The sequence below is a fragment of the Panulirus ornatus genome, chromosome 51 (assembly GCF_036320965.1).
Source record: "Panulirus ornatus isolate Po-2019 chromosome 51, ASM3632096v1, whole genome shotgun sequence".
Taxonomy (NCBI): Eukaryota; Metazoa; Arthropoda; class Malacostraca; order Decapoda; family Palinuridae; genus Panulirus; species Panulirus ornatus.
This window is the reverse complement of record NC_092274.1, coordinates 837938-952765: the sequence shown is the minus strand read 5'-3', so window position 1 is coordinate 952765 and position 114828 is coordinate 837938. Positions and strand designations below refer to the sequence as shown.

At 41.7% G+C, this 114828-nt stretch overlaps 5 protein-coding genes across 9 annotated transcripts; 1 reads left to right on the top strand and 4 right to left on the bottom strand.

Moving 5' to 3' along the window:
• Positions 1–3440: 3440 nt before the first annotated feature.
• LOC139764796 (dipeptidyl peptidase 8) lies at positions 3441–49755 on the bottom strand. Of its 3 annotated transcripts, none has more exons than XM_071691687.1 (17): positions 48997–49134; positions 45527–45799; positions 44077–44286; positions 42721–42850; positions 36791–36931; positions 34215–34317; positions 30874–31047; positions 29489–29654; positions 25232–25391; positions 22743–22966; positions 20984–21128; positions 18054–18241; positions 14851–14970; positions 12461–12612; positions 8718–8861; positions 6642–6753; positions 3441–4343 (listed from the first exon to the last, which is right to left on the bottom strand). In XM_071691687.1, the coding sequence occupies exons 2-17, from the start codon at positions 45779–45781 to the stop codon at positions 4251–4253; spliced, it is 2517 nt and encodes an 838-aa protein (XP_071547788.1). In that variant the 5' UTR covers positions 45782–45799; positions 48997–49134; the 3' UTR covers positions 3441–4250. The 3 variants fall into 3 exon arrangements, with proteins under 3 accessions (XP_071547788.1, XP_071547790.1, XP_071547789.1); XM_071691689.1 differs by lacking the exon at positions 48997–49134 and adding an exon at positions 49671–49755 and having other exon boundaries at positions 4119–4343; XM_071691688.1 differs by lacking the exon at positions 48997–49134 and adding an exon at positions 47809–47930 and having other exon boundaries at positions 4119–4343.
• A 7158-nt stretch (positions 49756–56913) lies between these two features.
• Positions 56914–63824, top strand: LOC139764743 (uncharacterized). Its single transcript, XM_071691608.1, has 4 exons — positions 56914–57089; positions 57259–57444; positions 58802–60400; positions 63094–63824. The coding sequence occupies exons 2-4, from the start codon at positions 57264–57266 to the stop codon at positions 63822–63824; spliced, it is 2511 nt and encodes an 836-aa protein (XP_071547709.1). The 5' UTR covers positions 56914–57089; positions 57259–57263.
• A 4044-nt stretch (positions 63825–67868) lies between these two features.
• Atg12 (Autophagy-related 12) lies at positions 67869–72369 on the bottom strand. 2 transcript variants are annotated; one of them, XM_071691686.1, is made up of 4 exons: positions 72214–72369; positions 70648–70784; positions 68703–68865; positions 67869–68449 (listed from the first exon to the last, which is right to left on the bottom strand). In XM_071691686.1, the coding sequence occupies exons 1-3, from the start codon at positions 72305–72307 to the stop codon at positions 68743–68745; spliced, it is 354 nt and encodes a 117-aa protein (XP_071547787.1). In that variant the 5' UTR covers positions 72308–72369; the 3' UTR covers positions 67869–68449; positions 68703–68742. The 2 variants fall into 2 exon arrangements, with proteins under 2 accessions (XP_071547787.1, XP_071547786.1); XM_071691685.1 differs by having other exon boundaries at positions 67869–68865.
• Positions 72370–74160: 1791 nt separating this feature from the next.
• On the bottom strand, positions 74161–94816 carry LOC139764794 (uncharacterized). Its single transcript, XM_071691684.1, has 10 exons — positions 94417–94816; positions 85432–85567; positions 80142–81138; positions 79748–79856; positions 78846–78921; positions 78051–78243; positions 77380–77469; positions 76779–76981; positions 76378–76517; positions 74161–76246 (listed from the first exon to the last, which is right to left on the bottom strand). Exons 2-10 carry the CDS (start codon positions 85565–85567, stop codon positions 76091–76093), a joined length of 2100 nt encoding a protein of 699 aa, XP_071547785.1. The 5' UTR covers positions 94417–94816; the 3' UTR covers positions 74161–76090.
• A 5235-nt stretch (positions 94817–100051) lies between these two features.
• LOC139764793 (uncharacterized) lies at positions 100052–112033 on the bottom strand. Of its 2 annotated transcripts, none has more exons than XM_071691682.1 (11): positions 111497–112033; positions 108573–108654; positions 107854–108019; positions 107121–107235; positions 106576–106770; positions 105460–106407; positions 104397–104566; positions 104092–104246; positions 103467–103610; positions 102954–103123; positions 100052–102383 (listed from the first exon to the last, which is right to left on the bottom strand). In XM_071691682.1, the coding sequence occupies exons 2-11, from the start codon at positions 108649–108651 to the stop codon at positions 102132–102134; spliced, it is 2394 nt and encodes a 797-aa protein (XP_071547783.1). In that variant the 5' UTR covers positions 108652–108654; positions 111497–112033; the 3' UTR covers positions 100052–102131. The 2 variants fall into 2 exon arrangements, with proteins under 2 accessions (XP_071547783.1, XP_071547784.1); XM_071691683.1 differs by having other exon boundaries at positions 101983–102383; positions 106576–106767; positions 111497–111630.
• Between the last annotated feature and the right edge of the window lie 2795 nt (positions 112034–114828).

The window sequence follows — 114828 nt, the reverse complement described above, 5'->3', positions numbered from 1 at the left end:
TCTCCAAATATTACAATGACATCTCAAGACAGTGGTCAATGTCAACTGCTTTAAAATAAAAGATCTAACATCAATACTCAAGATATCCTGGCCATGACAGAGTGTATCTGAGTAAATGAGCCCATTTCTTCATCTGTTCCTGGCATTACCTCACTAACGCAAGAACTGTCAAACATCCTTTTCTTTTCCTTTCATATATGTTCACCATTTCCTGCATTAGTGAGGTAGTGCCAGGGACACACAAAGAGAAGGCCTCATATACACAGGTCATTCCTGAGCTGTTTAGTGATGCAAAAAGATATAGGAAAAAACACTGGCCAATGGTCATCTCTCCACATATTTATGCAACAGATCTGAGAGCAAAAGTCCAGATGCTGGTCAAGGCCCATTTCCACATATCATAGCCCTATATTTGACATACAGGCACCCTAGTCTATGTGCACACCTATACATTACAAAGCCAGACCTGATAGTACTCTCATACAGCCTGGTCACAGTTCACCTGAAAATAGTCCCAAAACTTACATCAATACTCAAGACACCTCAATCACTTTACAGTCCCATAACATTATGAAAGCCAAGCCAGACTTAACATCTATGTTCCAAACACTATGGTCAGTGCACATCAAACATAAGAGCGCCAGACCCAACATCAATACATCAGACACTTTAGTTAATTTACATGATGTACTACAGTGCCAGACCTAATGTCAATAATCCAAACATTTCATTCAGTGAACATCTCCACATACTACAGAGCCAAACCTAACATCAATATTCTGGTCAACAAATTTTGTTACAATACCAGACCACCATGAATACTCTAATTAAATCAATGTGTATCTTCACAAATTAAAATGTCAGACCTAACATTAACAATTCAATACTCAAGATAATGGTTAATGCACATCATATTTTACAGTGCCGCAACCAAGAGCAATATTTGACTTATTTCCCAAACAGTTCCGCAAGCTGGGTTTGCTATTCACACATATTAAGCAGTTGCCTATTGGTCAGTGTTAGAAATGGATGTCACATGAATAATCAAACCTTAGAATGACATGTAACCATGGCTGATGATGGAAAAATGAATAAAATGGTAGAGAAGCAAGATCAAATTAAAACAAATAGGAATTCTACCTATAACTCTAAAACAGACATATATATAACAACTAAAGTTAAAGTTATCTTGTAATGGAAAAATCATGCCATGGCAAGTAAGATATATGAAATTCACAGAATAACAGATATAGTTTATCTGTAACAAAAGAAATGCAAATAATGGAAGGACTAGAAAAAATTTCAAAAAACACAGTACAAATCAAAGGTATAAAGAACTGAAATACTTTCAATTGTATGCAGCAACATACACTATATTCCTCCACTTCTTTCAGATATGCTCACTACACTTGTTTGATCTACTTCTCATTTCATTACAACTACCTCTATAACTCACACCTGGACAAGATTTCTCCATGGGGAAGACATAACCAAGTCAAGTTTGTGCCTAAACCCTACTTCTCTTTCTAGAGACTATGAAAACTTTCCCATCTCCTCTAACGGTTTCATAATTCCACCAGTTAACAGTAAATATGGTTGGTGTTGTCATGATACCACAACTAGTTTGGAAACTCCACATAAATACCAATGTCTGCCTCTAAAAAAATAGTGGGAGTCTAGTTCAGAAGCTAGAGATTCTTCTCTTCTAATAAGCCTTTTCATTCGAAAAAAAAAAGGGGGGGGGGGGACCAATTTGTCCTTACAGAGAATACTCTCACATCTAGCGAGGTTCTAATTCTACATACTTGAAAAATCATATCTAAGGCAATTTGACTTATCAACTACCTCAATCAAACCTTAAAACTTGACACACTTGCCTTTTTACTTAAGTTTTTGCCCCCAAGAAATGCCCCTCTTGTGTGCCTTTGCCATATGCTAGACCACATAATACTTAGCAATCCATTCTGTAATATGATTACTGTGTAAACAATAACAACATACAGGTGAGCCATTATGATGCCTGTTTCTTTTCCTATGCCACCAAGCTTTAGAACTCTTAACCTATTCATGTCTTTCCTAAAAGCTATGACCTGCCCCTTTTTAACAGGCAGATTTTTCCACTTCCTGAAAAACTATTAGATTATATTTTTCCCTACATAATTCTCTATCTTTTTAATCCTTTTCATGTTTTACTTAAGGTCTGGCATCAATGATGAAAAAAAGCATATACTAAAATCAAGCAATGCAATCTACTTCTAGTAACCACTAATATGAAAATAAAACTGAATAAAAAAATCAATGGCTACTCTACACAATCCTCATTCCTATCTTCATATTCTGCCATCCAATCAGACAGGTAACTAGAAAAAAATACAACCCTCACATTACAATTTTGTTTATCTCTTCAGGTGGTAATGCAATCATGGTTCAGAAATTTCAATAACCCTGACACCTTATGGACCAAATACTGTGAATGCTGCTTCAAAATGTATATGAAAATTTAGTAACAAACTTAACAGGCAATTCCCTTCAGATGAAATGCAGTGGTAATGAAATAAGCTAATCTGTTTAACAACATATATTGCAAATATTCAAATCTCAGAGTCACCCCTTTAAAACATGCCCTTCAATAGCTACCTCATTCAAATACACAAGGTGAAGTTACCAATACTCAGTGTATCAGAATATCGTCATAATCTGCATCATGACTCATCTGACAAAACACCCATTGCATGTGGTTCTAACTACCAAACAAAAACAATTCATGAAAAAAAGTAATTAAAAAAATTTCAGATTCTTAATAAAGGTACTGGTTAATCTTGATAGGGCATTCTACCAGCCTGATGTACAAAGACATTCGTACATCATAAAAAAAAGTAGCGAAATCTACAAATTTCATCCCCATTCATGGCTTTAAATAAACAAGAAAATTACAAGGCTATACAAATGGTTAAATCAATAATTTTCCTGTTGGATTAATGTCATGTACTTTAGAAAAAAAAAAATCCTGTAAAACATGGTATCATTGACTCAAAAAGTTTTGTACATGTAAAAAGCAGGCAACAAGTCATGAACACTATGAGAGATTTATCTCAGCCTGCCTCACCATACTCTTTGTCATACAGTCTCATCTTAACTGAGGCAGTTTGTTGTAAGACTTGAAAGTGAATCTCCATTATGATTCACACCTGTTACCCAACATATCTAACTGTCTAACAAGCTGCATCCTATACGTGGTTAAAGTGAGCCTGCATTAAGTGGAAATTATCCTTAATGTATTCACTCATATCAGATTCACAGCTAAAAGGACTGTGAAATGCATTCACATCGTCTTTTTCCTTCAATTATGAAGAAAATAAAGCAATTAAAAAAAATCATGATCTACAGAAAGAATGGAAGAGTTCAGTGATAAAAAAAAACAAGGATGGACATAAATAAAGACCAATTCTGAAATTTTAATAGCCTGAATCCTAAACAGCTTTAAGAGGGTGATTTAAAATATTGATAGGCTAGCCACCAGAGCAACTCTGAACGCAGTGCTGGTAGGTGTAAGTTCTTTGTCATGTGTAATCATCTCCAAATAACAGTCCACACTTCACATTTTAGTATGCTAAAAACACAGCCTTTGAAAATTTGCTATCATCTTTCAGCAACAACTGCATTAAAAACATAAAAACAACTTCAGAATCATCATCCCAAAGCCTTAATTACATTATCAACTATACAAAATCAGATCCATATAACAAATGGCATCTGTCCACCCATCATGAACTATCTGGCAAAAAATCGTAAAAGGCAGAAACAAATGACAACAAAGAGGGATATTAACAAGACAATACTCTTCTGTACTTTTAAAGACAATGATGAACCATTCATCAGTCATCCCTTAAAAACCTACATTTGGCTTACCTCATCATATATTACAGCATCAATGTATAACAATAAAAATGTTCCTTTGACTTCAATACTTTTTGTTAGCACGTCAACTGTCACAAAAAACACTTATTCACGACAAGAATTTTCACGGAGTCCTGCGCTCCATTTTTGTCATTTTATTTTTCCACGGCAGAAAGTCATGTATTCCACACTTGAAATAAAACACTTCTTACACTGCCATCATGGCTGTGTCTAGAAAGCATCAAGCACTAGCAACACATCTGATGAACACCAAAACCAACAACAAACCAGAATGCTGTGAAACAAATTTGATGACACAACACTAAGATTTCAAAGTCTAAGTTCCATTTCCATCATAGATTGTTCAACAGAAATGAGAGTAGCTTAGTCTCATAGTGTTCATTGGAGTCCAACTGACGTAAACAGTGACGTTCATGAGGATATATCTGTAAGAAGAAAAATCACATCAGTAACAACAAATAATGGCATAAAATTCACAGAAATGAGAGCCTGAGGGGCAAGCACGTTAACAACATTCAGCGGAGAATAACACGAGTTGTAGAGGATACTCAGTATAAGTAATCCTGCTAAATAGGGAAACATTTAGGATTATAAGAAAAAAAAATTATGGATGAAGGTCAAAGCAAGCTATGCTATCTTCTTTTATTGTAATTATTCATTTAATACCCTGTTTTGCTACGATGAGTGTATATATGCAACTGGGAATATTCTACTATTAAATGAAAAAATGCAATATTTTCACGGCACCAGAAAAAACTCTCTACTGTAGAAATCACTAAATTTCACATGGGACTATAAAACGAGTCTCCATATCTGGCAAACTCCAGTGCTGCCTCTTCACCTTTAGTGCCTCACCCTTAACAGGCCACTGGCAAAGGGCAACTCTTGCACAGTGTCTCCAGAGGCTTCTACCTAATGTTCCTACAACACTAATACTTCTACCTAATGCCCCCATCTAATGTGTCAACCTACAACCTCTATATACTGCTTAAACATTTTGCCTAACAGCAAAGCTAGCACATACCACTCACCACAGTAAAATCTAGAGTTACGAAGAACAAGTTGAGAGTTAAGTATCATCATGTGTTATGTGCGTTAGGTGAGATTACATGATTGTGGACGGATTGCCAGAAGTCCATGTGTAAGTGAGGCAGAAAGAAAAGACAGCTACCTATGTCAGAGAAATGCAACTTGACAACCACTGAAGTGCTGCATTATTATGCAACCATCACCAAATCTCCCAATACCCAAGCGAGTAGTACCAATTATATGCCATCCTGGTCAGCAGCTGCCTACCAACTACTACCTCCACAACACCCATTGTTTATATTGGAAAACTAAAACAGAGGGCAATATCTGTAATATATGGGACCCTCCCAAAGCCAGACACTAAATACCAAGTCCTACAGTAGATGGAAAGCTTGAAGACCTGTTGGTGTTAGAGCTTTGTCTGGGCTACAAGAAAAAAAAACTAATCTTAGCTTGCAGACATTCTGTGTAAGTACAGTGATTAATGGTGCATGATTATTCTCCCTGGACCTGGAATACATCTTAAATGTTATCTTCTTCTACACCTAAGGAATAAAAAAAACTACAATGTCTCCTCTAGCAGCTGAAAAACACTAATGAATGAGTTTAAATAGTTACTCAAAGATACTGGATAAAGTAAATTGCTAATCACACAAGGAAGTTCTCCATCAAATCCTGTTATAATGATTTGTCATCATCTCTAAACTACAGTAACACAACCTTTTATAATCAAAACTTTATAACATATGATCATCCAGCTTACTCTCTCTTAAATCTTCTATTTCTTCAACCTATTTGTTTCCATAATCAACGTAGTTAAACTCACCTCTGGGGGAAAACGTCTTTCTTTCCGCATTCTAAAACATACACAGCCTACACTGAAACAATCTTTGCAAGGCAACACAAAAATATTTCAAATACAAGTTAATTCCATGAGGTCTAAAGCTGAAGCCAAGTTACTGTCTTGATCACCTAGCAGGACAGCATAAAAAAACACCAATACAAAAGTAACAATGATTTGTTCAATAAGAAATGAAAAAAAATACCCTCAGTCTTAATTTCACCTGGACCATCTGTGTGGTTTGCTCAGTAAATCTCAGCACATCAAAATAGCATTCTGACTAAGACATCAGGAAGAGACATTAGAAAAAAAAGATAAACAGTTTTCTTAGGCATACATCTGTAATGCTTACGAAAGAGTTGGCAGATCATCTTTGATGAATCAGTTCATGGCTGATAATGAAGTACAGCAGAAAGTGTGAAAATTATATCTTTCATTTCCAATGAACAATCTACACATCTATGTTCATGTGGAAGATAAGCTACACTGCTATACTCTAGTCAAGAGAAAAGAAAAAATGGTTTCACAACCCTCCAGAAATGTTGAAAAACAAACTCTAATAGTTAAAGTCAGAGTACAAAATGATACTCCAGTGAATAAAACTTCAGGAAGGAGCAAGTCAAGTTCTTTTACAAAGAGACTGGTATACCTAAGCAGGTGCATGGAAAATATGAGAATTTTCAGAAGTGTACATTCACTTTGACAGGGTTGAAATCTTATCACCTTATTCTTTCTTGTTAAATAATATTTTAGCAGCACCAAAATGGACTTTCTTAGGCATACATCAGGATTAAGTTCTGACGTTGAAAAAAGATGTCAAGTTTCACAGCATGTGATGTACTGCCTTGCTTACCTGTAGTTGATATGGCTTTCCAGCCTTGATAAGGGCCTGGATTAATTGATTGGTGTGTGAGAAATGTACATTCTCATCAATCATTCCTTGAACAATAAGTAACCGATTTTCCCTACAAGAAAAGAAATATAACAAGTTTTATGAACATTATAAATATAAACATAAGTATTATAAATATTATAAAGTATCATAAATATAAATGTGTCAAAGTAGAATAAATAAATATAGATAATTTTCATTAATATCATACTATGTCGCTGTCTTCTGCATTAGCGAGGTAGAGCAAGGAAACAGACAAAAGAATAGCCCAACCCACCCACATACATATGTATACACATAAACGCCCACACATGTCCATATACATACCTAAACATTTCAACATATACATACACAGACATACATATATACACATGTACATATTCATACTTGCTGCCTTTGTCCATTCCCATCGCCACCCCACCACACATGAAATGGCACCCCTCCCCACACGCAAGGTAGCGCTAGGAAAAGACAACAAAGGCCACATTCGTTCACACTCAGTATCTAGCTGTCATGAGTAATGCACTGAAACCACAGCTCCCTTTCCACATCCAGGCTCCACAAAACGTTCCATGGTTTACCCCAGACACTTCACATGCCCTGGTTCAATCCATTGACAGCACGTCGACCCCAGTATACCACATCGTTCCAATTCAATCTATTCCTTGCATGCCTTTCACCCTCCTGTATGTTCAGGCCGCGATCGCTCAAAATCTTTTTCACTCCATCTTTCCACCTCCAATTTGGTCTCCCACTTCTCCTTGTTCCCTCCACCTCTGACACATACATCCTCTTTGTCAATCTTTCCTCACTCATCTTCTTCATGTGACCAAACCATTCAATACACCCTCTTCTGCTCCCTCTACCACACTCTTTCTATTGCCACACATCTCTCTTACCCTTTCATTACTTACTCGATCAAACCACCTCACACAACATACTGTCCTCAAACATTTCACTTCCAACACATGTTTGAGGACAATGTGTGGTGTGAGGTGGTTTGATCGAGTAAGTAATGTAAGGGTAAGAGAGATGTGTGGAAATAAAAAGTGTGTGGTTGAGAGAGCAGAAGAGGGTGTTTTGAAATGGTTTGGTCACATGGAGAGAATGAGTGAGGAAAAATTGACTAAGAGGATATATGTGTCAGAGGTGGAGGGAACGAGGAGAAGAGGGAGACCAAATTGGAGGTGGAAAGATGGAGTGAAAAAGATTTTGAGTGATCGGGGCCTGAACATGCAGGAGGGTGAAAGGCGGGCAAGGAATAGAGTGAATTGGATCGATGTGGTATACCGGGGTTGACGTGCTGTCAGTGGATTGAATCAGGGCATGTGAAGTGTCTGGGGTAAACCATGGAAAGTTGTGTGGGGCCTGGATGTGGAAAGAGAGCTGTGGTTTCGGGCATTATTGCATGACAGCTAGAGACTGAGTGTGAACGAATGGAGCCTTTGTTGTCTTTTCCTAGCGCTACCTCGCACACATGAGGGGGGAGGGGGATGGTATTCCATGTGTGGCGAGGTGGCGATGGGAATGAATAAAGGCAGACAGTGTGAATTGTGTGAATGGGTATATATGTATGTGTCTGTGTGTGTATATATATGTGTACATATATATACACTACCTCGCTAATGCGGGAAATGGCGAATAGTATGAAAAAAAAGAAAGATGTGATGTATAAGTATGTATATTTGCGTGTGTGGACGTGTATGTATATACATGTGTATGGGGGTGGGTTGGGCCATTTCTTTTGTCTGTTTCCTTGCGCTACCTCGCAAACGCGGGAGACCGGCAAAAAAAAAAAAGAAAAAAAAATATATATATCAAAAAAGAATAGAAAAATAAAAAACATGTTACTTTATATAAATCATGTACAACATTTCAGTCTATGCATTAAAGTAATTACAGTCAAATGTCTGATCTAAAAATATCATTTCCTCTAAAGCTCACTTCTTTAATAAAGAACCGTTTTTACTGAACAAAAATTCATTATAGAAAAGAAAAATCTCACACAGATGAAAATTATGACTAATGTATACTCACTCATCAGGCAGATTGTTGACATACGACAGGACGGAACCAATACGATATCCTTCAGGATTAACACTGGGAAGATCCATATACCGTTCAGTATAGCCAGTATCATACAAATTCCAGGACACCACAGGTGCCCCAGCAATTGCCACTCTGTTCCATTATAAAGAATATGTTACTAACAGAGGAAAATGATAAGAATGCTTAGATCTCTGAGGTACATAAATAATTCTGAAACAAACAGGAAACATCCAAGGTAAGGTTAAGACTGTTCTGCAAAAACAAATATTTAAGTTAATATCTGACAGAAAAAAAAATCTAAGGAAAACAACCAAATACATAAATAAAGAGATATCTCCTATAACTGGACTAATTTGAGTGCAAAACAGTCAGGTTTGGGTATAAATCTGGGCTTGGGAGATACAATTGCACACAATATTTTACATTTACGGTTTTATGAGTAATATGGTTAGTGATAATCTTTCTAAACAAAAAGGTACATCAACCACAAACTATCTTATTTTCACACACTGACAACCATTTTACTCATGAAGAACATTACTCACCCATACAACCATGGAATTCTCTTCTACTATCCAAACTCCACTCTTCATGAAAAAACAGTAAAACCTTATCATGAAATTCTAATAACCTTTCAAAATAGAGGCAGATTCTTTGTAACATCTCCCCAATAAAAGCTGTTTCATCTTAACACCATCAATCATTCTGGGGCACAGATCTACACTTGGTCATAAAGTCTCCTTTAGAGTCTCTACAATCATAAGAAGCAATGTTCAATTAGGAACTGAAAAACACGAAAACTACTTTGAACTGCAGTGAAGGCATGAACATGAGCTGTGTTCCTCACCTTGCTACCCTACGTATCTTCATGCTGCCAATGTTTCTGTGTGGAGTACATTCTCAGCTACATTTACAGAGAGATATACATGAGCCAAAAACACCATTGTAGTAAAATATCAAGAAAAACATTAAATGAGGTGAAATAGTTTTCAGCAACGGGAAAGCAGAAAGTGACAAAAACATCAAAGTCTAGGAGTTAACATAAATGAGAAGCTAATTCAAGGCGCATATTCATATGATAATACTACCAAGGCAAATAATGAACGTTACATCAATAACTTTTGCAAAATGAGACAGGAATCTTCTGATGAAAATGTTTCATGTATATATAAGAAGAACAACTGAATGCTGTTCCAATGATGGTCAATGAACAAACAAACAGAAAGAGACTGGGTGAAATTTAGAAACACTTCATAGGGAAAACAGCTAGCTTGGAAAATGTGAACTACAATGAGAAAAACTCAAAATTATGTATTTGATCTAAAAGAATCTCGGTATGGAAGACAAAATTATCAACTTTGAAGTAAACTTTTAAGAGGTCTAGCAAAAAAGTTGAACAGATTATTCAATGAAACACCAGGAAAAATATGAACATACAAAGAGCAACTATCTATCCATATCTCTGACACCTGGTCCCTTGAGAGTGTAGCCAGAGCAAAAGAATCTCCATTACTGGTTAACTCCAGTGTGGCTTCTTAGCCTTTAGTGCCACACCCTTAACAGGCCACTGGCAGAAGCCGAATCCAGCACAGTGTTTTCAAAGGCTCTTACCTAATGTTTCTATCAACTGTTTCTGCCTAAAGTGTCTACCTAATGTTCCCACCAACCACTACTACGTAATGCTCCTATCCAATATTTCCACATAATTTTTCTACCAAATGTTCTTGTATAATGTTACTACCTACCACTTCTATCTGCTGCTGCTACTATTTTGCCAAAAGTCAGGGCTAGCTCACAGCACTCTCTACAGGAAAATCTAGAGTTACAAAGAACAAGTTGTATGAGTTATGTGTTGTCAAGTGTTATCTGTGATGAGAAGAGTGTATATTTGTAAACAGAATACCAACAATCCACATACGGGTTAGGCAGAAAAAAAGACAGGCACTTTGGTAAGAGGAGTGCAACTTGACAACCAATGAAGTGCTGGCTCACTATGCAGCCATCACTAACCCTTCCGATACCCAAGCAGGAAGTACAGGTAATGAACCTCCTTGGTCAGTGGCTGCCTACTAATCACTACCTACAAAAAAGTTAAAAGAAAATGACTGAGGTCACTACTATACAAAATTCAGACTAACAATTATGTAAAGTGCTTGGCAATGGAGAAACAGGATCATTCATTTAGCAAAACATGCATTGAGCTCTAAGTGCTTGTCCTGCCATTCTTGCAAAATCTTTCCACTGGTATTCATAAGTAAAGAGGTACATGGTTTACCTCAATCAACCCTTCTGCCCAAAGTCAGCCTACTAACAGTATGTCAACAGCTTTCTAGAACCCTTCATATAAGACAATGATCCAATTCATTCCATCTGACACATGCCCAAAAGATGGAATCAAAAGTACTAAGCATAAATATGAACAGCATGTGACAGCACTATTCACTAGTATAGTAAGCATCTGATTCATCATTGGCCAAGCTGAATCAAAAGCTGGCTCAAAACACTTCTCAGAGGAGTTTTTTCTTCCCGTCTTATATACAGGAGCAAATCCATGTGTAAGATTGGACAGAAATTTGAATGATAGTTTTGTTATACATGTCATTGTGGCTTTTTAATATATGTATGGATGGGGTGATATGAGAGATGAAAACAAAACTAAGGAAGAGGGGTGCAGAGATGGAGAGTAGTGGTGAGGAAAGATGGCTAGTGGCAAGCCCATTTGTGAATGATACTGCGATGTTGGCTGATGGTAAAGAGGAGTTGTAGAAGGTTGTGAGTGTGTTTTATGAAGTGTGCAAGCATAAGAAGTTGAAAGTGAATGCAAGTAAAAGTAAATTAATGGTGTTTGAAAGAAAACAGAGTGAAAGTATAGATCTTACAAAACATATATAGTGAAAGAAGAAAGTGTAATAAACTGTTTTGGATACGGGGGGAAAAAACTGGAAGAGGTAAGAGATTCTATGTAATTGGAAGTTGTCTTGGTCAAGTTTGGCAATATAAAAGGAGAGATATGGGAAAAAGCAGTACAGGGCAGAAGAGTCACTGAGTCCCAACCATGACATATGCAGCCAAAACATGGACAAAGAATGAGTCATATAGGTCAAGAATCTAGGCTGTGGAAATGAGCTAACTGGGAGGAACATGCAGTATGAACTGATGGAACAAAGAAAGAAATGTGGAGGTGTATGAGAGATAAGGTATGGCAAGGAATGCAAAGAAAATGAATTGCAGAGTGGAGGGAACATAATACCTTGAGACAGTTTAGACATGAGGAAAGAATGCAAAACGGAATTTACAAGGAGAATGTATGATAATACAATCACAGGGGACAATGTGAGAGGAAGAGCATCAGAGACAGGGGAAATAAGGTGGAAGAATACTGGAGGGAGAGAAACTGTGGAAGAATATGTGGAATGCTGTGTACATGGGAGGCATGTTAAGACAGAGAGAAGTGGAGACTCTTTTGCCGTTGTCATCCCCTTGACAGAAGTGCCTGGAGGAAACAGGCATCAGAGATGTAGGGAGATAGATAGAGGCTCAGTCATGGACAAAAGTCCACATCAAGGGCAGACCTTATCAGAAGTATAGAGAGGTTAATGAAAGGAAAAAAGGTAAGACACGGGAAAGTATTTATGAATTTTGAAGTGGAAAAAATCTATCTTTTGAAATATGCCAGGTAATAGTAATTGCATGCTATAAAATCAACCAACAAATGAAATTAATGAACCTACTTGAATATGTCTGGACGCTGTGCCAGAGCCATCAGAGAAAGATAGCCACCATATGACCATCCAGTAACAGCCAAACGTGTCAAGTCCATGTAGTCACACTGACCTGCCAGTAGCTGCAACACCTCAACCTGATCTTCTATTTCTACGGTACCCTGGAAAGCAATATCAATTCTTAATATTATCTGAACATAAAATAAACCCTAGAATTATTGGTAGAATGATATGAGAAACTCTAATGCTAAATCATGAATTCTATTTCGGGAACTTGAGAATTACAATTCACTATCTAACAATTGCCAAATAAGACAAACACAAAGTTAAAAACCATACTGTGTGGACATAATTATTCATAAATATTAACTTTCAATCTCCCCTTATGCAAACAACCTTGTCATGCTATAAGCACCACATTTTTCACACACTTAAAAGAAGTTAAACTGTTGGTCTCCTCACACAATTCTTTATCATATTTTTTCCTACTTGTCGCTAGGGGTAAGGGAAAAAGAGTACTTTCTACGTATTCCCTGCGTGTAGTAGAAGGTGACTAAAAGGGGTTGGAGCAGGGGGCTGGAAATCCTTCTACTTTTTCTTTTCAAAAGAAGGAACAGAGAAGGAGCCAAGTGAGGATTTCCCCTCTCTCAGTACTCTGTTCCTGATGCTACCTTGCTAATGCAGGAAATGGCAAATATGTGTGAAAAAATCTTACTATAGTATATTAATATCAATATTTCATCAAAATATCACTAAATCTATACCAAATAGGAGTTTAAAATGGTTTCTGTTTTCTGATCTTTTTGCTGTTGCCTTGAGGCCATTAATTTAAGGAATATCTCCGATTCATTAATGGAAGTCTACATTAAAACAGTCTTCATTTACCATATCTTCATTTATGCAACCAAAATAGATTCCAAATATTCTAATTCCTCTTCTGTCTCAACACTTCATTGACTTAAGAAAAAATAAACATCTAGAACTCAGAAGCTTTCAATAGAGTGACATATTCATTGGTTCACATTCCTGAGCTCAGCCATGAAGGAAATAAGTTACAAAAAAGACCAATGTTTGGTACAAACCAGGAAAATTTTGATTTTCAATTAAGAAGCATGTTTTTAATAATGTATTTACACCATTAAGTGGGGAACAATACATATGTGAAAGGCAAAATAAAAACCAGTGCCCACGTTTCTACACTTTCAAGTGCAATAAAAGTGACTTGTCATTCATATGTTGCAACAGAAAATAAGGAAAGTTAAGCACCTGAGTCAAAGACCATTTTCATTGTACGGTGCCCATCAAAAATAGAATCTTATAACACTAAATGCAGAAAGTATAATTCATATTTCTTATTTCTGAGCCTTATTTTTGCATCATTACTGTCTTATCAAATTCAAATCAAATATTTGTTAAAAAAATGGGTTCCCATTTTCTTAATGTGTTGTTATTATGTCTTGGGGTCAAATTCCTCTTCGGTAGAAGTACATCTCCTATAACAGAATGAAAGTTTAAGGGAAAAGGGGCTTCAATTATTAGAATTCCAATAAACAGTCAACTTTCTAAGGGATATAAATGTGATGGTCTTGAAAAGAGGTGGAGGTCTGCTTCCTATTGGGTGTGGGGTGGGTCTGGGAGATGAGTCAGTTGCTGTCTACTGATGACAAGGTTCTGGTGGAAGATAAGTAAAAAATTTGAGAGTGCGTGGAGACGAGAAATATGAGAATTAATATCAATAAACATATGGCTGTCAAGTTTACCAGGGAAAAGAGTGAGGCTGGAAGGAGTGTTTCAGATATCTGGAAGTGGACATGGCAGTAGATGAAAGCATGGGAGATGAAGTGAGCCTAAGGGTAATCAGGGGTGGGGATAGGGTCCTGGGTACACTGAGGATTGTGTGGAAAGAGAGGTTACTATATCCATAAAGGAAAAGATGGATATGTCATGATATAGTAGTCCCAATGATGTGTGTGTGTGTGTGTGTGTGTGTGTGTGTGTGTGTGTGTGTGTGTGTGTGTGTGTGGGGTGGGATGATGATGATTAAGTACACATCAGAAATGATGTGCCTGAAGACAGTATGTAATGCGGCGAGTTGACTGAGAAAGAAATTACAAGGTAAGAGAAAGCTACAGCAGCAATAAGAGTATGTATGAGAGATATGAGAAGGATGTGCTGAAAGAGTTAGGAAGTATGAAGCAAATAAGAGAGGAGAGACTGACTAAGATGGTACATGTGTTGGACGTGAAAGGGACATGGAGAAGGGGAGGGATCAAACTGGAGAGGGAAGGATGCAGCAAAAGATGTTTTGTGTGATCACGGGATGAGCAAGCTGATTTGGATATGATAATCTGCATGTATCTTCCAAGTACTTCTGAATGTTAAGATCTCTGCATTCTTACCATTCTGTTCATGAGGTGAGCTTGGAAACCCACGCCTCGGTTATCTGAGCCACGTGAATCAATGCTGACAACACAAAACCCATGAGCAGCAAGCATGTGAGTTCGCATATGTCTGAATCCCTGTTTGGGATAAAAGTATCTGTAAAATACCATCCTGACTGACATATTAACTATACATTAAGACAAAGGCCAGTCAAACCTGAAACTAAAGCCAATATTCAAATCAAAAGAATCATCCATAAAAGATATAATTCAACATGACCTTTATAAACACTGGCCACACTATAAAACATCAAATTTCAGTAACAAACAGAATCATTTATATTTTTATAATGCTGTATGTTTCAACATTCTTGATGAATCAATAAAAACTGGTGTCCATGCACAAAATTACAATACAGACTTAAAATGATGCCCATGCACAATGTGATGAAAATTTCAAATTGACAGCCTCATCAGAGCTCCAAATACATTAAGTTTAATAAGCCTCTAAAATACACCTCATTTCATCTAACATCGACATTCTATACAAGTAATATTCATAAAACCATTTTTAAACAACAGTGAATGGCATTTTCACATGCTTCTTCATACTTAGTTTCACTTTCAAACAAAAGCTCACCTTCTATCTTCACATCTCATTTTTGTCTTCCCTTGCACTTGTTCCAACCAATCTCACCTAACTCTTAAACAACAGCTGACATCAGCTTACGTTTTCTTAAAAAATGGCAACTAGCATCAAATGATGATCAACCCTTTCCCACCTCTCATAAAAAAAAGTCCAGCACACTTATCATACATTAATAGCCTATAAGGATCTCTTCTACTGCTGGAAAAGGAGCTGTAAAAAATACACTATTCTTCTCAGTGTCCCTCCATCCACATTTTTAAGAGCATGGCCATTGTGCACACTCCGTGACCCCAGCAAAAAGTACACACTGTTGGATGACCTTAGCTAATAATAGAACAAATTATCATCTGTTTGTTATAAAAGTTAAAAAGAATAACTTACGAAATGTGGAGAAATAAGCGACTATAAAGGGATTACATTAGAAGTACGAAGGAATGTATGAGAGGTGACACCTGTCATCATGCTTAAAAATGCATATATGTGTTACATTACAACTGTGCCTAATCTTCACTTATGTAAATCCTAAGGTGATGGAGGGTCTTGGTAAAAAAACAGCAGATAATGAGGGAGAATATTAAAAAAAAAAAAATCCTACAATGTTAGTCTCACACAGGCACGACTGTCAACCATTCAAAGTCCTCATACCTATTTGTATCACAGCATGAAAAGTACCATTTTTAATACATTATGCTCTTCAGCACCAACAATGAACCAATGCATGAAATGAGAGGTGTGTGTGAACCTAAGTTCAGGATAGAGAGAGAATCAAATGGTTTGAATCTTCCTTACACTTACTCAGCCATTCTCCCTCACATCAATCTTAAGCATGAAGTGAACTATTCTAGAAAACATTCATGTTGTTTACTACCAACACTGCTTGTGCATGATGCCCAAGTACAGCGTGAAAACAAGTCAAGAAACATCATCTCTATCCCCATGTCTCTTACTGGGAGCTGTTAAACATGATATCCAAATCCTTCTTCATCCCTCACCTAGTAGTGGACCAGGATAATACAAAAGTAACACTATAAGTTCATGTATTTGCTGTTATTATCAAATGTTAATTCATCATTCCATAATAAAATATTCTTGATCTTTTTGTCTACCTGGAGTGATAAATCTATTGAACCATGCCAGGTGATTAAAGGATTAATACTTTCACAAAAACTATCTATCTAACTTTCTATATCTCTCATACCCATTCTCTCAGGAAGCTCCATTAAGGGAGAGGACATGACAAAAGGCTCTTCACTTATCTCTTTCCTTATATGCCTTCAACAACCTAATTAATTAAGACTAAGACCTAACCTAACCCTTTCAATGCTATTGGCCTCAATCTATGCATGAATTCTGTAGGTATTGTAAGTTCTGTTGACTGGCCATAGATGGCAACTCAAACAAAGGATGATTCAATGAAGCGGCCTACTGGTCTCAGTAACCCAAATGTAACCACAGGGGGCAGTTATGTCCCTTTTCTTGGGACATACTAGATGTCATGCCCACTGCTGGCACTTGGAATAGGAAATCTGATAAAGTGTTTATACTAACCTGAAACTGCTGAACTCTTTAAGTAGAACTGTTAACTCAAAAGTTAAAATGATGATTCTGATAGTCTTTATCCACCTAAAAAGAACAGTGAGAGTAAATGATCATAAATTTGTGTACTGGTAGATGATGTGCTGTGCTTAAAATAGGAAATGTTAAGTTTTAATTCTTAAGAGTAACAAAATCTGTGTGTACCTTAAAAGGTACACACAGATCTAAAATCTAAATTTTATTTTCTACACACTGCAAGGTAAAAAAAAAACTAACTGCACAGAGAGAATTAATAATATCACTATTAATTTTCTAAATTCGACATCATCCCGGAACTTGTTCATTACTCATTCAGCCCACAAATCTAGATCATCTGCCACATCCATTTCTCTACATCAGTGTCTAACCTCCTATTTGTATGCTTAAAAATGTATGGTTTAAGAGGCAATGTCTTCAACCATACTACACATTTTTATGTCAGGGACCCAACATCACTTGAAAAATCTGCTATTGAGGTCTTCTACCTAATCTATCCTGACCAAAGAAGAGAACGTGTCATTTACATACACTTTACACAAAATGAATCCTTCCTCTACCTATGGCTTCTTAAATACAAGGAAGTACAACAGGGTAAGTGTCAAAAGAAGAAGAAGAAGAGGAAGGAAAGAAAGTGAAAGGAGAAATTACATGGGATGGGTAATAATACTATGCTCAAGTATGGGGATTTAAGGCAGAGCATATGGTGTTGCTGCATTGGCTGTGAAGCCAATGAACATTTGCAATCAACAGAAAATAAAGAAACCCATTTAAGCTATCCTATACTTTATCTATATCTCTGATGCCCATTCCCTTCATGAACTTCTCAAGGCAAAATGCAAATCTTTAATAAAAAAAAATGATACAGTCATCATACAAAGCATGCAAATTCACCATTACCAGACCCCTACTCATGCCTTCTCTTGTGACACAAGAGATGAATATAAATATACTAACCATTTCTGGCAGTTATACATCTGATATATGGCACGGTACTAACTTTAAAGGTATTTGTAACGAGCTGAACCTGTGGTCCTCCATATATACAGAGAACAGTAGGATATTTTCTTCCTGGTGTGAATTTATGTGGCTTGAAAACCATGGAGTATATTACATCCCCACTGTTTATTCTTGTAGTGAAGACTTCAGGTACTACAAGGGATTTGATTTCTCTTAATCCCTCTGACACTGGAAAAGAACAATTGCTTGTTATGAAGGAAACTAAAGACAGAACAATAGAAAAAAAGGTTTCTTTAATAAATTCTAAATCTCTTTTCAAGCATCAAACACATATTTATTCATAAATAAAAAATTATTTCTACAACCAAGAAAGGGTGGAATGAGCACATACTCCACTACATGATTAAGTAATCATATATCTCTTCAATCTAGTAGACACACATTACCTTCAAGTGGATAGCCCCATTGGCTAAGCTACATAAACTTATTACATAATTCTATTTGTTCACTGCTACTCGGTTTTTCATACCAAAGAGTGCCGTGAAAGGCTTGAATTATTCTTAACACTCTTTGGTATGAATGTAAAAAATTTTGGGCATTTTCTTCATGCCTCTACTTTTAAAAGAGTTACGTGGTAAAGTAACAATAAAAATATGTAAGCTATCCCTACAGTTAGAGGAGCAACATTACTGCTCATAAATCTCTAGCATATTGTAAAAGGCGACTAATGTGTTGGAGTTGGGAACTGTAATGGGACTTCTTAGCCATGATATTCTGATGATGCATATAACATCCAAAAACTTTATTCTTGCACTCCAATATCAAACGTGAGCCCTTTTTCAAACTCTCTTCAATCTCTTCTAACATGACCTCCAATTACCTCTGGAAAACCTCAACTTTAAGGTCATTTTGTATGCAGATGATCTCAACATCACATCAAAACACCATGATACCACAATGGCAACATCAAACATGCAGCATCACATCATAAAACTGGAACAATGGCTCACCCAGAACAGAATGTAAGCATCTCTACAGAGGTCTTCGATCATTTTTTTTAACCTCAGACAGACATGAATCAAGCTCATACAATACAACGACCCACCCTGAATGGACAATATAAGTATATGAGTGGGTGGGCCATTCTTCAACTGTTTCCTGGCACTACCTCACTGACAAGGGAAGCAGTGATCAAGTATAATGATAATATTAACAATACTACTACTACTAATAATAATGATAATGGATTTATATGAAGCATTTATGGATCTGGAGAAGGCATATGATAGAGCTGATAGAGATGCTCTGTGGAAGGTATTAAGAATATATGGTGTGGGAGGTAAGTTGTTCGAAACAGTGAAAAGTTTTTATCGAGGATGTAAGGCATGTGTACGAGTAGGAAGAGAGGAAAGTGACTGGTTCTCAGTGAATGTTGGTTTGCGGCAGGGGTGTGTGATGTCTCCATGGTTGTTTAATTTGTTTATGGATGGGGTTGTTAGGGAAGTGAATACAAGAGTTTTGGAAAGAGGGGCAAGTACGCAGTCTGTTGTGGATAAGAGAGGCTTGGGAAGTGAGTCAGTTGTTGTCCGCTGATGATACAATGCTGGTGGCTGATTTGGGTGAGAAACTGCAGAAGCTGGTGACTGAGTTTCGTAAAGTGTGTGAAAGAAGAAAGCTGAGAGTAAATGTTATTAGGTACAGTAGGGTTGAGGGACAAGTCAATTGGGAGGTAAGTTTGAATGGAGAAAAACTGGAGGAAGCGAAGTGTTTTAGATATCTGGGAGTGGATTTGGCAGTGGATGGAACCATGGAAGCGGAAGTGAATCATAGGGTGGGGGAGGGGGCGAAAGTTCTGGGAGCGTTGATGAATGTGTGGAAGTTAAGAACATTATCTTGGAAAGCAAAAACGGGTATGTTTGAAGGAATAGTGGTTCCAACAATGTTATATGGTTGCAAGGCGTGGGCTATGGATAAAGTTGGGCAGAGGAGGGTGGAAGTGTTGGAAATGAGATGTTTGAGGACAATATGTGGTGTGAAGTGGTTTGATCGAGTAAGTAATGAAAGGGTAGGAGAGATGTGTGGTAATAAAAAGAGTATGGTTGAGAGAGCAGAAGATGGTGTTTTGAAATGGTTTGGTCATATGGAGAGAATGAGTGAGGAAAGATTGACTAAGAGGATATACGTGTCAGAGGTGGAGGGAATGAGGAGAAGTGGGAGACCAAATTGGAGGTGAAAGATGGAGTGAAAAAGATTTTGAGTGATCGGGGCCTGAACATGCAGGAGGGTGAAAGGCGGGCAAGGAATAGAGTGAATTGGATCGATGTGGTATACCGGGGTTGACGTGCTATCAGTGGATTGAATCAGGGCATGTGAAGCGTCTGGGGTAAATCATGGAAAGTTGTGTGGGGCCTGATTGTGGAAAGGGAGCTGTGGTTTTGGGCATTATTGCATGACAGCTAGAGACTGAGTGTAAACGAATGGGGCCTTTGTTGTCTTTTCCTAGCGCTATCTCGCACACATGAGGGGGGAGGGGGATGGTATTCCATGTGTGGTGACGTGGTGATGGGAATGAATAAAGGCAGACAGTGTGAATTGTGTGCATGGGTATATATGTATGTGTCTGTGTGTGTATATATATGTGTACATTGAGATGTATAGGTATGTATATTTGCGTGTGTGGACGTGTATGTATATACATGTGTATGGGGGTGGGTTGGGCCATTTCTTTCGTCTGTTTCCTTGCGCTACCTCGCAAACGCGGGAGACAGCGACAAAGCTAAAAAAAAAGAAAAAAAAATAATAAAGTTTCCTTTCGTTAATTCAATCTGCTGCAATAAACAATCCATCACATATCATTCTCTTCTTCCTAAGCAACAATGTTTAGAGACAAAAATAAAAAGTTTGGTGAAGGGGAGGCAGGAGATATAAAAGTATAAGTAGGGTAGATGAGTGGAACTTAATAATACCTACATGTTTCATTAACAAGGTCTCCCAATACAGACACCCAGACCAGGTGGCCACTGCTGTTTGGTGCATCGAGAGGTGTTATCCTTAATACCTTGCTCTGTGATGGGCTCTCCACACTGCTGTACACTGTTGCAAACACACTACAGTCCTACAAAGAGTACAACTGTTAGTCGCACAAATCTTTTATGAAGTTCAGAGCATATAATTTGGAAGGCAATTACATTAATTACAGCGGCAAAGCAAAATAAAAATAAATAATACATCCAATATGGATAAGATATATCAAGGGACATTATGTTTACCATTAAAGTCTTAAAGCTAATTATGCCAGCATAAAAAAAATCCTCTATTCTATGTACAGTGGAAAGGGAAGTCATCATTTGGGAGAACAAAAACGAATATGTTTGAAAGTATAGCAGTCCCAGAAATATCATATGGATGTGATGCATGGGCTACAGATGAGGTTGTGCAATAGAGAATGAAGGTATTGGAAATTAAATGTCTGAGTACAACATGTGGTGTGAGGTGGTTTGATTAAGAAATAACAGTAGGAGAGACTTTTTTCATAGCTGAATGCCATTTCCCACATCAGTGAGATAGTGCCAGAAACAGACAAAAAAAGGCTATATCCACCCACACCCATTCTCTAGCTGTTATTAGTAATGCACCAAAACCACATCTCCCTATCCACAACCAGCCCCCCCCCCCCCCAACACCACCACACACATTAGCGAGGTAATGCCTGGAACAGATGAATGAAGGCCAAATCTGCTCAAATCCATTCTTGAGCTAGCATGCGTAATGAACTGAAATCACAGCACCCTATACACATCCAGGCCCCTGAAACTTACCATGCTTTACCCTGATCATTTGATGTGCCCTGGTTGTTATACACACACACACACACACACACACACACACACACACACACACACACACACATGCACACACACACATATATATATAAGGGAAGTGTGGTTGAGAAAACAGAAGAGGGTGTGTTGAACTGGTTTGGGCACATGGAGACAACGAGTGAGAAGAGATTGGCAAAGAGGATATGTGTGTCAGAGGTAGAGGGAACAAGGAAGCAGGAATCCAAACTGGAGGGGGAAAGATGGAGTGACAAAGATTTTGAGTGATCGGGGCATGAATATACAGGCGGGTGAGAGGTGTGCAAGGAATAGAGTGAACTCGAATGATGTGGTATACCGGGGCCGATGTGCTGTCAATGGACTGAACCAGGGCATGTGAAACATCTGGGGTAAACCATGGAAAGATAGTTGGGACATGGAGGTGGACAGAGAGCTGTGGTTTCAATGCATTACACATGACAGCTAGAGACTGAGTGTGAACGAATGTGAGCTTTTTTGTCTGTTTTCCTGGCATGGGAAACAGTGATTGTGTATAACAAAAATAAAATATAAACTAATATGTATCCCTGGGGATAGGAAAGAAAAATGCTACCCACATATTTCGTGTGTATCATAAAAGGAAACGAGGAGGGTCAAGAGTGGAGAGTGGAAATCCACCCCTCCTGTATTATTACTTTCCAAAAGTGGGAACAAAAGGGAGGAGCTTAGAAAGAATTATTTCCTCATGAGCTCAGTCATCTGTTCCAGCAGCTACCTCACTAAGTTGGGGAAAAAAAGTAATGGTCATGTACCCAGCTCATTCTTACACAATTTTCTCTTCGTTTTTTTCACACACCTTTTTCTCTTCATTTTATAACTGTTAGGGATATAAGTAGAGAAAAAATCCTCACCTCATTAAGAGCAACCTGATGGGAAAACCCAGGCTCTGTTAGTCGTTGAATAAGTGTTGGATGGGAAACTGAGGTAACATAAAGGTGCTGCTCCAGAGGAGTATCCCACAGCCCAGTAAAATATACCAAGCCTCGACCTTCATCAACCCATAGACTATTTCCAGTTACAGACCACTCCCCTCGAGTGAGAGCAATCTTCTGAACTACCTGTGCAGACACTAAACCTGTGGAAAAACAATATACTAAGTACAACAGGCAACTTATATCTATAGCCACATCATAGTGATCATTTATGTAGAAGAAACTATTTTCTGAATTATGAAAGCCTTTCAAAAGAATGACGGAATAATTTGCCTGCTACATCGAAATCTGCAGCTTGTGTACTCACCAAATCTCTGAAACAATAATACAAAAACAAACACACATACACATTTAAAAACATGCAATTAGTAAACACACACACACACACACACACACATGTACAAGCACACAAATAGTAATCACACATAAGTATCTGAAAAAGTACTGCAAGGGAGACTGCTTAAGAAGCAGGGTCACCAAGCAGGAATATAGGGAAAATTTTTTCAACAGATTGATTATCTCACTGGAAGGAATAAAAGGCACAAGTCAGAGGAAAAATCTCCAAAGGTGTTGAGGTAACCATTGGAGCCAAAGGGTTCTGTTCTGGGATCATTGCTCTTCTTGACCCATGTAAATGACTTGCCTTAATGTATGGACACCTGCCTAATGTGTTTTACCTTAACGTATGGACACTTGCCTGAATGTGTATGCAAAAGATGCACAGGTCATGAGAAAGGTGAAAAATCAGCACAAATGCATCAACTTACAAGAGGCTCTAGACAGTCTCTCAAGTTGATACAACATGAAATTAAGCTGGAAACATGTTAAAAAAGAATAAAGAAGTACTTTTACAAAATATGAGTGGTAGATAAATGAACAAGATGACTAATGACATAGCTAATGAAGAAAACATAAATAAATTTAATAAGTTACACGATAGCAAAGAATGTTGACGAGATGGGACCCCACGAGTGCAAAATACACTTCCTGTTCAGTACAAATAGGTAATTACAGCAATAAACACAAAAGGTAAATCCACTAGTCTTTAAACTTTCTTTCCTTTTCTCCCTTCCTTCCTCTACTTCTCTATCTCTTACTTGTTGAATATATCTATAACTCTGATGCCTGTTCCCTTTGGGTACTCCTATCAAGGGGGATGACCACAGCAAAAGTCTCCACTTATCCCTGCCCTTACATGCTTCCCTCACATACACTATTCCATGCTTCTTCCACCCTTTCTCTCTCTCCAGTACTCTTCCACTCTTTACATAGGTGGTCGTCATGTCACATCAAACTCTTTAATCATATCACAGCCTTTTAAATCTCACTGGAAACTTTTCCTCAGTCATTTTCACCACAAAAATCTGATCCATACATCACATACCTTTCCTAAAACAGCCTTGCTCTTCACTTATTCAGCATTCAGTTACTTTCATTGCTCAATCAATCAACACTTGCATAAATTTTTCCTGGTATACTTTTAACAGATTTATTCACCTATAATTGCTACATACATCACCAGCACCTTTTCCTTTGAATAAGGAATAATAAAAATAGCTTTCAATAAATCCTTAGACATAACCTTCTTTCTTTTTTTTTTCTTTCTTTTAAACTATTCGCCATTTCCCGCGTTAGCGAGGTAGCGTTAGGAACAGAGGACTGGGCCTTTTTTGGAATATCCTCACCTGGCCCCCTCTGTTCCTTCTTTTGGAAAATTAAAAAAAAAAAAAAAAAAACGAGAGGGGAGGATTTCCAGCCCCCCGCTCCCTCCCCTTTTAGTCGCCTTCTACTACACGCAGGGAATACGTGGGAAGTATTCTTAATCCCCTATCCCCAGGGATAGGGGATAGGGGATTAAAACCTTCTGTTTCCATGCTAACTTACACATTAAATGCATTCACGGTATCAGACATTCTCCTACATATTTCTCAACATTTCAGCCAAACTCCTATCCACTTCAGGTGCCTTTCCTACCTTCAACCTCATTATCACCCATCTTACCTCCCATGTTGCTCTAGGCCCCAGTATTTGTATCATTATCCTTCCATCCTACATACCCATGCATGTATCAACTGCTCACTTTCTCTCTCATATCATTTGTCAATACCAGCTTCTATTCCCTTTTTCCCTTGAGTAAGTGACTTGTCTTCTATAAAAACCCATTACAGCTTCAACCTTCACTTTCTTGATGGAATCCTCTTCATGTCTCCTTATGTATCCTAAATACCCTCCACTCCATCTTCTCTGTCCATCAAAATAAGATATAAATTTAAAGTGGTGGTATGGAGTGGCAAGTCTTTCCTCAAGTTTCTTATTTTCCATACATATACAATCTTATCATCATTTTTTTTTATCATATAACATAATTTTCTTCATAATTTGTTATTGTAATAATCACTCAAAAGTACCTTGATCTTCATGAGAAGGTTGGTCTTCAGTGCTGGATGGAGGGGACAACTGACACAGCAACAAGTACAGGTGACGATGACCAGTCTCCTCACTTGCCCATATTAACATTCGTTGGCTGGAATCTCCATGACTCATCCACCAATAGAGGAGATTATGAACCTAAAACAATTTTGTTTTATTAATTCATATACATGCAAATATAACAAAACATCCCTTTATATATGTGAAATAAGAAGCCTAAATCCCAGTCAAAAAGCCACCTGAATCAAGGATAAATGTATATAGCTGTTAATACAGGCTTATCAGTATAAAACTATTTTCTATCACCACCTCATGCCATATATACAGTAAGAAGGCACTTGTGGTCTTCCTCATAAACTTCAGCTGCAAACCATTTCCAAGTCTACAGTGCCATGAGTAACACATGCACAAAGAAATAGTAATGTGCGAAACTCATGAAATGCCTAAACAAGCGATAGGTAAGTAGAGTTGGGAAATATGGCAAAACTGAGAAACAGAGGGAGGGCTAGTGATGGTTGCATAGTGAGCCAGCACTTCAGTGGACAAGTTGCACTCCAGGTAGCTGTTATTTCTTTCTGCCTCACCCATACATGGATTACTGGTATTCTGTCCACAAACATACAGTATCTGCTAGTCACATATAACATTTGACAACATTCAACTCACACAGCTTATTCTTTGTAACTCCAGATTTTCCTGTGGCTAGCACTATGCACTAGCCTTACCTTTTGGCAAAATGGTAAGAGCTGTAAATAGTATTAGTAGATAGGAACATTTATGCAGGAGCATTAGGCAGAAACATTAGTTAAAAGTAGTGGGTAAGAGCATTAGGTAGAAGTAGTCAGTAGGAACATTAAGTAAGAGTCTCTGCAAATACTGCACGAGAGTTGCCCTCTGCCAGTGGCCTCTTGAAGGTGAAGTGCTAAAGGTTAAGAAGAGGCTCTGGAGTTCACAAAATATGGAGACTGCTGTGGCCGACCCCTTGAGGGTGTTTCTGTCAGAGTAGGAAACAGATATTTAGACAGATAAACAGAAGAACAGAAACCTAAAAAATAAAAGAACCCTGATTGCAATCTCTGAAGGACATTTTGGGAAATACGAAAGTGGATTGCAAAATGTATGTGCTAAGAAAACAACATTTCTGTTATGACAATGCTTCCCTAAGTTACTGAGGTCAACCATCTAAGAACAAATGTTTCAAAGACCTTTTTCCATTAGCTGATACAATTCTGATCTGTGAGCCTCCCTCCTATGTTACTCTGTCTTACTTTCTACAATACTATCATTTAATCTCAGCAAAACAGTTTCTACTGTAAGACTAAGTACGAATAAGCACAGTCACAGTACCCTTTCTTTACACTCCAAATCCCCATTCTTCACTCAACTATTCAAAGAAACGCTAAAATTACTACTCACTAGCAATTATTATTACTAACAAGCCAATCTGCTTTTACCAACCTATAAAATTTTTATATCATGGGATGAAGAATGAGCAAAGACTGACTGAAACAACTACCCATCAGAAGTGGAGAGAGCAAGGAGGAGACAGAAAAGGAAATTGAAGGATGGATTGAAGGAAGTTTTGCATATCAGGGGAAGAGCATTCATGGGAGATACTGATGTCACTGGATTAGAATGAGCAGAATCAATGTGGTACACAGAGAATGATATGCTGTCAATGGGCTGAACCAAGGCATATGAAGTGGTCAAGGTTCTAGTTTCAATGCATTACACATTACATCTAAAGAATGGATGTGTGCAAGTTAGGCTAGAGTTCATTTGTTCCAGATGCTCCCTCACCAAGACTGGAAAAGTAAATGTCAATAAGAGCAAGGTTATTAGGTACAGTAGGGTTGAGGGTCAAGTCAATTGGGAGGTGAGTTTGAATGGTGAGAGGCTGGAGGAAGTGAAGTGTTTTAGATATCTGGGAGTGGATCTGTCAGCGGATGGAACCATGGAAGCGGAAGTGGATCATAGGGTGGGGGAGGGGGCGAAAATTTTGGGAGCCTTGAAAAATGTGTGGAAGTCGAGAACATTATCCCGGAAAGCAAAAATGGGTATGTTTGAAGGAATAGTAGTTCCAACAATGTTGTATGGTTGCGAGGCGTGGGCTATGGATAGAGTTGTGCGTAGGAGGATGGATGTGCTGGAAATGAGATGTTTGAGGACAATGTGTGGTGTGAGGTGGTTTGATCGAGTAAGTAACGTAAGGGTAAGAGAGATGTGTGGAAATAAAAAGAGCGTGGTTGAGAGAGCAGAAGAGGGTGTTTTGAAATGGTTTGGGCACATGGAGAGAATGAGTGAGGAAAGATTGACCAAGAGGATATATGTGTCGGAGGTGGAGGGAACGAGGAGAAGAGGGAGACCAAATTGGAGGTGGAAAGATGGAGTGAAAAAGATTTTGTGTGATCGGGGCCTGAACATGCAGGAGGGTGAAAGGAGGGCAAGGAATAGAGTGAATTGGAGCGATGTGGTATACAGGGGTTGACGTGCTGTCAGTGGATTGAATCAAGGCATGTGAAGCGTCTGGGGTAAACCATGGAAAGCTGTGTAGGTATGTATATTTGCGTGTGTGGACGTGTGTATGTACATGTGTATGGGGGGGGTTGGGTCATTTCTTTCGTCTGTTTCCTTGCGCTACCTCGCAAACGCGGGAGACAGCGACAAAGTATAAAAAAAAAAAAAAAAAAAAAAAAAAAAAAAAAAAAATATATATATATATATTCATACAGAAACACATACATATACAGATACACAAATAGAATATCCACATTACTCTTTGCCTGCAAGCAAGATGGCTCCTGAGAAAGAATCATCCCATTACTGATTTGCTACAATTATCAAATACTCTGCATCATACACGGGAACAAAATCAGGTTAAGCACCAGCATCCTGAGTACAGAGGTGGTGAATAGAGATACGAGTCTCACTAACTATGCATGGTGAGAAGTTAAGGATTACTTTTGCAAAGGCAGAAGTCCATGTTACACTTTAACACACTAAGCACGGGTTAAGGCTGTACATGAGTACAAATCAGGGGCTGTATGTACCTGATCTTCTGAACAGAAATGCTAATGGAGTTAATGATAATAAATACAGATATACAGATCAATATACAGATAGACAAATAGTAAGAAGGATAAAGAGATTCAGTGCCTCCTTCACAAGCTGGCAAGATGCTAAAACTGTACTAAAAAAAAAATTGCATATGAATGCCATATCCAAGTTGACAATATCTTGATACTTACTAATTCATGATTCCAAAATCACTCCTGAGGTTGTCCATGTGGGCTTGTAACCACAACTCAGGAGCTGTCTATCTTGCTGATAAACATTGTTAGTCCAACATTAAGCCATTAAGCATCAGAAGGATGATGGCTAATTCATATCAGGATGTCTAAAGCCTTCAGAGTATCATGTTCAAATGGATGTAAAGCTATTTCACAGCTCCTGTTCCCTCTAGGAACTCCCTCAAGGGGGTGGTCACAGCAAAAGTCTCCATAACTGGTGAATTTCAGTGCCACTTCTCAGTCTTCAGTGCTTCAACCTTGACAAGACACTGGCAATAATTTCTGCAGAAAAAAGACCATGCCCACAAAACATATCAATCTATCATCCTCATCACCAAAACACCAGGATGAATGACTAACTGATACTGTGAACATTGCAGCTTTTGTTAATGTTACTCTTCCTTACTTTACAAACACAGAAAGGTACCCTCTCAGGATTTCTGCAATCTTATCCTTCCATTTAGCTGAACTTCCAGAAAATAAAAGACCTAAGTAAAGAGCTAGCTGGTTTGTTACCTGCAGTTTGCCAAACTACTGTTTTGAAAAATTAGATTTATCTAAGGCAGTGAGTCTGGATGAACCAATTCATATCAACTTGTTTAAGATGATTGAGCACTTCATAACCAGAAATTTTAGGATGAGACCACTTTATTTGTAGTCTACCTTGCTGTTTTATGGTTTATACGATGACTGCCTCTATTCAAGTCTGATTGTTTCTACAAAATGCATTCCGAATCCACAAAAAATGGGCCTTGCGATCATGCAAAGGGAAATGGAAAACAGGATGGATAAAACATTTCGATCATACTGTACAATATAAGCAATACAATCAAACACATCACAGATATGATTAAAACCAAAGCAAAAGGAAGATATGTAATGCTCTCATTTGCAGGGCATATCATATAAAAACTCTTGTAAAAAAGCATAATGTTTATAACTTACATCTATCCATGTATTAGAGTGCTGGGAGATAATAACATGAGGCGAAAGGAGGGGTGATGACGGAGCAGATGGTGTGGCTGGACTCCTCTGCCCAGTGAACGATGACAAGGACAGCAAAATCAATTCCAAACGCTGTTGCCGTCTATCCAAGAGCTGACACCAGATCCTACGTGCAAAAATACTGTCTAATGAAACTCTATCTATCATCTGAGGCACAAGTAGTTAAATGTTTGATGCTATGCTCTAATACTTACCACAATTCCAAACCTTTTCATTCTAAAACCACAATTTTCCTTTACTAATTACCTGGTGCTTTTCATCATCAAAATTTCTGAGTAAAGGTTTCCATCTATTTGTGAATATTGTGTGTTCACATAATAAATGGGTAAAAATTAAAGATCAATCTGTGAAAAAGCACAAAATCAAGAGAATACAAACTTGGATTAGTTCATCATCCAAGAAACAATTACTGATACGGTTACTTAGAGCATACTACACACACAGATAGGGAGTACAAAGATATATGAGTATCTTAAAGAGAATTTCATATCAATGAGTATGGCAAACTGTGCTCCATAATACCTGGTGGGCATTCAGCAAGGGTCATCCAGCCCCAAGACAATTATCTGATACTGATGTATACTAAGAAATATGAAATATTTTTTAATTCACACTAAAAATATTACCAATGCACCTATTCCTGATATATCATCATTTTAACAGAATATTCAAATTTACAATCCTTTTTATGTTAACTAAGATAACATGGGCAACTGAATGCCCAAATCAAGGGTAACTGATTAATGGTAAATATAAACCTCATTCTAAACACTAGGTACCAAATTTATCAACCAACTGAGTGTGCGTGTGCTGGTGTGTGGGTGAGTGTGTGGGAAAAGCAAAGTCAACTGCAAGTCTTTTAACATGCCTTAGGTTTTAACCCATGAGGTTATGCATGTGTCATGATCGATAATGCAACCACTACACTACAGAGACCCATGAGTAGTAACGTTTTCTTCTAATTTCAACTTGTCTACATTCTGGATACCACCCATCTCCTCAGCATTACAAATATCAATTCAAAATAACATATCACAGAACATCTCATGCCTAAGATGTAACTCCCACACTAAAGATATTAATCACTTACTCCTCACCTGTCCTGTTTCCACACCACCTTAACACAAACACAACATCACCAAACATCTTGACCTGTAATACCACCCAGTGGACATGGCTACTTTCCTGAATGCTGTGAAAGACCTATGGAAGGAGATCCTTGTGCAGGAAAGTTTCAGTGGGGGCACAAGTGCTGCAATGCTATAAAATGTACTGCAGTCTACAAATAAACTACTTAAACAATAAGTGCAATAAGATGTACTAACTGCTTTCCATCTGGAACCCAGCCAACACGGACTAAGTACTCATGCCAAGGTGCCAGCTGCTTAAGATCATGTCGCAAGTATCGTGTGGTCACCCTTAGCTCCTCTGCTGGGCCTACTTCTACCTCTAGTAATCTTAACGTAGATTCTGCATTGGACATACCAGCCCGTGGAAATCTGAAATGTTAAAATCAAACATGTATGAATACTGGATACCAAATTAAATAAGGAAGTTCTTACACTTACTTTTAAAGAGGTTATAGCAATGAAGAGAATAAGGGCACCACATATAAGTAATGAGGAATAAAGTTTCTGTTAACTGGCAAACACACAACAGCCTGAGGCAGTGTGTATGTATGCATATACAAATACAAATGTATGTGTTGCTAGACTGCAACTTAAGAGGTTATACTGCAAGTTAAATGTCACCTTTAAGTCTTGTCTAGATCCCTCTCTCTAAAGAAGTCCATCATTTCCAAGCATGTCTATGGATTGCAGCCTAACAAGCTACATGCCTTTTATTCTATTTAATACCAGTCATTTCAAAGCATGTCTATGGATTGCAGCCTAACAAGCTACATGCCTTTTATTCTATTTAATACCAGACAATCTTATTCAGCTTTTGTGAGGCCCAATGATCCTTAAAGTTTCACTTTGGGACTTTTATTCTAACGGACGCTAGACAATTCTATTCAGCTTTTACATGGCCCATGGATAGTCAAACTAAAGCTTATCCCTGGGACTGTTATTTAGCTGATGCTAAATATCTAGCTTATTCCAGGCCAAATGGTTGTCAAACTAAAGTTTCACTTTTAGACTTTTATCTTAAATGATATCAGATGAATTTATTCACCTTTATGGGGCTCAAGGGTCGTTAAACTAAAACTTCAATTTGGGACTTTATTCCAACTGATGCCAGACAATTTCTTTCAGTTCTTGTAGAGCCTGAGGATCATTGAATTAAAGTTTCATTTTGGAAAATTCATTCTAGCTGATGCCAGATGAATTTATTCAGATTTTCTGGGCCCCACGGGTTGTCAAACTAAAGCAACATTTAGGGACTTTATCTTAGCTGAAGCCAGATAATTCTATATAGCTTTTCTGGGGCCATGAATGAATGAATGAATAAATGAATGAATGAATGACTTAATTAATTAAAGCTTCAGTTTGGGACTTTTATTCTAACTGTCACCAGACAATTTCATTCAGCTTCTGTGGGACTCGCAGGTTGTCAAAATAAAGTCGTCTTTCGGGGCATTTATTTGAAATGATGTCACATGATTTTTCTTTTTAAGTTTATGCAGGGCCTGTGGGTCATCAAACTAAGTTTCACTATGAGACCTTTATTCTAGTGGATGCCAGACAAGTTTCTTCCATTTTTGCATAGCCAACAGGGCATCAAACTAAAGCTTCACTTTCGGGCTTTTGTTCTAGCTGATGCCACATGATTTTACTCAGTTTTTGTGGGGCCTACGGGTTGTTAAACAAAAGTTTCACTTTGGGACTTTTAATCTAATTGATGCCAGATGATTTTTTTCAGTTTTTGTGAGGCCCATGAGCCATCAAACTAAAGCTTCACTTTTTGACTTTTATTCTAATTGACACAAGACGATTTCATTTGGCTTCTGCCTGGTCCTTGGGTCATCAAATTAAAGGTTTACTTTAGGGCTTTAATTCTAGCTGACAAAAACAATTCTGTTTGGCTTTTGTAGGACCCAAGGTTTGTCAAACGAAAGCTTGTCTTTGGGATCTTTATTCTAGCTAATGCCTGATGATTTTATTCAACTTCTGCAGGACCCAAGGATCATTGAACTAAAGTTTAACTTTCAGACTATTATTGTAGCTGATGCCAGATGATTTTATTCAGTTTTTACCAAGGCCATGGGTACTCAAACTAAAGCTTCACTTAGGGACTTTTATTCTAGCTGACACTGGACAATTTCATTCAGCTTTTCTGGGGCCAAAGGGTTGTTAAAGTAAAGTATGACTATTGGGCTTTTATTCTAACTGATGCCATATCAATTTCATTCAGTTTTAGGGGAAACTCAGAAACATTTATTTCAGCTGAAGCAAGACTATCATATTCAATTTTAGCAAGGCTTTTTTTTGAGACTTTTACTTTTGCCAATGTCACACAATCAAATTCAGCATTTTTAGGGTATACCGGTCATCAAATGAAAATTCAATTAAGGACTATAATTCTTATCAATGCCAGATGATTTTATCAAGCTTTTGCGGAGCTCACAGGTCATCAAACTGAAGCTTCAATTGGGGACATTCATAGGCTGATGCCAGATAAGTTTGTTCAGCTTTTCATGGGCCCAAGGGTGGTCAAACTAAAGCTTTACTTTAGAACTTATATTCTACCTAATGCCAGATGATTTCATTAACCTTTTATGGGGCCCACAGGTTGTGAAACGAAAGCATCTCTTTGGGACTTTTATTTTAACTGAAGTCAGACATCTTTTTCAGCTTTTGCAAGGCCAATGGGTCACCTCCCAAACCTTCACTTTGGGACTTTTATTCTTATTCAGCTTTTGCAGGCCTACAGGTCATTAAACAAAAGCTTTGCTTTCAAACTTTCACTTCCGCTAATACTAGACTATCTAATTCAGCTTTTGTAGAGTTCACGGTCACCAAACAAAAACTTCACTTTGTGACTTTTATCTTAATACAAGCTAGACAGTTTTATTCAGCTTTTGCATGGCCCATGGGTGATCAAACTAAAGCTTCACTTTGGGCCTTCCTTCCTTCCATTCTATTTCCTAACAATTCTTGAATTTGGGCTGCTAAGAGTATGGCCAATATTTTTTTCAATCCTTCAGTATCTGTTACAATGTTACGGCTTTTTACTACATCTAATACATACCGTTCTCTATTCTTCTTTTTGAACATTTAGATGGCCATAGAAGAATCAATTACGCATCAAAACCACCAACTCTTTCATCCAAAAACCCTTGGATCCCACTTTATATTTTGTCTTACCTCTATAAATAATCCCCCCTCACCTCTCAAGCTCATTCTTTCAGTTCTTTCTAAGATGAATCTTCTCTACAGATGACCAACACACTTCATTTTTTATCATTTTCTTCCAACAATGTCCAAACATTTTGTGCAGTGCCAACACTTATAGTAAATTAATACATTTTTTTTGTGTGTAAAAAAATAAAAAAATCCAAATTAAAGAATATAATTAAAACAAAATACAGAAAATTTATATTAAACATATAATTAAAAGCCCAATAAATATACCTCTTCTTTGATAACATCAAATTCAAATGACTCCTCACCTTAATAACCTTATTCATCAGATCTTTAATACCAATAAAGCACATCAAACTCACCTAAATTCATCTAGCATGCCAGCAGAATCATCAGGAGGAATGAATTGGACTATAGGAACTTCACTTTCATCAACTTCCTCATATAGCAAACGATAAACACCATCTGTAAATATCATAAACAATAGTCATCCTTTGCTGGGCAAAAGATACTGTAGAGGTATTCTTTTATATCGAACTGCATATCCTACCTTTGCAAGACAGGGCCAGAACAAGCAAAAAAATAGCCTTAATTCACACAATCAATCTCTAGGTATAATATTTAATGTACGAAGGACAGAGCCTTCCATCCACAGCCAAGCTTCACACCCTATTCCATGGTTTATCTTGACCATTTCATATGCTTGTATCAAATATAATCAACAACATAAAAAATGAAATGAAAAAGTGCATTGTAAACATGATATTCATTACATTCTCCTTATGGTATCTAAGATGGCACAGGCAACTGAATGCCCTAACCATGGCTAACTTGTATTTGATATATATTGTCATAGAAGGCAACTAAGAGGGATGGGAGCAGGGGCTTGAAACTCTTCCCTTCTTGTTTTCTGATTTCTAAGTTGGAACAAAAAGAGCCAAGCAAGGAGTGCTCATCTTCCTCAGTGGCTCACAGCAATGTATGAAAGTGTGAGGATATAACCTAGATAAGAAAGGAGATAGTTGTATGTTTGAGAAAAGAAAACAGGATGTTCTAGCTCTAAGTGAAACAAAGCAGAAGGGGATATGGAAGAATAGTTTGGGGATGTTTTAGGGGTAAAGTCAGGGGTTTATATTAGGGTGAGAGCTAAAGAAGGGACAGCACTTTTGCTAAAGGATTAGCTGTAGAATATGAGAAAGTGTTAAGAAGTGAACCAAGCTGATGTGGGTAAAAATGAAAGTAATTACAAGGGGTGGGTACTTTCAATCTAGCCAGGATAGGATTAATAAAGAAAGGATAGTGGGTCGGAAAGAGCTGAATAAATGTGTTAGCAGTTTTGATAAAAGAGACTGGGTATTAGTGATGAGTGATTTGAGTGTGAAAGTGGGTAATATGGCTGCCTACAGTATAATGTGGGAGCATGGGGTATTCAATAATGTGAACGAAAATGGTGAACACCTTTAAGAGTTGTATGCTGACAAACTGCTGGTTCACAAAGGAACATACTCAAGTATATATGGAGGATGAAATTTGGCAGATGAGCTCACTGGATTATGTACTAAATGAAAGCATATAAAAGAGAGATTCTTAGATGTGAAAGAGCTAAGATGGTTGGCTGGTGGAAGGAAGGGTAAACATTTGTTGAGGCTTTCTTCCCCACAAAACATATTTCTGTGTGCACATGCTAAGCCATATGCGGATGGGAATGAAACGATTGGTAACAGACGATGGACATTAACCTCTTGATCTAAATGCACCTGTAACACAAATCAAAGAATCAAGCTTAACATTCAAGGCTGTATTGTGTACACTAAATTGGGACAAATGATCATACAAAAAATTAGATACAATGTATAAGAGCACAGATATAAGCCCCTCTTGCTATTTAGTGCTGGTACAAACAAAAGATAGCAGATGGGGAGGAAAGAATACCACAGATGTACAATGGCTAAAAAAATATGTCACTGCATAACGGGTCCAATGCCTTATGTAATGATTTGACCAGCTTTTGATGTTGTAGGAGGGTTGGAATCCCTGACTGTGGTTGGTCCATCAGGTTTGAACCACAGAGGAAATGTTGCAAAACTTGAGATAAGGTTCAGAGATTCATTACTATACTCATGAACCATAAACTGTGGCATTTCAGCTAACATAGTCACTGTCAGCCACTAATGTCATGTTCATGTCATTCACGATGAAGACCTCACAGACAACATGGGGAGTCATTGCATCCCTCCATAATGAGGGTTACAGCATTTCTATATTGCCAAGCAACATGGCTTTCACAAAAACAACAGTATGGTGTATTCAGCAACATGCAGAAACAGGGGCTACAGTTGAAATTCCCTAAATATTTTAAAGGATATTTCACTGGTAGCTGATACTGCATCCTCCTGACATAAGAGCTACCAACTTGTAGCAGGTCAGACATAAAATTCTCAGTATCCATTAGATTGTGTGATAACATTTCACAAGTATTGTGCATGGACACTTTTTTTTTACCAAGTCTATCTCCTGCATTTCACAGAAGGAAGCAACTAAGACTGGTGGGAGTAGGGAACTGGAAATCCTCCTTTCCTACATTCGTTTCCAAACTAAGGGACTGGGGAAGGAGCCAAAATAGGATCTTCTTTCCTCCAAGGTTCATAAATATTTTCCTGGTGCTCCTTCCTCCAGGAATAAGTGACCACACATGAAAGAAAGAGCTAATAAAAGAGACAGAAAATGATGCTTTTCCAGGATAAAGTTTCAAAAAATAGGTATCTCTAACAAACTGAATCTCAAGAAAGAAAACAGTTAAGATAAATGAGGTGGACATGAAATTACATAGTCATTGGAGAAAAAATGCTTGATATAGACTCCTCATACACCTGCTTCCTCTGAAAATGAAAAATGGCATGTATGATATGTTTTAAGAAATAAACTTTAAAGGACGTACCTGGTGATACAGGTTGCCACCAGTAACCCTGATAACGTGAAAACTCTTCCTGCATGACATAAGATGGCATCCCTGCACTCTTGGGGTCATATTCTAATCGACCACTACCACTGTGTACATGAGTTACCCTTTTTTCCTCTCCTGGAAAAAAAAAATACATTAAGAACCAAAATAGAGCAACATTTGGACAAAAGTAAGAAGATTTATCTATCAAGAACATAAACAAACAACAAAGATGTAAAGAGTGTCCTTCAAGAAAACATCTAACCACATTAAATATTAGAAATCTTGTCTCACTAAATAAAAGACCTAACCATGCAAATTCTTTTACAAGCAAGAAAGTTTCAGAACATCCATACCAATTTCTCTTGCATACAAAGTAAATAAAGTGCGTAAGACAAGGGAGCAAATGGGAACTTCAGTGAAGGGCGCAAATGGGGAGGTGATAACAAGTAGTGGTGATGTGAGAAGGAGATGGAGTGAGTATTTTGAAGGTTTGTTGAATGTGTTTGATGATAGAGTGGCAGATATAGGGTGTTTTGGTCGAGGTGGTGTGCAAAGTGAGAGGGTTAGGGAAAATGATTTGGTAAACAGAGAAGAGGTAGTAAAAGCTTTGCGGAAGATGAAAGCCGGCAAGGCAGCAGGTTTGGATGGTACTGCAGTGGAATTTATTGAAAAAGGGGGTGCCTGTATTGTTGACTGGTTGGTAAGGTTATTTAATGTATGTATGACTCACGGTGAGGTGCCTGAGGATTGGCGGAATGCGTGCATAGTGCCATTGTACAAAGGCAAAGGGGATAAGAGTGAGTGCTCAAATTACAGAGGTATAAGTTTGTTGAGTATTCCTGGTAAATTATATGGGAGGGTATTGATTGAGAGGGTGAAGGCATGTACAGAGCATCAGATTGGGGAAGAGCAGTGTGGTTTCAGAAGTGGTAGAGGATGTGTGGATCAGGTGTTTGCTTTGAAGAATGTATGTGAGAAATACTTAGAAAAGCATATGGATTTGTATGTAGCATTTATGGATCTGGAGAAGGCATATGATAGAGTTGATAGAGATGCTCTGTGGAAGGTATTAAGAATATATGGTGTGGGAGGCAAGTTGTTAGAAGCAGTGAAAAGTTTTTATCGAGGATGTAAGGCATGTGTACGTGTAGGAAGAGAGGAAAGTGATTGGTTCTCAGTGAATGTAGGTTTGCGGCAGGGGTGTGTGATGTCTCCATGGTTGTTTAATTTGTTTATGGATGGGGTTGTTAGGGAGGTGAATGCAAGAGTTTTGGAAAGAGGGGCAAGTATGAAGTCTGTTGGGGATGAGAGAGCTTGGGAAGTGAGTCAGTTGTTGTTCGCTGATGATACAGCGCTGGTGGCTGATTCATGTGAGAAACTGCAGAAGCTGGTGACTGAGTTTGGTAAAGTGTGTGAAAGAAGAAAGTTAAGAGTAAATGTGAATAAGAGCAAGGTTATTAGGTACAGTAGGGTTGAGGGTCAAGTCAATTGGGAGGTGAGTTTGAATGGAGAAAAACTGGAGGAAGTGAAGTGTTTTAGATATCTGGCAGTGGATCTGGCAGCGGATGGAACCATGGAAGCGGAAGTGGATCATAGGGTGGGGGAGGGGGCGAAAATTCTGGGAGCCTTGAAGAATGTGTGGAAGTCGAGAACATTATCTCAGAAAGCAAAAATGGGTATGTTTGAAGGAATAGTGGTTCCAACAATGTTGTATGGTTGCGAGGCGTGGGCTATGGATAGAGCTGTGCGCAGGAGGATGGATGTGCTGGAAATGAGATGTTTGAGGACAATGTGTGGTGTGAGGTGGTTTGATCGAGTAAGTAACGTAAGGGTAAGAGAGATGTGTGGAAATAAAAAGAGCGTGGTCGAGAGAGCAGAAGAGGGTGTTTTGAAATGGTTTGGGCACATGGAGAGAATGAGTGAGGAAAGATTGACCAAGAGGATATATGTGTCGGAGGTGGAGGGAACGAGCAGAAGAGGGAGACCAAATTGGAGGTGGAAAGATGGAGTGAAAAAGATTTTGTGTGATCGGGGCCTGAACATGCAGGAGGGTGAAAGGAGGGCAAGGAATAGAGTGAATTGGAGCGATGTGGTATACCGGGGTTGACGTGCTGTCAGTGGATTGAATCGGGGCATGTGAAGCGTCTGGGGTAAACCATGGAAAGCTGTGTAGGTATGTATATTTGCGTGTGTGGACGTATGTATATACATGTGTATGGGGGTGGGTTGGGCCATTTCTTTCGTCTGTTTCCTTGCGCTACCTCGCAAACGCGGGAGACAGCGACAAAGCCAAAAAAAAAAAAAAAAGAAAAAAAAAATATCATCCTGGTAGGTAGTAGATGGCAGGAAGCCAACAAACAGGGAGGTATATTTCCAATACTATCCGTCTGGGTATTGGGAAAGTTAGCGATGGCTGCATAGTTAACCAGCACTTTAGTGTTTGTCAAGCTGCACTCCTTTGACCCATGTAATCATCATTCTTTCTGTCTCACTCACACATGGACTAACAGCATTCTGTCCACAAACATACAGCCTCTCCTTGTCATACATTATTCATAACTCTAGATTTTCCTTCAGTGAACACTGCATGCTAGCCATGCCTGTCGGCAATATAGTAAGAGCAGTAGATAGTAGTAGGTAGCAGCATTAGATAGAAGTAGTCAGTGGGAACATTAGGTTGGAACCTCTACAAACCCTGCACTAGAGTTGCCCTCTGTCAGTGGCCCATTAAGGGTGAGGCACTAAAGGCTAAGAGGCAGCACAGGTGTTCACTAGTTATGGAGACTCTTTTGCCATGGCCACCTCCTTAAGGGAGTTCCAGTTGGAGCAGGTATCAGATATAAAGATAGATACACATACATTCTCCAATATTTCCCAAAATCAACCTGTTAGCTGTTAAACCATGAGTGAGAATGCAACTTCAGCAAGGCTGTCTCATCATCAAGAGAGGAAACTGAATAGTCTTGTCAAGGACCTTCTGGTTCCAAAGGAGATGCACAAATTTCCCTATTCCTGCCTAGAATGAAGCCTCAAAGATGCAGGTATCCTTTACATAACATAATGTTATGTAATACTAACAAGCACTAAACAATTAGCCTCCCAGCTCTATATCAAACACCAATCCACCAGACATCTGTAATCACACTCTCTCAACAAACCTAAATCACTCTTTCATCTACATCCTGGACATCAGCCATCCCACATTACTATAAACACTGATTCAACAAATTCCACTACCCTTCATGCCCCCAATGCTAAATCAACAGTGGCAAAACCCAACACTTACTACTCAGATACCCTGCCTTCTTTCCACAGATACACAAACATCACTACACTTTATGAACTGTTGTTCCGCCTGGTGGACGTGGTTGACTTTCTAAGAATTGCATGAGTTTCATAATCATGTGTTTCTTTCCATGTGAAATTGCATTCTATATATGGTATGCCAAACATTACACAATTCATGATGTAAAGCAAGATTTCACACTTCACTAACATATCTTTTCCATATCATACATATTTTTTAAGCATTTGTACATTATTCATATAAACAGAATTTTCACATAAATGAGAGATCCAATAACTTCACTCACATCACACCATGATGGTGTATATACACTCAGTGTGGATGACTAAGATACAGGAAATTTTCTTCCAGCTGCAGCAGTTGGTTGTAAGTGATACATGCAGTTAATTGATGGAAGCAAACTTCAACTGGGATTTTAGGTGAGCTAAACAAAAAGGTTCATCATAAGAACATCATAGAGAGAGAGAGAGAGAATAGTTTGATGATCAAATAGTTATACTCCCACTCTTGTTCATCCCTAGGCATGATCTTTTTTCCCTTACAGGTTTTCTAAATCATTCCCCAAAATCAGTAGACTCCATGTTGGTGGGAGGGGCCATACTGACAGCGCGGATGCCCCTTTCTACATGATAATTATGGGTCTTTCTAGAATTATTTCATTCTACATACTTCAAATCACGATAAAAGATTTATGATTTTTCAGAGCTTGATTTCACACAACAAATAAATATCTTCTGCGTATCTTTCACACACTTTTTTACATCATGCCTGATGATGTGTGTGAACTCTCTTTTGATGTTCTGTGGGTGGCTGCTGTGCACAATCTTTTTTTCCAGCTGTGGCAATAAGGTGCTAATGACATCTACGGATAGCTGGCATATGAAAACATCATATGAGATTCTAAACAGAAGCAGGAAGCTTTAAATCATCACCATGTGATGATGGTAGCAATCCTACGAGGGTTATCATAATATGAGAGCAGATTAAGGGTTAAAGAGGGAAAATACGTGGTAAACATAATAATGATAAAAGATTAAATTAGTTTATGTGACTCTAGTCTAACTTCAAACACTGTACTATGACTGAAGCATATCATTCTGAATAAAGTTAAACCTTCCAACGTTTCTGTAAGGTAAATCAGGGCAATTTTAAATTTAATACCATTCACTCACTTTCAATGCAAATTTGTAGTCAGAACTAATGATTTCATCAATTCTAAATCATTGCATGGTCAAAGTGGTATTGCTTAAGCTTCTGTGCTTATGAACAACAAAGTATTTTATGTTTAGCTTCTCAGGACTCAGCTTAATTTTCTGATAATCATTATGTTTGAAGTAGTTGGCTACCAGCCACTGACCACAGAGGAATATTACCATTACTAGCTGCCTGGGTATTAGGAGGGTTATTGACGGCTGTGTAGTGAGCCAGCACTTCAGTGGTTGTCAAGTTGCTCCCCTTTAACCCAGCTAGCTGTCTTTTCTTTCTGCCTCACCTCTGCATGGACTGCAGACATTCTGTTCACAAACACACAATCTCTCCTTGTCACACATAACACTTGGCAACACATAACTCACACAACTCATTCTTTGCAACTCCTGATTTTCCAGTGTGCAGCAGTGTGCACTTGCCCTGCCTTTCAGCAAAATGGCAGGAGCAACAGATAGAAGTAATAGGTAGCAATGTTAGGTATAAATAGTGGGTAGGAGCATTAAGTAGAAGTAGTAGTTTGGAACATAAGGGTGGAATATTAGGTAGACACATTAGGTAGAAGTAGCTGACAGCAATATTAGGCAGAAGCCTCTGAAAACACTGCACTAGAGTTGCCCACTGCCAGTGGCCTCTTAAGGGTGAGGCACTAAAGGCTAAGAAGTGGATAGGGACTTCAACAGTTGTGGAGATTTTTGCCATGGCCACCCACCCGCTTGAGGGAGTTCCCAAAGGGAACTGGCTTCAAAGATATATATAGATAGACAGATAAATAGGTTATCATTAACAGTCATTTATATTTGGTTTTTTAGGTCTCAGCTCAGGCTAATCCTTTATTTTTTCCATTAAGAAATCAACACATTCAAGAGGTACAACATCATGTTAACTTTCACATCAGCAGGTATTTGTATAATCTCCATTTCCTTTCTAACCCCATTCAGGATTTGCATCAACATATATGCCTACTGATAAAATGAATGTTATGAACACCAGAACTTCACCAGCAAGAACAGATTGTAAGTGATCAAAAGTTTATGGTGTTTTGTGTTTCCTGACTGACTGTGTCTGCAGCATTATCAATGGTAGAGCATGGCATGCCATAGCTTTCACAAAGTGCAATCATAGGCCAGTCAACCAAAAATGGCATTCCCACTAAAATAGCAAGGTTTCTGCAGTCAACCAAAAATGGCATTCCCACTAAAATAGCAAGGTTCCTTTAAAACTGTAAGTGATGCTCGTTCAAGCCAAAAGGGGGCAGATTGGGTATGGTGTCTGCAGCTGTGTGTCAAGTGTAAAACAAGTTTTCTAATTTCATCAAAAACAGTTGGCAACATTACCTGATAAAGCACATCCTTAACTCCATTTACCAACCAACAATTAAGAGAGTTAGAAACTAAACAAGATAATGTACCTGTCTTAATATGATAAATATAGATGTCATATCGTGCAGCAAAAGCAATAAGGTCAGGATTTGCAGGACAGATTTGAGGGTTGAGCCGTACTTGGCAACTCGGCAATTCTCTTGGACTAATGGGTCCAGTCTGAAAAAAAAGTCACATAATAGAGATTCCAGTTAAGGGAAGGATTAGGTCTAATAATCTGAACTATTCTTTCACTTCATTTCACATAACCCTGACACATAAATTCACTCATAAACATTATTCCTAAAAATATCGTTTGATAGTGAAAGACAGAACAGCACAACAAGCTATAAGTGAGCTGTCAAACCTAAAGCCAAGACTCTAGACCACTTTGAGAAATCAGAGTACCTCAAGTTTTACCATCAAATCTACATACAAAATTCTTTGACAATTGTTTTTCACACTACTACTTAGCCCAAACATATGAGGTCTGTTAGCAGTTGACAAAGTAAAATGGTGACAAGTTTCCCAGTAACTTCCTCCACTAGATGCAGAAAAATCATGTGAAATATAAAGATCATATTTACAAACAGCACACACACAGAGTTAAATCTACTGGAATTGTGGATGTGCAAAACTAAAGACTGAAGAATGCTGTAAAGACCAGAGAACTATATATGAAATATTCAAACAAATGAATTTGTTTGTAGTCATCTTTCTCTAACATCAATAAAATGACATTTGCAAATTAAATTTCTTGTACATACACAAGTGCTTTTTTCACCTTAGTGAGGTAATATCAGCCTCATTTACACACATCCACTATAGAGCTGTCATGTATAATGTTTTGGTGCATATGCAATATTTAGTCATGCTAGTTAATCATTTCCTGTGTAAAGAGACACCACCAAGACCAAAAAAAAGAATGGCCTCATTTGTTCACATTCACTTTTTTACCTATCATGTATAATGCACCAAGACCAGAGCACCTTATACAAAGCCGTCTCACACACTCTTCCATGGTTTCACCTGATAATTTCATATTCTCTGGTTCTGCCCAGCACGTTGCTCCCTGTACATCACATTGCTCCAATTTGCTCTATCCCTTGCATGCCTCTCACCCTCCTTCATCTTCAGGCTCCAGTAATTTAACACATCCTTCCCTTCATCCTTGCATCTAATTTTTGGTTCCCCCCTCATCTTTGCTCCCTCCACTTCTGACACATGCAACTTCTTAGTAAGTCTCTCTTCACTTATCCTTTCTGTGTGTCCAAACACTTCAGCACATTCCATTCAAGGCTCTCAATCATGTTTAGCTTAATACTACACTTTTATCCTGCACCATAACTCGCTTATATTTTTAACACAATTTGAATAAAGCTCTTCTAAAAAACAGTGACACCTACAGGTCGTTCTGGATGAACACATTGGAAGATTGTGGACGAAGCTGGGAAGACCAGAGTACCAGATGAGGGATGGAGTTCATAGTTAGTGATACCCCAAGTTGAGATACGGCGCCGTTCACTCAAAAGTTGTTCTTCTCGGGACGTTCGTCGCCAAAGGAATGAATGGCCTGAGTCCAACACTTCTTGGTAAACTATTCTGCTACCCCAAGTCTGAAATACAGAAAAAAAAAACAATGTAATACCTTTAGTCACATCTTTATATTGTAAATGTACAATAGAAATTAATGACGTCATAACTTTAAGAATGGCATAAAACTTTTCTCTCTTTATTCAACAACAGCCTTGAATAAAATCTTTCTCACATGCTTTCACAAAGAATCTCACCCTTATTTCTAATGCACAACATACAATCTACAATTGGATGCATTCCATTCTCTTTTACTCTGATGAGCTTGGAAACTATCATCCCTTAACATTACTTTACTGAACACAAAGGCCAAACTTAGCAAAAGTCAAAAGCAATGTTAAGTCACCTTTACAAGTACAGCAAATGCCAAAGATAGCGGTGGTGCAGCTCACAAGCATGTACCCTAGCAAGGAACGTGCTGGCTTTATAATGCTACCAACTAATAAACTGCTTTTAAGAAGGGTGACAAGAATCAAGATAGAATACAACGGAGAAATGAAAATTATACTGGACAGACCACTACTTTGCAAATGACCTATACCATGATCATGATAAGACAAATACTGTGGACATGGAAAGGATATAAACATAACCTGCCCAAACTTATGTAAACTCCAAAGCCACAAGATGTAACAAGGACTGGAAAAAATATCTAAGAATACACAAAAATTCTCAAAGTGCCTTTTTTTTCTAAGTCTATGACGACACATAAACTGGAGAGATGTAAGGAAGCATGAGGGCAACAGTTAATATCATCCAAAACTTTATCAAAACCTAACTTCTTTACTAACTACTCACATGCTCTTCAAATCACTTTCATCAGAATGTCACTTTTCCTTCTATTCCTCGTAACATACAAGAGAGCAATTCCTTCCCTATGTAGCCTTTACCTTCTAAAGCACTACTTGTGCTTAACATGCACGTTGTTTCAACTACCTTGTCTAATGTATATCACATAAATTGCCAAATGAAGAATCTAAGGTAATAATGATGACAAAAATAATCATAATAATTCCAGCGAGTCAAATGAAAATAAGTACATGATGGTAAAGTTTAAAGTAATTGTCACTTGGTGTCTTCAACAAAGGGGTAAAAATATCCATATCTGTTCCATACAACCACAGAGTGGTAACACACTTTTCATTGTGCTGAACACTACATGAGCTTTATAATGGGATCAAAATATAACTGACATATGGTACTTAACCTATTTCAAATTAATATATGATTAAATATAATTGAAAAATTATAATATCAACTTACGGAGTCAAGATTGATGTCTGCATAGAAGAGAGTAGACTCTCTACCTTGACCCGGAGAAAGGAGGAAATAACATCGTAGTTGTAAGGGTCCAAGACGACGAAATGTGACATCGGTTGGAGTTTTGACAGACAGGTGAAGAAAAGTTCTTCTCAGCTCTCGGACACGCTGGTGTACTTCCCGCCAGTTAACTGAGCTACCCCCTGTCCCCACTGCTCCCCGTGAGAAGCCACCGCCACCTGTAGGTATCCGTGGCATTCTTCTTCATTCACTTGTCTGTTGATATAAAGACAATATTTCATTAAAAATAATAACATGAATGTTCAGACTACTAGCTGCAGAAACAGCTCAATTACGATGAGATATTATAAGCAGAATCAGACTACATAATGAGGTGTAAATAAAATCACACAACCTTACATTTAAAAACACAAACACACATTCAAGCCACGTGTATAATAGACACATTAGAATTATCTCTGCATAAGAATCTAAATCTTTGCATACAATGGCCATCTAACCCATCATTTACTCTGTGACCTATTGTATAATCCTTCAGTTTCATTTTCTTATACCTTGCTTGGAGATTAATTCAAAAACACTCCTGTCACCTTTTATGTCCAAATATAACAACCAGAAGTTACTGTCATTTGATTCTAACAAACTATCAGGGTGAATGCCTGGGTTAGGGAATACTGCATCTTCCCACCAAAGTTTTCTCTAAGCGAGCCTTATGTACATTTCTTCATGCTAATTAAGAGTTACAGGTGACATGTGGCATCTATAGAAGCCTCTTATCTGTAAAGGAACCACTGGTTCTTTCAAGGACAAGTGGGAAGACTCAAAATGTAGGTATAGCATATTAGGGTAGAACTCATAAGAATCAGTCACATGTCAAACATGGTTTGGTTCATTGGTTATATGGCCTTGGCTTATCAACTGAACATCCAGTTATAATCTACAATATATATAAATCTTGTACATCTTCTCAAAGTGTTCACGATCATTCTATGATAATATGTGATCTCAATATATTGCCCTTGATGCCCATTACTTGGCTCAGAGTGAATGGGTTAAATAACTCAAAAGATGAATCTTTAGGATGTGCTCCTCATCACTGTGGTAATTCTCTGTAAAAACAAATATATATATATATATATATATATATATATATATATATATATATATATATATATATATATATATATATATATATATTTTTTTTCAAACTATTCGCCATTTCCCGCGTTAGCGAGGTAGCGTTAAGAACAGAGAATATATATATATATATATATATATATATATATATATATATATATATATATATATATATATATATATTTTTTTTTACAATACCTCTGTTTTAAAGGATTATGACATATTCATCTAATAATCATGTGACATCCTCAATTCAACGAAAACCTCCCATTCATCATTACTACCACTTACAACAGGTGAAGCTTGCAACTGCAAAGACAAAAACTCTCATTATCATCTCAGTTAGGTTGAGGAATATTTTTGAATAACAAGTGTCTGAAGCTTATCAGAGAAAATTATATGTTGAAACTATCAAGCACATCACAAAGGAATTCTGAGCTATTTTCCCAAGTTCATTCCCATTTCAGCTATGCCTTATTAATAGAAAGTCACAACATTCAGATCTCAGCTCATTTCCATCACTATATTACATGATGTTACCCACTGTAACACATCTGCAAGCATTACCCTGCCATATTTGGATTGTATAACGCGTTATATATAGTTCCTCATAAAAATTCCATCATCTAATGTGTGCCAGAGTGTCCTGCCTCTTATGTATGCATGTGTTGAAATTCCAACACTAAATGTGAGCAACAACTCCATACCTATAACAGTAAATGCTTATAACACAATACCTATGATATTTACTGCTTATAACACAGTACCAGGGTTGAGCATTCTTTGACAAATTTCACAGGATAATGTTTAGTTATTCTAATACACAAGTGAAAGAAACACAAAGCATAAAATGAGTATACACTTAGTCAAACAAGGAAAAATTCTCCAAACAACACATCACGGTCATGTCAGCAAATTGTGACAAAATGAATGCATGATGCATACGACGCGAGACAAAACCAATGTAATCTAATCTAATGATCTTACTTTCTTTTTGGGTGCTGATGATAGTAGGGAGGGCTATGAAGTTCTGGGGAAAATGTGGACATACTAAATTGACAGAGCTTGTAGAAATTAGATCATTTACTAAACACCAAACCTAACCTCCCTTAGCAGCTGTCATTTACCTAAATTTCTGACATGAGTCAAAATATACTAATGACAGTGTTGTCTGAAGCCATGAGCCACTTGGTCAAGATGTTCAACAGATGTGTTCCCATCTGGTTGCAGGTCATCTTGTTTGTTTGCTAATTTGGAAAAAAAAAAAAAAGCAATGACATGTAATCTAAACATCAAAAATACATCATATTTAGACTACCTTGGAGAAGTTATGCCAAGTTTTCTTAAGTTTTCATGATTTCTATTTGCGTTTCATCTTTTATCTTCTAATACCCTAAATCTACTCAAACCTGCAAATCCTAACCAGTGGTTAGCTATTTATTACTGCAGGATAAACATGACCTCAAGCAAGCTAAGATAATCATTGGAATCCGTACAGAAAATACTACACTTTAATACCATTAAAAAACATAATTCTTCTTAATCCAAATGCCATGTCACCGTAGGTGTTTGCTGACATGCCTGCAATATGTACAGAATTTTCCCATAACTTGGAAATGAACTCATTTACTCTTACTCTTTACGCTCCTTTCATAAAGGTACTAACCAAAATCAACAACAACAAAAAAAACATGGTTCTCTGAAAGTCTGTCTAAAAATACTGAAAATAACATGGTGTCCCTCTGGTAAATAATCATCCCTAAACATATAAGAATTAGTAATATTTTGCAATAAATCTTACTGATGGTCACGGTTCATTGAAAAAAAAACTGTAATGTCAAAGAGGAACCCCAAGCAGTTATTTTACTTAATCATAAACAGTTTTGACAAGGGCATTTCCACCTATTTATGAAGAAATGAGAAATATCTTTGGATTCAGTATCAACCAAACTTACTTTATCATCATTTTCTATGTATTCTTACTCGAAATAACATAAACTGAAGCAAATCAGTGTGACCTGGGATAATTATGACTGGGACAAGAACGGCCCAAAAGATCCTGGGACAAGAGACATAGTATCTCTAGGAATGCTTCACTAAAATCTTGGCCCCCCTAAGTAACACACAATCCTATACCTGTCCAAGCTACATTAGACTGTCTTAATACGACACAAAAAAAGAAAATGCACTTAAATGGTTCTGGGTAAAACACTGTTCCAGGTCTAAGTTTACATAGAAATTGGCTAGTGACAGGTTATAGCCCAGGTCTCTAACCAGGCCTATCCCCGTGCTACTGCCCCTAACACCCTCCTCACCTGTCGAATTTCAGGTCATTTTTCAAGCTGTAGTGACGAAGGGAGTGCTCAAACCCTCGCAGGTGTAATTCTAAGTAAAAAAATTATCGTCTGTCTCACCACCGGCCAGGATGGGGTTGAGGTACCAACGCCATCTGTTGACAAAACATTTCCCCAGTCTTTTTATAAACCTTCTCCTATCTAGCCTTTCTAGCTCTTCTTCAACTCGTGAATATTTTATTTCCCTACGACAAGAGTCCATTTACTCACAAGAATCAACTTGGGGGATAGCATTATAGTCACACATAAAAATTGGTGAGCAATGAATGCTACGGATGACAGCGACGGCAGAATGTACATAGATTTCACCTTTATGCCACAAGCCAGGATTATCTATATTGGCTTGGCATCAACTTGTCCTAGCATCACACCTTAACACATTCTTTATATAAATCTTTTCCTTCTCTGTTCTTCGTCCACATTCACACCAGACAATCCTGACGAACTAATCCAATCTGATTATTATATCATTATTTATGCATAGTGTTGGCTGCACCATCTTTTTCTCAAACTACAAACCTAAAACTTTCCGGATAGAACAGCATATTTAAAGGACAGTTTCCTACAATAACCCATTGTTTCATGTTCATTATTGGTGGGATTGGCCTCACGTAAACGAGGAAAGTTGTACTTACGACCACTAGAACACACCAAAGATCCTGCTAATGCTGAAAATAACCTGCAAATTACGGCCAAGAATATCCATGATCTACCCTAGTGAGGCCTAAGTAAGCCAAGGTCAGACTAACCATACTTTGGTAAGTTATAAAATCGTTTTGAGAAAAGTTTACAAATGATATATATCACAATGTATTTTTTAATAACGATGGCTTTTGTGGAACTGTGAACCCTCAATTCCTGTCGCATGATGTGGAGAAACTAAAGAATTATCCATCAAAACATAGAGTAGATTGTTAAAAGGTCTCGAGCATTAATTAATTTCTCTACACGTAATAGAACCTTGAGCATTGGGGGAACATGTCGGTACGTGTGTTGATCAGGGATGCCCGGTCGTGCCTCCTCCTCATCATGTAACCTCACGTCGGCTGTCGCCGTTCCTGGCTTATGATCATCATCTGGCTAACTAAGGACTTATGAGGACTGGAGGAGAAAAGCCTTGGCGTATAAGTAACCACAGGTTCAACTGTGGTGGTATACTTCTTCCACCGATTACTTAACCCTAGCTAGAGGAAGACCATTCATCATCTCTCTGAGAACACCCTAACATGATCATCTTGAACACGGTATATCAAACCCCTGAATACAAAGACGACCTCATTAATACGAAATCTTAAATCCTGGAGTACGACAACCTAACCCGTTGTGTAGGGCGATTAAATCCTGGAGTTCCATACCGTAGCCATTGAGCAAAATGACTAAATACTTTATACAAAAGGGTAAAGTTGTCGTACTCATGTGGCTATGTCATCGAACTTACGGGATTACATAGTATTACGAAGGGGATTAAAAGATTTCTTCCAGTAATTGTGACTGTCAGCAATACACCTGCCTAGTGACCCTCCCTGACCTCAAAGGCTTCCAGTGACCCTCTCTGACCTCAAAGGCCTCCTATTGAGCCACCGTCGCCGACCTAGTGTTGACATGACCAGACGCTCAGACCAGGTTTGACCATCTCCTGGAAGCAACACATTTTTCTAATGAGTTCGTCTCGTACTTTCGCTTAAATATAGCAACAATGGCACATTTTGTATTTGTGCCTTAAAAACGTTATATAGTTTTTTTTTTTATCAGATGCCCTGTAGGCAAACAGTTGAATTTCTGTGACGCTTGTGAATGTCGTTAAATATAAATAAAAACCCTTGAAAGTTCCGGTGGTTGGGTTCTACTCTATCATCATGACAGCTACTTTCCAATAGATAACATCATCTGTTTAAAAGATTACACAAGCTGGAGGTTATATGTAGGTCGCAGCACACCTCTGGTTTATGCGTGGGCCAAGGTAACATCAAAACTGTCACAGATATATGAGAATATCATCCCTTTTCATGACCCCCAGGGCACCACAATCCCCATTTCATTATCCCACTCTTCTCCAACAGCGTTACCACCTAACTTCACATCTATCATGACCAGACTGTGAGTCCGGACTATTCTAGTCGGTATGGTAACAATTGTTTTTGAATATGGCTCTGAATACCCTATAAGAGGCGGGTCACAAATAGCTAATTGTAAGTTTAGTTCGGATTACCCTCGAGGGTTCAATCACACATAGCCCCCTTCTCTATAAGGCCCTAATTACCATAGATGAGGGGTATGGCACAGTATTGTTCCTGAGTATGACTGCAATAATCCTGGAAAATGTAAATTACAAACTTGTTTTTAGTGAGGCTAAATCCTTCCCAGGAAAGTAAATCAGTCCTGAATATGAAATGTTAACAGTCCTCTTGGGAAGTTAATCATAGTCTGTGAGCGTCGAGCCCTATTTATGGTCCTCCTGGGTAAGGTAATTCTCGCCGTTGAGGTTGTCTGCGTGTTTTTCACCATCCTGGAAATTAATAAGCCAGGTGCCTCCCTTGGCCACCTGGAGCGAGACAGGTAGTATCCACAATCTCATGAGAACGACGGTACGACCCTTGAGAACGACGGAACGACCCTTGAGCAAGACGGAACGAGCCTTCTAGTTTTATGGCCACGTACGCCATCATAATCAGAGGCCATTTGCAGCGTGTTCACTAAATGATGCAAAAGGTGTGGACGATGTATGTAGCCTGGAAAATAATGGGTAGAATGGAGCTCTTCCAGGCATCACAGACCATAAATGTCATATACATAAGGTAACGAGATAGAGTTATCGCCTGTAATCGTTGGCCTTTTACACGACCGTCACAGGTTTTTGCAAACTACCGTTAAGACCAGTTTTTCGTTTTATGTAAGTGTGGGTTTGTTTCTAGTTACAATGATAAAGGTGGTAGGAAGTCCTTACGTAAACCTTCAACAGTGCGGCCCCCCCCCCCCCCCCCGAGCTGGGATAAGGCTAGGCGTGAATCTTCCAACATATGAAGGCCACCATGGCTAGGCTAAGACTTGACGTGCATCTTCAGAAACGGAGAGGGGACGGGTTTGGCTAAAACTTGATGTGAATCTTCAACACCGAAGGGCCCCAAGTTTGGCTGTGGCTTGACACGAATCCTGAACAACGACATCGAAGTCCCCATACAAAGCTAAGCCTCGACGTGAATTTTTCACAATGTAGGGATATCATGACCTATTCATGTAGTACAGTGGAATTCTACACTCGTGTGCATAAGTGTCTGTCTGACTCGGTGTCTGCGTTTAAGTCGTGTCTGGATTTAGATGGTGTGATTGTATAGGGAGGGAGTTCTAAGCTCGTGGAACATGTGGCTTTAACCTTTTTTGTACTCACAATGATTATGTTTTTAAAATTTTAGCGATGTCTACATCACTTCTAAGTGGCTACTCTTACGTTTCACTCATTCTGACGTCGGAAGTCGAATAATTTTAGTTGTCTGTTTGGCTCATTAGCCCATCTACTGCCAGAGTCATTAACGACGTCAGCTTCGTTAACAACCGAGAAAGTTTGAACAGATGGGATTGCATGAGCAAGACAGATAACACGAGACCTATTGGTCTATAACGATGTTATCTTCTATTCCTTTCTGTTTATTTGGGTTTTTATTACTGTACATTTCCGATTTCTTCAAAGTAAATATTACATGTCTGAATTGTGTTTACACTACAATAAGTACATTATGGGTTATTTATTGTAATGTTTAGTTTGTTCTTTAACTCGTGATTTTCAGCGAGTTTTAGTGGTTACCAGGTTTTTTTTTTTTCTTTTACCCGACACGTACCTTCGTGACTGGTTTTGTCATATTCCTTTTTATATTCAAACAGTCTATCTACAAATGAATGTCCTTCAGGTGTTGAAGATAAATGAAGGGCTTTATAAACGCTAACTTTGGTCCTTTGTGTTGTCTTCTGCACATAATAATGACGGTTCGCGTGACCACGAAATACTCAGCAATCCAGTGCGATGCATAATTCCTGTGCCACTATCGGCTGCTCTTGGCGCTGTAATGAACACCTTTCTCTCACACAAGCAACATTTGGCTTTACCTGCTCATGTCCTCCCCCCTATAACCACCACTTTGAAATACAAGATTTCCTTATCTTCAAATACCTTTTTGATTATTCTCGTTCGCAATGTATATGACTTCTATCAAATTTAAGGCCTAGCTGGCCTTCATGAATACGTCAAAGCTGAAACAATGGACATGAAAATCTTAGACATTTGTACTCCAGTGGATGATTGGGCAGAAGTCAATGAATATACCTCGGTACAAGTAACATTTGTACTCCAGTGGATGATTGGGCACAAGCCAATGAATATACCTCGGTACACGTAACCAACCCATGCACGCGACTTCCAAAGTACATGAAGTTACCACTGTCAACACTACTACCCCAGTACATGAAGGCTATACTCCAGTACCCCAGTGCTTGAACCAACCTAGTACGCGAGGTTATCCCTTGTATTCATTACGACCTGGACCAGTGTGAACCATAAGGTAGGCATATATGACCTTACTGGATTAATGTAAAAAGGTCAAGGCTGCTCTTCAACCCCCTCAACACCTAAGTCAGGCTGTTCTTCGGAAAGTACCACCTACGGCAGGCTCAGGCTGCTACGTCCATAAACTAGTCTGATCATATGATTTGAGGAACTCACAGGGGGTAAGCGACCATGAGTTACTGTGGCCGTGCGACTCCGCGTGCCCGACACCTTCTCATAATACCGTGATATATATGCATGTATACATCCATCAAATATTGTTTTTTCGAAAAGGAATAAAAAAACAAGATTGCTAAGGTCGGATAGAGTTAATAATGGCGACTGTCAGGTGACAAGTGGAGGGTGTTTGAGAAATTCATAGGAATCCTCTGGCTCACACATGTTCATCCTGCCTTAAGAAAAAGCGATACCGTGTTATGAGCGTCAATAACTAATGAAGAAGCAGGGAGCAAGACCTTAGTACACGGCTGGAACTCGTAGTGGTAAGAGCAGCACTGTCCAAGTGTCCATGTACATTACTGTACCTCACTACACTCTTGTCTTACGCGTACCTGACGACCAGTATCCACCAGATCTCTTATGCAAACTGAACAATCAAGGCGCAAGTACATTTCTGTGCCGAGCGAGTGATGTACAGTAATTTCCATCCACATTCCAGGACGCTGTAGCTTACTCTTCCCTCAAGACAGTCCAGAAAGTCAAGATGGTGGTGACCCCGTCTCGTGTATGTGAGGTTATAAACTTTTGTCTTCACATCTCATTTTTACTCCAACGCGGGCTTTCCCTCTTTCATCTCTGCTTCACCAACTCCCTAAACATCGCCAGGCCAGCCCTGGCCCAAGGTAAGTTAATAAGAGATAAAGCTTGATAGTTCCAAGCAAGATACATGTCTGTATGGAATTCATATATCTACTCAATACGGAGAGGGAAATCTATTTTCATGTGTGCTTGTGTGTGTGTACAAGTTGTTTTCTCCTCTTTAACTTGAAGGCTCCACTTATTGACCAAAGTCCTTATCAAAACATCCAAGGCGTAAACTGACAGAAACAAAAATACTGTAAGAAATCTGAAGGAAGCGGAAAGCAGACTTGGCCTTTCAAAAGGGTCGTGTGGTCTGGGTCAAGAAAGTACAGGAAAAGGATTAGGTTGTAGGAAATAGAAAAGCCATGAGAAGGCAAAGATTCACAAACCTTATGCGGTGTAAGGAAAGTGTCAGTTGGTAGGTGTTAGGAGAGACATGAGAAGGGTAACACATTTAATCAACAAGAGACTTTGATTAAAGTAAATCATCAAGTCAACGGAGGAAACCAAGGACCTTACCCTTAAATCCTGAAGAAATAGTCCTTACAGAAATGGACTCGGTCTGAAACTTCGCGCGTTAATGTTAATTACGAGGTAATGTTAATTTAATAATGACTATGTAACGTGCATATCTTGCAAATTTTTCTCGTTTCAGACTAGAGGCCTAAATACATCAACTCCAGCGTATCCTGCCGACTGGAATTAGAACGGTGTGCATTCTATTCATCGTTTTTAGCCAGAATGTTCTTTCCATAGTGCATGGCCTTCCTTCACGGCATTTTTCCTGCCAGCTGAAGTGCCCGAGGAAGTGTTGGACCATCAGCATTACTATCTCCCTTTATAATGAATATGGGATGCTGTTTCTGTTCTTCAGCAGGAAACGATCGCGATAAACCATCAGGTCTTCTGTTACCTGCATTCCCAGCTACTTCCCTGAAAAATGCATAACTTCTAGAAGGCTGTGGATGAAGCCATTATTCTTTTCTTCCTGACATTACCTCACTGAAGCACGAAAGGCAACTCTCTCTCTCTCTCTCTCTCTCTCTCTCTCTCTCTCTCTCTCTCTCTCTCTCTCTCTCTATATATATATATATATATATATATATATATATATATATATATAATATATATAGATATATATATATATATATATACATATATATATATATATATATATATATATATATATATATATATATATATATGTATATATATCATTTACATTTATCATACTTTGTCACTGTCTCCCGCGTTAGCGATGTAGAGCAATGAAACATGAAAGAATGGCCCAACCCACCGAACATACACATGTATATACATACACGTCCACACACGCATATACATACCTATACAGTTTAACGTATATATATATATATATATATATATATATATATATATATATATATATATATATATATATATATATATATATATATATATAATTCATACTTGCTGCCTTTATTCATTCCCGTCACCAACCCGCCACATATGCAATAGCAACCCCCCTACCCCCGCGAGGTAGCGCTAGGCCACATTCGTTCACACTCAGTCTCTAGCTGTCATGTATAATGCACCGGAACCACAGTTCCCTTTCCACATCCAGGCCCTACAAAACTTTCCATGATTTACCCCAGACGCTTCATATTCCCTGGTTCAATCCATTGACCACGTCGACCCCGGTATACCACATCGTTCCACTTCGCTCTATTCCCTGCGTGACTTTCACCCTCCTGTATGTTCAGGCCCCAATTGCTCAAAATCTTTTTCACTCCATCCTTCCACCTCCAATTTGGTCTCCCACTTCTCGTCGTTCCCTCCACCTCTGACACATATATTCTCTTTGTCAATCTTTTCTCATTCTCTCCATGTGATCAAACCATTTCAATACTATATATATATATATATATATATATATATATATATATATATATATATATATATATATATATATATATATACATATATATATATATATATATATATATATATACTATTCGCCATTTCCCGAGATAGCGAGGTAGCGTTAAGAACAGAGGACTGGGTCTTTGAGGGAATATCCTCACCTGGCCCCCTTCTCTGTTCCTTCTTTTGGGGAAAAAAAAAAAAAAAACAAGGGGGAGGATTTCCAGCCCCCACCCCCCTCCCTTCCCTTTTAGTCGCCTTCTACGACACGCAGGGAATACGTGGGAAGTATTCTTTCTCCCCTATCCCCAGGGATGATATATATATATATATATATATATATATATATATATATATATATATATATATATATATATATATATATATATATATATATAAAGACAAGTGGTAGTGTGTGGATGAGACAATGGTGTATAGTGAGTGTTGTGGGAGTGGTGTTGGTTACACCATCTCATCCAACATTCAGTTAGTAATATTGTCACACGAGTTTGAGGTAAGAAATACTGCACCGCACTACTGAGGAATACGTCAGCCTGTCTTATACATAAATTTCAATAAATCACAGAACGAGAAAGTTGTTTACCAGTATCTCCTTCTGACATGACAACGTGTATTACCACGACCCTCCCTGTTGTGGTGTTACCCACAGCCCTGACCCTCCCTGTAGTGATGTTAGCTGCAGCCCTGACCCTCCCTATAGTGGTGTTGCCTGCAACCCTGACCTTCCCTGCTGTGTTACCTGGCATTCAAGGATTAATGGAACAAGTGTACTGGTGTCAGTGTAAAATACACTAAGAAGATGATATTGGCTGTCTTTTTATCTTATAATACTCTGTTACCAAAGTTTTTGACTGATGCTTCTACTTATTTGTCTGGGAATTCAACTCGTAAAATGACCATAATTTTGATTCATTCTTGTAACTAACATCTGTTTGGCCTTTCAGAGGTAATGACCGTGCGATTCCAAGCAAGCGGAGTAGAAAGCACCTCCTCCATGTTAACATATAAGGGAACGCTGCCAGATCTGGATTCTTTCACAATCTGTTGTCATATTCGTCCTCACGCTCACCGTTACTACAGTAACATCATCTCCTATGGCACCAAGGACATCTCAGACCAAATCAACTTTGGTAAGAACGTACACTCAGGCTCCATTTTCTAGATCAAAAATTTCCCTTATAGTCTCACATTTCTCATAAAAAAGAAATCTGGATCAAGTCAACACATAAGTTAATTCCAGAGTCAAAGTTAACCTTACTGTCAAAGTTAACACTGGAGAGTTAATATCCACATCCATGTTGATAATCAAAGTTGTTTTGATTACTATCTGACATGTTTAACACAAACTAGTCCTAGTTTAAAGTGATTTAGCATCTAATATTAGTGTCTAAGGCAAAGTCTAAGTTCATCCTTATGTCTTAGTCGAAGTCCATCTTGATTTCCAAGTTAACATCCATCTTTACATCAGAGTAAAGTGAGGCAAGGAAATCAGATCTGACAGTGAAGAATCAAATTAGAGTAGAGAACCTCAGCTGTATAAAATCTAGGAGTGAGGGCTGACATCAATAAGTCAGCCAACAACAGCCCTCTATATAACAGTAACCTTTTGAAGTCAGCAGTCACCTTTTTACATAATGAGGATGGTAAGCAAGTCAGCCTTTATAAAAGCAGTAAGCTTATTGGACAGCAGTAAACTTACTATACACCAGCAAGCTTGCTAGACAAATCTAGACTTGTAAAAACAAATGTCAGCCCCTTAGACAACAGTAATTTTGTTCGAAACCAGTCACCTTATTACACAAGGTAGCTTGTTTGACAAGATTTAGCTATGTAGACAACACTTAGCTTGCTCGAACATAGTTTTTTAGTTTGCCAGTTGAGCTTAAGAAACACTTGGTCTTTAGATAGCCAATAGTTTGTTTATAACAGTGGTTATGGAAACAGTCAACTCTTACGGTAAGAGTAAACTTCATAAACTAAAAATCAGGTCTTACAGCAAAAATAATCTATAGGAAGGAAGGAGTACTCTTTAGACATTAGGCATCCTTTTCTGGAAATCAGCTCATTTAGCTGGAGGGTCACCTGGCCAGAACTCTTGATGCTCCTTCATGTTTGGGATAATTAGAACTTACATCTCTCAGTACCAAGTCTTGGATTATCAAACCAAATAGATATGAGTATTTAATTCTCTCTCTTTCTCTCTTTTAGTATCAAAGGAGTTCACTTGAATCTGATTTTGACTGTCAAGTAGTGTGTATAGTTTTGGTACCAACTCCTGAGCATTTTGGCTGCTCTATGAACTGTACAGTCTACCAAAGATGTCTTCTTTATTCCAGGAGTAAAGCTACATCATTGTTAACATATATTTGAATTACGTGTCAATTCCTTTCCCATATAGTTGACGTCCACCTTTCTACTGGTTGAGGGAATGCCTGTCTCTACTTGCTACGATACTTGTCCTATACTAATGCAAGTTGTTGGTTTCAGGTTACGAAAGTGAATTATTCTACTTCTGGGGATACAAAGGCCTTCTGGAAATGACAACAGGGGATATCACTCCCATTCTGTGGGTGTGGCAGCACATCTGCTTCACTCTAGACCTTCCTAGCCTTACCTGGTCCTTACATGTTAATGGTCGCAGCACACAAGGGGAATTCCCAAGCACTGCACTGCAAGAAGAAAAGGAGCTGAACTTTATACCTGGTGGTGGTCTCTTAATCATAGGACAAGAACAAGATGTGCTTGGCGGGGATTTTGACCCCACCCAGAGTCTTAATGCTGACCTGGCACTTCTTGCTATCTATGACCGAAAACTGACACGACAACAGCTACAAACCCTCAGTTCTTGTAAGAACATTTCCCTTACTCCCATCCTAAATTTTGACAAATTGCAGCAAAATTTTGAAGTAACTGGCGATGTTAATGTGAGCACAGTACAGCTGGAGGAGCCGTGCAGTCCAGAGACATATAGGCTCTTCCTTTTCCCTGAGAAAAGAAATTTTCACGAGCAAAAGATTTTATGTGGAGGTTTTGGTGGCAAGATAGCACTACCTGAGAACACAACTGAGAACACTATAATCTTCAGTCTTATTAAGAGTTATGAAGAGATTTGTTGGGCATCATCACTCGGGACCTTTTTGGGTGCAATAAGCAAGACCAATAGCAGCCACTGGTTTCATTATCTCACCAGTATCCCAGTGGAGTATTCCAATTTTCTAGACGGAAACACAAATAATCATCAGTGTGTAACACAGTTCATTGTGAAACCATATGAGAGGGATTGGACAACTGTATCATGTAAGACACAGCTGTGCACAATATGTCATCTCCCTGCACAGCTCAAACTTCTTTTACGAGGACTCTGTCATGATTCCCACATTGATACCAACTTCCTGGTTGCTGACACCCGAGAAGACCACATCCTTCTACGAGGCTACACATCATCTCAGATATACTGGAGCAATGGGTCATGGGTCTTGAGGTCTCTCAAATGGCCAGAAATCTGGGGTATCATGCAAACACAGTTCAGCCAAGATTACCCAATAGGACGACACAACTGGTCCATCCAAGGTGATGTCTGTGGGTCAGCAGACATGCCAGTGACCCTACTGCTGTCAGCATGTCCCTCTGGGAATTTCACTTGTAGTGATGGAAGTTGCTTTAGTGACAATCAGCGCTGTGACCTGCAGGCTGACTGTCCTGACCAGAGTGATGAGCAAGACTGTCAGCTGGTGGTACTACCTGATGGTTACAACACAGACCTGCCTCCTCCCCGACCCTCCCTTACACAACCCACAAATATTACTCTTGACATTGACATCATCCTGATAAGAAAGTTGGACATCCTGAAGATGCTGATCTTGTGTGACTTCACCCTTAAGATGAAGTGGTATGACCAGCGTCTAACTTTCCATAACTTGAAGAAAGTGGAAGAGCTAAATCAGGTGGATGCAGACGTGTGGATCCCGAAGCTGGGAGTGACAGGAACAGGAGCAAGTGAGGGAGATGTCATAATTAGGGCTCGTGAGATGTGGATAATCCGCCAGTCTGAACCGCTCCCTGATGACAAATCAAGGCCAACTGAAGGTAAGTTAACTGAGATGAACTGGTACCCTCTCACTGTAGCTTTAAAACCACACAGTGTAAAGGGTTGATCTTTATATTACCATTATTAACAACCTTCATCTTGTGACACATAACTCCCAATATTATCACTAGATTAGCTTAGTATTGTCTTGGAAGTAGAAGAGATAAATAAGAAAATCATTAGTGCAACTCAGCATATCGACTTTACTGAAAATTTGCCACAGATACCAGGAAATGAACAAACTGATGCCACAGATACCAGGAAATGAACAAACTGATAAGTGCAGAAGGAATGAAGTGACTGAAATTTCACAGGAAAATTATTTTAACTTCAACATGAGTCACCCAACAATACCTTCCATATTCCTTTAGCTTTATTTAACTAAAGATCCTATCCATAAATCATAGTCTGACAGGAGTAGATTTTAACAAATCTTGAAAGAGTTTTCACATGTTTATGTGCTCACTGATCTAATAATCATTTATATTCATCTTGGCTTTTGTGGTAAATGCTGAAAAAAATAAGCATATTACTTAGCTTATCCTACAATTTTGGTTGCTTTGCACATGCCTTTCTCTATTTATGGTATTTCATCTCTATCTTCCAAGTGTCAAAATGTGTCAGGTTTTCCATTAATTCTTTAAATTCATTACCCTAATCACCCCTGAGAATAACTCCTTAGTATCTGTGATACAATGCAAGAGTAAATAATTATCATATATCCATCATGTTATAGCAGTCTTTAATTGACAAAATTGCATATTTCTAGCTCTGATTAATAGCAGGAACTGTGAAACACATTGCAATACCAAACACATTGCTAATATTTGTTTAGTGAGGAAGTATATGAGGGCCACCATTCATGCTTCTATTTTTTGATCTTGTAAAACGAGTCTACATTTTGTATGCTGAGTGAAGTGAAAAACATTCCTAACTTTATCTCAAAGATAAGCTTTTATATCCAATAAGATCCAAAATTGACTAGTCTAGTATATCACAAACTAAACTTGTTTTAGCTTTTAAAAGGCTGAGCAAGCCTACCCCAAATCTAACTTAAGCCTACCCTAAATCAAACTCAATCCTACTTTATAAGATTGTTACCCTAACCCAAAATTTACCTAGTCTTGCTAGTTCACAAGTTAGACGGAGTTTACCAAGACTAAACCCATCCAATCTGAGCTAGGTTGCAACGTTGAGCTTCTAAACAAATCTTGGCCTGGGTTATAAGGCTATGCTACCTAAGGCCAAATCTGACCTATATTAACCTAAACAGCATTACTAAGCTGAGTTAGCACACATCAGGTTGGGTTAAACGTAGTTCAGTTTTCATATCAAATTCCACAATTTCTCTGATGTTAAAAACCCTCCTCACTTAATGAAATTCACATAAAACTGCAGGATAAGGGAAGGGATTGAACATTTAATGGACATGGAAGGCATTCTCCTCTCACAAATTTCTCATTTCTACCATCAAAGCAATTGTCCTATAAAGTTATATAAAACAAATATTGAATAATGACACAAAAGGAAATAAACAATTACCTAAATAATATATCTACAGTAGCACTGACATGAAACTGTGTTGTGACACTGCCAGCAGTAAAGGACATGATTGCTGTTTTCCATGTTAGTGAAGAAGCGCCAGGATGAGACAAAGAAACGCCACATCCGTGCACATCCATTCTCTAGCAGTCATATGCAATGCACTGAATCCACAGCTCCCTATCCACAATCAAGTATCAAAGACCTTTCCATAGTATACCACAAAAACTTTGTATGCCCTGGTCCAGTCCATTGACGGCATGTCGACCCCAGTATACCACACTGTTCCCATTCACTCTTTCCTGTGCATGCCTTTTATCCTCCTGCACTTTCAGACCCTGATCGCTCAAAATCTTTTTTACTCAATGCTTCCACCTCCAACTTGGTCTCCCAGTTCTACTTGTTCCCTCCACTTCTGACAATATACACACTAATAATTATACAGCTTGAGGACTATGAGCTTTTACCAGACAACTTCCACTAGTCCAGCCTCAGGAGCACTGTGTCCTCTTATGGCTAAGTATTGCATTATGTTGACAAGAGGATCTGCTCTACAAAGGTGTACTGCTGGTAACTAACCAAGTAGAAAATGTTACTTGAGATTCATCTTTACATAAAAACTTCAACTTTTGACTACTTTTGTTTTCTCTTGAATACATTTTCAGAGAAAATATAGGTTTATCTCAATCTTTTTTCTAGATATCTCATAACCCGCTGCTGTGAATGTGATTTTCATGTTGCTACACTGAAAGAGATTGAATGTACTATATAAGCATGAGAACCACATTTCTTTTCAGCAGCAAGTAATGAGATGTCCAGACATAAAAAGTAACAAAGTACACATGCTTGAGTAAAAGTAAAAGAAGTTAATATGAATCAGTAAAATACCAAAGGATGTTAACATCTAAAGCACCAAACTAAAAATTGATTCAGAAATGATCTACTTAAGCATAGTAACACAGTATCTCTACTCAGTTAGTTAACCCAACACATCTGCATAACTTGCTTGTAACACCAAACTTATGATATAACTCTCTGGTTTACAATATCTGGTTGTGAGATATTACTTTTTTACTCTTCTACACAATAGAATTTGTCAGGGAGCATAAACCACAAGTGTTCCTGGCTGAATTTCTTTGTTGCTTGACAGACTTGGTGTTCATGGGGGAGAAGAACCCAGTTGGGTTGTGGCAGAAGACTACTACCACTTTTGCCTGCCAGTTTGACCTGGCCTACTACCCATTCGATTCCCAGCGATGTCAGCTGGACTTTGAGATGCGGAGTGGAAGCATGACCTTCATAACACTCTTCAACAACTCCATTAGATACACTGGTGAGAGGCAGCTGCTGGAGTATCAGGTGGATGAGGTGTCCTCACTGGTTGGCTCCTTCAGGAACTACAGCATTGTGCGGGTGTACTTGGACCTTAAAAACCAGTTCCGATATTACATCACGAGCACATACATCCCCACAGGCCTCCTAGTCACCATTACCTACCTTACTTTTTTCTTCCCCATTGAGGATTTCAATGAACGAGTCATGGTCTCCTTAACATCCCTACTAGTGCTGGCAGCGCTCTTCACCCAGACTGCCGCCACCATCCCCAAAACTGCCTACTTGAAGCTCATTGATATCTGGTTTGTGTTTGTGATTTCCTTTGACTTCCTGGTAGTGGTGATGTTAGTGTTTATCAACTACAAGAGGGATGCGGCCATGACAGGCATCAAATTCGTGAAGGTGACGCCCTCTGGAGTGCAAAAGAACAATCGAAGTTCCTACATCAGTGCAATGCAAATAAATCACATTTGTATTATTCTCTACCCCATTGCTGGCCTGACATTCTGTATCGTATATCTCAGATACTGTATTTCTGGTATATAACACATATACATCTGCTGGTGTTGGCTTGTAACATGTTTATATCTGGTGCTGGTTGCATTTGCATGTGACATGTATATATCTTGAGGTGCTAGCCTGTAATACCTACATATCCGGTAGTGTTGGCCTGTAACATGTTCCTCTCAGTGCTGGCAGCTTGTAACACCAGGTTCTCTGTGGTGTCAGTTGGCATAACATATCAGCTTGTCAGGTGCATCAGATTGTAACACCAGCTTCTCAGTGGTCTCATGTATAACATAACTTTTCATTGATATTAGCTTGTAAGACATAAACTTCTCAATGGTGTCGTCTTATAACACGTCAACATGTCACTGGTATCAGCTTGTAACATCTACAACTGGATGTTGATCTGTTCATACATCCATTTGTCTCCAACTCTAATGTTTGCCTTAAAAGGATCTGCACATATATGCTGTTGGTTTGTTACACAATATTATTTGTAATTCTAGCCTGTAACATTTCTACTTATGTATGTCTAGCCTGTAAAAATTCCTACCCCTGCACAATTGGTCTGTAACATTTCTGCTTTTGTATGGATGGCCTATAGCAATTCTACTGAGGAGTGGCTGGCTGGCAACATTTACATGCAACATTTCTACCTTGGACTGAATAGCCTGTAATATTTCTCCCTGCAAAGTTGGCACATAACACTTCTACCTCTGATGATTAGCCTGTAACATTCATATTTGCATATGGTTGGCCTGTAGTATTTCTACTTTTGTACTGATGGCCTTTACATTTCTACTCTTCAATGGCTGGCTTGTAAAATATTCACTTTTGTACTGTTGCTGTGACACATTCCTACTTTTGTACAGTTTGCTTGAAACAATGTTATTTTTGTATGGCTGGCCAGTAACATTTCTTCTTTTGTATGGTTCTCCTGAAACATCTTTCTATGGTTAGCCATTAACATTACTTTTGTATGGTTGGCATGTAACAATTCTACCTATGTATGGTTGGCCTGTATTATCTTTGTCAGTATGTCTACCCTGTGAGTACACCTCCTGTGAGTCCACCATTGCATCCACTGTGTCCATCACAACTGTGAGTAGATAACCGATGTGAGTAATTCACCACTATGAATTCATCTCCCGTCATTCCACCATCATTGTGTTCATCACCAATGTGACTACATTACCTTTATGAGTCCATCACCATTGTTAGCACAACTGTAAGAGCACATTACCAGTGAAATCATCACACAATACTGAGATTACAACATCACAATGAGTTCATCATCACCACTGTGCATACATTGCTAATGTGTGTACTTCATCAGCGTGAGTACATCAGCATTATGAGTTATTACCTTACACTGCAGTTATTGCAAGTCCACCAATATGAGTCAATCATCATTATGATTACCTTTACAAATCCATCATCATTGTGAGTGCATCATCTTATGTTTGTTCATCACCAGTGTGAGCACATTACAATTTTGAAAGCATCATCACTATGAGTCCCTTATCGTTGTAAGTCCACCATTGAATTCACCATTTTGAGTACACCGCTATTGAGTCTACTGCCACTCTGAGTACATCACGATTATGATTGCATCACTACTGAGAGTCCATCATCACTGTCTGTACATCACCACAGAGAGTACATCCTCACTATAAGTACATTACCATTAAGAGTTCATTACCACTGTGAGTACACCACCATTCTGAGTGCATCAGCATTATGCGTCATTTGTCACTGTAAATACATCAGTATCAAGAGTCCATCAATAATTTTCAGTACATATCAACTATGAGAACATCATCATTACGAGTCCATCATCCTTTTGCCTTGTTTCTTGTTCCTCTTGAAAGAGTGTATGTTCATGTATTCTGTGCTGAACATTATCAGACTACTTGTATAACTTCCTTCACAATCATGTAATAAATTACCTTTAACTTAGTCTGCTGGAGTGGAAGATTATAATGAAACTAAAACCTTTATTATCTCCTAATAAAAGTTTTAGTTTCTTTACTGGTTATGTAGTGTTAGTATATTTTTGTTCACCAAGACTCCTTAAGCTTTACAGCTTCTTCAAGGCTCCCTCTGAGCATGACATCCTGGTTTAAAAGTGTCACATGTCCAGCAAACTCTTCTTACAGCTGTGGTAGATGTCCTTCCCTATATAAGTAAAATAATTATGTAGTTCCTACATCAGTTGCCTGTAAAATACTCCTTCATTAACTACTTCAGCTACAGATTAAAGAAATTATGACAAATCTAAAGCACTTATCTAAGTATTTCTGATGTCTACTTTTTTCAAATACAGAGCCAGAGGCAGATAAAGTACTGTACCATCCTACCAGCCTTATTTCAGCCCTAAAAAACTGCTAAAAACAATAATCATAGACAAATTCGGTGAATTCCTAAAACCTTAACAGACTGACAAGTGACCATAAACATGGACGTTGGAATAAAAGATTATGCTTATAAAACTGACTGAATTCTTTAGGAATATGCATCATAACTTGGACTCCAAAATGCCCTCTGGTTTTATAAGCCTTTCATTTCGTAATGCCTCAGACACAATACTAAATACAAGATTTTTAAGTAAAACTAAATAACATGCCATACAAAAGAAGAATGTGCATGACAGTGCATTAGCTCACTAATAGAAAATGATAGGTATCAAATGGGGAAGCATGCAACTAGCATCACATGACATATGGGAGACCACATAGCTCAGTCTTATGGCCCACACTTTTCATTATCTACATCAGCTACCTGGAGACAGGACTCACCAGCAGCCTATGAATAGAAATTATGAAATATGGCCCACTAAAAGGAAGACTACCTGAAGATTCATAAGGAATGAGAGAATGTGAAGTGGCCAGAGACAAGGAAAAAGGATTTCTAAGCACGCAAAACATAAATCACAAATACAAAATGCTCAGTGAATCATCAATAAAAGACTACCCAAAGATTTATAGGGACTCAGAGAAACATGGACTGGTCAGAGACATGGTAAAGAGATTTCAACACAACATGAAAAATAACGCCTTTAGGCACAAGAAAATATAAATCACAAATGCAAAAAGCTCAGTTAATCATCAACAAAAGAAAAAGACTTTGGAATGATTATTAATGATGACCTAAAATAAAGAAAATGATGACTTCTTGCATATGATAAAGCCTAGAGATTGCTCGCCTTTATAACTAGAAATATAAACTACAACACAAAGCATATAATGCTTAATCTGTATAACATTCAGGTCAGATCTCACTTGGAATATGCTGTTCAATTCTGTTCACAAAACATTATGAAAGGATGTACAAAGACTTGAAAAAATTCAAAGAACAGCAACCAAACTAATCCCATCACTTTAAGATATGACTCATGAGGAAAAACTCAAGACATAATATAATTTTCTCTAAAAATACAGAATCTGAGGAGATTCAACAGAAGTGTCAAAATCTTTAGTAATTTTGACAAAAAAAAATAAATAAATTCACATTACACAAGAGTTTCAGTGACCCAATTCAGATGTAATAGGAACATGGAAAAGTGTTTTGTTAAGTTGCAGTGATAAAACACTTTAATAAACTATCTTCAAAAAATAGTAAGACAAATCCATCAATAATATCTAACTTTAGTTAATAACACAGCCTTACAAACACATGATTCAACTTATCTTTCCCAGTGTAGCTGTTTGTGTAATTGGTAGGGAACTCAAATATGCACAATTTCCAGTAAAATTTCAATTGTAACATACTTTCTCTACTCTGTGTTACATGACTTTTTTCATTTTTCTTTCCTGTTGGCAGTTGAGCTGCAGGAAGAGGCCACCCGAGAGGTGACTTCTACTTAAATATCCTGTTTCTGACATAATTCAAAGTCAGCAGATAACTTTGTCATGAACCATCAGGTCACTTATTATGTTCTTCCCATGTACAGCACTACTTTTCTCCTAAAAGTGATGCTATGAAACTTTCTGTCTTCTCTCATCCTCCCTATTCCTGTAACCTTTCAACCTTTAAAATATTTATTATTAAATCAGGTATAAAAACCTAAGGAGCTATAATTACTTTCTTCATTCTATTACTCATATCTTTATTTACATCCAAGATGGCCATGACTGGGGTATCTTTTGACTTTGCCATGTTAGTCACTATATAAAAAACTACCAGTGCCTACTGATACAAAGAATTCATAAAAGAAAAAACAGAAATCTTAGTATTATATTCAGACACTGTGCTACATTTAGAAAATCTGTCAGAAAACTGATTATGCAAACTATTTTCTAAGACACATATAAATCTTAACTTTTGAATCTCCCTTACACAGCAGTCATAATGAATCTACAAAATGTGCCAATGACTAGATTCCACAAGCTTACTGACTACATTAATCAACACATCAACAATAAACAAAGATGACTTTCCTGGTATGTACAAAGGGCAGCTGTTAATAAAGGCTCTCCACTTCAATTTTGGAAATCTCTGGCCTTAGGTTTTGTTGGAAAAATAAAAATAGTCTTTCTTTTCCTTCGCACAAAAATTCTTTAAAAATGAGTTGTACTTTCTAGCAGAATACATATGTTGAAGAAAGCAGAAGGGACCTTAAGCAATTTTATCAAGTTGATCTTCAGCTTTGAATCCATCCATGGCTGTAAGAATGCAGGGAGATTTATTCTAAATAAGTTATTGATTCCAATTCTAGAAGTATTTAAAAATTATGAACATCATACTTTACCCAGCAAAACAGTACAACTTTCTATAAATGTATTTCAAAATATGTAAGAAAAAAAAAAGGTTTTTACATATCATAAACTTTACAACCTTTAGAGATTTCATACACTTTTCTTTAAAGCAATTATATAAAAAAGAAGCACAGTACATCTAATCAAATGGCAAACTCACACTTAATAGATACAGTTCCATATAATAAAGCATCCATGTATCATCCCCATGCTTGAGTCTTGCAGTAGTGGAGGACTAGCTTGCCATCAGACCCAAAGCACTCATACAGATTCCTGATGATCTGGTCTGGCGCAGGGGCAAAGCTTTGGTTCACATACACAAACTATTGAAGGAAGAGAAAAATATTCATTACCACATACACTTCCCAACACTGTGACTCATATCTTAAATTTGTCTTTCTTCAAAAATAAAAGAACAAATATGGTAACCAAAGTTCTGCAAAAGAGAAGGTGGAGTCTCAGTTGAAGGCAAATTATACCTGCAAGATAATCCATTCCAGGGGGAAAGTATTCTCATCATCTTGATATTCATTCTAACAGTCTACTGATTGGTAACTACAGATGGAAGTATCACCATTCTGCACCAATGAGATGGGTAATGACATTGTCTACCGATGCAGGCCCTATCCAAGGCCAGACTTATTCCTCCCGATGAGGCCCTATCCAAGGCCAGACTTATTCCTCTATCAATTCCAGATGCATGCACAGTGTACATATCTCAGCAGTGTACAAAGAGGATATGCTTCACAAGGGATCATATATACTATTGCAAAAGTCATCTAATCATTCTCCAGTTTCAGGATAAAAGTTGCCCTACTAAACTTTACAGTACAGTACACTGACAACAGCAGCAGAAGACTCGGATAATTATATGGTAACAGACTCCCTACAAGAACAGTACTCTGTAATAAATGAAAATTTGCTGAACAGAAAATAATTCATGATTCAAAGTATCAAGTTTGAAAACACACTCATGAAAGGCAATCTTGAGATCCTGAGTGATGCTGAAGCAAATTAATCATTAACTCCTTAACCCGACCTCACTTAAATCTACACTGCCCAGTAAAGGGGACCTCATTTAGCTAAACATTTCATGCTTTCACAGTACCAATCAATTTCAGTTAATCTAGGGAGGTGGCACAAAATGCCTTAGTCCTCTTTACACATGCAATTAAAAATAAGTTCTTCACTTACCCATCAGCCATGGCATGGGGAGGATATTACAGTATTCTGCTAGAAAGTGTGGGTGACATCAAGTATTTACTCTCTAACAATAAGTAGATTAGCAATCCATATCATAATCTACATGTCGATAAATATATACCTGATGAAGACAAAAAGAACCAAACATAGCAACACATATAAATAAGGTGGTGGCACTTGAGATGTCAAAACCAGACTGTGAGCTGCTTGGAGCATATTTCACCAGGGGAAAGTGCTGGCATATTTCATTTGTTTCTGATTTTTTTTTCTCTTCTTAAACAGTGCTTTCATATAATGAGAAAAAATGCTTTCCCCTTTATTTGAAAAACCAGTTTTCAGAAAACCCAAGAATTTCAATTCAAATGCCTGCTTAGGGGGTTAACTTTTTGAAAAAGGTACATTAGGGTACCAGTTTCACTGTACTTAACCAAATGATGCACCTCTATGGACAACATTTCTAGAGGACTATCATCTCATATTCAAGCATACCATATCATAGAGCATTAAAACAGATGTCAATTCTTGCCAAGTATTGCTAAGCTACTCCCTGCTAAAGGTGGCTATGATGGACCTAAATATCAATGGGTTTGTCTGTGTCTCAGTTTTCATTTCTTGACAACAGTACCATCCAATCTTCTCAAAGAAGCTACAGTTCTAATAATCTTATATCTACCTTCCTATCCTGGATTTCTATTACTAATTTAGGGAGTCAAAACCATTATATAGTTATCCATTATATAGTCATCCTCATATACCAAGATTACACATCTATCTTTGGGTTTTGTATCATCTTGACCGAGGTTAAAAGACTTCTTAATGAACAAAACAGACCACAGTAAATTCAGTACTTATTTAAGTTTGAAAGTACTTTGATAAAACATAAATCATATGACACAACATACCAAGGTGTCAGAGGATTCTAGTTTGAGATATTTGCGAATAAATTCGGCAACCCATCCGACAGGCTTTTCTCCTTCCACAGCCCATTTCTTCTTCTTCATGATAGGAGCATCACCAGTAGCCTTTAATAAGACATCAACTGAAAACAGTTTTTCATTAGCAAATGGCAATGGAAATGTTATCAAGTTAGCATACAGAAAAAAGTATCTACTTTTGCAACACATTCATATTTGGGCATATCATAATGAGTATAACAGATTAAAAACATGACAATTTCTATTCCATCGACAAACATGGTGGAAAAAATCATGATAAAACAAGCCTGGTAGCAACAATATTACCTGTAATGCCAATGGTAGAACAACACACCCATGTACTTTACATGACTAAATCTACTTTTTTATAGTTCATTTTCTATTTCTTTTGAATAGAAATATCATATCACAACTGGGGGGGGGCACACACACACACACACACACACACACACACACACATACACACACACACAAAGAGAGAGAAAACTCTAATCAGAGATCAGATGGTTGAGGGATACTGAAAAATCAAAAAATAATACTGAAAGCAAAAGTAAAAATCACTGATATACCAATAATTTCCAGAGCCTGTATCATATATTCTTAAATGATTTTAAGATATGAGGATTACTTAAATCAGAGAAAATATGGGTGTTTTCTGATGGTAAAGTTGCTAGTACCAGGTGAAACATTACCTACACATAGGAAACCTCACCCTATCTCTTTTCCAGGTGTTTTACCTAATTTTATATCAAATAACCCCACTTTCCCTGATAAACACGACCCTCACCAATATCATATCTAATTTCATTCACTAAAGTATGATACCCCAAATGATGTTCTACAGCTTTTATTGTATTTTCGAAACACCACACGCACATCTGAATAAAATCACTCTACATCCAAGGCCAACAGTGATGCAAAATTCAATTGGAGTTTTACTATAAAATCATTCACCCTTCAAAAAAATTCTCATTTCTAGCATTGACAACTGCACTGCGAATTCATTCTTTTGCATATAAAACTGATTAATGAGATGACACAACTTAAGCACATGTAAATAATTGACCCTTAAATTCAATACTAAAACTGAAATATAACTATACAATCTACAGTTTCTCCGTGAAGACAATTATCATAAAATGCGCTGCTTGCAAATCCGTTTTATCTACATGAACACACAAAGAGCCCTGCAGATGCATTTCGACTATCAGCAAGAAACAAAAAATTAGTAATGACAACGATTTCAAATGCAAACATCCACCATAAGGTAGACATCGGATGCTAAGGGAAATTACATGAGGTTTTAAAATCTGATAATCTGGTATACTACAACGACATTTACTTATTCAACCCCTCATTACCCATGCTCTTCAGAACCTTAATCAGGACCGACTTCTCTATTATGGTAAAAGAAATATCAATGCTCAATAGCAGATGAAGCCTAACTACACGAAGTGTACGGATTCAGTATCACCTGTTTCGTTATATTCTACTACGAAATAAGCTAGTGCGAGATTAGGATTATATCCTCACTTTTTTTGTACACTGTTGGTTTACTGTCAGGTTCTTGATGGGTTTCTGACACAGGTTCTTGAGGTGGAAGACTTTTATCCTTCTCTTCGTCCATTGTTTGTTTACATTTAAGTTTCACTCCCACCCGTCACCTCATGACGTCACATTCAGGGGCACAAAGATCTCATATATTAACGTGGCGAATTGAAAAGCTTATGATATCTTGTTATGTGTTAATTTTACACCTCTTTTCCCGTTAATTCGCTGAGGTGAAAAGGTAGCATTAAGTAATGACCGTAGGTATTAAATTGGTTGAACTTGATTCGTACTGATAATTATGAGACTTACCAGGTCCAACCTTGGCAAGTGCCATTGTCATATGACAGCCAACTATCTGGATGTATAAGTCTTATGTATTTGGTCAGGCGGGACACTATTGGTAAATGTCTCAAGATATATCTGGTATCTTAACATATGTGGTGCCGGTACACAAGATGGGTTTTAAAGGAGGTTTAATAAATATGGACTTATGGAATAAAACTGTTCTTAGAGCAGCAGTTCAAGGATATATCATAGGCAGTCTCTGGAAAATGAAACTGATTTGCTTAATTAGTTCGTAAAACATTAAGTTCACTGACCAGGTGGTAAAATATGAAGATGACTTTCAATACTTCTATGCAACTACCTATTTTCTAAGACAATGCTCAGGTCTTATGTTCATATTCATCTATGATCCCCACAGCCACATTTGTCAACACAGTTTTATACTGTTATTTGCCTTCTTTTAATTTTGTAATTGCCTTTCAAATAAACATATTCCTATCTCCTACTCCAGCAGCTAATTTGTAACTACATCCTTTCTCATTATCTTAGCCTCTTCTTTCATTAATCAAACACGACAATATAACTTTGGAGCACAAGACCCCAGTGTATGATGGCTTGGCATTTGTCTTCACCTTTAAGGGTCAGGACATCATACCTAATGGTCGTAACATGGTGCTCTAAGGTTACACCTTCCCTTCTAAAGCGCTTTAATACATTATCTCAATTTCTTTATCAGTCCAGTTCTCTCGCGCGACGACATGTTCAACTTCCGTGCAGATGCTGATTGGGCTTTAATCACTATGTCCTGGATTAGTTGCACTTCATATGTACACCAATCCTATACATCATGTAACTACCATCTGGTAAACGTAGTGTATGTAGGTTGAAAGGGTGTTACAAAACGTTGTGTTACGTTATTCTCGCCTTCATTCTAATTTTCTCTTCACATGTTGTCTTGCCATGTTTCGCCTTCACAGCCAAGACACTTGTCTGGAGATAATGTCTCGAATATATTTCCTAAATGTTAACTGGAGGGATGGGTTCTGGGAGGTGAAGACTTTGGAAGGGGTTAGGTGAAGGGTTCTTGAGCGTGTTGACTGGAGAGACAGGTTTCAGGAGGTGAACAGGTTGTTAGAGGGATCATAGGAGTGTTGACCAGAGGGACGAGTTTAGGTGCTTAAGAATTTGGAAGGCATTTTTTCGAGGCTTCTTGAGATTGTATTGTAACGAGGGTAGGAAAATCGAAGAAAAATAGTTTATTATATCAATCCCAATATTCAACTTGGTATTTAGCTTTTTTATGCAGTTTATTGTATAAATAAATAACAATCGACAGAAGGTCCATTCACTCTTCCATCCATCTGTAAACACACACACATCAATATTCCTCCGCTTGCTGATAATGTAATCAAGTTAATAATCCTATCCTTAGTTCTCACAGTTCAGCCTAACACAATGATATTTCTCATGTTCTTTTTTTCTCATTTCATTCTAAAATATGAATCTCACGTGGAACTCACTAGAATATTAATCTTCCTTGTTTTGAAGGGATTTTTCTTTTTAGGGGTAATAGAAATACCCTTAACTTCGACATAACCATTTGAACACCATCCTTGTTTGTTTGAGGATACGTAAAACACAGACTATTACAAAATAAGTACCATCATATATTTACATAAATCGAGGAAAGGGAAATTATATCTGTCCAGCAGAGGTAGTCAGAAACACACTACACACCCCTGACTCTTCAATTCTCTACAACAGACGACAAATCATTCACCCAAGTAGCAAATGACACACATACACACTAGGTAGTAATCTGTTAGGCAACACTAGGCATTACTTCAATATACAGGAAGCAATACTATCACTGCTTAATAATAATAATCATATATTATATATATATATATATATATATATATATATATATATATATATATATATATATATATATATATATATATATATATATATATATATATATATATATATATATATATATATTTCATACTATTCGCCATTTCCCGCATTAGCGAGGTAGCGTTAAGAACAGAGGACTGGGCCTTTGAGGGAATATCCTCACCTGGCCCCCTTCTCTGTTCCTTCTTTTGTGGCTAAGAAGTACTCTTAGACTGGCCAGGTGTAGGGAGAAACCAGTGGAAGACGTTCTTGAACATAGTATGCTCCAGGCTGATCACTGGTATGCTCTCCAGGCTGGTCAGTGGAATGCTCATGGCTGGTCAGTGGAATGCTCATGGCTGGTCAGTGGAATGCGTCACTGGTATGCTCCGGACTGGTCACCGGTATAATCTAGGCTGGTCACTGGTATATTCCCAGGCTGTGGTCACCAGTATGTTCCAATCTGTTCAGTCGTATGTTCCAGGCTAGGTCAGTGGTATGCTCCAGGCTGGGTCAATGGTATGCTCCAGGCTGGGTCAGTGGTATGCTCCTGGCTGGGTCAGTGGTATGCTCCAGGCTGGGTCAATGGTATACCAACACAAATGGCTGCTACGTCACTCATAAGGGAAAGACAGAGAAGGTTTTCTACGTAGTCAGCTTCACATGTACCCTGAGCACAACAGCATAGATCCTCCTTGGGTACAATGGCCTATCCACCGTATTCAAGCGTCGTACCTTCATGCTTGAAGGTCGTACTTTACGTGTTCATAGCACAAGCCAATTCCAGTGATAGGGTCGATTATAAATATGGTCCAGCTGATGACATATCATAGGAACCTATAGGGTCACGTCACACACTTCTTATCCTATCCACGCCATCCCTTCCATCTCTACACTATCATATTACAGATCATCTTCCAACAGCTGGTTACAAGTACAGTCATAGCGGTCTGTCAAGAGAAAATCTTCTATATCAATACCATACTGAAATGGGAAGATATACATCAATGCATAACAGCACCAAACATTTGTGGGAATTAACGAAAATACTTGAAACACAAAGTTTATACGTTGTTGTTGTGCTCCAGACTCGCTTTTATGGGTAACCTTGAGGACTTAGTCAACCACATCTCCTGTGTGGACCCAGAGACGATCGAGAGATGTTGAATTGATCCTACGCTGGGATGGTGATAAGTAAGAAAGGAGTGAATGTTTGGCGTCTTTAGGACCAGAGTATGGATGGCTGATGACCAATAAAGGAAACTAAACACCCACAGTGAAGATAATTCTGACCCAGGAAGGTGTAGGAGACCCGTAAGTAATATCCACCAAGAGAAGGACCACTTCATCAGACAGGGTTCAAACATTTCTTTTTTGTAATACACATTTGACACAATCACAGGATGTACACATTTAGGTCATCTACACATGAAGTATGAGGCTCAATACATGAAGGATGAGATCTAACATGTGAAGGATGATGTTCAACGTATGTTGGTTGTGATCAAAGAACACAGGAGGAGATCGACAGAATATGATCTCATAATCTAAAATGGAGACAGTGCGGCAACACTGAAAACCTCCCCAGTACCGGGGATCCCAGCGCACGATGTCTGGCCACCAGGACGCCATGGGAGAGGAAGATGGATGGAGAGGCCAGGGGGATGTGGGGGCTTCAGCGCATGTTCTGATGGATCCAGGGCATGAAGTGTGAGATGCGGGTGTAGACTCCAGGGTAGCCAGGCTCGGCGCACCTGTTGCCGAAGGACACCAGACCGATCTGGACCCACCTCCCATCAGTGTATAACTGCAAGGGACCTCCGCTATCGCCCTGCAGGGAGGGGACAGAGAACAGACATTAGCTGCAGAGAAAACATCATACTGATGTATGTTACATACACACACACAGAAGCACACTAGGGGTGTGGTAACTCCGGGTACCAATTGTACGAGGAACATTACCTGGCAGGCATCACGGCCGCCCTTAACGAAGCCAGCACAGAGGAAGATCTCAGTGATGGGCTGGAAGTAGGCGTCGTCGCAATCACTGTTCTTCCACACAGGAAGCTGAGCTTCCCGCAAGGTAGGGTTCTCGTGGCCTCCTGCAACACACACACACACACACAAGCGAAGGTCTGCAGTTAATCTCAACTCAGCGAATGGTCATAAAACCACAACCAGATCATATACGTCAAGTGATAATGTTATGAGGATAATGCTAAGGGTGTGAAGAGATGGCAAGAAACCTACTAATTAATTTCTGTCAATCTAGAAACACTAGAGAGAAGAAGAGAACAAATATTCCAAATACTGAACAGGAACTAGACGAAGAGGGTCTGTTGCTAAGCGTCAGAGCCTCCTACCGTAGAAGGTGGATCCCCAGCCTATCACGGAGGGCGTCTGCCCCAGCAGGTGGTCCAGAGGTTGTCTCCTGAACTCCTCCGGTGGGAGACACACGGGCAGGATGTAGTCAGAGAAGTCCACCGCACGTTCCAGACGGATCAGCGCAACGTCGTTGTAGAAGCCATGGGCTTTGAAGTCTGGATGAGGACGAATCTCACTCACTCTGGGAGGACGGAGATGATTAACTTGATTAATGCGACTCGGTTTCACCCGTGTCTGTGTCTGTCTGTGTGTCTATGTCTGTCAGAATATAGACCATCAGAATATAGACCATCTGTATACGGAAAATTTAAAAAAAAGATAAATAGATTTAAAATGATTTCACACACACATCTACTACGGTACCAACCAAAGGAAAACATACAAAGTTTGGGTGATTCATAGTTCAAGTTCAACAAGACTGTAAGTATAAGTAGATGTAAGTGTGAACTGACCTGTAAGTATAAGTAAGTACGAGATGTAAGTGTGAACTGACCTGTAAGTATAAGTATAAGTACGAGATGTAAGTGTGAACTGACCTGTAAGTATAAGTATAAGTACGAGATGTAAGTGTGAACTGACCTGTAAGTCTGAGGGTTGGAGATGAAGTCATCGCTCTCACTGAAGATGTTGTGGTCACCCAACCTCACGCTGAACTGCTGCGCATTGAACCTGAAACACTGCCTCATGACGTCACGAGAACTAACATGGCTGTGTTATAAACATACCTTATCTTATCTCTGATTCTCCTCGCCTTACTCTAGTCCCTCTGTCTTGACCTGGTCCTCAGGCTTTACCCATGGCGTCTTCCCCTTGTGCTTGCTCCTCTAAACCTACCCTGAGTATTCCTGTCTCGCTCTGGTATAGCTCCTCCTGCCCCTGGGAGTCCTATCTTATCTTCTTACTTCGCCCCAGGATCTCTTATCTTTCCTCAACTCTCACCATGCCCCTAGTACTGCTACCTTGCCACTGCTACTTTAAATCGTCATTAAGGTTTCCTCGTTAACCATCACACTCTCACTTTACTGCTCACGTTTTGCTTCTCCTACTGTGACCTTGTCCTTAGTACTCAAACCTAGCCACAAGTACCCATGTCCTGCCCCTGGTACTCAAACCTAGCCACAAGTACCCATGTCCTGCCCCTGGTACTCAAACCTAGCCACAAGTACCCATGTCCTGCCCCTGGTACTCAAACCTAGCCACAGGTACTCACGTCTTTCCCCTGGTACTCAAACCTAGCCACAGGTACTCACGTCTTTCCCCTGGAGTCCTTGGTACAATGGGCTGCGGTGAGGACGTAGCGACGTGAGATGAGGGAACCACCACACCAAAACTCCGTCTTCTTGGGTCCGTGGAGCCATATGGCTGCCATCCAGGGCCACTGCCCTCGCCTGCTCTCTTCCCCACCCACCACCCGGAAGGTGGGCACCCGTGGCACACCACAGCCTGTGGAACCAGCCAGCAACACACTGTGTTACACGATATCCAACACTGGCTCTAATGGCCAACCATGGCGTCACACAGGAGAGCAGCTATTTGCTACAGGAAGACTATCATTGGGCTGTGGCATGAGGGAAATTCTATATGTGACTAAAAATATATGAGGGGGTCTCTACCTGTGTACTGGAATATATGAAGGGGTCTCTACCTGTGTACTGGAATATATGAGGGGGTCTCTACCTGTGTACTGGAATATATGAGGGGGTCCTCTACCTCTGTGTTGGAATACATAAGAGGGTCTCTGCCTCTGTGCTGGAATATAAGAGGGGAACTCTACATATGTACCTCGGGGGAAGTAGGTGGGCCACAACTCCTTAACACACCACACATATGTGGTAATTACAAACACAAATGACACACAGACACTCACCATGCCTCCCTGGAGGCCACATCATAAAACAAAATAATCAAATAATCAACGGAGTTCCATTACATGAGACTCAACAAAGAACATCACAGAGTGATAATGATAACAAAGTACACAATACAATACTTTATACTAAGAAGCTTGGCAGTGTAGGGGTCACTGGTGAGGTTATAATACATACGAGGATGATCAGGGTCACGTCTTGGTGGCTCGGTCAGCGGATGAATGGGTCTGGGGCTTGTGGTAGTGCCAGCGATCTGCGAGGAGACACGGCGCAATGATCAACACTCACCCTTCTGCCTCCACAATAATACCATCATTGAAAGCATGCAAAGATACTCATTTCTGAACCTGGAATGCAATCTCGTACATGAAGGTCCATTAACTAATTTCAAGTCTCCAGGATTTGTCAAACAAAACAGTGAACTGCCATTCATCATTGAGTAGCACTCAACCCTCAAGTGCTGGGTATAATATCCCCTCCCTCCTCCCCTAAGTGCTGTCCTGGGCCGCAGCTTCTAACTGTTTCTGATGACTGTTAGCTCTCCCGTGACCTCACACAACCACCTTCGCTGCCAAGAATCAACTTTCGTCTCCCCTGTCCACTCTTACGGCCACACACGACTGCTGGTTCTTAAACATCACTCTTACCCTGATCTTGTCAACTGTTTGTTATCTGTTAACAGTTAGTATTGCTTTTAACTGCTGCTCTACCAACTGTTAAGTACTTTACTACACCTGCACTCAGCTGTTCCCAGCTATGCTTCTGCTGTTCTAACACCTGCTGGCTACATAATTACAGCTGCTCTTAGCTGCTTTTGCTGTTCTAACACCTGCTGTCTACTTAACCACACCTGCACTCAGCTGTTCCTAGCTACTTCTACTGTTCTAACACCTGCTGTCTACTTAACTACACCTGCACTCAGCTGTTCCTAGCTGCTTCTGATGTTCTAACACCTGCTGTCTACTTAACCACAGCAGCACTCAGCTGTTCCCAGCTGCTTCTACCACTCGTTGCTGCTAGGTACCCCTCTTCTGCTAACTCTGCTTCCCTCACTGGTCGTGGTGCCCTGGGCGACTCACAGGGTTGGGTAGCCTGGTGGTGAGAGGTCGTGGTGGCAGTGGAGGAGGGGAGGTCACCGGACGAGGTCGTCCCGGAACTTCTGACTGGTCGTTCACACTGTTGACGTCACTACGGAATTAGCAGTGAGGAATGAGAATCGTTCAAATAATATCATTTCAGTCGTGTATGAGGAAGTTTACGTCAAAAATGCAGATGTGTATTCAGTTCTCTATCTAGACTTAAAAAAAATAAATTTCCTCACATAAACAAAGTCCTCATGCTAAATTGTGGGAATATATGGAGAAAGTGAAAAACTGGACACCATAACATATAAATCTACACGAAAATGTACAGTTATTTGTATGCCATATGGGAAACGACGTACAAGGAGGTGTATCATCAGAAGGAACTTACTCGAGGGAAGAACCTGGACAGCAGACACCAGGGACGAAGAGGCTCTTGAAACAGACGGATCTTCTGAGGTTACCGAGGTCGAAGATGAGCTCTGGGCAGTCACTCAGGTCCTTACAGAAGCCGGGCTCGGACGTGGGCGTGGTGCAGCTCCTGACGCGGTCCGCCTTCTCCGTCTCCGCGCCCGGTAGGTCGATGATGATGCGACCGTCGCCGAAGCCAACAGCTGGGAGGGTTTGCCCGACAGTGTTAGACACGGATTTAGCGATGGGCGCCACGGCGTTGGTCAGGTTGTGGCCTAGGATGCGGGTGGAGAGGCTGTAGGCCGTGTTGTCCACCACACGACTCAGCGCCTCCCCCACCGAGCGCACGGGAGGCCGTGCGCTGGACGATGGTGCGTCGCCGGGGTCATAATACTGGTCATAGTCGCTCGCGTACTGGGTAGCTGCTACGTAGTCGTGGTAGTCATGGTTAGTGTGGTCGTGGTTAGCATGCTGGGAGGGTGAGTTGAGTCTACTGATAGCACCGGCCAGTTCGTTCAGCCGACTGGTTATGCCACCCTGGATGTTGCTCGCGATCGTCTTCACGCGATTGTGTCGCCGCTCACCCAACACCTGGGAGCCCAGCCGGTCGAAACCCTTGGCTGTGGATCTGGAAACCACCGTAGCCCCTCGCTGGAGGCCAGCCTGGAGGGCATCAATGCCACGGTTGATGTAGGGAACCGCGGCGTTGCCGACCGTCACCAGACGATCCTCCAGCGCCGGCAGGATGCGGGTGCTCACGACATGCGCCGTAGCCTGAACGCCTTCGGCAGCCTTCAGCACTACGTGGTTGCCAGCCTTCACGATGGCCTTGCCGAGGGGCTGTGCCACATTCTTGGTGAGGCGTTCGGTGGCATAGCGAACCCCCGGTGCCACATGCCGGTCCAGAGTGGTGCCCAGTGTGTAGAGGCCGGAGCTGACTGAGTGCTTCATGTGTCGCAACATGCTACCCAGCGGCACTGCAACACCACACACACAACACCACCTCAACACATGCTACACCCTACCGTGCACCGGGCTCACACCACCACCTTCCCAACAGCAAAACAAAGAGCAAAATGGATTCTACGTTTCCAATCGTCGATGGAAATATGTAAAAAAAAAAAAAAAGTGACATGTAGGAGAAGGCAGACTGGTGTGGGAGGCCAAGGTGCTTCTCGTCTTGTTTGCTGCAGCTGGGCCACCTGGTGTGAGCCTCATACACAGTCATCAACCCCAACCCCTTCTCTCTATCTGTTGTGCAAGGCTCTATGTACACACACACACACAACACACACACACACACACACACAACACACACACACGCACACATACACACACACAAGTAATTAAGCCAGAAACTTACTGAAAAAGATGTAAATCATTCCTTTTATAGCATGAGAATGATGGATGAATGGAACAGCATGGCTGACGGCACGGTCAACGCAGACACAACACAAACAGTTAAGAAGTTGTATGACAGAAGAGAATGTTCAAGAGATGGGGCCCCACGTATGTACAAATGCAACACTCCCTCCCCCTTATAGTACAAAGAGATAATCACAAACACAAAAAGTACAGAGTGTCTCTATGTACAAACTATCATGGCATATGTACATTATATACAAAGTCTTTACCTAACCTAACCAAACCAAAGTTATACACATTTTGCTTGTGACGAGCATTTCTGGTGGACGAAACAAAGCTCCAAATTTTGACACACACACACACACACACACACACGCACTAACACTTCTAGCATGCAGACGATCCAATAAATATCTATATATACATCTTTGTGCAACTATCTAGAGTTAGTAGAAGTTAAAATGTACTACAAGGTAGCCAAGCGACAAGCACTAGGGGATTGCACTGTCCTATCACTGTCAAGTCGTGAGTCCTGGTAATACGGCTGGAAGTCTCATATCATTTGTACGCTCCAGAGGCTAATTTAGCTCATCCGGTGCAACACACATGTCATCAAACATGGATAGTAGGCATAACAGAAAAGGTGGAAATTAATGATAATATAAATCAAGCTACACAACAATTCCTTTACTTTACTATATAGTATAAAATAACACGCACATTTTGCATATTCAGATTAAAATGAATTTCTATTACAATTCTTTTTCTCTTTACACAATATATAATGATCAGCATTTATTTACATACACAAGTAAATAGACACTCATCTAGAAAAACACATAATACAAACAAAAGTACTTCAAACACGCAGATAAACAAATAAATTGACGTAAAACAAAACAAACATACATTTAGGAAACTTACTCCCTTAAATTCCCGTTTTCTAAGATACCTGATCTTCACGAAAGAAAACTAAAGCAGGAGAAACTGTTGAAGAACCAGTAAATTATGACACTTTGAAGACAAAACGTTACGAAAGCCGTCATTACTGTTGGCCAGCTGGCTACACCTGTTCAGAATGATCTTCAGAGAGAGAGAGAGAGAGAGAGAGAGAGAGAGAGAGAGAGAGAGAGAGAGAGAGAGAGAGAGAGAGAGAGAGAGAATATAGTCCCCAGTGGTAATAAGAAGCTTCGTGGGCGTTGAAACCAGCAATAAACCTGACAGATTTCACTTCATATGTATCTCTTTTCATAGCGTTCAGTCTTACAGTTTTATCATATCAACATCAGTTATTTTCTTTTTTGGACAAAGTACGTAAATTTGTCTGGCCATACATGATAAACTGCCACCAAGCTGGTTGGTCGGTTGGGTGGGCTTTAGACCAATCAAATGCCAGGGGGGTCATCAAGAAGGTCAAAGACAAACTACACGTCAACCCACCGGGAAAAAAAATAAACATTGACCATTATCTTCAGGAGTTAAGGATGATGCTATGACAATATACATTTTATTTATACATATGGCTCCTGGCGGCCACCACGAACAGAGCAGATGAGACTGAGGGGACAATCTCATCTCGCTTTCATTCTCGTGTACTTATATTTATATTTATATTTATTTCTGAAGGCGGCACTTGTCCCTTAAGCACGACGGTACAACGGTGCGACCTTTGTGTGTGATGGTTTGGCCAATGACCTTCCTCTTAGGTCAAATCTAAAGGTCACGTCTACTTATCTAACAGGGTTGTACCTTCGTTCTCCAGGATCGTACCGTTGTGTTCAACGAGAACAATGACTGGGACGTTCCGTGTTCAAAATGACAATATGTTCCATCAGTTCAATCACTCAGGCTCCCTAGCTCTGTACTCTTGTTTTGGTCTGGTCGAACTCTCTCTCTCTCTCTCTCTCTCTCTCTCTCTCTCTCTCTCTCTCTCTCTCTCTCTCTCTCTCTCTCTCGTCTTTAAAGTCTTTAAAGCCATCCATGTCCAGTATATACACACACACAAGTTCAACTATGACGTGTGAAATAATCGTCGGCCGAATCGGTAAACCGATACTCCAAACGCCGATCACAGACCATCCTCCATCGGCACTCATCGGTCTATATCACGTACACTACGCACGTACGCTACGCACGTCGCTCCATCACAACCCGGTCATACCCGGGTGACCATCACGCAAGCCAAGATGGCTTTATAGAGACGGAAATTACTTCTACCCTGGTAATCTTAGATTTCCCATTATCATAAAAGCTGACAATAATACTTTTACTTCCTGAACGAATTACTTTTACTTAAACTTCGGGTGATCAGTCACGAATAAGAGACTTCGCATAAAGAGAAAGTGAAAATGAAAGCAGAGCGTCGCCCATATTGCTGTCATAAGACCCGCGACCAAGATGGAGGAGGGTAGTACACAAAGAGCAACAGCTCGCTTGATTGTTTATCTCGTAAGCCCATCAACACGACAGTGAGATCCCCCTGGGTAACTGTACTGCGCTTCACGGCAATCTTTCTGCCCAGCGAGGTCAAGTAATCAGAGAGGAAATGTGCATGACTTGACTGCATACAGAGGAGAGAGAGAGAGAGAGAGAGAGAGAGAGAGAGAGAGAGAGAGAGAGAGAGAGAGAGAGAGAGAGAGAGAGAGAGAGAGAGAGAGAGAGAGAGAGAGAGACGGGATGAGCTCAGAGAAAAGAGGTCGTGGTTATGTTTGAGATACACACAACAGACGTGAGTTCTGCTTCTGACACAGGAGATGAACGGTTGACTCGTGTGTTGCTAGACTGTACAGAGGCATCAGTCAGTGACCCACACAGAAGGATGGTGGTGAAGAAGGTGGAAGAACTTGAGGCACGCAAGAGGTAGAGACACTCGTTCGCGGAAGGAGATAAACAACGCACGGTAGAGGAGCCTTTCTAAGTTGGATGGGGGTCAACAGTGGCGTTCCGCAGGGCTTGGCCTGGGGGCCGTATTTACTTCTGATATTAACGCCACACCAGAGGAACCGGATTCAAACGTATACATACGAACGGCCGATGCTACAGGCATGGGAGAAGCAAAGAACGACCAGTACTGCCTTTACTCAGAGAGAAACAAAAGCCAATGTTGACAGATAATGTTAGATTTTAGGCTGTTGAAGTTGACCTGACTGGAAGGTAATTGAAGACGGGCTACAATGAACTATGGCTTCAGTATGACCGTGATCCAGCAGGAAACAAATAACATGAATCTGTGAGAAGACCACTTGGTGGCCAACATGACGTCAGAACTGCTACCGCAACACATCAGAAGATATGTTAGAGAAGGAACATATCAGACAGTAAATATGAAAACAGTAATTATGATAATGAAATGATAAGTATTCAATAAACTACTTACACATTATGTTAAGACCTAGAATTGAGTATGCTTCTAAAGTTGAGTCGCTTCACTTGAAATAAATAATGATCTATTTAGAAGTTGCACACGAGGACAAGAAAAGTGGTTCCTACATTAAGATAGATGAAATAAAGCGACAGAGTAAAAGGCTTACATTTGCCCAGAATGGAAGAGAAAAGAGTTAGGGAAGATTTGCTCATAACTTTCAAGCGGACACTGTCGCCTGGGAACAGTTCTTCGAAAGAGGCAAAGAAAGTGAACCAGTCAAAGCAAGAAACTTCTTAGAGAAGTATCTGTACAGTAAGAGGGAAGTGTATGAACGACAGTAGGAGGGAAGTGTATGAATGGAATAAACTGATAAAACTGTTAATGGTGACAGTATAGAGAAGTTTAAAAAGTGGCATAACATACTCTCGAGATGAGGCCCCACGAGTGTAGGACTCCCTCGCTGTACCACACAAATAGATACAGAATGGTAATGACACACACACACACACACACACACACACACACACACACAGGTACTCACACAGCTGTCGCTTCCCTCTTGCCGGATCCGCCTCAGCTTCAGCTTCCGGGTCCGGAGCGGCGTCTGGAAGCGCCCACGCTCCTGCACACGCCCACACCAGCAACACCACGCCCATCGCCGCCCACGCCCGCATCATCTGAAAGTCAGAGGCCACGTGACTTTCTCCAGTCTTGAACAGTACAGATCCGGCTACAGCATGGCTTATATACCTAACCTACGTACATGTATACTGCATCTCCTCACGTATTAATGTCCTGGACTACCCTGTCGTACGACAATGATACTAAATGAATGTACAGAATGTATGGTGTATAGTGAGGACGCCTCACGCCAGGCCAAGGACGAAATTTCACCTCGAACTCTGGTGGTGATTACCGACATTCGATCTGTTTCGTGAGTTATACAGATACACAGACCACACACAAGATACACAGACCACACACAAGATACACAGACCATATAGAGCCAAGGACCAGGCGACGTGGCCTGGCCCTAACTACAGAGCAATGTTGCCTCGCCTTCCTCCTGATCTTACTGCCTATATTTCATATATGTTTCCACCCTTTACTCCGTCGTTGCTTTCACACGACGCTGGGTAAATATCGCCACTACAAACCCACCTCACACCTACGTGGTCTTACGCCGCTCATTAATCCTCCTCGAATTTTCGTTCGCTAGTCACCGTTTGCCACTCGGTTCTAAACGTTTAGAAAGTACCGTGGCGCAGATGGTTCCAGCGACCATTAAGACAATAAACAATACTTACCGACGACGCCTCAGGAGTGAGTACAGTTGGCTGGAGCCGAGAGGTTCTTATTCATCCTTGGTAGACGGGGTGGTCAAGTTACTGGAGCGGAAAGTGGTTCTGACCCATCATGAGTGACTGCAGACGTGGGTCAACTTACGAGAGCAGAGAAAGGAGATTTCAGTCGTCTTTGTACCAATGGTACGCGTACCACCAGTAGTACACTGAAGCCGTCCGCATGGAGGCCAGTGGACTACGTCTCCAGACATGGAAGCCAGTGGACTACGTCTCCAGACATGGAGGCCAGTGGACTACGTCTCCAGACATGGAGGCCAGTGGACTACGTCTCCAGACATGGAAGCCAGTGGACTACGTCTCCAGACATGGAGGCCAGTGGACTACGTCTCCAGACATGGAAGCCAGTGGACTACGTCTCCAGACATGGAGGCCAGTGGACTACGTCTCCAGACATGGAGGCCAGTGGACTACGTCTCCAGACATGGAGGCCAGTGGACTACGTCTCCAGACATGGAGGCCAGTGGACTACGTCTCCAGACATGGAGGCCAGTGGACTACGTCTCCAGACATGGAGGCCAGTGGACTACGTCTCCAGACATGGAGGCCAGTGGACTACGTCTCCAGACATGGAGGCCAGTGGACTACGTCTCCAGACATGGAGGCCAGTGGACTACGTCTCCAGACATGGAGGCCAGTGGACTCCGTCTCCAGACATGGAGGCCAGTGGACTAAGTCTCCAAACATTGAGGCAACTGCCATGCTACAGGGCATTAGTTTTAAAACTTTTACTCAAATTATAAATATTCAGATGACATCTGCGTTTTCAGGAATACTGAACATTTTTCCTTTTGTAAATTCCTGTAAGATAATGAAAGCAAGATGCTTAAGTGACCCACAGGGATGAAAGAACACGAAGGGAAATGTGACCAGCCAGGTAACCTCTGGGGTATTGCGAACAGATAATAATCATTAACTTTCATTCTTTATACTATGTAAAATATTTATAGTTAAGCACATGCCAATCTTGTTGATGATGTACAACTAAAATAAAGTCACCTTCATCAATCCACAGATTGCGACACAACTTCAACGCGCCTTCCACAAGTAACCGAACATCTGCCATCATAACCTGCCTGATACATGATGCCCCTTTCCACCCTCCCAGTCCTTCTTGCAGGGATCAACTGCCAACCTATGCTTCAGAACCGGTTCTGTCCACTGTGTTCAGCTTTTACATTTTGAACTTTTGTTCAGTGTCTACGTTTGTTCTGTTTGTTATAGATGTTCGGAGCGTTCAGGTCACAGTTAGTTGTCTTAAATGTTCTTTGTTCTGTTTAGTTTTGTTCAGTAGCCACTTCACTCTGTTCTTGATGTATTCACTGTTCGTGCATAACACTGGCTTTCGCGATCTTACCACAGTAGCTGATTCTTGTTGTGCCCTGACGACACAGCAAACACAACACTCAATTTCCAATAACCTCAACACTCAGTTTCCGAAGAGTGCTGAGTTACAACGTCATAAATAAACCCTTGCGTTAGTGAGGTCGGGTCACAACATACTCCTCCAACGAATGGACTTACCATCACATGTCAAACAAAAACTATACGTTTAAATCAAAGCTTAACAATCAATCACTTCAATAATATCAATTACATGACTTACTTTACTGAAGAATGATATTACACCTGCATATATCATCTTCACTATCCTGTCACTCTGTTCTACGTATTTCATCTTCACTATCCTGTCTCTCTCTGTTCTATCCATCTCATCTTTACTATCCTGTCTCTATGTCCTACCCATCTTATCTTCACTATCCTGTCTATGTTCTACCTATCTTCACTATCCAGTCTCTCTGTTCTACCATCACTCTCGTCCTTCAGTAGTTCATCTGGACATCACAGCGCATCTCTTGTGAGAGAGAGAGAGAGAGAGAGAGAGAGAGAGAGAGAGAGAGAGAGAGAGAGAGAGAGAGAGAGAGAGAGAGAGAGAGAGAGAGAGAGAGCTTTCTATGTTTCACTCCCTCAGCTGGTGTCCCTCCATCACGGAGTGGACGAGGGTGTTGTTACAACTGGTCACAACCAATACTGGTAACAAGTGTCGCGGGACGCCTCATGTCCAGACCGTCTCGTCACGGGTTCACAGACCTGCCCAGGTCATGGCAGTATACTGTTATAACTAGTGAGACCATACCTCTAAGGGTCAAAGGTCATCATCGTCGTGCTTATCAAAAGTTCGAACCCATCGTGCCCGAGAAGGGTCGTAACATCGTGCTCCAGGGCGGTAACATCCTATTCCCAGGGTCGTCCCGTCGTGCTCACGAGGTACAGCCGTAGGTCAGGTTACGACAGATGAGAAGACTGACAAGTGTGTGTGTGTGTGTGTGTGTGTGTGTGTGTGTGTGTGTGTGTGTGTGTGTGTGTGTGTGTGTGTGTGTTGTGAACCGAGACGAGGCTACGTAAACCCGGGTCGGCCACACTCGACCCCTGCAGAGCGCCCGCCCACCACCACCTGTATGCTGACCGATGACTTACTTTCACCCGGAGTTCATGACGTCATGCACAGAGCCATAACCCCTGCGGTAACCTGACCTCCAGATGAGACACTAACTCCTCTTACGCACGTCCACCTCATGACCAGTTTTGTGCTTGCTGGGAAGTACACAGGAATACGTCAGGATACACGAAGGGACGTGAGAGGACTTAGAAAACGACAGTAATGGTACCCTACATCATAATCTACCCAGAGAAAGATACGTTGGGAAAGCACCAACCGTTGCTCTACTGTTGGTACGGAAAGAGCCATTGACGGAGGCACAGAGGCCGTTGGAAAGCCATGACTGGCTGACAGTACAATGGACCCGTGTGAGTTGGTCGCCGACCTCCTGTGGCGTGGCAGGACTTGGCAATCAACAACAAAATGTTCCAATAATGGTCCTCTAACGTCTGATGTCTAGTCAACACAACACAAAACCGAAATGACAACATTCCAGATTTTTCAAGCCAGGGGGCATGCCATGCAGTGAGGGAATACATGTTCCTCGCTTGCTGCAGCTCCTGTTGTACCGATGGTACACACGTTACCTACATGCAGTGAGGGAGGTACCATGTGACGACAGAGGTAGCCGGCCAGCGAGGTGCACTCGCGCCATGGCCGGTAATAATACTGTGCAGGCGAGGCCTAGTTTGGTCTTCTGAGCGGTTGATCCACACCTGACGTGTGGTCTTCCTCTAGTACGGGGTTCGCAGACCTCGGATGGAATTTCCTCCCACCTCTCACTCAGCCAGTGAAGGGAGGAGAGCTCTTCTGCGTCGTCAGGTCTCCTGCTGTTCACCTCACGCTGATCATCCTGTCTCTCTCGTAATGTTGCTTCTCTCGCGTTCACTCTACACACCTTCCATTAGTTTATAGACACGTACGTCTCCTTTGTCCAACCGTCTCTCAAGTCGGGCGTCACTTCCAGTTGATTTAGCCTCCGTGTTTGTTGCGTTCCTTCGGGTACGGTGTGTGTGTGTGTGTGTGTGTGTGTGTGTGTGTGTGTTCCCGGAGGCTCCGTCGGCCGTGCCTGAGGCTGCCAGCAGCCGTGTCAAGTGATGAGCAGGCGTGAGCGGTGGATGACAGCAGACTTTCCCTGCTGGGGTGGCGAGAGCCGACGACCTGCGCGCGCACCGTTCTTCCGCCCAGCGGGGCGTAACCCTCTTTCATCTCGGCTACCCCTCTGGGTACGACGGTACGATCCTAGAATACGACGGTACGACCTATGAGCACTGCGGTGCGGGCCTTCAGGTGCGATGAACCTTACGATTAGGTCAGAGACCACATCATGCTATCCAATGGTCGTTCCATCGTGTTCAAGGGTCGTACGTTTATGCTCTACCTTCAACATCATGAAATGTTGTGAAGATGGACCTCATCTAACATCAAGCGGTAGGTGTGGACGCCACCCGAGATGTGTGTTCACTCAGCGGGCCCCGCTGGCGCAGGTAATACTGGGAAAATCACACCTGTGGCTTTCACATCGCCCACACAACTGGTTATTTGAGGCGCGTGCATGGAGAGCGAATGTGTGAGGAGCGCTGATGTTTCCCTACTATGATCATATCCAGGAAAAACCAGGACAATGTTCTATATCACTAGTCTGTCCTTGAATACGACACTTCTAATGCAATCATACAAGCAACGTATGTCTATATTCCTTCGATATTGATATAGTCTGGCTAGACGAGCCTTCGGTACAATGCTTTGGCTTTTGACCTGACCTGTAAGGGTCTGGTCAAAGACTTAGGAACATAGCGTTGTACATAAGGGTCGTACCATCGTGCTCAAGATCCTAAAACACCTCGACGGTTTACACATTAAACCCTTGCAGGATCAGATATATATTAATAAATAATATTAAAAAAAATCAAGAATAAAAACAATTATAGAAAAGGCAAAAAAAATTCGGCACAGCAACTTTCCCTCCAAGCTGTTGCAGACATTAAATATTTACATAAATTTTCCCACATGACTTTTACTGTCCAGTTTTCTCCTTAATGTTTATCTTGATTTACAAAAAAAGACTTGGGCCATCTACACAGTGGGTGGGAGTAGATGTGTTATTAGAAGAATCTCTGACCCCTTGAGGGAGGTTCAAGATTTTTTTCATTTGATTCTAAGTTAACTTTGACGGATCTTATTGGCCATGCAAGATAATGAGCCTAAATCCGACCGAGTTCAACATAAATAAACACATTTATTTCAATGATGAAATTGTCAATTTTATGAGTGGCTGATATACCACTATAATACCCCCTACTGCAGACATACCAACGCAATACTATACCAATAGTATACTGCACAATGATATACTATACAATATATTCAACAGACGAGTATAGCAAAACCAAAGCTTTCCAATATGCGATATAGAGGGGAAATTAATGGCTAACAAGCATAGAAATTCTATTTCCGTTTGGGTTCAGGAAGCGTGTGTTTAATTCCATACCAAAACACGATGTGGGAAGTGAAATGTGTGAGCTGGCCTGGATGTGGGTCTCTCTCTCTCTCTCTCTCTCTCTCTCTCTCTCTCTCTCTCTCTCTCTCTCTCTCTCTCAGTTCTCAGTTCAGTGGACGAGACTTACGCTCCACTTGCTCCGTCTGCATCACAAGGATGTGGCCTCAATCCCTGTGAATATCTCAAGGAACCTTGATTGGCAGTCTTTTGTTTAGGTGTTGGTCGGTGACGTGGGGGTGAGCGATCACCACAGTTTGCCAATAACGTCTGTACTTACTCCATCACAAGTCTTTTTAAAAGACTTAAGTCCATGCTATACATACATACATACATACATGTTCAGGATATAATTATCATCATTGTTAAGAAGGCTTAATTACCAGGCAAACCTTAATATCATAGTCAAATCTAGTCTTAATTATTGAAAGACAGTGTTGTACGAATATCATAGGCAAGGTAGTATAAGCCATGTTCACACAACTCTTTTAAATCTGTACCTGATTTTTTTTATGATGCTTCCTAACACACACGAAATCATGTAAGGTTATAAATCGTCCACCTATCAATGATATATGTTGTCAGTACCATAGATCTGCCGCAAAATGTTTATCATATTAACAGTACGGGTTCGAATCCTGGGCGCGGAAGTCGATCCCAAACCCGGCCCAGGTGTTCATCCTTTCCTCGAAGCTGTGGCTGGTGTGTGTGTGTGTGTGTGTGTGTGTGTGTGTGTGTGTGTGTGTGTGTGTACACAGGAGCAAAGATATGGTACATACATACAAGATTAAGAACCGGGCCAATACTCCGTACCCGCAACACACACACACACACACACACACACACACACACACACACCTCACAACAGAAGGCAGTTCATCACTGTCTTCGTTGTCCAACTTTCCCTACTCGGGGACTGTCTTTGTGATGTCAGCTACCCATAGCGGCTGCCGGAGGGCATCGTAGAACACTGCCGGACGTCTGTAGCCGGCGGTGGCGGCTCACGGCTCCATACATCTTCCGTGACAGCTGGGGGTTTCCTCGCCCGTCTCACTCGCTATCCACGCAGCAGATCCTTGGATTGTACTCTTTATCCCATATCCCATGGGATACAAATGACCCACGTCGTTCAGTTGGTTGTTGAGCCGGTGAGTAAGGAAGTGTGAGAGGCCAGCACAGGAGATGAGTGAGTGAGAGTGCGAGTTACCGACGACAGACGTGGGTGAGTGTGTTGGGCGAGTGTGTTGTGCCGAGGGGAGAGACACACACGCTGCTGGCTCCCACACCATAACTTTCCTCCTCCACCAGCCAGTCATTGTTGTCTCCCCGGCCACCTTCTCTCTCTCTCTCTCTCTCTCTCTCTCTCTCTCTCTCTCTCTCTCTCTCTCTCTCTCTCTCTCTCTCTCTCTCTCTCACCTCCCACCGGCCCCAACCACTCCTTCTACCACGGCGTGAGTGACGTCAAACCAACATGGTAATCAAGAACTAAAAAGTAGTAATTTAAGATCATTTGGCATCAAAATTACATCCATTTCCTCAAGGCATGTAAAGTGACCGCTCGGATCTATTCTAGAGTATCCTAGACAAGAAAATTATTATAATTGGAACAACTAGATGGAATCCTTAACTATTTCTAATCACAACTACATCAGGAGAGATAACTGGCATTTCTAATCACACCAATGCTAACCCTTTTCTCTGTTACCTAGAATCGAACACTACCAGGTCATGGTCATGACCTTAGTGTCTTTACGAGATCATCACAACACGTCATGAAAACCGATGACGTTTACCGGTAAATCAACGAACTTAACGGCTTCTGTGTATACGGTGATGGTGAGGATCCGGGTTCGATCATCCGTCGAACCAGTGAGGGTCTGTTAGGCTTAGGCCTACGCAACACATACGGGTTGCCCGCATGTTAGTATACCGTGGAAACATCGACTCTATACAGGTCAACAACAGGTCTTCAAGATTAGGTTGTTGGTGGAGGGTACCTGTTGAACCCTTGATGCACGCATCAAAGACGACTTTTGTTTAAGCGCAACGGTGTACGACCCTTTGAGCACGGTCGTGCGACTTTTGGGTACGTTCGCCTGACCTTTGACCTGATCGGGTCATCGTACCTTGGGTGTGTCGTACCGACGCGTCGTGCCCCAGGGTCCTACCACCATCGTCGTGCCCGAGAGATGTTCTGACATCGCTCGGACCCACGTACATGGAACTGTACCTTGTACCGTGCGTTGTGTACACGGTACACGGTACGCAGGTGATGAGGTGCGACGGGAAGAGACAGGCGTCACGCAGGAGGCGGGATACGGGGTGGGTGAGGAGGAGGAGGAGGAGGAGGAGGAGGAGGAGGAGGAGGAGCAGGAGGAGGAGGAGGAGGAGGAGGGAGGGGTTAGAGCGTCACCTGCGCCTGAATGACCACTAAAGCCTAAGGGTCCTCACCCTCGGGTCCTCCTCACACAACGCTGCTCTCACTCCTGCATGGCTGCTCTGGTTTAACTAATGATTCGCAGATGTGTATTCCGCCGGTGCCGTCCAGCTCTTAAGTGTCCAGCTCCGGGGCGTCTGCTGTCATCCCTCTCATTGCTGTAGTCCTGATATCCCTCTGGGTCCTGCCAAAGTCTTGAGAGTCCTTCTAAGGTCTTACAGTCCTTCCAGGATCTTAAAGTCCTTCCAGAGTCCAGCCACCTTGCGATGGTCCTGCCATTCTTCCAGGATCTTGCCATAGTCCTGCCATCCTTCCTGAGTCCTGGCATCTTTACAGGATCTCCTGCCATCCTTCGGCGGCGGTGGAGGTGAGGGGCCCCCAGCGACATCTCCAACACCAAGTCTCTCAGAGAGCCACGAGACCCGACGCAGGAGTCTTCCTTCACGTGTGCAGGTCTGACCCCGACGTCGTCTGCACGACGTACAACTCACGGTCATCAATCACGGCAGGAACGCAAGGGGTTCTAATGAACGTAAACATAATTATGGTTCACGTGCCACACACACGTAACCGCAATTAAATCAATATTCAGAGCATAAGCGAAGGGGGAGGGAGGGGGACGGGGTAGAGCACGTAACCAAAACAACGGGGAAAATTTGAACCATCAACTCGGGTCATTGAATGAGCCTCATGATCTTTCTTCTGGTTAAATACCGCACGATCTGGCATCAAGGATATGAATAACCATAACCCACTGAGGTGTACGAGACAACAAGTGCTTCTGGTCTTACTTTGTTTTATCTTCTGTTGAGGCGAAGATGTCGGTGTGCGACGAGACGAAGAAGACTGGAGCGCCGCTGGGCGCGAGGTCTCGCCCCGCTTCTGTTTCTTTCACGATGCCCAACTCAAGAGACCCACCCCAGGCGCCGCTGCACCACACTCAACAACACTTGAAGATTAAGTTCCAGCGGAGACGTTCACGAAGATGTGTCGCATGGAGAGGTGGGGGAGGAGTGTGTTAAAGAGTGCGTAGGAGAAAGGAGGAGGAGGAGGCTTATTATCGTGGTGTAATAGGGAAAAGTGTGTGTTGGAGATGTTCTGTGAGTTCGTGTGTTGCTGCCTGTGAGTGTGTTTTGCGACGGTAGCACTCAGCGAGGTGGCTGACAATGTACGACTGAGGGAGAGAATGTGCTGGTGCCTGGCCAGCCAACGCTCACAGCCCAGCCACCAGCTTTCACCAGCTCCTCCCTCCCTCCCTCCACACTCCATCTCTACCCTCCCCCCATCCCATAGCCTCCCTCTCCAACACCCTCCATCACTACCCAACCCTAACGCTACCCTCCCCAAAGCCTCCTCTGCCACAGACCCCAAACAAACACACACACAAAAAAAACATACACCATTTTCTTCGGTTCACACTATAAGAAGAGATGTTTGTGGTACTACTACATAACACCATCATACTATCATGTGACACTAATGTTCTCAAGAACACAAACGATTGTTCTAAAGTGATGCAGCAGCCGACGGTTCTTGTCTTAGAGACTTTCTATCGCATGTCGAAGTTTGGAATGAAAATCAAAAGCTCTGGCGACAACTTCGAGTGTCACTGGCGAGATGTATTGTCATATATTATGACAATACATAATATATTGTCATATATTATGACAATACCCGACGACATGCTGGAACTCACCACTGAGGGAAAATGATATGTTTGGAAAGGGAAAGCAATGGTTCAGTAATACACACAGTCTCACACACCCGGAACACGATATCGTAGAAAACTGTCATAACAAACGGAGAATAGACTGTTTCCTCCACACGGAGCGCAGGTTGAAAGTTTTACTCCAAACTTTTGACTCATGAGCATCGAAGTTCCTCACACTCTGGAACCATCCTCGTTGCAGCAGAGGACGGGGGACCCACACGGATCTACCTAGGCCGAAAAAAAACAAGGGAGGGATTGTGGTGGCGTCCGTGACCTTGAGGGCTGGAAGACCCGGCCAGCCAAGGCCCTATGGCTGGGGGAAGCCCTCACATTCTCCCACAACCTACTACTACCTTACCAACACGTACGTCTCCTGACCACCAGCCTCACCCACTGCCGCCCATCGCAATCACATGAAGGAGCGACAGTTGCCACGCAACTATACACCTTTATATCTTTCCTAAGTTACTCTGTGTCATCGAAAAGGCACTTCATTGTCTCCATTCACGAAGAACAAATCTTTTCCTGAAGAAGGGATCGAGCCAGTAGGCAAATTACACCCAATCAACAACCCGTCAGAGTCCATATTATACAATATCTTCCGTGGATGTGATGCTATTACTTCAGCAACTTTTACCTACCTTCTGTCTTCACTGGGATACACGCGTCTCTCACTTTCTAACACCAGGAAAATGTACGTTTCCGACTGGCCAGCTCGTGTCATTTGCCACAAGGTCGTCCCGCGTCCCACCCCTTCTGCAGGATCCTTTAACACGAGAGCACAACGTTTTAGTCCTAGTGAGGCGGCCTTTGACCAGACCTGACTGCAAAGGGTCGGGTCAAAAGCCTATGAGACATGATACTCCTCAAAGGTCGCACCCTTGTGTTCAGTACGGTCGTACCATCGTGCACAAGGGTCGTTATGTCCTGCTCAGGTGGGTTAATGGCCAATTCTCGGTGTGGTGGGTTCCCGAGGCTGAAACAACTGACTCAAGTCGTCTTTCCACAGAAGATACGTTCACTTTCTTGATATTCTATTTTCCATCAGATACATTCGTTCGCCATCTCTCTTTGACCGTCTACAGACCGACCTGAACCTGCTAGGTGTGGGATCCCTGAGAATGTAAACATTTTCACTCGTAATAATTACTCAAGGAATCTTTAACTTCTTACTTGGTAGGTCAAGAAGTAATTACACTTCATTATCATGTGTTTGTTGTATTCCTCCCGTGTGTGTGTGTGTGTGTGTGTGTGTGTGTGTGTGTGTGTGTGTGTGTGTGTAAGGAAGGATAAACAGACCCATCAAATATCAGTGTCTTATAACAGGGTCACCAGGTGTCTGTCAATTCCGGGGCATTAACATGGCCATCTCCCGGTCGAGCGCCCCAGTCTTCATCCAAGGCAACGTTATCTACATAACCACAAGACGCCAGATCATGCACGAGAGAGAAAGTCTCGGGGTCACACGAAAGGCTGGGGAAAAACAGATGAATCCCGACATCAGACGACGGTTGTGAAATACATGACTGAAAGTGACAGTGTCAGTTGACCCGGACCTGCACACCACCAGTGGACCAGCCGGCTGGAAAGACCCCTCCCGAACCCAGGAGACCCTCTGGGTTCCCAGCGACTCTACCATCATACGTGACCTCATTATCATCTTCGTATCTCCGCCATGTATTATACGACTTCTGCTCCTTTTCCAAAGTCTTTCGACCACAATCTTATCTCTATCACCTCCCACTAACCTCGACAATCGCGCCATCTCCCTTGTGAAATGGTAATTTGAGCAGTTTGGGAGCGCTCAGTGATCGTTCTTGATCGGCCGACTTTCCTTCGAATCATTTCCACTTTGTCGGTCGCGATGCCTCCAGCTGTGCTGACCATACAGCAGAACTTTGTGCGGTATGGAACACTACGTCCCTTCGTCTAGTGTACCATTCTTCCCCGAGTCATGGTTTGAGAATCGTATTCTGACAGTTATCGCATCAGCAACAGAACGAATTGTGCCACAAAACATTTCCTCTCGCCTGAATCATTCCATCTTACTTTCTGTTCCGCTCTTTGTAATGTCCAACATGCCTTAACTTAGTCAACAGATAAATCTTTCTGGTTCTTAGCCAAAGGCATCGACAATGGCTTCTGCAGTTCAACCTCTCCCTTTTCCCCAGACTTGACTAGTCTACATGTAACTGTACGTCTTGCGTACATCATAATCTTCATGAGCCACTTTGTATGTTGTCACACAATACAGTGTACACAGAGAGTCACATAGAAGCGTTGGATGGTGACCCTAGCCTGCTCCTGACTGGTTGCAGTCATGTTAATGTTGTGTTTATGAGTCTTCGTTCTATATTGCCCGACTTGGTACGGGCTAAGCTTACCCAGTAGATACCAGGGTACACTGTACCGTCGAGGAGAGGTACAGCAGTAGGTACCAAGGTACACTGTACCGTCGAGGATTCACACTCTGCCGAGGTCCAAGGTCAGGAAAGGTACAGCAGTAGGTACCAGGGTACACTGTACCGTGGAGACCCCGTACCTCAGCCGGTTACAGAATAAGTTACAGTGACCCAGCGCACTACACTCTCCTGTAACTTGGAACGTTATGAAATACCTAAGTTGCATATTCCCGCGTGTGTCTGTGGTGTGAGGGAGGCGCACAGCACAGTATGGGAGGCGTGGTGGATGATGGGAGGGGGCCCGCCAAGGAAGTGGGCGTGGCCTCTAAGCCGGGAACCCCCAGACCTGTACGTACTTTCACTCATGACGTCACGACTGTGACGTCAGCATTGACTCAGGTTCGGAGGGAAGGATGGGGAAGGGGAAGGGGAAGGGGAAAGGGGAAGGGGAAGGGGAAGGGGGAAGGGGAAGGGGGCGTTATTGCTGCATGTCCCTCGTCTGACTCACAGGTGATATTCGCTTCTCCATCACCTTCATCATCATTCTTCCCCAGCGATGAAAAATCTATTTGACATCAAAACGAGGCAGAAAAAAATGAATATGCCCCCCTCCCCCGGCTACGTCACAGTAGGCATCACGTGACCTCGTTAAGGTCCACCCAATCACCAGATTCCAGGAAGTTCCCAACCCACATCCGCCATTCACCTAGACCCTTGCCACAAAATCCCTCCTCACAATTATCTTTCTCCCAGGAGGAGACAACGAAAACATAAAATCATTTCTCTGACCACAATAAAGAATGAGGCTAGAAAAAAAAAATTAATCGTAAAGATACGATACATTTTCTATTAACCTGGCTTGAAGAAAATGGGATGTGTGGTGACTACTGACCAAGTTTGATGGGGGGGGGGGGGGAAGTGTCTTAAGTCTCGCTCCAGAACGTCATTCAGCCACAGATAAAGCTAAATGATTTAGCTAAATGAGCTATGACCTTTGACCTCAAACAGGCAGTACTCAATGAAGGCGCAGACCGAACCGCAGGTTTTCATGATGGATGAAAACCCGGTCTCCCTGAAGGTGGGCGTATGGATCCAGACTGAGAGAGAGAGAGAGAGAGAGAGAGAGAGAGAGAGAGAGAGAGAGAGAGAGAGAGAGAGAGAGAGAGAGAGAGAGAGAGAGAACCTTCCAACAATACGCGTTGGCTCCCTTCTATCCTGACCTTGACCTACTGTTGTCACTATTAACGCCATAATAAGGTAATACAGGAGGAAGCATCCGGCACAATGTCAGGAAGTGTGTTTCCCGCGAGGCCTGCATGTATGTGGCCCTCCGCAGACCACCAGCACGAGTCGTGTGAGCGATGGAGAAATGTCAGGATATTGGATCGTTCACGTCATTCTGGTGGACAACATATCCACACACACACACACACACACACACACACACACACACACACACACTGTAAGGCCATCTGATGTCATACACTCACACATCGTCGGCCAAGAGCGACACTGGACTACGTCTTCCAATCTTGTTACGATCACTTCCCAGGTACGACATCCTCCTCCGACACTTTAGTCTCCAGGACCCAGCTGTGCAGCGGCGACCCACAGCTCACCCAGGTGTTCATCCTTCCTCTGGCTGGTAAATAAGCACAACAGATGTGGCGGGCCCAGCCCCCTCCTGACGGTAGGGTCATGACCCGCCCTCAGGGATAGGCCTAATAAGCCTCCAGGTAATTCCTTTGGTCAGCCTCTAAAAAAAACAACAAGGGACAGTTGGTGTTACCGGACTCTCCCAGATCGAGGTTACACCGCGAGTGGGGGATAAAAAATCACCTTCGGCGAGGCTGCACATCACTGAGCGTACAGTCGCGTCAAAGAACTTTTCGTTCCACGGGAGTCTACATATCCCTTACTGCTGCAGCTGCTGCTGGAAGTACTGCAGCCTCCCTCGACGCGTTGCACGAGTCATCACAAAGATCCAGGGTAAACACCATGACTTTCACAGAAAATGGTCCTGGGGTAATTATAAACAAAAATAAAGAGGACACACTTACTCTCATGTTTACATCTTGTAATCCCATCATAACTTCAAATGTCCCTTGGTTTTAGCACACATCTTTGTACCAGTAAATATACATAAAGCTATAACAATATATATATATTTTTTTTTTCGAGTGAAACAAATTCGACTGAAATCACAATACGGTTACCTCCTGCGACAGAAAGTCAGCACAATACAAAAACAAACCAAAACAAATATTTGAAGCTCAAACTTGTTCCTAAATAAAACCACAAACCACAAACAAGTTCTAATTCACATCTTTATTGCTTTCAAGATGATAAATAAAATGAATAAAAAAAAAGCTCAAACAAACACACGCGTTACATTTCTTATCTCGATCGTTTCGAAATCAATCAATAAATATGGAGACAGGGAAGAGACACACTAACTATAAATAAGGAAAATATCTAAGAATTATGACATGAAAGATGATAATAAAGATGTTGCCTGTGAGACTCAAATTAGACTTGAGGAAGCCTTGTTATAACTTCCCCCAGTCACACACGGAGTCATCAACTACATGGATCACAGACACTCCCGTAAACCCTTTACACTCAGCAGCCCACGTAGGTTCGCTACCGCTACTATTCACTGCTAACTGGAAACGTTAGCAACTCTAACTCACATTTTCTGCACTAAATTACAGCATTACACCTACTCACAATACAGGAGGGAGACTACAGGTTTCAGGGAATCGCATACTCACCCTTACATCCCACACGAAGCTTCAGAATAGACCATATTGTGAGACAATGAAACATGATTCAATCTGAGTCCCGATTGTATGTTATGAGTCTCCTCGACGTGCTGCCAGAGCCTCACTCAACACAGGGATGTGTCAACACGGGTTCAGATAAAGGTTTTTAAGGTGAAGCTAACAGACCAGTCGGATCCGAGGCTTCCATAATGAAGCTTCGAGCACACCGGAGCGACACCTTCATCCTGAGGGACCAGGGTCGTCTCACCTGAATTTAGTGTCTTCACTTGTCCTTGAGAGGATCAAGATCCAGGAGCCTGTTCCTGTCTGCATTCCTTAGGATTAAAAGTTTTGAACAGACGCTTCGCGGTGGCGAACGGAACTATACCTGAAGAGGAAAACGTTCTTCTTTTTTTTTGAGAGATGTTTATATAAAACCTATATTACGTCAGCAGGTCAGACTGCTGGGTCAGCCCTGGGAATATCAGTGTGTGCCAAACTTGATCATATGAAAGGTATACTACATTCCCAAGCATAATGGACGAAGATAATGATGCGTGAAAAACATATAATAATATGTAATACTCTAAACAATATGATAAATGCTATTCTTTTGTGAAGAACAAATAATTCGAGTCATTACTAGCGTGTACACCATCATATTTAGCATTTGATTTCGTCTGTGGTGTCAGAATGATACAGTAAATCAGCAAAAAATGAAGCCATCGTAATCTAGACCATCATTCTTGTTGGTCGTCAAAGTCTCTTTATTCCTCGTCCACGTCTGCCTGACCGTGGACGCCAGTGTAACCTGACCCACAAGACAGGTTACTAGGGCTGCCCTTAAGATGGTCGAGATAAAACACCACATTTCCTCACGCATAAGATAAAATATTATGTGTATCTAAATGATCCAATAACCCTGATAAGTTAACTTATAATGTGGGTTATATATTACTTATGGGATCTACAGATATAGACATATATCATATATCATCTGACGTATCATGCATTCGTTTGGGGGCGGGTGAGGCTGTCGACCCGCACAGTTTGTGAGGTGATCCACGGCTGCTGTGGTACACTGGAACTTCATAAGTTCCTTACATTGGTTCCTTATGACTACTAGAGATACATAAAGCATTGCATTACCGGTCAACAGTGTATATAGGACTAACATCAAACATTCTACGACTACACATTACCTGTCAGTATTGTTCTACCTGCTTGTTACTAGATTCCTGTCAACTCTTTACAAGTCTATAAACTCCATGGAAACAATCTACCGAAACTACTTTTCACATGACAATGGTGACTGGTCTTCAAGCACGCATTCGCAGATCTTAACATAAACAACAGAAAGATGTATTTTCATCCACAGTTTCGAGACCACACTACTTCAAATCCGGGCAGCCAAAAGTGTAAACAAAAGGTACAAGCTATATGTGGATTGTTGAACTACCTCACGAACAAGTTTGAAGGAATCTATCTACCTCTACACGACGTCGCTGCTAATGTCTATACAGGCAACATGAGAAGCGACTCGTCTCTACATTCTCTAGCTACGGGTCGTGTCTACCCTAAGCCAAGTCATATATTTGTACCAAGTGCCCTCCATGACGACTATATTCTCAAGCAAACTCCTTATTGATCTTCTCGAGACGTTCGTGCATCCAGCGGACCTTGTGGGAGTAGCCCTGGTGGGTGAGGAAGCCCAACATGCGGAGGTAAGTGGCCTGAGTCCAGCTAGTGAAGGAGGTGGCTCTGGTGTAAACACTGGGTGTGTCGGGACGTGCGCAGCCCCGCGACCACGACACCAGCCCAGCCAGGAACCATCGCCCGCCTGCCTCACACGCCAGCGGTGACCCACCGTCCAAAGAACTCTGTAATGAAGAGAACAGCTATACGTATATACATTACAGATCTGGGTGTATATAGTAATATAAACTGATAGTTACTACAAGACTGAGTGTAGATATATATAAACTGTGGTAGTTACTGAAAGATTGGGTGTATATAGTTATATAAACTGTGGTAGTTACTGAAAGATTGGGTGTATATAGTTATATAAACTGTGGTAGTTACTGCAAGGTACATTACTCTCGTTTTATACTTTAATTCGTAAGCACGACCCTTGGGTATGATTGACCTGACCCCTAAAGGGCCACATCAAAGCCCTGGCCATCATACCGAAAGAGTCAGTACCGTCGTGTTCAAGGATCGTACCGCCGTGTTCAAGGATCGTACCGCTGTGTTCAAGGATCGTACCGCTGTGTTCAAGGATCGTACCGCCGTGTTCAAGGATCGTACCGTCGTGTTCAAGGATCGTACCGTCGTGTTCAAGGGTCGTACCGCTGTGTTCAAGAGGCTTACCTCGTGTAGGAGAGAGAGAAACATACTGATATGGAAGGCAATGAAGGAAGGCGTGTACAACTACAGCAGTGTATACTGACGTAGCAGGCGGCGGCGTGGTCGAAGCCCCCAGCACAGAGGAAGGAATCAGAGGAGGCGAGGATGGTGGAGCCCGTCACATTCTCCAGCGCCGCCTGGCACTCCTTCTTCTCCAGTACTGGCACAGACAACTGACGCAACACACCGTCAGACGGCACCATGTCTCCAACACCTGCCAACACCAGGCCAGGATCAGTCAGCCTCTGTCATAGAAGTTCTCGTCGATGTAAGAGGACTTGGGGATGAATGAGAGAAAAATAAATAGGAAAGACATTAAAGAGTTCAAAAGGGGAGAAAATGGGGCTATAGGATACGTAGAAAATGGGGAACATATACGGTACAATTGTAGATATTAAATCTAGTCCAACCTGGCAAGTTAATGAGACGGTATATATAGAGGGTGTATGATGGTCCCGGCCATCACTTCAACACCCCTGAGACCCAACTGACCTGGACCTGAACTGACCTCTTCACGAACCTGTAACCATGACCTGGGGGTTGACCTGGTAACTGACCTTTGACCAGATGCTGGGGGAGGCGGTCCAGACCATAGCCGGTGACGGTACAGGTCCTGGAAGGGAAGAGCGCGTCCTGCTGAGCCAGACACACCAAACACACGTTGTCGCTCAGCGTCGCGTGGTCCACCAGCCTCACCACACCTAGCGATGCCAGGAGACGTGTGTGAGTACACCACAGTGGGGCAGCGGGGAGGAACCTGGTGGTACACTAGGGGGAGCTGTCAGTACACCAGGGGAGCTGTCAGTACACCAGGGAGAGCTTTTGGTACACCAGGGGGAGCTGTCAGTACACCAGGGAGAGCTGTCAGTACACCAGGGAGAGCTGTCAGTACACCAGGGGGAGCTGTCAGTACACCAGGGAGAGCTGTCAGTACACCAGGGAGAGCTGTCAGTACACCAGGGGAGCTGTCAGTACACCAGGGAGAGCTTTTGGTACACCAGGGGGAGCTGTTAGTGCATCAGGGGGAGCTGTCAGTACACCAGGGGAGCTGTCAATACACCGGGGGAAGCTGTCAGTACACCAACGGGGAGCTGTTAGTACACCAGGGGGAGCTGTAGGTACAACTGATCTCACTTGTGTACTGTAAGGTGGAGCAGGTGGGGCGGGAGAGGGTAGACTAACCTATATCGTTGGCGTGAGCACCTCCGGAGGTGAAGTAGTCCGGGTGGGTGACCACCTCAGCCAGGGAGTGGAACTGGATGCCGTAGGGCAAGTGCTCCCGCAGGTTGCTGTCCCCCAACACCACGATGTACCGCGACAGGTCACGCGACTCCAGCCTGGAACACAAACACGCGACGGGTCACACGTTGGATCTGGTGGGTTGACGGTCGACGTGAAACAGAGATCGCACGTTAGAACAACCATTTTCTAAGTGAGTTGTAGTCACCCTGCTGGATCTGGAGGGTAAGGGCAAGAGAGACACTTGCCTCTTGAGGCAGCTGGCGGTTGTGAGGACGAGGTCAGACTCGACCAACGCCCCGGTGCACAGGTACTTGTCCCCACCCTGACGACGCTCCATGATGGCCGCAACCCAACACCACTCCACTGTGGAGGCGACAACACCGCCCAGGATCCTGCTGCTCCACTCATGAGGTATCTGTCGAATACAAGACTCATTATAACCACCACGTCTGATGTCTCCCTCACAACCCAGCCTCCACAACACCAAGTATCCTACAGCTTGACTGGTAGTACGACCACATCTTATATCTCCCTCACAACCCAGCCTCCACAACACCAAGCATCCTACAGCTTGACTGGTACTACCACCACATCTGATATCTCCCTAACAACCCCTTCTACACGACCTCATTCGTACCTCTCATGACCTGAATTTCAAAACAGTACGAGACTTGTCCACCTTGCAACCAAAGGCTCACATATCAACACCAAGTCTCTTCTACTGGGACACCTTCCATCTCAGGCGTATCACGGTCTCATGTATGATCCATAAACAGGAATGTTCTCTGTGGCAACAACCAGTTATAGGAAGAGATAATCATCATTCCTATAACATCCAGTACACATAAACCTTTAGCTAATACGAAGTGTTATTCTTTTCCCACCTTGTACTAAGATGATGTTTCTGGCAGTGTTCGAGTGTGTGTGTTAGTAAGGTGACGTGGGAGAGATCTTGCCTTTGATGGATAATGTATTTTCCTATCATGTCTAAGATATCAAAGAAAAAAATACTGGAAGTAACCATTGATTAAAAATGATCAAGTTATCTTTAACGTCCTGAAATTTAACAGGTAAGAGAATACATATCAGTTAAATAGTTCAGATGTTAGACACAAGTTGTGGTTGTGTGAGACTGATTGAGCAGCAACTGGTTCAGATGCTAAGCTGAGTGTTTGGTCGTGTGAGTCAGAATGTGTGGTGGTGTGGGTCAGAATGTGTGGTGGTTTGAGTCAGTGTGGTGGTGTGAGTCAGAGTGTGTGGTGGTGTGAGCCAGTGTGGGCAGCTGGTGGAGGCTACACTACCACTCACGTAGTTCTTCAAGCCCTTGAAGCCGCAGATATTCTGGTTGACCGGCTGCAGGAGGAGCTGGTCTGGGTAGTTGGCGTAGTAGTCGAACTCCCCCGGGTCCTCTCCGTCTGGGAACATTCCAACTTGGTCCATCACCCCGGGATCCCCACCTGGGAACACCACCCCAGCCTGGTCCATCACCCCAGGATCCCCATCTGGGAACACCACCCCAGCCTGGTCCATCACCCCGGGATCCCCATCTGGGAACACCACCCCAGCCTGGTCCATCACCCCAGGATCCCCATCTGGGAACACCACCCCAGCCTGGTCCATCACCCCGGGATCCCCATCTGGGAACACCACCCCAGCCTGGTCCATCACCCCGGGATCCCCACCTGGGAACACCACCCCAGCCTGGTCCATCACCCCGGGATCCCCACCCGGGAACACCACCCCAGCCTGGTCCATCACCCCAGGATCCCCATCTGGGAACACCACCCCAGCCTGGTCCATCACCCCCAGGCCACCCCCGTCGACACCTGGTTCCACCACACCCATCATTTCGGACGCCACAACCTGGTCCTTTGGAGGCGGCTCTGTGCTCGACGCAGGAGGAGGGTGTGACTGCCACACGCCACTGCTGGAGTCCAGGACTTGGCCATTTTCCACACTGGTCGCCTCCGCCTCTAACACCACAGTCTCCGACGTTGCCTCCAGGGCCTCGACCTGAGGGGCCTCTGGAGACTGGTCGACGACCGGGTAATGTGGTAGGAAGATGGTGTTCATACTGTCGTCCTGGGAGACACCGCCAGGCTGTTGTGAGGGACGACCAGCCACAGTTGAAGGTAGGAGGTCGGGTCCCAGGGTCGTGTAGGGTGCGACGACGGACGACTGGTCGTCCTCCTCAGCGACGGGAGGTTCCTCTAGGTCCGTCGGGACTTGGTGGTAACTCTCAGTCACTTCTGTGGTCTACGGGGTAAGGGAAGAGCCTCAGTACACACTAGCCAGACCAGATAATCTCGTATAATGACACAGAATACGAACAGGTTGGATACAACAACAGACGTTCAGTGGTAAAGGTATCAAACCAAAATGATAATAAACTTCAAAAGTGATATATATATATAATGTGGTCACCTGGTCTGTGGTAGGATCATCAGGCGCGGTGGTCTGGCGAGGGGTGGTGGGCGTGGTCGTGGGCGTGGAGGCCCTGGTGGGTAGCGTGCCAGTCCAGGGGCGCGTCACCAGGCCGATGATGCCCGTGAAGTCCGTCACCACGCCCACGATGTCAATAAGGTTCTCCGGGTTCAGGTTCTCGTAATCCATCTCCTCCTGACCAGAAACACACACACACACACACACACACACACACACACACACACACACACACACACACACACACACACACACGGGAAGACAGAAAATGCTTTGCTTTACTTTTTCAGGAAGCTGGAGGGTCATCTTATACTCTAAGGTGTAACTTGTACAAGTCTATGAGAAGGATCAAAGTCTGAGTGTTGAGTCGAGGTGTTTATTATCAAAGATTGTTACATGATTCAGCCCCCGAGACTAATGATCCTTTTATTATAAAACTCTAGAAGACTCAGAGGGATAGAACAACATCCTCTACTGGTGCACAGAGGGAAGGTTAGACGAGAAGTGTGGACGACGCTACGACATACCTGCTCCTGCTGCTGGGCCACTTCCTGGTCGATGATGGAGAAGACGTCTGTGATGGTGTAGGACGAGAGGGTTGTTGTTGGCGGGTCACTGGTCACCTTCCCCAGTGGATTGTACCTGGGGGTACGTGCCAGACAGGGTCAGTCAGGCACCAGACAGGGTCAGTCAGGCACCAGACAGGGTCAGTCAGGCACCAGACATGGTCAGTCAGGCACCAGACATGGTCAGTCAGGCACCAGACAGGGTCAGTCAGGCACCAGACAGGGTCAGTCAGGCACCAGACAGGGTCAGTTAGGCACCAGACAGGGTCAGTCAGGCACCAGACAGGGTCCGTCAGGCATCAGACAGGGTCAGTCAGGCACCAGACAGGGTCAGTCAGGCATCAGACAGGGTCAGTCAGGCACCAGATATGGTCAGTCAAGCACCAGGCCTACGTCAATGAACGTAGCTCCAACTACTGTAGTTTGATATCTACAAAAACTCTGGAAAGCCCTCTGAATGTAGGGAGAACTACACCAAACAATACTATAACATTCCTATGGTGATGTAAGACTACTTCAATATATAAGGAGAGGAACCTGAACACACGATAAGAACCTTTAAACATAAGAAAGACGAAGTAAAGCGGACCAAGATCCCTTAAAACTAACGTTAGATCCCCTTCAAACTAGGGATATAAGACTCCTTAAAACTTGAGACTAAAACCCTTCAATACCACAGGTTTTAAGGACCCACTTGCAGCAGACGAAGTCGATCCTGGGCGTGAAGGCGTCCCTCAGGCCACGACAGTGACCGTCGGTGGAGTCTGGCAGGAAGTCCACATCCACGGAACAGTTGTTGCCCAGAATACAGTACCCGGTCCCATTACGACAGCTGGACACTCCCTGGATCACGAACAGACCTGGAAACACGACACCACATCATCATCATCATCATCATCATCATCATTATCTTCATCACTCCAAGCCTGGTTACTGGTCACTCGGCATGCGAAAGCAAATTTGCTTCTCCCAACATAACAAGATATTCGTCATGTATCTTGCTTGACCCCTCTCAAAACAATGTTATATTTTCCTTCATGTCAGCTGAGACGGCACGGCTAACTGAATGCCCTAATTAAAGCAATCTCGTTAATATACCGTAATGCAAGCCGGGTATCCGAATTATCGATTGACCTCTAAGAGAAGGATGAACACCTAGGTTGACTGTGGGCCGACTGCCGCAACCAAGAGTTGAACACGTGGTCAGCAACATACTGTGAAACTTTAAATAGTCGCCATTCCAATATATACTAAACACAAGTGTCTTTAAACCTGCAATAACTACTACTCTAACCTTGGTGCATCTAGGCATGTGACGTAAAATGTCTCTTACAAATATTCTGAGACCTGCGGCCATCTTGGGAACTGTGGACAGTGCCTTACCTGGATCCACAACTGTGGACAGTGCCTTACCTGGATCCACAAGGGGCTTAGCCACCACGCACACAAACACCGCTCCCAGCACCACGCCCACAACTCGCCACGCCCACATCGCCTGAAAGAAGACGTTAAATCAGACAGCATACAACAACATACACCAAATCAAACGGTATTCAATCATGTAAATTATATATTAGATCTCTCTGATGAAGTTCCTGCAGCTTCAAGAATGCGCAACAATCAGGAAAAGGAAAACAGATGAGTCGTTTCGAGCGAGAAAGTCCGTCATGATGCTGTACTGTTCGTCGCCCACTAAAGATGACAACCTCGCCAATGGTGATTTTTCACTAGCGGTGTATCCACATCCACATGTCTAAAGCTTCCTGCTGCCCAATGTCCAGTAGCAGGGAAATGTAGATTCCTTTGGAGTGAGAAGCTCTTTGACAGACCTATGTTCCCAGTGCTACCAGACTCCGCCCTTGCTCTCCAGATGTCCTCTTTCACTGGTTCCGTTCTTGTTATTCGTGAAATCAACTTCTTTCTATTTTCTTTCTACTTCATCCGGAGACGTGGTAAAACACCGTCTTTATCTTGATGTTGAGTTTGGCAACACAAGCGGCGTGTGAGCCTGCCAGAGACACTGGCTGCCTCCCGTGTGTCAACATTTACCTCCCCCATCAAGAGACGTTGTCAGGAAGCGTCCGTCCGCGCCACCACGCTACGTCTGCCAGCCTCAGAGGAGAGCTGTCATGGTTATTACTGGTTATTGTGCATCACCTCTGAGTCACCATCAAGCCTGATGACGCTGAGGGAGGAGGACCTACCTATACGTACAAGTCAGTCCGTGAGGGTGAGCAGTTGGCGTTTTCTATGTGGCTCCGTCTGTGGCCACTCCTGGCCCGCCTCCTCTAAGCCACTCCAAACCCCAGGATACAACCAGTTCCCGCCGACTTTTCTGAGAAATTCTCACGTGAACTTTTCAAGGGTTGATGAAAGGTCATCCCAGGGTCACTGGCGCAGTTAACCTGTGATCGAGGCCGTCCCTCACCCACGTAAATAACCCTCAGCCGAGCACAAGCGCACGACCAACCATCTCTTACACCACGAGTCGCGACGGGGTCCAGCCAGTTCTTGGTGTAGAGTTATTCCACAGGAATGTGTTCTCGCCTGATGACAAGGTGATCAAAAACGCCTCAACAACACCGTCGAAGCGGATCGATTTTGTTTCTGGACTGCTGGAAGCGTCGGGACGTCAGATGTGAACTGGAGTCTGAGTTCGTAACTTGAGGTATGTGTCTTCTTACTCTTCTGCTGTCAGCGGGTTGCTGACGTGACTCAGCGCATGACGGCAGTGTTATTACCGCGCCAAATGAAGGAGGTATTCCTGGCCTGGCGTCTCGTCAGCCAACCGTGTCTCCTGAAGACCTGTCGCTCCCATGTCGAGTTTCATGGGCTGAGGGGTCGACCAGCGGGGGCCATGTTGACCGGTACTTCTCCCTCCCAGGTCGTCAGCAACAACAGTGACCCAAGGCTGAACACTCCAGGTCAGGGAATATATATTCTGAGTCTCGTTATGTACACCATGTATCATCATGGAGCTTCCTGTAGCTCTCATATCAAAATTATAATGAACTGCTTGTCAAAAGGCAGGTCACGTTACGGTATAAAGATGAAGAAAATATGAAGATTAGAGATCAAATATTAGAGGAAATGATTAACAATTAAGAAAGGATGACTGAGATATAAAACGATAAAGACGACAACAACAGAACGAAGAAAAAATGGAACGGAGGAGTGAGGGAGGGAGGGAGTGTTGCCAACGCTCGCTTCGGGTCAGTGGTACGTGAGTACCAGGTAAACACGCTTGCCACTCGCCGCTATTGGCCACACTGCAGGCTGGCTGCTCATTCCGGTAGTTGGTTCGTCCGACCGTTAGCTGCTGAGTCATGCCTCACAACAACAACAACAACAACAACAAGAACAACATTATGAGGAACGGTGAACGACCAGGACCGACAGTGAAACATTATAGCCACACGATGGTGAACCATCCTTGAACAGGAAGGTCAAATTACCTTGAACACGACCAAACACAACCTTAGGATACGATGATTGTGACCTTTTGACCTTACCTTTAATGACTGGGTCACAAAAGCCGCCAGGGCCATTATGGCCCCAAGGATCGTACCGTCTTGATGATGAGGTAAAATCCTCCCCTCCTAATTATCACATCTCTTGCACCCCGTTATTATTTACAGCCCCGTTATCACACACAAAAAAAATTTAACACGGTAACCGGCTGAATGTAAGTGTCTGGCTACACTTATAAGTAGAGGCGACACATTTCATACACTTAAAACACCTTCAGGGAAGTTGATGGATTTCTGACCTTAGACTTGACCCCAGTGAACACAATTGACAAACTAGAACTAAACACACACACACACACACACAGATATGTTCAACCCTCCGTCACACTGAGCTGACCTCCTCGATTTCCCCCCCCCCCCCTTCCTTCCCCGCCTGAGGTCATCACATGACCACAACTTGTGAGACACATCTGCTGTCTACTGAGGTGGACGGGTAAAGTAGGTACCCCGTCCCTGCGTCTCGTTTTCTGTCGTCATTAACCCAGAGCAAAGACGATATAAATTAGTTAAGATTAACGACGGGGTCGTTTATTGGCCCTTACAGGACGACGGTACGATCCTGGGGTATAATAATCATGGCCCGGTCTGTGAGCCTGGCCCTTATGTAGAATAAAGATCAGGTCGTCACACCCAAGGGCCATACCGTCGAGCTCAAGGGTCGTACAGTCGTTCTTAAGGTCACGTGATGACTGAGGTTCATCTGATAACGGCGATATAAAACATGAGACAAATAAATAACTCAGATAATGAGGGACATGTATGAGGTCAGGAGGTCATGAATAAACATGAGGATAAGGTTGCCACTACCTTGAGTCGCGGTGTGAGGGATCAGTCTGTGTCGTGTGTTCGGCCCAAGTTGGCCTAGGCCAGGACGGGCCCGGCTCGGCCCACTGTGGTCACTAAGCCAAGTTGGTGGTCGGGAGGTGTAGTGACCTCTCCGGTTCCTGTGTCACAGCCACTCCTTACCACCCACAGGTCACCCCCAACACCCGTACACTGTCAGACACCTTCCTGTGTACACAGGACACACACTGGCCCTACACTAAGCCAGGACTACACCTCCCATACACAGGGAGGGAGGAGACACACACACACAACACAGGGTTACACTCTAATGTTCCTCCGTATCATTATCGGCTGGTTCCAGTGTCCACACTTGACTTTAAACTGTGTGCTGGTGCGTGCGTCGGCGTCGGTTCGTGAGAGGACGACACGTATGTATTGTGAGGGGCGGCCAGAGGTGCTGGGGAATACGTGAGAGGCCGAGGTTCCTGGTGCGTGTGAGTCGGTGTCGAGAACCCAACTAGAGGCGACGATGGCGGCGGCGGTGGTGCCGACGTCTGCAAGTGGCGGCCGTGCTGGTGTTGATGCAGGACAGACACTGTGTGGCCCGGCGACACCCGGCAACCCTCCGCCTCCTCCTCCTGCCTCACCTGGGGTGGGTGTGGAGGAGGGGCGTGTTGCCCACCTGAAGAACCTTTAAACGAACTGTGTTCCCTGTGTAGTCGGAGGGAAAGGGGAGGGGGAGCTCTCGACCCCAGGGGGATGGTTACCCCAGCTCGACACCCACCATTTACGACACCACCGCTACACTGAACAATAGCAGTCCATACAGAGAAGCCAAGTGCGGTTCCGCAGGCTTCCGTGTTGGGACCACTTGTGTTTCCCTGCAGTTCTTCTGGTCCATTTCCTCAGGGCTGAAAGCTGGGACCACTTGTGTTTCCCTGCAGTTCTTCTGGTCCATTTCCTCAGGGTTGTAAGCTGGGACCACTTGGGTTTCCCTGAGGTTCCTCTAGTTCGTTTCCTCAGGGTTGTAAGCTGGCACCACTTCTGTTTCCCTGAGGTTCTTCTAGTTCATTTCCTCAGGGCTGTAAGGCGGGACCACTTCTGTTTCCCTGATGTTCTTCTGATCCATTTCCTCAGGGTTGTAAGCTGGCACCACTTGTGTTTCCCTGTAGTTCTTCTGGTCCATTTCCTCAGGGCTGTAAGGCTGGGACCACTTCTGTTTCCCTGTAGTTCTTCTGGTCCATTTCCTCAGGGTTGTAAGCTGGCACCACTTGTGTTTCCCTGTAGTTCTTCTAGTTCGGTTCCTCAGGGCTGTAAGCTGGCACCACTTGTGTTTCCCTGAAGTTTTGGTGGAGTTCCTTAGGGCTGTGAGATGGACCCATTTGTGTTTCCCTGAAGTTTTGGTGGAGTTCCTTAGGGTTGTGAGATGGACCCATTTGTGTTTCCCTGGAGTTCTTCAGGTTCAGTTCCTCAGTGCTGTAAGCTGGGAACACTTGGGTTTCCCTGGAGCTCTTCAGGTTCAGTTCCTCAGGGCTGTACGCTGGGGCCACTTCAATTTCTACAAAATCTTTTCAGTGGAGTTTCCACGGCTTCTTGTGGTGCATTTTGGTACCACATCTGTGTTTTTGTGACACCTCGCCAGTATTATCCACACAAATCCTTTGGTTGTCCACATATGGACAGGACATGAGAGACAGCTACCCTCCTCGTCAAAGGTGTCAGCTACACCTTCTGTTACAGGGGGGACCAACGAGCTGTCAGCCGAGCCGTCAGCCACTACCTGTGTGTCAGCTGGACCAAGGAACCAGTAGCCGGACCTTCATCCATAACCCTTGTGTCAGGTGGACCAGGGAGAGCCAGTAGCCGGGCCGTCAGCCATAACCCTTGTGTTAGCTGGACCAAGGATCCAGAAGCTGGGCCGTCAGCCATAGCCATTGTGTCAGCTGGACCAGGGGGAGCCAGTAGCCGGGCCGTCAGCCATAGCCATTGTGTCAGCTGGACCAGGGGGAGCCAGTAGCCGGGCCGTCAGCCATAACCCTTGTGTCAGGTGGAGGAGGAAGCCAGTAGCCGGGCCGTCAGCCGTACACCCTCACTACCAGAGCCGGGGGGCAGGAATCTCCTCCCTTCCGGGAGTGTTTGTTCGAGCCTCACATTCTGCTCTTCAGGCACAACAATCATTACAAAAACAAAATCATTGATACTCAACAAATAGGAAAACAAATACACACGAGTGAATAACCTAAGATCCGTCCATATAGATATGACTACACGCAATCAGATCCTATTCATAATCATGCATATAATCATATCATTACCTGATGTATAATCGAGTTATACACTGTAGTTATACATGTATAATAATCAAACTGGGACTAAATCTTGGCAAGTGAGAGCAGCCATCTTGTCCAGGTGAATGCACTAACCAGTCCCCACCACCACCACCACAACCACTCCCCCCCAACACCCCAGAGTTGGGGGGGATATGTGGGGGGGTTGGGTTGGCCACTCCTCACAAATCACTGTACTTCAGACGTGTCCTGACGAACTAACACACCATCAACTGTGGCTCTGATCTTGGTGGAGATGCTCACGTGAGGCAATGTTCAGTGCAGGAACACAGGTGGGGGGATGACAGTGTTATGTCTGAGGTGCCACTAGAAGCATATTTACATGTAAACACACAGAGAGATGGACGATCTAATTTTCCGTAAGTCTCAGACCGCCGTCTTGAGGTACGTCAATCGCTGCTTTAGTGACATTATATCATGACTATGGATAGTAATGACAGTGGAAATAATCTTATGCTTGATGAGTGTGTGTGTGTGTGTGTGTGTGTGTGTGTGTGTGTGTGTGTGTAATGACCTATTTGTATGGTACTGGGGGTTATACATGTCTAGGGGCCCCATGTCTGGTGTATGTGAGTGTGGGAGAGAATGCACGGTGGTCATGACTACACAGCAGGGAGACAGACGCCACCAACCCGGTAGCTGTAGAGACCAAAACATCGCCGCCATTCACAAGAAACAAACCCCAGCGGCCGTATGTGGTCACTGGCAGTGTACATAATGCTAACCCACTGGCCTTCAACTTGGCAGTGAAGATGTAAGTCCTGGATCGAGAGAGGCGACCAGCGACACTGGCTGAGTCTCAGTGTAGGAGGTTCTTCGTCTCTGTGGACTAACCTAACACCCTAAGACGAGCAGCAAGACCTGATGGCGTTGGCTTATGACATGATGGGCACGCCCTCCCGCTGTACAGGGGTGAAGATCTCGTCCCAGACACAGGGAGAAAAAAAGAGAGGAGTTATCTCGCGAACGCGATGGTATCAACTGAGGTCATTTTTACTTTCCAGC

Bases quoted from the DNA above. Each gene is read 5' to 3' on its own strand.
- LOC139764743 (XM_071691608.1), top strand. From the start codon at position 57,264: ATGACCGTGCGATTCCAAGCAAGCGGAGTAGAAAGCACCTCCTCCATG. The intron at 57,445-58,801 runs GTAAGAACGTAC...TGTTGGTTTCAG, and splicing joins CTCAGACCAAATCAACTTTG to GTTACGAAAGTGAATTATTC. The intron at 60,401-63,093 runs GTAAGTTAACTG...GTTGCTTGACAG, and splicing joins CAAATCAAGGCCAACTGAAG to ACTTGGTGTTCATGGGGGAG.
- LOC139764796 (XM_071691689.1), bottom strand. From the start codon at position 45,781: ATGCCACGGATACCTACAGGTGGCGGTGGCTTCTCACGGGGAGCAGTG. The intron at 31,048-34,214 runs GTGAGTTTGATG...TTAACATTTCAG, and splicing joins GGCATGCTAGATGAATTTAG to ATTTCCACGGGCTGGTATGT. The intron at 29,655-30,873 runs GTTAGTACATCT...TTTTGCACGTAG, and splicing joins TGGGTTCCAGATGGAAAGCA to GATCTGGTGTCAGCTCTTGG.
- Atg12 (XM_071691685.1), bottom strand. From the start codon at position 72,307: ATGGACGAAGAGAAGGATAAAAGTCTTCCACCTCAAGAACCTGTGTCA. The intron at 70,785-72,213 runs GTGAGGATATAA...AACTGTTTTCAG, and splicing joins ACCAACAGTGTACAAAAAAA to TTGATGTCTTATTAAAGGCT. The intron at 68,866-70,647 runs GTATGTTGTGTC...TTCCTTCAATAG, and splicing joins TAGAATCCTCTGACACCTTG to TTTGTGTATGTGAACCAAAG.
- LOC139764794 (XM_071691684.1), bottom strand. From the start codon at position 85,567: ATGATGCGGGCGTGGGCGGCGATGGGCGTGGTGTTGCTGGTGTGGGCG. The intron at 77,470-78,050 runs GTGAGTACCTGT...GCAGTGTTTCAG, and splicing joins AAGGACTCCAGGGGAAAGAC to GTTCAATGCGCAGCAGTTCA. The intron at 76,247-76,377 runs GTAATGTTCCTC...CCCTCCCTGCAG, and splicing joins GCGGCCGTGATGCCTGCCAG to GGCGATAGCGGAGGTCCCTT.
- LOC139764793 (XM_071691682.1), bottom strand. From the start codon at position 108,651: ATGTGGGCGTGGCGAGTTGTGGGCGTGGTGCTGGGAGCGGTGTTTGTG. The intron at 106,771-107,120 runs GTATGTCGTAGC...GTTTCTGGTCAG, and splicing joins TGGCCCAGCAGCAGGAGCAG to GAGGAGATGGATTACGAGAA. The intron at 103,611-104,091 runs GTTAGTCTACCC...TGGCATCGCTAG, and splicing joins TGCTCACGCCAACGATATAG to GTGTGGTGAGGCTGGTGGAC.